This window comes from Lissotriton helveticus, chromosome 4_1 (genome assembly GCF_964261635.1).
Source record: "Lissotriton helveticus chromosome 4_1, aLisHel1.1, whole genome shotgun sequence".
NCBI lineage: Eukaryota > Metazoa > Chordata > Amphibia > Caudata > Salamandridae > Lissotriton > Lissotriton helveticus.
In genome coordinates, this window is record NC_136063.1 from 938817915 (window position 1) to 938962093 (window position 144179).

Genomic DNA, 144179 nt, shown 5'->3' on the forward strand with positions numbered 1-144179 from the left:
ATAGATAACGAAACCCACCCACAAATAACCCATAACATATGTAAATACACTCACAATTAACATTAACCATGTAAAAAAACATTTCCCAACACTTAAAATAACACTAGAACTAAAACATACACGACGCATCTATAACGCCGACATTACACCTAAACTCTACATAAACAATTCATATATACACACAAAAACACTACACAGTTCGAATATACCCTCAAACATTACCATTGAGTTATAAATTGTATGTAAAATTAACCTTACCTCTCTCCACACGAAGCAACTCCCAACCGCGAGCTTCTCCAGTCCTGAATGGAGCGCAATAACCTTACGCGGTAAAAAAGTAGTCCCCTTAACCCAATTTTGAAAAGGTATCATAGAAAATACAATGTTATAGTATATAAATATAATACATACACATTGTTATTGTAACAAATTAATACACTAGACTCATAATAATTTAAACTGTTTAAAAAATATAAATTTCTTTAATATTAATTAATATATAGTAATTAATATATATTAATAATATTAAAAAAAATATGTAACACTTGAAATAATATATGTAAATATTTTCTTATTGTGTACATTTATCGGAATAACTTTGTGTTTGTTTATAACTAAACATTATTATTGTTTATTTATTTAATTAATTAATAATAATAAATAATATAACTTATTTATTGTTATTAATAAAAAATTATAACCATTCACTATATAAATAATGCCCTTAAATAATGTATTTTTATTTCTCTGAATGTATGTATTTCTGAAAAGAAAAGATAAATGTTTAAGTTTATTAATTAATAATAATAATAATAAATGTATTTGTTATTATTTTTTATTAATTATTAAAAATTGATTTTGAATAATTTCTAAGTATTATAAAAGTATATAATTTCATAAATAATCTTTTACCAATACCAGATATTATTATTAAACATATTATTCCCCTTTACAGTTATAAAGTTAACAACATAATATATTCATATGTTTAATTTAAAAAACATTGTCAGAAATATGTGCCAAAAATTGTCTTAATTTGTATTTCCATAGCTTGAGCAAATATAATAATTGTCATGTTACTTTATAAAAATGTAAATTACGAAAAGTAAATATTTAATAATATTAATACATAATATTAACATTATTAAATATAAATGTAAGAAACAGAAAAGTAACTGTTATTTTATTTATTTCAATATAAATACTTGTTACTCAAAGTTGATGATAATAAATATTGTTATTGATAGAAAAAATGTTGTGAAATAATTTTGTGTGACAAATTACAACATGTACATAAATGATAATGTGTTATTGTGCAAATACTACATTTCCAAAAATGTTCATGTATTTTTTGATTGTGATTGTATTGTAGTACACATTAAAAAAATAAAAAATTGTAATAAAGTTTTGTGAAAACATCCATTTTGCATTATTTTTTAATATAATAACACGCTAATGTACAATTATATGCAAATGTTTTGGACACTGACCAATTAATAATTGCTATTCCTACTCAAGTGAAACTAATATCTAGAAAAATGCTGGACACTGACCATGTATAAATTAGAATAGCTACTTTAGTATAATGTTATTGTATAAAATATTGTCAAATAATTATATATATTTTAATAATATTATGTACATATATTTAGAGTATATTTTTTGCTGAGTAGTACCAAAAAAATTTATTAGCCTAAAAATTAGCAACTTGTAGTCACTAAAATATTTTCAATATAATTTAATATTTTTATATTTTTGTAGCACACTTTATATACACAAAACTGACCCTGAACCCTAAAAATACCCCTTTACCCAAAAACTGAAAACTGTCCCTGAACTCAAACATATACCCCTTTAGCCAAGAACTGAAAACTTACCCTGAACCCTAAAAATACCCCTTTATCCAAGAACTTAAAACTGACCCTGAACTATAAAAAATACCCCTTTATCCAAAAATCCAAAACTGACCCTGAACCCTAAAAATACCCCTTTACCCAAAAACTTAAAACTGACCCTGAACTCAAAAAATAACCCTTTACCCAAGAACTGAAAACTGACCCTGAACACTAAAAAAGACCCCTTTATCAAAAAACCCAAAACTGACCCTGAACCCTAAAAATACCCCTTTATCCAAAAACTGAAAACTGACCCTGAATCCAAATAATACCCCTTTACCCAAGAACTGAAAACTGACCCTGAACCCAAATAATACCCCTTTATCCAAAACCCCAAAACTGACCCTGAACCCTAAAAATACCCCTTTATCCAAAAACTGAAAACTGACCCTGAATCCAAATAATACCCCTTTACCCAAGAACTGAAAACTGACCCTGAACCCAAATAATACACCTTTGCCCAAGAACTGAAAACTGACCCTGAACCCAAAAAACTCCTTAACCCAAGAACTGAAAACTGACCCTGAACACAAATAATACACCTTTGCCCAAGAACTGAAAACTGACCCTGAACCCAAAAAAACTCCTTAACCCAAGAACTGAAAACTGACCCTGAACCAAAATAATACACCTTTGGCCAAGAACTGAAAACTGACCCTGAACCCAAAAAAACTCATTAACCCAAGAACTGAAAACTGACCCTGAACCTTAAAATAAACCCTTTACCCAAAAACTGAAAACTGACCCTGAACCCAAAAAAACTCCTTAACCCAAGAACTGAAAACTGACCCTGAACCTTAAAATAAACCCTTTACCCAAAAACTGAAAACTGACCCTGAACCCTATAAATACCCCTTTACCCAAAAACACAAAACTGACACTGAACCCTACAAATACTCCTGGACCCAAAAATATTTATTATTGTTTAATTACCAATTAATTATTAATTAACAATAACAAAGAAGTTAATATATGAGCACATTAGCTGTAATTAGTGTAATGTAATAATTAATAATATATTTTCAATATTAATTAATTAACAATAACTAAAAATAAATACAGAAAAATTTCTCTAAATAATATAATAAACAAAAATATATAAAATAATTAACAATTAATTACTAATAAAAAATATGTAAAAAATATATTAAATAATTAATTTAATGATATTAATTATAAATTTAATTAACTAATTAATAATAATTATTTACAAATTAATTAATAATTATAAATATTTATATACATATATTAATTTATTACTTATTTTAAATTACTCCCCACCCTTATCCCCTATTAACCCAACATCCCGCTCCTAAACATTAATTACACAATTTATAACAATACCTAAAATATTTATATAGTAGCACAATACCTGTAAATAATTTAATTCAATAATTAGTATGATTTGTTCCTAATTAATTACGTAACAATAACAAAATATACTATATATAAAAATTAACTCATACAAATGTAATAAAATTATTAATATTAATTAATTGTCAATTAATTTTAAAAAATTATATAAATTATTTAACTAAATTATATTTATTAGTTAATTAATTAACTAATTAATATTAATTAGTTACCAATTAATTAATAATTTAAAATATGTACAATAATTATAATAATTAATTAACTAATTAATATTAATTAGTTAATTTATTAATTAATTATTTACCAAATAATTAATAATGTAAAATATGTACAATAATTATAATAATTAATTAACTAATTAATATTAATTAGTAAATTTATTAAGTAATTAATAATAATTATTTACCAATTAATTAATGTTAAAAAAAATTACAAACATATAGTAATAAATTATTTATTTTAAATTACTCCCCACCCTTATCCCCTATTAACCCAACATCCCGCTCCTAAACATTAACTACTATTTATATTACTATTACTAAAAAATAACATTTATTACCTTTTTTCTACATATTATCGATATTTTATACTTTGACTATATATCGATATTTTGTCTTGACGATATTTTTGAGTCGATATTTTTGTACTCGATATTTTGTTAACATTATCTCATTCGATATTTTTATCAACAATATATTTTTTTTCAATATTTTATTATTATCGATATTTTTTACTCGATATTTTATCCATTCGATATTGTGGAGTCGATATTATGTCTAGTTACCGGTCCTGTGCTGTGCTGTTCCGCCTCCTTGGTCACTTACCATGCACATGTGCTCCCTCAGCTCCCTCCCTGGTGTTGTATGCTCCTTCCGCAGTGCAATTGATCTCAAAGGTCCCGCTGCCGTATCACTGAGGCTAGCGTTCGTCTTGCCCAGGTAGGGAACCTGAGCGACAGTCTTCCGATTGCTGTTTCAAGCTGAGGCTGCCTCCGCCCATAATCCGCCCACCGGTCTGCCAAAACCTGATGATTCCTCGCGGCCACTGTGGTGCCATAATGCACCTCCGCAGACCCCCGACAAGCCTGAAGTATGTAGTTGCATGTCTTAATTTCGATTGAAATTTTCCTGTAAGTGGAGAAAGGTTATATGCGCTTCATTTTTTCGTTCTGCCTGGAGAGCTGGGAGCTCCCGACCGGGCTCCTCAATGGACTGCGATGTTCTGGCTACTAAAAGAGCATCAGACCTACCCAATATATCTGCAAGCAATGACACAATTGGAAGGAAGCCATTTCTTATACAAATTCGGTCACCCAAAGTTTTTCAAAAAGGTAAAACTGAAGCTTTTATTGTCCGCTTCTAAATAAATGGCACCAAATCAGGAGATCGTTGAAAATATCATATTATAGCGAGTTTGCCCCAATCTGGGCCTCTCTAGCAATCCCAGAGTGTCTAAAAGACAAGCTTGCATTTCCACTGGAAGTAGAAGTGATAATGAAGTGGACTCAACTCCTAGATGGAAATCTTCTAATTGGATGGACTCAGATCTCAACAATGACTATTGACACAATATCAAAATGCAACTATTACCGACTAGCAAGCTGTGCCAAGTACTTAGAAAAGGATGGGTCAGGAAATAGAGACTTAGAAAGAAAGATCCAAGGAAATGAGGTGCTAAAGAAGGAGGTATCAAGTTGGTACTGGTCATTTATTTCAGCCAGGGAGGAAGACTTAATTCTACCTGCAGTGATCTGGACAATTAAGGGCAGACCCAAGACGGAATAGTTAGAATCGGGACCAATTATATCTCCTATTTCTGTTTATTGCACAATGAGGACCAAAAAAAATGCAGGTAGACCACTGCATACTACTAAGGTGGACAGGGGCAGGGCCAAACAGATGGCGCTTCAGGTGATTTTGCACATTTGAATAGTGGTAGTCATTTAAAGGAGAACCATGGCCTCTGCTCTCACCAGGTAAGGACAAGAAAGAACCCACTTGTCACAGTCACTATACATTGCGCTCCAATAGATCAATGATGCATTCACCTCCAGGAAACATTTCAGATTGTCTTTCAATGTGGAATTGCCAAAAAATCACACTTGCTTTGCCTTTGCTAAGCCCAGGAGGTCAAGATCATTTGCCCTTTACAGAAGTGGAGCTTCAATTGGGGCACCTGCTATGCTTATATATATGAAAGTGTTTCCCATTAAGGCTAGGTTTCTGTAAATATTAGGAAGGTCTTCATGCCGCATTCCGCTGCAACAGTTCTGCAACAGTTCTCCTGTTCAGCTTGCCCACAGTCCGCTACCCGCGACTGCCAATCTACCTGCTGCACTCCATTTGTGTCTTTTCTGCTAGTTTCTTGCTCTGTTTGGACATTCTGTTAATTTTTCTACCTTTTATTTTTTTCATTTTCTGCTGATTTTCTGCCCTTTATTTTGCCTTTCCTGGTCATTTTTCCTTCCCTCTGTTTGGCCTTTACTGCTAGTTTTTCTGCCCTGCATTTTGCCTTCACTGCTCTATTTTCTGCCCTCTGTTGTGTCCTATTCTGCTGTTTTGCCTTTTCTGCACATTTTTCTACCCTCTGTTTTGCCTTTTTATGCTTGTTTTTCTGCCCCCTGTTTTGCCTTTCCTGCTTGTGTTCTGCCCTCTGTTTGCCCTCTTCTGTTCTGTTTTGCCTTCCTGCCTGTTGTTCTGCCTTGTTTTGCCTTTTCTGTTCATTTTTTGGCCTTCTGTTACTCTTTTTTCTGCACTTTGTTTTGCCTTTCCTGCATATTTTTGTGCCCTCCATTTTGTCTTTTCTGCTTGTTTTTCTGCCCTCTGTTTTGTCTTTTTTCTGTCATTTTTCTGCCCTCTGTTTTGCTTCTCCTGCTTATTTTTTTGCCCTCTGTTATGTGTATTCTGTTCGTTTTTCTGCCCTCTGCTTTGCCTTTTCTGGTAGTTTTTCTGTCCTCTGTTTTGCCCTCTTCTGCTCTGTTTGACTTTTCTGCTTGCTTTTTTATTCTGTTTTGCCCTTTCTGCTCTTTTATCTGCCCTCTGTTTTCCCTTTTGTGACATTGGGGCAGGAGGACTGTGTGGCCTCCCTCGCTATACCAATTTTGCCATGAGGTCCCATTCCTCGGGGCCCGGCCATGTCTACCTTGGTGCCCTGACCCCACCCAGTGCATGCATTGTGCTTTTATGGGGACCGTGGAGGGATCCTTAATGCACCTGTGGGCCCAGACAGCTCCCCGCATCCTGGGGGAGATGATATTGCTTCTACACACAGGGAGCTGATAAATATGCAGCTCCCTGAATATCTGAGTAATGTATTCATCTGTTTCCCTGCCTGCATGACAGCGAGCGGGGAAACAGATGAAAACTCAACTCACAGCAAGCAGATTCAGTTTGACAGCTCGCACTTGCTGGGAGCGGAGTTAGTGTTTGCTCTCGCTTGGCAGGAACTGTCACAGCTCCTCCAAGCAAAAGCAAACTGCTACCTCCAGAGGGTGGGCAAATTGTGATATAGCAGGAGCCGGCCTTGGGAGGTGGTCGTCCCTGCCATTTTATATTGTCCGGGAGTGAGAACACGGGCCTCCCTACCATTCTCTAATACGTGTTTGGCCCCAGGGAAGGGGCGGTACTCGGGGCCCGAGGGTCCCCTCCACAGGGCCCCTCATTAGTATTTATTTAGGCCTGGGGAGATGATGGTCCCCTAGGCATATGTAAGCACCAGAACAGGGGGTGGGGGGTTCATGCAGCCCCGCTCCCTTGTTTGTATTAAAGCCCAGGGGATCACTACCGGCGATCTTAGACTCCAATGGTGGAGGGTCCTGTGACCTCCCTCCTTAATTTCCACAAAACCCAGGGAAGGTGGTGGTCCCCAGGGCTGATAGGAGCCTCAGGAGGGGGCCTTGTGTGCCCCTCCTTTCTTTTTTTTTTATCTATGTGCATGCCCCATGACCTAGCCCACGTAGAGGCTTTTTTTAACAAGAGCGTTAGCCCACGGTTGTTTTTTTTTCTGCAAATTCATGAATCCATCACGATTTTCATTGCAAACATTAAAAAAATGCTATTTAGCCCTGGTGGGTGGGACCCCAGCACCAGGCCTAGAGGGTCAGGGCATTCCTACTGTGCCCCCTTGTCTTTATTTTTCACCTTTTCGTTAGGGGCTTGCCTGAGTCTGCGTCCCAAGATAGATGCCAACACTTCCTGCTTGAAGTGTTGCCAGACAATCAGATCTCTGCACACTATCAAGAGGATTTACAGAGGTGTTGCGTCTCTATATACAAATGTGATTTTCTCATAATAACTCTAAAACTACTGAACGGATTTCCACCAAATAACAAAAATCACTCTTTCTGGAGCAACAGTTAGTTTTCTGCCAAATTTGGGGTAATTCTGTACAGCAGTTTGGACTGTAGTTGTGTTCAAACTTTTTAATGTACATGACTGAGGTGTGTAGGACCTAGCTTCCAACTTACCTAGAACTAGGACTCCAACCAGTCTAAGGCCCTTTCGGACCAGGCCTCACTGCCACTGCTCTGCACACCTCGCTGCATTCTTCTGTCTTCTTTCTCTTTCTTGTACTCCTTTTTCTCACTCATTTCCATTACTTGGCCTCTTTTTCTGACTCTTTGCCTTGCCTTTCGTTTGCTCATTTCCATTATTTTGCTACTTTCCCATTACTTTGCCTCTTTCTTTCATGCTCTGCCTTTGATTTGCATCTTTATCTCACTCATTTCCATTACTTTGCCTCTATCTCTCATGTTTCGTCATTTGCTTTGTTGATCTTTTCTTTGTGCCTCTTTTTCTTTGTACCTCTTTGTGTGAGATGCTTTACCTTGTGCCCCTTCACCCTGTACCTCTATCTCTCCACCAGGTCCACCAACCCTTCCTGCCCTTTTCCTCGCTTACATCTTTCTCTCACATCTCCTTCTGGCATCCCCTTAGCCCTTTCCACCCCATGAGCTCCTGACCCCTTCCAGGATCTACTTAATGGTAGCTGCTGTGCAACCCCATTGAGCAGGTGCGTAGGCTCCAGCTCTCCACTTTATTGGGACTTCTTCTCCAACCAGTCTACGGCCCATTTGAACCTGGCCCACTGTCACCACTCTCAGTGCCTTGTGCATTCTTCTCTTTTCTTTCACTCTCTCACACTCCTTTTTCTCTTCCACTCTCTGCCTTTACTTAGTGCCTCTTTTCTCAATCTTTGCCTTTACTTTGTGCCTCTTTCTCTCATTCATTTCCATTACTTTGCCTCTGTTTCTCACTCTTCCTTTGCTTTGCCTTTTTCTCTCAATCATTTCCATTACTTTGCCTCTATCTCTCAAGCTCTGCCTTTGCTTTGCATCTTTCTCTCAGTTGTTTCCATTACCTTGCCTCTTACTCTCATGCTTCGGCCTTTGCTTTGTGCCTTTTTGCCTCTTTTTGTTTGTGCCTCTCATCATTGTGCCTCGCTCCTTGAGCTACATTTCCTTGTGCATCTTCCCCTTGTGCCTTCATCTTTCCCCCAAACCCCGAACCTCCTCCCGACTCCCCTGCTTCTAACCTGCTCTTCTCCGTCTTCCTTCCATGTCTTCTTCTTGCATCTTCTTCGCACCTCCGCTTAGCCCCTACCACTGCCTCTCCGCACTCCTCCCCCTCCCAGGCAACCCCATAGGGGGCGTGTCGATGGCACACTAGAGGCAGACTCATCTGCGCCTTTTCTTGCATGAACCACACACAGTTCTACAACTTTAGTCAGATCACCCAGCACCACCAACACACAGCGGCCCTACACTCCAGTCTGTGCCTGGCCATGCCACACTGCACCCCACAGCACAATTGGACCTTTTTCTTGCTTTCCCTGTCACTTCACCTGCGGCAACTCTGCACCACACACCTCTCTAACACATATTCTCATGTCGCAAGCTCACAACCTCACCTCACCCATCACCACACCTGCCCTACAGCACACCCTCACATGCATGCGTCTAAACACTTGGTCTATCAAAAAACTTCATCGGAACTTAGGGCCTCCTCAACAACAGCACACTGGACCTTCTCTACCTAATGAAAACATGTATGAACGCCGGCCGAGCACCTGACACCGCTGTGATCATTCCAGCAGGAAACAAAATTGAATGCCAGGGTTGGCTCTATAAACCCAGCTGAAGTGTCTCCATCATATACATACACCCTCAAATACCACTGCTGACCAACACGCCTCTTTCATGGAACACATACACTTCAACCTGCAAGCAACCAACACTACCCTGAAGAGTACCCTAACCTACAGATAACCTGGTCCGGGGGGCAACTTCAGAAACTACATATCAGACTTCATGGCCTCCCTCACCATCAACTGCAAGAACTTCCTTCTTCTCGTGACTTCAGCTTCCACTTGGAAGACCCCTCAGACCACTGCTCCACCGACCTCCTTAAGAATCTACACAACATAGGACTTTCCCAGCTCATCACGGATACTACTCACAACTCAAAATACACTTTAGACCAAATCTTCACCTTCAGCATTTGCATCAACTACTGCTCCACCTCTCCACTCACATGTACCGACCACTATATTATCCAGTTCAACATTTCCACCACAAGCCAAAGCTCTCATTAACACTAACCAACCCAGTCAGAACAAGTTAAGCAGAATAATGGAAACAAACTTGTGCCACATCCTCAAAGTAAACCAACCCGACACCACGAAAAACCTAGCCAATGACATCACCAACTTCAACCAATGGAACTCTAACTGCGCTGATGCTCTCACACCCATCAAAGCTCACAAACATCACAGACCCAACAACCAGGTATCCTGGTACACGGAAGAACTTTAGGTTGCCAAAAGAATCTGCAAACAGCTGGAAAGTAAGTAGAGAACAACCATGATGCCAATGCCATTTCAACCTACAAAGCTGCCCTCAGGCACAATCACCACCTCCTTAGAGTTACAAAGAGAAGATCCCTCACGGACAGCACCAAAGCCAATTCCAACAGCAGCAAAGAGATATTTGTCACCATCAAGGAATTCACCACCTCAGGGGCCTCAACCAATTCCATCACCCACTCCCAGAAACAGTGAGGCAACTTTTCTAATGACTTCAACAACAACAAACTTGAAAAGATCTACAATAACTTCAAAATGCAACTGAACACAGAGCAAACTGTACACTTTACACTCAGACAGACACATAAATAACTGGAGAACACTCACTGAGGAAGATACCTCCTCTATCATGAAGACGTCCACTCAAGGGCCCCCACCGACCCAAGTCTATAATTGACTTTCATGAATCTGTAGTGCCTGGTCACGAAGGGATTACATTCTTGAGTCATGTAGAGGTTAATGGTGCTGCTTACATGCTGGTGTGATTAACTGCTCTCCTGACATCATAACATGAGGCTTCCCCACCTAATGCATTTCACAATCTCCTTCAAGCTCATTGGACTTTGAGGTTGGCCTAGAAGATGCATTTTTTGTCTTTTTCACTTGTGAGCACGTCTGCCTCTCAAAATAAAATTCTCTACCTCGAAGTTCAATAAATAGATAGAGTTGTGACAAGATAATAAGACATGTACATTGATATGATTTTATTTAATTCCATCAGAGAATGTTGTCAGTACATGGCATGCAGAACACAGCAGCTGTAATAGGAATTACAAGGCGTTTCTCCACAAACTGAGTCCTGCAGGAGAAAACAACTAAATCTGACATGGGCTTTGGGACTAATTACGATGTCGATCGGCGTTGCCTCCGACCGACATCGCCTTGGAATCGGGACCGACCGACCGACCTCCAGTTGGCAGTCCGGACCACATTATTATGATGCAACCGCACATGGTGCAGTTGCGCACTCCCATTTCCCAAAGAGAACTTGTGCTGCAGTTGGAAACTGACCACAGCACAAGCTCCCACAAAGAAATTGGAGTTTGTGTAAATCCCTGCACAGTGTAGCATGCACCTCATGGTGCCTGCAAGAGGGTGTAGGGATTTACAGAGGGGGCACCATAGGTGCCCCCAAGGCCCACAACTGTAGGCTGCGGAGGCAAGTGGGCCCGGGTAAGGGCCCTCAAAGTCGCTTTTCGAAAGCCTTTCCATGTCAAAAAGGATGGCATGAAAAGGCTGTGTGAAACTGACATTGTAACCCCGATGACGGAAACGCTGTCCTAAAGCGATTACGTTGCTGTTCCGACTGGACGACGGGCTCCTTGAACCCATCGGAAGCCAGCCGGAATGACTAGCTGGTTTGACTTTCGACCACCTACATTACAATTAGGCGGTTGGAAATCCAACCAGGGGTATCGGTCGGAGGCTTTCCCACCAGCATCATAATAGGGCCCTTAGTGTAAATGGAAAACCATGCAAAAACTATAGGAATCACAATAAGCATGCTGTGGTGAGTCATGCCCTAGAGCCCAACTAAATGCTTGATTTCGATGTCGTTCGGAAGGCCTCTGAATCGGATTTGGCTTTCTCAGATTCGATTCATAGCCCTTGTTCATGACCGAATCGTACACAGGTCCGAACGACCAAGTACGATGCGAAGATCACGTACACATTGACCAAATCGTTTCCAGGACCCGAATATGTTCGTACGACTTGTTCGTAGCCAAATCGTGCAGCGCTATGGAGCCTAATTCCGACCGAGTGAGTAAGATGCACGTTTGAACAGCCGCATCGCCTCAGTCTCAGCGAGACAAAAAAGCTGTTGGAATCATACTTCGGGGGGCTTTAGCCCCCCTTCACCCAGGGCCCTCCGAATCTGTCACAGGGGTGTGTCCATGGGCCCACCCGATCCAATCATGCACAGTGTGGTAGGCACCATGGGGTGCCCACCACAGGGTGTATGCTTTTCCCCACCCACTCCTTTTTGCTATGGGAGCCTGTGTGCGTGTCGGTACACAGGATCCCATGGAATTCAATGGGAGTCTGGGCGAACCGAGTCCGTAAGCATACGCCTGCATCGCACTCGCTCGTTTGGAGTCCCTGAGCACGTTTCACTCGGAAAGCCTTCCGAATCTGAGTCATACGGAGGGTTTTCCTAGCGAGATTGGAATCAGGCCCTATCACAGATGTTCATTACCTCACACCTTGAGGGAATGTTGCAGCAAATTCATTTGTTCAACATTTCCTGTAAATCAGAAAGCTTGCTTCTGTGGAGAAGTTGTTTTAGGACCTGGGCATTTAACATTAGATCAATGTGTGGTCTTGAACCATTTTGAGAAATTGTTTTTTAGGCAGGAAGCCAGTAAATAGTGCTGCTGCTTCATAGACTTGAGGACTGCATCTGATAGAGTCGGTGGCAGCATATTTCTCAGAAAACATATGACACCTGTCTATTGATAAGTCTTTATAATACTTTCAACTACACTCAGCTACACCATTGCAGGGTGAAAAGCTTCCTGGTCCGCTCACTGATAGGTAAAAATGAAGTCAATCAGCTTTGACAATGATTTATCCTTGCACTCCTGTATTTTATGTTTAGGTGACTTGTCTTGCTCTTTGACACAGCCACATTTTTCTTTGCATGTATGACTCTCATCCCAGCTCATAGTTATTGTGTGTAGATCATGCAATTATTTTAGAATGTAAGTATTTGCGCTATTTATTTATTTATTTATTTATTTACAAGCTTATATAGCGCTGGAATCGACTCCAGCTGGAGTATCTCTGCGCTTTTGGGCCAGTTTAACAAATACAGAAGAGAATACTGATATGGATTAAATCTCATTTTTAAATAGAACGGTTTTGAGGAGTTTTCTAAATTGTAAATGAGAGGTACAAAGTCTGAGAGTTAGGGGAAGTCGATTCCATAGATTTGGTCCTGCTACGGACAGTGCTCTACCTCCGTGTCTGATCTTTTTGACACGAGGTACCACCAGTAGATGACTTGAGCTGGATCTGAGTGGCCTAGACGGGATGTAGGGGATGAATTTCTGTTGCAGATAGGTAGGGCCTTGTCCATTTATGTTTTTATGTATTATACAACAAATTTTAAATTGTATTCTTTGTCGTATGGAGAGCCAATGAAGTTGATGTAGGAGAGGTTTGGATGCTGTTCTTGGAGGGGCATTCAGGACTAGGCGCGCCGCTGTGTTCTGGACTACCTGAAGTCTGGCCAATACTCCCTCGTTGGCAGATAGGAGCAGGCCATTACAGTAGTCGATACGACTCAGAACAAGGGTTTGCACTAAGGTCTTTCTAAACGTGTCTGGCAACAAAGGAAAAAATTTTCGCAACATGCTGATGACATGAAAACACGAACCTGCGACAAGGTTGGTATGTTGCTTTAAAGACAGTTCCTGATCGAGGCGGATCCCCAGGTTTTTCACGACCAGTTTGGGTTCTGGGACCACACCAAGATCGGAAGGCCACCAGTCCGGGGCCCATAGAAGCTTGGCTTCACCAAATAGCATAACTTCTGTTTTGCTAACGTTGCACTGTAGATAGTTAGTGGACATCCACTGTGCAACGGCCTTCATACCAGCGGAGAAGGAGTTTTTTTTCTCAGCGGTGAGAGTTTCAAAAGGGAAGAGGAGCTGCGTATCATCCGCGTAAGATACGGGGATGAAACCAAATTTTCGCATCACTCTTGCCAGGGGTGCCACATAGATGTTAAAAAGTGTTGGGCTCAAACATGAGCCCTGTGGCACCCCTTTAGAAATCTCCACCTCTGCTGACCGGTGGGCACCCATGGTGACAGTCTGGGTGCGCTCGGTTAAAAAACTCCTTATCCAATCAAGGGCTCTGTTCTTGACTCCTACGTTCGACAACCGGTCAATAAGGATGTTGTGTGACACGGTGTCGAACGCTGCCGACAGATCTAATAACACTAGAATCACGGAATGGCCTTTGTCTTGAAACATATGTAAATCATCGGAGACAGACAAGAGGGCAGATTCCGTGCTGTGTTTCGGCCTAAACCCAGATTGGGAATAGTCTAGGCCGCCAGTGTTTTCAACATAGTGGGAAAGATGTTGATTTACATATTTTTCCGTCAGCTTACCCAAAAAAGGGAGCAGAGAGATGGGCCTAAGATTTGTTAGTTCAGTCCAAGGAATGGCGGTATTCTTTCTAATAGGCCTAACTAACGCTTGTTTCCATTGTTTTGGGACAGAGCCTGTTCTAAGTGAGAGATTGATGAGTTTTTCCATTGTGGGGCATAGTACCTCCAGCAAAGAGGGCATAAGTCTGGCAGGAATTATATCATTGGGACTACCACTTTTGATTTGCATGGTGAGTGCTGACAGCTCCTTTGGGGTAATGGGGGGAAAAATATCCAAAGTGTGATCATTGTGGTTACTCTCAATTTCGTATGAAGCAAGGCCTTCTTCGCAGGTCATGATTTTATTAGAGTGCATGATTTTTTTATAGATCAGGTCTATCTTGTTTGAAAAGAATCGGGATATCTCATCGCAAAGCTTTATCAAAGATAACTTGATAAATGTTGCCAAAATTAAATATTATCTCCATAAATTACCCTGAAGCGAATCTTCTGTTCTAGGCAGATGGAGGAACTAGAACATTATTGAAGTATTTTTTACATCGTCACCTATTACAGAGAGTTGATTCCTACTGATGTTAAGGAATAATTTGCATGCAGGAAATCAAGGAGAATCTGCATATTACATCACAACACTACAAAGTAATAGTTTTCGCCAATAGATTGTGGAGATTGTGCTGAATAATGATGCAGATTTAAAGACACTAAATAAGGTGTATGATTCAAAAACATTGTTTACTTTGGTTCTGCTTAGTTTGAGGCCTTGAAAGGGAGAAATATAGGTGTAATGTTGTCTCCTGGGAATGTCACTCCAGCATGCAAATGCGTTATCTGGTAGATGTGATGGATATATCGGCAATGATTTCTTAGTTTTATGAGATTGGTTGAGAAATATCCAGAAGGATACCTCATCTGTTGATAAATCTATGTTAAAATGATGGTAAGAGGTTCAGAAGTAGTTTCTGGCTTATATTGTTTGGTGGATGATATAAAAGCGTAGAGAAATATTAATTTGGGGATCACTTATAGAAAGGCATAATATCACCTCACTATCACTTGAGAAAAAAAAGAAGGCTGGAAAAATCCTATTCTATTGATCATTGTAAAAGCTAACGAAAACACAAGGATTTGTGACCTTGCGTTTTAAGGCTTTTATGTTATGTTATGTTAATAACTTTTATAAGGCGCTCAGCTGCCCCAGCCAAGGGGCGTCCCGGCGCCTGATCCGGTACAACAACATAACAAATCGATACTGGGGAAAAGAAAAGGAATCATACAGCCGATGGGAACAGGAAGGTCTTTATGGCGCACCTAAAGGGAGTGAGGTTGTTCAGGGCTCGAATATGGACAGGAAGAGAGTTCCACAGTCCCGCCGCTAATACACGAAAGGAGCGGCCTCCCATCCTACTCAATCTGAACCGTGTAGTAACCGCCAGATGAAGAAATTCCGATCTGAGGGACCGCGTAGGAACGTAAGAGGAAACAAGCTCAGCAAGGGCAGGGGGGGAAGAGAGTTTCAAGATTTTAAATGTCAGGCAAAGAGCCTTAAATTTGATTCTCTGTCGAATCGGCAGCCAATGGAGTGAGGTCAAAACTGCGGAGACAGAGCACTGCCTTGGAAGGCCCACAATGGCACGTGCCGCGGCGTTCTGCACCCTTTGCAGTCTAGTAGCCTCTGCCTGATTCACCCCGAGCAGTAGCGCACTCCCATAATCCAGCCGCGAGAGAATGGAGGCTTGGACCACCAACTGCCGAGTAGGGGGGTCAAAAAATTTAAGAACCGGTCGCAGCCCTCGCAGAATACCATAGCAGGTAGCTGCGACCTTCTTTGTGTGGCTGGTAAAGGAGAGTGTTGGATCCAGCCAGACCCCCAAGTTCTTAACTTCGGCAGCTGGGATGGGAGTCATCCCCAATTCTGGAGGCCACCATTGGTCTCCCCAAATCTCCGCCTGCTTTCCTAAAATCAGGACCTCGGTTTTTTTGGCATTTAACTGCAAACAGTTCGTTCGCATCCAGTCTGCCACGGCAATAAGTCCTGCACGAAATCTGGGAGCGTTCACCTCAGGTTCACCACTAAGTGTCACCGCCAGCTGCGTGTCGTCGGCATACGATGTCATAGTTAGGCCACATTGCCTGACGACAGCAGCCAGCGGTTTCACATATAGGTTGAACAGGGTGGGGCTCAACGCAGACCCCTGCGGAACCCCCAGCCCCAGATGATGGAATGAGGACTGACCAGGTGGAATAGCCACTTTAAAAAACCGGTCCGAGAGGAAAGAGCGAAACCACTGGAGAGCGGACCCCTCAATTCCCGCTTCCTCCAACCGCCTAATCAGAATGTCGTGAGACACCGTGTCAAACGCGGCGCTCAGGTCTAACAAAAGGAGCGCCGCAGTTTGCCCAGCATCTAGCACCGAACGTAAGTGCTCGATCATAAAGAGCAATGCGGTTTCGGTGCTATGTTGTGCACGAAAACCATTCTGAGTCTCGTCTAGAATGTTATTACGAGAGAGGTGGGCGGACAAGATGGAGTTCACATGTGCCTCAGCCACCTTCGCGGTCCAAGGCAGGAGGGAAATGGGCCGATAGTTTTCTGGTAAAAGGGGGTCCAGGTTAGGCTTCTTCAGGATTGGAGTGACCACTGCCCGTTTCCAGGAAAGAGGAACCACACCCGATGTGAGTGATAAATTGATCAAATTCAAAATAGACTCACGACCTAGGGGGGGAAGAAGTTTAAATAGCTCAGGCTTCAGCGGATCTAATGGTGAGCCGGATTTGATCTTAAGGCTCAGAGTGTCAAAGACCTCACCAGACATCACTGGCAGAAAGGACAGAGTTTCATACTCCGAAGTCACCTCACCAATTTGCTCAGCGACGGGCACAGAAGACGTAAATCCACGGTAGATTACCTGCACTTTCTCCACGAAAAAGGATGCCAAACTTTCACAATGAGAGTCCGTGCAGATTTGCGCTGAAGTGGCCGTTTCCCCATAAGGTCTTTAAGGGTTTGAAAACTCCCTGTTTCGGTAAATCTGACTGCTAAAATCCTTTTTAAAATATATTAAATACATTTATCGATTGGGAAAAGGTTACCCAGATTGTTGAATTTATTTATGAAACATTAAGGAATCGCTATTTTGAAGGAGCATTTTAAAGGCGTTCCTTCCAAATATCTATTCCTTATGGTATGTATTAACCCCTTCGCTGCTAGGCCTTTTCCCCTCATCTGCTAAGCCTTTTTTTGGCGATTTGGGGTAGTGCGCGCTTAGGCCCCTGTAACTTTTTGACCACATAAGGTATCCACGCCAAATTTGCGTCCTTTTCTTCCAACATCATGTGGATTCTAAAGATGCCCAGGGTTCGTGGATTCCCTTGGAGGGGTCCCAGAAATTAAGCAAAATACAGTGAAATTTTAGTTTTTTTCAGAAAAATGGGAAAAATGGGCTGCAAATGAAAGCCTCTGGGTTTTTCCCTGCAAATGTTATAAAAAAGGGTTTGTGGGGCTGAAATCTCCATTTTCTCAGCTTTTAGGGATAGACAGTCTTTTGTCAGAGAACCAACATTTTTCACCCAGTTTTGGCATTTTTCTGGGACATAGCCTATTTTTGCTATTTTTAGAGCTTTCAACCTCCTTCCAGTTAATGGTAGAAATGAGTTTAAAAGCAATAATGGATCCTGGACAGCTATACATTTCCGGAAAGTAGACAAAATTCTGAATTCAGAAAGGGGTCAATTGTCTAAATCCATGAAGGTTTCTTTATAGAAACTAACAGTTAAATATTGGAATAATTGAAAAATTGTTTAAAAAAACAGCCTTTTGTCTCAACGTTTTCACCTATAACTTCTTGTAATTTTTGACAGCTCTTGGAAAGCAATATACCGTTACATCCGTAAGACTTTCCTAGTTGTGGGGATATATAGGACTTGTAGTTTTACCAAGAACCCGACGAACCCAGAGCCAAAAACTGAGCAGCAACTTGCAATGGTATTTTATTATTTACTGGGTATAGAGCACTTATTCTTGGAAAATGTATACATGGAAAAATGTGTATGAAATACACCTATGTATTTATTAATTGGGTACAAATTATAGAGTTTAGAAACAGTATATATTTGCACATTTTCAAAATTGGGAATACTCATACTAGCATGAGTATTATTGGTCATTTTTCAAAAAGATTTTTTTTTTACACAATGTCTTTCATTGGGAAGGGAGAAATGCATGAAAAACTCAATAGGTAATAACAGTTGATTTACACATCTGAATTACCCTAAGTCTCCCGATAAAAACGGTACCTCACTTGTGTGGGTCGGCCTTGTGCCTGCGACAGGAAACGGCGCAAAATGCAACGTGGTCACACCTCAATTTGGCAGTTAAAAATTGACCCTCTTATGGCAAAGTGCCTAGCTGTAGTTTTTGCACCCTAGCTCTGCCGGCACCTAGGGAAACCTAGCAAACCTATACTTTTTTTAAAACTACACACCCAGGGGAATTCAGGATGGGGTGACTCGACTGCCTCCCACCAGGTTCTGTTACCCAGAATCCCTTGCACAGCTAAAGAATTGACAAACAAATGCATTTTCCTGACATTTCTGTGGTGGAAAGTTCTGGAATCTGCGTGGATCAACAAATTTCCACCCACCCAGCGTTTCCCTAGGTCTCCCGAAAAAAATGGTACCTCACTTGCCTGGGTATGCCTAGTGCCTGCGACAGGAAACAGTGCAAAACAAAACATGGTCGAACCGCAATTTCGCAGTGAAAATGTGCCCTTTTTTGGCAAAGAGCCTACCTTTCGTTTTTGAACCCTAGCTCTGCCGGCACCTACGGAAACCTAGCAAACCTATACATTTTTGAAAAGTAGACACCCTGGGGAATTCAGGATGGGGTGACTCGACTGCCTACCACCAGGTTCTGTTACCCAGAATCCCTTGCAAAGCTAAGAAATTGACAAAAAAAAAATGCATTTTCCTCACAATTCTGTGGTGGAAAGTTCTGGAATCTGCGTGGATCAACAAATTTCTACCCACCCAGCGTTCCCCCGGGTTTCCCGAAACAAATGGTACCTCACTTGCCTGGGTCTGCATAGTGCATGCGACAGGAAACTGCGCAAAACGCAACGTGGTCGCACCGCAATGTTGCAGTGAAAACGTGCTTTTTTGGCAAAGAGCCTACCTTTTGTTTTTGAACCCTAGCTCTGCCGGCACCTAGGGAAACCTAGCAAACCTATACATTTGTGAAAACTAGACACCCAGAGGAATTCAGGATAGGGTGACTCGACTGCCTACCACCAGGCTCTGTTACCCAGAATCCCTTGCAAAGCTAAGAAATTGACAAAAAAAATGCATTTTCCTCACATTTCTGTGGTGGAAAGTACTGGAATCTGCGTGGATCAATCAATTTCCACCCACCCAGCGTTCCCCCGGGTCTCCTGAAAAAAATGGTACCTCACTTGCCTGGGTCTGCCTAGTGCCTGCGACAGGAAACAGCGCAAAACGCAACGTGGTTGCACCGCAATTTCGCAATGAAAATGTGCCCTTTTTTGGCAAAGAGCCTACCTTTCGTTTTTTAACCCTAGCTCTGCCGGCACCTATGGAAACCTAGCAAACCTATACATTTTTGAAAACTAGACACCCAGGGGCATTCAGGATAGGGTGACTCGACTGCCTACCCCCAGGTTCTGTTACCCAGAATCCCTTGCAAAGCTAAGAAATTGACAAACAAAAACGCATTTCCTCACATTTCTGTGGTGGAAAGTTCTGGAATCTGCGTGGATCAACAAATTTCCACCCACCTAGTGTTTCCCCGGGTCTCCCGAAAAAAATGGTACCTCACTTGCCTGGGTCTGTCTAGTGCCTGCGACAGGAAATAGCGCAAAACGCAACGTGGACGCACCACAATTTCGCAGTGAAATCGTGCCCTTTTTGGCAAAGAGCCTACCTTTTGTTTTTGAACCCTAGCTCTGCCGGCACCTAGGGAAAGCTAGCAAACCTATACATTTGTGAAAACTAGACACCCAGGGGAATTCAGGATGGGGTGACTCGACTGCCTACCACCAGGTTCTGCTACCCAGAATACCTTGCAAAGCTAAGAAATTGTAAAAAAAACCGCATTTTCCTCACATTTCTGTGGTGGAAAGTTCTGGAATCTGCGTGGATCAACACATTTTCACCCACCCAGCATTCCCCCGGGTCTCACAAAAAAATGGTACCTCACTTGCTGGGTCTGACTAGTGCCTGCGACAGGAAACAGCGCAAAACGCAACGTGGTCGCACTTCAATTTTGCAGTGAAATCGTGACCTTTTTTGGCAAAGAGCCTACCTTTTGTTTTTGAACCCTAGCTCTGCCGGCACCTAGGGAAACCTAGCAAACCTATACTTTTTTGAAAACTAGACACCCAGGGGAATTCAGGATGGGCTGAATCGACTGCCTACCACCAGGTTCTATTTCCCATAATCCTTTGCAAAGCTAAGAAATTGACCAAAAAAAAGCATTTTCCTCACATTTCTGTGGTGGAAAGTTCTGGAATCTGCGTGGATCAACAAATTTCTACCCACCCAGCGTTCCCCCGGGTCTCCCAAAAAAATGGTACCTTACGTGCCTGGGTCTGCCTAGTGCCTGCGACAGGAAACGCTGGTGGTTTTCACATAGGCAAGCCTATGTCGAAACCACCAGCTTTTGCAAGGGGGGTTACCTGGGTTTTTGGCCCCGTGCTAGACGGCCATCTAGGGAAACCTACCAAACCCACACATTTCTGAAAAGTAGACACCCGGGGGCTTCCAAGGAGGAATGGCTTGCGTGGATCCTCCAACGTTCCTTTACCCAGAATCCCTTGCAAACCTTGATTTTACCTGAAAAAAATCTGATTTTTCACACATTTTTGTGTGGGAAAGCGTGGCATCACTGGGCTCACACAAATTTCCTCCCACCCAGCGTTCCCCCAGGTCTCCCGATAAAAATGGTACCTCACTTGCATGGGTGGCTCAAGGACCCGCAACAGGTAAGGGCCCAAAACATAATGAGCTGACATCAAAATAACCTATCACAAACCAACCTGGTTTTGCAAGGGGGTTCCCATGAGTTTTTGGCCCCGGGCTTGGCGGCCATCTTGGAAAACTACAAAACCCAAACATTTCTGAAAACTAGACACCCGGGGGAATTCACAAGAGAGACATCACCATATACTCCCATGGTGTAACAATAATAGCTACATTTAGTAGGTTATTCTTAACTGGAATGTACACCTTAACATAGACACTCAAAAGTCAAACATTCCAAGACAGCTATCTATTCCTCAAACACACACACATACTGGTTGGATTTGGCACAAGGGCGAGTGATGGTTCAGTACATAAAATGTATTGAACAAGAGATTTCACACAAATGAAATGCTCTGTCAATAATTAAATGCATAAAAACCGAACCAGTGACTCGCAACTCGTGAGCTGTAAAGCCATGACAAGGCACCAACCGTTTTGCAGGCCATTCACGCACCTTTCATACCTGATACACAGAAGACCATTCACGCCATCCAGGAGCAAATACAACACATTACAATATTCACAAAAAGGGACAAGATACACCGTGCTTCAGAAAGAGAAAAAAGACAAATATTACTGCACAGCCATCTAATCCTCAAGCACACACACACACACATACTAGTTGGATTTGGCACGAGGGTGAGTGATGATTCAGTATATACAATTGTATTATCAAGTCATTTCACAAAAATGAAATGAACTGTTAATACTTGAAAGAATGAGAAACTGAACCATTTACTCACAGCTCGTGAGCCGTAAAGCCACGTCAAAGCACCAACCTCTTTACAGGCCATTCATACACCTTTCATACGTGTGACACATACAAAACATTCACACCGCCAGCCGTGGGCCCATCACATTACAATACTCACACCAACAGACAGCGCCATTCAAGGGCCCATCACTTTCACACACCCACATTCCAGACACAGCAACTACACAAAGTGATGGACTGCGTGGAATGGCGCTCAGCTAGCAGTGTGTGTAGTGACCAACAGAAAGAATCTACTCAAACACTGCCAGCCAAGCGCGAGTCCACCCACACCACCATCCAAACACCAGACCATGCACATCGTCAGCCTAGCGCCAATCCACACACTCTGCCAGCCAAGCGCCAGTCCACGCACACCGCCAGCCAAGCACCAGTCAACGCACACCGCCAGCCAAGCACCAGTCAACGCACACCGCCAGCCAAGCGCCAGTCAATACATACTGCCAGTCAAGCACCAGTCAACGCACACCGCCAGCCAAGCGCCAGTCAATACATACTGCCAGCCAATCGCCAATCCACGCACACCGCCAGCCAAGCGCCAGTCCACTCACACTGCCTGCCAAGCACCAGTCCATGCACACCGTCTGCCAAGCACCAGTCCACGCACACCGCCAGCCAAGCGCCCATCCACACACACCGCCAGCCATGCGCCCGTCCACACACACCGCCAGCCAAGCGCCCGTCCACACACACCACCAGCCAAGCACCAGTCCAGACACACCACCAGCCAAGTGCCAGTCCATGCACGCCGCCAGCCAAACACCAGTCCATGCACGCCGCCAGCCAAACATCAGTCCACGCACACTGCCAAATATTTTTTTTTTTTAAACAAAGAAAAAAATTACAAACCATTTAGAACTAGATACAAAACTACAACTACAAACAGCGGTAACTAAAAAACAAAATACTAATGCCACAGGTGAAACTGAATAACCAATAAAAAACTTTACAGACCAGGCAGTAGACCATTAGAATCAGGGAAGCTACCAAAATTTCTTTTGAGTGTGATACATTCTGAAACATCTGGGCACACACAGCCCAGGATGAGAAGGACAATCGGCACAGTGCATACGAGTATCCTTCCGCACATCTCTTCGATAGCAGACTTTACATCTCTTACAGGGATTGTTTTTTTTGGGCGTGGGAGGAATGTAATCAGGAAAGTGGCGATCTCGCAATCTAGCCACTTCCTCCACCACTCCGACTCTAGGAACATGTGTCTGTTCCACAACAACAAGGCTGCCTATCATAGACTCCTGAAACTGAACAAAAGTCAACTTTGACGCAGGAGAACACTCCTTGAACACAACAAAAGCATTAAAAGTTGCTAAATTAAAAAGATGGATGGCCAACTTCTTATACCAAATGTAAGACTTACGAATAGCAGTGTAAGGTTCCAACCTCTGATCTACTCTGTCAACACCACCCATGTGCCTATTGTAGTCTACAATGCACACAGGTTTACGCACTTCAGCAACCTGACCCCAAACAGCCACAGGTGTAGTACTTTCATCATGGATGGTAGTCAGCATGTACACATCCCTCCTGTCGACAAATTTCACAGCTAGCAGTTCATCACTACGCAAGGCACTGCACTGTCCCCTCTGAAGCTTTTTGCAAACAAGCTCTTTTGCAAAACCTTTACGGTTAGAGCGGATTGTGCCACAGGCAAAAGTGTCCACTTTGAATAACTCCTTAAACAATGGCACACCAGTGTAGAAGTTATCAAGATACAAATTGTGGCCTCTGTTTAACAGTCCTCTAGCAAGTTCCCACACAGTTTTCTCTGACACTCCAAAAGTGGACGGACAACCAGGGGGGTCAATAGTGGAATCCTTACCAGTGTACACCCGTAAATTACAGACATATCCTGTCCTACTCTCAGACAACAAATACAGCTTAATTCCATAACGTGCCCTCTTGCTAGGAATGTACTGCCTAAAAAGGAAATGGCCCTTGAACAGGACCAAAGACTCATCAATAGATATTTCTTTGCCTGGAGTATAGATCTCTGAAAATCGATCTACAAAATGATCAATAACTGGCCGAATCTTAAAAAGGCGGTCACAGTCTGGGTGATCTCGTGGCAATGCCAAAGAATTATCAACGAAATGCAACATCCGAAGCAAAAGTAAATACCGATCACGACTCATAACTGCAGGAAATATAGACGTTGCCATCAAGGAACTGGAAGACCAATATGAAGCCAGGGAAGGCTTCCTTAACAAGCCCATCAAAAAAGTCAAACCCAAAAGCCTCTTCATCTCATCCAGATTTGTGGGAGTCCACCGGGTAGCACTAGAGTGGGGCCTAAATCTGGTGCTGTTGTCCCTCAAAAACTGTTCAGCATACAAATTAGTCTGCTCAACAATATCAGCCAAAAATACATCATCCATGAACAACTGAAAAAACTGTATAGGCAAGAAGTTTTCACAATCCACTCTACACCCTGCATAACCAGTAAAGTCAGACAACACCGGCTGCACCATGTTTGGATCAACCCAGAGTCCAGCACTTCCAATGGGAAGGCTTGCAGCCCCAGGCTGCAATCCAGATGTCTCTTGCACCATCGGCACATCAATCTCCTCCTCTAAAACAGGCACTTCGTCCTCACTGAGAGTGGATTCATCATCCGATGATTCCATGTTGAGAGAAAACTCACTGCCTGAATCTTCCCCTCCCTCCTCTCCCTCAGACGAACTGTCACTCTCATAATCCTGCTCAGAGGAAGATTCAAGAAGCAAACCAATCACCTGCTGAGCAGTCATTCTACGGCTAGCCATAATGCTAACTAAGAAAGGTAACTTGTCAAAAACGTAAACAACAAAATCTTTGAAAAAAAACAAATAAACACAATGTTGCTTTATCTCAAATACCTATATACTCCAACACTATACCACTCACTTGTCAGAAGCAGCTAGACTCAGCACCACCTACTCTGCACAGACACAGTATGGATCAACAATATCCCTTTAAAAAAGATAAAGAAAAAAACATTACATATAAGACAACGCAAAACACATTGCAAAGAATTTCATGCTCAGAACACAAACAGAAATACAGCCATTATTACAGCACTTACAAAAAAAAACATTTATGCATGACAATAATACTCATTTGGAGTAAACACAACAAAAATGTTTTTCTTACCAAATAAATCCAAATACGCAAAACTGAAGAACAACCACTGCCGAAACTGCAAACAGGAATCACAAGCTTTACACTACAATAAAAAGAAGAAAAAACATTACAATCACATATTCAAATAATGCACCAGTCAACACACAATACACCAGCTAAGCTAAGGGGTAGGTGGGCCTAAGAGTATAAATAAAATATGTACCCCTGTAAAAGGGGAGCAACCCTTGCCCTCGAAGCCACCCCCCCCACACATGGCTACATTGGTGGTCCAGTGGGCCAATACATTACCAAACATTCAATCAGCAAAAAAAATTGCACCCCTTGGGGAGCAACCTTTGCCCAAGGGGCCGCTCCCCACACACATCCCTGGTGTTCTAGTGGGCCAAATATGGTGCGAGAGGGCCCCCAACGGAAAGTGACAATTGCCCAAGGGGCCACTCCCCACACATGGCTACATTGGTGGTCCAGTAAATAAATAAATATTTAACCTGCCCCCCGGGGGAGGCGGCCAACGTAAAATGAATAGCGCCCCATGAAGAGAGAGACCCTTGCCCAAGGGGCCGCTCCCCACACACATCCCTGGTGGTCTAGTGGGCCAAATGGAGAGTGACCCTTGCCCAAGGGGTCACTCTCCTTATAAACATCCCTGGTGGCCTAGTGGGCCCTACAAAAAACGTAAAAAACGGCTTGATCCGCCCCCCCATGGGGGCAGACAGCCAAAAACATGCCCCCAAAGGGAAGTGACCCTTGCCCAAGGGGTCACTCCCCATATGCCACAAATTCAGCGGTCCAGGCAGCCAGAAAATACAAAATATATACCCTGGGGGGTGGCAGACACCGTAAAATTATTTGCACCCGTTGGGGAGCGACCCTTGCCCAAGGGGCCGCTCCCCACACACATCCCTGGTGGTCTAGTGGGCCACATGGAGAGTGACCCTTGCCCAAGGGGTCATTCTCCTTGCAAACATCCCTGGTGCCCTAGTGGGCCCCACAAAAACGTAAAAAAAGGCTCGATCTGCCCCCCCATGGGGGCAGACAGCCAAAAACATGCCCCCAAGGGGAGTGACCCTTGCCCAAGGGGCCACTCCCCATATTTAATTTCATTGGTGGTCCAGTGGGCTTATAAATCGATAAAACAATACACAGCCCCCCCGGGGGGGCAGGACACCGTAAAATGATTTGCCCCCCTTTGAGGAGCGACCCTTGCCCAAGGGGCCGCTCCCCCAAACAGAAAACACACACAAAAAATAAATCCCTGGGTCTAGTGTGCATTCCTGCTGCACGATCGTGCAGCAGGAATGCAAAAAGAGGCATCAGGGGAAAGAAAAAACCCTTTTCTATCCCCGATGCCTCTTTCACAGCAATCGCCCCCACCGCGGTGATCACACTCACCTGTTTCCCCTCGGTGCGCTGCATCCAAATGGCGGCCACCTGAGGGGAAACAGAAAGTAAACATACACTGACGTCAGCACGGCTCGCGCGCTGACGTCATCGATGACGTGGCATGGGGGCGGTGGGAGAGGCTGGGGAAGGTCTTCCCCGGCCTTCCCAAGTAAAATGACCGCGATTGGGCACAAGCGGGGGGAGCACCAGCCCTCCCCCCGTGGGTGGGCGCCAAGATGGCCGGGAGCCCTCATCAGCACACGAGCACTGTGTGCCATGACGGCTCCCGGCCGTCATCAGCATCGAAGGGGTTAATGTTTTGCGCCTGAAATGTAGCCGCTAAACATTAATATTTTATCACCAACTCAAATAAGGTGGTAACCCCAGCACAAATGGGAAGGGGACCCTAAGGGGTTCCTTCCCCTTTGTCAATGGTAAACAAACATTTTTTAAGAGTAGGCAACGATCCCAAGGAGCACTGCCTAATCTTAAAGAAAAGTGTTTCAACATTTTCATTTTCCTTTTTTAAATGCCTCCTGTTTTACTTTTAAAGAAACGGCCTGAACTTAAAAAACAAAATTCTTTATTTAAAAGCAATCGCAGACATGATCGTCTGCTGATCCCAGCAGGCGACCACGACTGCAATTGTAGCCAATCACAGTGGGTCTCTATTTGTGACCCTCCTCATTAATATTTATGAGGTAGGTCAATTTGCGACCCACTAGAATTCGGTATTGTATGAACCGCCCTATTAATACATAGGTTGGGTAACAAAACAGGAAGACATTCTGTACATATCGGTGAGCGAACTGCGATCTTTTCTACCTAATGTATTTTTGTACATAAGGCCCTAAAAGAGAGCAGCTGTGTCCATATCATGGATCACAAACAAAAAGAATATCCATTCTTTAAGAGCATTTTGAAGGATAGAATCATGGACACTTCAAGGTGGTGCTTGATTGAAAATATGGATGAATGTGACATGAGAATTATTACTGGGGTCCTTTAGGCAATGTTATGTGGAAGCAGTGCTTAATTGGAGCCGGAGCTTTCCGGTGCTGAGCACTGGTTTCAGGTGCTCGGTACTGGCACCTAATTGTCAACACCACTCTTAGGGCAGTCGGCCACAAGGTGGCGCTTCTCATGTAATTTAAAGATGAGCAGTATAACAGTTGTTTAGGAAAACGATATAAAATTACTAATACCTGCCTCCCCAGCCATTCCTTTAGCTTTGGGGACCTGGAATAATCTGAACTGTCGCATTTACATGCGAGAGAGATGGTTAGTAGTTATTTTGGCAGCGATGACAGGGGAGATTGGTGGAAGCTTCAGAGGCCTCCTGGTCAGAGCCCAGACGCTTAATATTTTACAAATCAAACACTCTGTGGGAGGCTTATCTATATGGTAGCCTTATATCACTTAAAATAAAATAATAATGGTGCTTAATAATATCTATGCCCTTATTCCCAGACACGTGTACTGCTTCTGTATTATTGGAACAGGAAACTCCTAACATTTGTCACTGTAGAAATTGTATTTTACCTGTATTTTTATGTGATAAATTTGCAAACGGCTTGTTTATATAAAAAACAATAAAAACAAACTTTCCTAATGACTGCACCACGGATCACTAAACAGATGTGCAATTGTGATTATAGTACTCTAGGACCATCAATCCCATTTGGTTGGTAAAAGGGGAGTGTAATACTGGGAATGCTGTAATCAATTGCGGCTCCGTATCACTAGCACATTTCCTACTCATTATTCGGGGCAATGGAATGGATATTAACATGCAGGTCAACTGCTTATTTCCCAAGTTCCTGACCATTTTCTAATTATTCGGGCAGTGGTGCTGAAACAGTTTGGAGGTGCTGCCTTCAATGTTAAATCACTAAAGTCATAGACAGTAAAAAATCCACATGTCACAAAGAACAAGTATAGCAAATAATCCATGTACATTCAGCAGGAGAGTGGTAAGGGTGTGTTTTGTAGCTGGTAGTGATTTTGGACTACACTGTTACAAATATATTTCTAGAGCATGGTGTGATAGCACACTGACATTTACACACATCACATTTTCCGTTGACATGGTTTTAGAAATTGGGTTTCTGGTTGGCAGAGGTGCACCCTGTCGAAGCAGGAACAACAATCCTAGTCAGCGTAAGTCACAAAAACACCCTAAATTGACCTGTCCTCAACCTCTGGTAGCTTGGCTTAGAGCAGTTGGGCTTAACTTTAGAGGCGATGTGAAAAGTATTTGTGACAAACTTTAAACAGTAAAACTGTAAAAACACCATACAAACAAAATCCAGTCTAGAAAGATTGCCTTAATTTAATAAACAAAACAAGACAAAACAACAAAATTCCAATAAGTAGGACTTGATGTATTAATTTTTGAAGAATAAACTGTAAAATAGCGATTGAAATCATAAAGTGCCAAAGGTGGATTTCTGGTCGCGCTAGACCTGGTCAAGTTCAAGCTGACCGCGATGGAGCACGGGTCTAGTATAGTCCCAGGTAAATCCCGCTGAAGTTTTACCTTCTCAAGAATTGTGCCAAGAGTCCAGTTTGCAGGGAAGCAGGTCGCCGGGAGCAAGGAGAGTGTCTCTGATGGTAGTCCGCAGGGCACGAAGAGCCACTGGGCCTCGCGGACGGACAGACTGGAGCCTTGTAGTCATGAGTGGGGATCAGTGTACCCACGAAGCCGCGCGCCTGGGCGCCCGCGCACCTCTGTGCCCCAGAGCGCGCAGGGCCGTGTCTGTGGCGCGCACACATCCCCAAGAGCATTCACGCCACCGCTACATTTAGCAAGTGCTCCTCTTGCTAAATGCCTTTTGTTTTCTAGAGTGCGGCTGTGAAGTTCATTGAGTGCTTTTGTTTAAATATTCGTGTTAATTGCAGAGGCTCTCACGAGTTGCGATTAACACTAATGTTTTAAACAAAAGCATAAATCTGCCCGCAGCCACGCTTTGGAAAACAAAAGAAATGCAGCACCAAACACAGCGTGTGCTTTTTGAAGGTCATGGGGGAATGTGTCAAGATAGACTTTTGCACTAGACGCCACCAGCACTGTAGAACTTAATACGTGCTGAATGTGTCTAGTATTACTTCAGGATGCCAGACAATAAGAATCGTTTGAAGGTCACCAGGAGCTGGGCGCCTTCAGCAACCAGACGGACATCCAGGGGGCCCTAGCAAAGCAGCTGCACAAATTACCCCCTCATGGGTCCTCCCCGTCCCAGTCCTAACAACGTGAGGCAGTCCTGCCTCCACCCAGCCAATCACAACGCCAGTTATTCAAAGGTTACATAAGCCCCTTCCACCTACCGCCATGCCTGTTTTTTTTCTGCTCCGACGGCGGTCGGAACGCTGGTGCTCCCGGTTCCTGTTTCTGTTTCTGTTTTTCTTCAGGACGGTGCCGTGAGTGTTTCATTTGCAGTTTTATGCTTCTGCGTTATTTTTCTGTTTGAATTTCACAGGATTATTTCATTTGCAGTTTTTTACTTCTGCATTGTTTCCTGTGGGTTTTTCTCTCTGCGCAGCCACTCCGGTCCCCCGGTCTGCCGCGCTCCTGTTCTGGGGTCAGGGACTCTCCCCGTTCATGTGCTGGGCTGGGGCGGGGAGTTTTCGTGGTGTCCTGGCCCCGGGTCGTTCCGGCGCTGTGGTTCTAGTGCAGCGTCCGGCCCCCACGGTCATGGTCTTTTGACCTGGGGCTGTGGGTGGAGACTACAGGGCTGCCCTTGTAATTTTCACCGGTCTCACGTTGTGTGTTTTGGTGATTGGGGGCAGTGTTGCTTGGAGGTTGCTGGGCACTTCCTTTGTTGTGTGGTGAGTTCCTGTTTGGTTTGCTCGGGTTCACTCACCATGTGTGAAGGGTCGTCTTTACCTGTGCCTGCCTGGGCTGTTTCCATGCGGCATAGTTTCCTGGTTCTGCAGGTGGTTGACATTTTTGCAGATTCTGGGGGCTGCGCTGACTACTGTGAAGGGCTACTGGTGTTCACGAGATCTTCCTGCCTATGCTGTCCAATTACCTGGGTTGATATAGTTTCAATCTGTGCTTTTACACACTTGTTGGTATTGGCTGCCCAGTTTGCGCTGCCTGGGCCTACGATATTGTGGCCCTGGATCCCTGGATGTTGTGGGGTTCTCCGCACGGTTTGTTTACTCTGTGGTGGTTGACCTTTTCCTTCCATGTTGTCCTGTTGGATATCTTGTCTGATGCATGGCTTGCGGCAGATGCGCAGGGTTTTTCCTCGTTTTCTGGGATGGCGGTTTCGCCTGGCGGACTTTGTCACTCACTTTCCTGCATTTCCATGTGTTGCTTCTTCTTTTGGGCTGCGTGCTGGCTCTTGTTCGGCCTGTACTTCACTGTTCCTTCTCATGGGTCGTGTGGAGTTTGGCTGTTTGCGGGCCTTCCTTCCTGTCTTGGCTTGATGGGTTGCGTCTTCTCCTCGGCTGACGTGGTGCTGGTGTCTTGGTCCACTGTCTGTTTTTCTGTGGCTCCTTGGCTTTTTGGCTCCCTCTACTGACAGTCTGTGTGGTGGTGCTCTGTTTTCCTCTCGGCCCTTTCGTGGTCGGGGCGTGGGGGAGGCTGTGTTCCGTTTGGTTCCCGGCCTCTGTTGCGCCTACTGCTCCCCCTGGGTGTTGGTCGTCCGGGGCTTTGGGTATTGTTGTGCCCTGGGAGGGGGTCTCTGTGACCTGGTGGTTGCGGTTGCGTCTCTTTTTCTTTGGGTCTGTGTCCCACTCCTGGTGTTCATCTGGCAGTGGGTTCCCCGTCTCCGTTGCTGTTTTTGTTTCGGTTTTGGGGGCTCGGATCCGTTGTTCCTGGCTTGTTGGTCCGGTCTGCTTTCCGACTGGTGGGTCCTGTCGGTCTTTGCTCTTGGTTTCCGGATTCTTTTCCGGACTGTCCCCCTTTTTGGGCTGTTTTCACGGTTGCTCCGTTGTCCTTTGACCCGTGTTGCATTTGCCTTCTTCTTTGGACGTCGGTCTCTGGGCGCTGTTGTGCTGGTTCCGGTGGCGGGGGGGTGCCAGGGTTCCTATTCCTCTTTGTTCTTGGTCCTGGCGCCCGTTGGTTCCTTTCTGCACGGTCTGTGTCCCGGGTCTTTATACCTTTGGTGCCGCTGGTCGGTTGTTCCCCTTGTGGTCTGTCGTTCCCCTCTTCCTGTTTTGGGTGTTGTCTGTTTTTCACGTTCCATTCGTCTGGCTGGTCCGCGGTTCCTGCGGTTTGCTGTGGATGGGTTCATTTCTCTGTTTCGGGTGTTGCCTTTCGGCCTCTCTCCTGCTCCCCAGGTTTTTTCCGCGGTGCTGGCTCCTGCTGTGCAGGTTTTTTGCTGGTTGGCGGTTCCGCTCTGCTTGCATCTGTTGTTCTATGTTATGCAGGGTCAGGTCTGGTCCATACCTGGGTGGGTGACCACCTGGGGGGTGCTGTTGGCTTTAACCTATGTGGCTTTTGTCCGGTTTTTGCTTCCACCCTCCTTGTGGCTGGTCTGGCGATGGTGGCGTTGTGGCCTTGCTCCGGTTTCTGGGGTTCGTTGTGGTTCTGGCCATTTTTCTTCTGGTTCCTATTCGGGGCCTTCGGTTTCTCGGGGCCTGTTCGTCACTTTACAAGGGGCTGTTTTCGCCCTCCGGCTCCGTTCTCTTCCCTGTTGGCTCTTTTGTGGGTCCTGCTGGGTCGCCCTTCTGCCCTTTGGGGTTGGTTGCGGTTCCTGGAGGTGGTGGCTGCCTCCGCGGCTGTGGTTCCTTCGGTTTGCCTGTTCCTCCTGTCCTTGGTGTTTCTTCTGATTGGCTCCTTGGGTCCTTTTTCGTGCAGGTTACATGGCTCTGGTTCCTCTCTCCCCTGTTCTGGTTCCTACTTTGGCCTGGTGGCTTTGCTCTCCCGACCTGGGGTTTGGGGTGCGTTTTCAGCTCCCTTCTCTCCTCTCGTTGTCCTTGGACGCCTGTCCTTGGGGTTGGGCGCCACGTTGGGGTCCTTGGTGGCCGCCGAGTTTTTTTGATTCGTGCTGGCCTTCCCGTGGCTATTTGCTGCTTGGGCCTTCTTCGGGGGACCGGTTGGTTGTCTCTGTTCCTGCTGGCTTCCATGTGTTGTTCCCACAACGCTATGGCTCATTGGTGTGTCTGATGCCTCTGGTAGTTCGGGCTCCCGCGGCTCTCTCTGGGCCGTGTCTCCTCTGTGGGCTTTGGGTTTGTATTCGGGTCTGTCTGCGTTTTCGTTCGTAGACGCTGCTTGGGCCGTTTCCTCCTGTCCTCTGTTTTGTGCCCTCTGTGCTCGCTTCGGCGGCGCATTTCTTTGTTTAGTTCGATTTGGTGTGGATTTGATTGGCCCCTGCTCATTTCTTTGGCCTTCGGGCTTTCTGTGTGCCTTCCCTCCTATTTCTCCTCCTGCATATTCGGGGGATGTAAGGGGGTGTGTGTAGGTGTCTGTATCATTGGCCTCTCTGTCTTTGTTACCGCTCCTGCTGCTGCTGGCGGGGGTCGGGTTTGGCCGGACTTCATTGTCTCCGGCTCTGCTTTTTGGTCCACAGCTGGTTTTTGCCCTGATGTCACTTGCTTCTGACGGCCTGGCTCTTCTGCGGCTGTGGTTGGCGTCTTTGGGCTGTTCCTCTGTGGTGGCTCGTGGCATCACGTTGTCATGTCGGCCTTCAACCCTTGGGTGCTGTGGTCGTCTTTGGGGTTCTTTTTTCTCTTTGTGTTCTTCCCATTGGGTAGTTCTTGTGCTGGGGGATCCTGCCTCTGTGTTGGATTTTCTCGGGACAATTTTTTTTACAGGGCCTTGCCCCTTCCGCTTTGTCTTCTCGGTGGGCGGCGGTTCGTGCTTGTCGGGGTCCTGGAGCCTCCTTGGTGGTTTTTGCCCCTTTTGGTGAGTCGGTTTCTTCTAGGCTTTCGGCTTCGTCGGCCGGTCTCTCCTGTACTCGTACCTTCTTGGGTTTTTGCCTGCTGTTTGGGGGGGGGGTCTGATGTTGCCCCCTTTTGAGCTCTTGCTGGTAGCTGACTTGTTCTGGTTGTCTGTTGCTGTGGCTTTTTTGCTGGCCATCACCTCTGCTCGTTGGTTGGGTGTGTTTGGTGCTTTGGGTGCTCTGCTCGTTTCTTTTCCCTGTTGGGAGTTCCTGCCGGATTGGGTTGGTTTGTGGCTTGTTCCGGCCTTTTTGCCTGTGGGTTCTTCCCCTTTCCTTTGGCAGCTGGAGGTGTTTCTTCCTGTTTTACCTGCTGGGTGGTCCCTTGTTCCCCCTTCCTTGGTGGTTCGCTGGGCTCTCCGGTTTTTCCCACCTTCGTTCCCTGGTGTTTTTCCGTTTTCTCCTGCCCTGTTTGTCTCCTGTGGAGGCCTGGCTTGGGGGTTATGGGTTTCCGGTTCTGAGGTTAGTCAGTGGGTGCGTCTGGCGGTCTGCCTGCCTTTTCGGTCCTTTGGGTCTGCCTCCTCCATCTCTGGTGCTGGGTCGTTCGACACGTTCTGTGCCTGCTTCCTGGGCTGGGGCGGCAGGAGTTTTCTGTCCGGGAGTTTGTTGGGCGGCCACCCGCTGTCCCGTCTCGTATTTATGCTGCCTTCTTGGCTTGTTGTTTTACATGCCTCTGCTGGCTGTTTTTCTGTTGGCATGTTGGACGTTGCTGTTCATTGATCTTTACTGATTTGTACTCTGCATGGATCCCTGGTGTCCTGCGTTTTTTGGTTGGTTCTCTGCTTGTGAGTTCCTCACGTTGTTAGGACTGGGACGGGGAGGACCCATGAGGGGGTAATGTCTTATTACTTACCGGTAATCTTCATTACCCCGATTAGGGTCCTCCCCGTCCCAGTCCTGTACCCTCCCGCCCTCCCGCTGTGTTTGTGTCGGAGTCTTATTGATAACAGGCATGGCGGTAGGTGGGAGGGGCTTATGTAACCTTTGAATAACTGGCGTTGTGATTGGCTGGGTGGAGGCAGGACTGCCTCACGTTGTTAGGACTGGGACGGGGAGGACCCTAATCGCGGTAATGAAGATTACCGGTAAGTAATAAGACAATCCTCAACCTGAGCAGCGAAAAACAGAAGCTGCAAGGTGAGTGGAAAACCACAATATCCACGGATCACTCAAGCAGAACAGAACACAAACTGACGCTTCACCCGGTGCTCAGCTAAAATATGTTTATCAGCCAACCCGATGAAATGTGTTATTAAAATGAGATGAAACGTTGAGTTAGCTCTCCTGTGTTGAAACTATCTGACCTGCATTCTTAGACCCCGCCAGGGAGTCCGTTAGTCATTGTAAATTTGTAATATTTATTTATTTTCGTACTTTCTTTGCTTGCTGTGTTTGATACTGTGCCCTGCTATTTAGGTACGTTCTATTTAGTAACATTTCTCTCATGTAGCGTAACTGGTTCTATTGTACAGCGCTCTACTGCAGCCTTTGCCCCGGAGCCAGTTCTGGAACGGTAAATGAAATTTTACCCAATTTCAGGATTTTTTAAGGTGCACTCGCTAACTTTGCGAGATTAGTTGTGCACTCTACCTCGTGATGCAGCTCCAGTACTGTGAGTAGAACACTGTATACATCGCCAGCATAAATGCATAAATAAAGATTTTCAAGCCATGAAATTGCTGTGATGTAGTCAAAATGAATGTTAATGCTCTCTAATGAAACGTCCTTGTGAATATAATTCCTGATAGAATTCTGTGGATCGGGCAGTGTGGGTTTTATGGAAGCACAGCCTCAGGTGCAACAAACGTGGACGCTGGGGTGAAAAGGTGGCAGGCGAATCAGCCAAATACCAACCACAAGTCAAGTTACCACAGTAATACCTCTTCAGGCAGTGAGAGTGCAGGATTCCTAGCAGATTTTGCCCCTTTCCCTCCCTCCAGTGTACTGCATTGCTAGAACAATGGTGTTGCAACCTACATTGTTTGGAAGCAGAATGCATTCTATAATTCGTAAATTCTCATGCTGGCACCCATTGTAGCACAGCAGCAGCTCACTTACATTACTGCAAATAATCTCTGTGACACCCGCCCACTTCTCATATATGAAGTCCTGTTTTGATCTAAATGAAACTTTATTTATGGGTGTTGTGTGAAACAAACACAACATTTTGCTGCAAAATCTTTGTAATAGACTTTCACGCACCACTCACATCGCAACTAAATTAAAGAGAAACAGTATTTAAAACAATCTGTCGATGAATTATTCAAGGTCGTCAGGGCAAGCCTTACAGAACAGAGCTGGCTCTATAAGAGGGATTAAGCCCACTTTGCCCATGCCTTAAAATGTCTCTGTCCAGGTGTCATAAGCTTAAAAGTGGAAGCACAAACCATTTGTCTCCGAGCCATGCAGCTTCTGTCATCAGCACTTCTCCTCCCTCTTTCAACAAGAGCAGTTCACGCATGAATGGCAAAATATCCAAGTTTGCAAATATTTTCTACATAATCCTGGTTCTGCAATATTTACCGCATATTGCATCATATGCTGCATAATTTTATGATTTTAATCAAAAAATTGAAGCGCAAACGGATCAAATGTTACTAAAAAATGTGACTAGTGTTTCTGCGAAGTGGACGGCCCTTTTCAAAGGTTGTCTGATCACCTTTGTCACTGCTGGATTTGCATGTTACACTGGTACTAATAAGGCAACATTTTTCCAGAGACTGTTCCCATCTGTAAAAATAATAAAGTATCACTGCATTACGCTGGAGCCTTCTTTTTGCTGCATAATTTAGTCAAAACTGTGGTATAATTCTTTCCTCCAATGCGGCATAATTCCAGTACCCCCAAAGCAAGCAAATGTTAAAAGTGCTTGTGCATGAAGCAGTGACTGAAGTTTGTGAACTTAGGGGCACATTACGATCGCGGTTTTCCCGCATCCTCCGGGCCGGCGGAAGCCACCGGAGGATGCGGGAAAACCGCCGGGGAGTCACAAAAGACCCACCGCCAAATTAGGATGGCGGTGGGTCTCAAAACCGGTCCGTAGCTTTTCCGCCGCGGTCGCCTTCAGACCGCGGCGGAAAAGCTCTAACATGGCTGGCGGTGTCTGTCAGACACCGCCAGCCATATTAGGATGGCGGAAAACAGATGCCTTTCCGCGGCGGATTCCCCGCCGTGGAAAGGCATACGGTGATTTCTTTGGGGGCCCGTTGTGGGCCCCCAGGGTGATTGGGAGGGGTGGGGGGTGCACATGGGGGGTACCTATGGTACCCCCCTGCATTTGCGTGCACAAAGCGGCAGGCACTGCGCGGTGCCTGCCACTTTGTGCATGCAAAGCATGCATATTTAACCTTGCGGCGGGTGCTGCTTCAAGCAGCACCCGCCGCAATGTTAGATATTGAGGATGTGACCGCCAGGCTGGCGGTCACATCCTAATTGCACTGGAGGGACCGCCACTGCCCCTGCGGACGGTCCCTCCTCCTCTAGGGTGGCGGACGGACGCAAGTCCGTCCGCCATCCTAATGAGCCCCTTAGTTTGGTGTGCTTGCAAATCCTGCATTGCTGACCCCTGGTGAGTTACAGCTACTACTTTTGAAATAAGGCCAACGGAGGGACCACCTACCGGTGTGTCCAATCATCGAAGCATGTGTGTGCTTCTGGTCACCAAAAGGGTAGTGTGATTGTGGGAAAACAGCAGGCAAGACCCGCTCCATGGATCACCCTTGTGATGGCTGGTATCCCCAGAGTAGACTCTAGGAAGGCTGGTTGGGACACGGCTAATTGATCTGTTAAATTCTGGCCTGCCTGCTCAGCGCTGTTCATGAGTATTATATCTCTGACGCATAGCATTTTAAATTTAAAGGCACAGTGCATGCTCTCACATGTTAGACAATTTTAGCATGCTGGTGCTGCCTCATTGGCAGTGTGCCTCAAATGCAGTACTGTCAGAGGGGCGCTAGAATACGCGGCTAATACATTTTAATGCGGACACCAGCATTAAAATGTGTTAGTCGAAAGCCTGTTGCAGCCGTACCTTAACCCAGCCCTGAAACTGCGAAAAGTAAAATTTTAATAATGTTTATTATCATTTTATTTTTCCTGCTCAAAGAGAACATTTGTTAAAATGTTCATGTTAATCGCAGCGCCCATCATGAGCTGAAATTAACATGAAAACTTGAGCAAATGCACACAATCACCCGCAGCCCAGCTCTATTAAGAAAAGAAATACAGCAACATATCTGCTAAGGTTTCAAATTGCTATGTGGGACTGTTTTAAACCTGCCTTAACACCGTTCATGTGGATCTGGAATTGAGGAAATGCACGTCTTTTCACTTTAAGCAAAAGTTTGGAGTGATTTTTGGCGCTGCACCCACACGCGCGCCTGGTTACTGGCGCACATAGCCTTGGTTGCAGCGCACATAGACCTTACACTGCCGCACACAGAGGAAAAAAATTAGAGGGAACATTGGACATGACCCATAGCAATGCGTCCCATAGCTTAACAAAGCAAAACAATACACATCATGGCACCGGCAGCCCCCGGAGCCAGTCCTATCTGCTTCCCTCGTCGATACTTTAGTGGAAAGGTAAGAGGATTAGGTAACCCTAAAATCGTGTAAGCGGGGAATCTGGGGAGTTGCATGTCTAAATGTGAATCTATTTCATTTAGAATTTGTGTCCAATATTCTGAGTAGATGTAGATGTAGAAGTGTAGAGTGAGAGCCACAACTCGCCAATAGTCTGGACTCCACTCTGGGTTGCCTTTATGTAAGCGCACTGGTGTGAGATAGCAGTAAGTGGTTATCTTAGTGGCAGATTCTATGCTAGCAGTATTGCGTGCTATGTGGCGTGCTCTACGGTAGATTTCATCTCTCCCCACTCCCTCAGAATCAGCTGCCTACCCAACTCCATTACCCGCCTTTTCTGGCCTGCATTTGACAGGGGCTGAGAGGGTTGGCGTAGGAAGGTGTATAGTACTGCGATAAGGCATCTATCAGATGTTTTAGTTACTAGAATAGTTCCCTCTAACATGCGCGGGTGAGCGCGCACGCACAAGTATTCCTCCAGCGCGCACAAACACTTGCAAAGCGTGCATATTACCATGAGTCCATTCCTCAACCACGTATGTAAATATACCAATGCAGATGAACAAGGTAAAACGGTAACTTTCTGGGCAAAGTGCGAGGAGCAGTGGCGGTGCTTTTGCAAGGCCAGACGGAAGAGCAGCTATTCTGCCATGGACACTCCGGGTATGCTTTAGATTACAAAGCTCACAGCTTCTACACTTGCTACTTGCTCTGTTGATGTCAGGAGCCAGAAAAGCTTTGCCGTGGTGGTGTGGTGTAATGGCAGCGCTGCTCACTTTGGAATGGAGGAGCTGTGTTCAACTGCAAGTAAAAATTTTTTTTTTTCTTCAAGCCCCCAGAAAAGCTTCTGAAATTGCATCCTAGTATACAGAGATGTTCATTCAGCGATTCAGTATTAAATCTAATGGCTCTGGGTGAGAGGCTGCGATAAGGCTGTAATTTGAGGGCACTCCGAAAAGTAAACCCAGGGGCAGCTGGGGGTGCACGTAGAACTTTCCCTGCTCTCTCATTGAGCATATAGCACATAGCCTTGGTTGCAGTGCACAGAGACCGCGAACTGCCGCACACAGATGAAAAAAATTAGAGGGAACATTGGTGGGGATACTTTTTTATTTATTCTTATTTTACGTTTTATTTAGATTTTCATAAGAAAACAACATCATAAGACACATTAAATGATGAAACATTGCAGAGTACATAGTACAGAGATACTTACCGGTTTATCCACAAAGAGGCACAGTCCCCCACAAAAATATGTTGACATAGAATATCAGATACCATACGGATACATCATTGACCATCACATAAACATACAGGATACCATCAGTCAGGTGATTGAGCTACAACATAAGCAGTAAATGGACCCCAGATGTCCTTAGGTCTAGAAGCTCTCGGCAGCTCCTCCCAATAACATAAGAGTTGGTCACGGCCAAAGGCAACATCCTTCAACCATTGCAGAAATCTAGGCTCAGTCCTCCCATCCCAATGCAGCGATACTCTACTCTTGGCCAACAAGAGCGCCAAGGTCCACCAGCCTGTGATTGAACGCTTTAAGATGCAGTACATTGTCTAGAAGGCAGATAGACATGGTACAAAACACAGGTTCCCCAACCAAAGCTGTTAATGCTTTGGTTACTTTCCCCCAAAAACCGCTACCCCGCCACAGCTCCATGTCAGATGCTGAAAATCAGCTGCCTCTACCCCACAGCATCTACAGTTATCAGAGTCCCTGAGCCCATACTTAAACAGCTGTGCAGGTGTATAATATACTTGATGAACATAGTTATAGTGAATCAGGCGCAGATTCCTGTTAGCAGTAAATTGGCCAGTCAGTTTGCAACATGTGCCCCACTCATCCTCTGTCACCGCCTGCGATCAAATAGCCTTCCACTTTGCCAACGGGCCCCACTTTCCTCCACTTTTTCAGCCTGTGTTGCATTATATAAACTGGTGATCATTTTTGCCCTAGTTTGTGTAATGTAAATATGTTGTAGCGCCGTAAGAGTTGGGGGCTCAGCAGGATAGCCGGAATATAAGGCTTTAATCGCAGCCCTCAGCATACTATATATAAAGGTAGCCATAGCCGAGTCTCCCCTATCCCCCAAGAAGGCCTGCAAGCCAATAAACTCCCCACCTGAAAACATATCCCCCATAGTGCACTTATCCACAAATTGCAAAACTTTTAACGCCCCTGTTTCACATGTCACAGAAATCCGCCCATGGTGAAGCAGCGGCATAGCTGACGCATACAGGGGCAACCTTCCAGCCCATCTCCCAAGTTCCCTCCACGCATGTCTTGTGCAGAGCACTGTGTTGATCTCATCTTTCTCGAACACCGTGGTATCGTTGACCACCATTGCTTTCAACGGTATCATGTGTACAGCACCCGCTTCTACCGACACATGTGGCGTGAAAGGTGGTTCATTCTGCCAATAGGACGCATATTGCGCTTGCGTGCACAAATAATACAATTTATGTCTGGCACGCGGAACCCACCCTTTTCATATGGCAGCTACAGAACCTCCCACTTGATACGCAGCTTTTTCCCTCCTCAAACCAAAGTGATCAAGATCCCATGCAGCACATTAAAAAATGCTGTCTCAAAATAACGGGTCTGTTGACAAATAAATACAGAAATTTTGGGAGGACCACCATTTTTATGAGCGCCACCCTGTCTGCAAATGTCAGTGGGAGCTGTAGCTACCTAGCAACTTTGTCTTCGTGTTTCACTATAGCAGTTCCATAGTTTTCGCGCACAACAGTCTGTGGATCTCTGTGCACCCAGACACCCAGGTATTTGACAGGCTCATCACTCCATATCACGGGGTATTCCAATTGCACTCTTTTCATACATTCTGGTAAAGCAAAAACCACTAACTTGTCCCAATTTATTCCCAACCCTGAGTACCATTCAAATCTAATGTATTCTCGAATCAGTTTCTCTAAGTGCACCTCAGGCTCCCGGACATAGAGAACCATATCATCGGTGTACATTGACATTGCCAAAGGCCGCTGCTGAAATCGAAGGGCCGCCTGTGCATGCCGTTGCCGCAGGATGCAGGCCAGGGGCTCCAACATAAGGGCAAAAAAGAGCGGCAATAAGGGGCAGCCCTGCCTCGCCGTGATGAAAACAACAAACCTTCTCAGGGGTCCCACTGATACTTGGTCCTTTTAAACCAACAAAGAAGATATTGGCACAGAAGCTGAAATATAAAATACATATTTATTAAACCTCAAATGAGTGAGACTACGTCACACAGATGCCTTAGCAACTGCATGAGGCAGTCTGAGGAGTGCAGAAAACAGAGGCTTTATATATGCTTAGGGTTACATAGTCATCATAAGACCAAGGGGCAGTCCTGGCACATGTAAGCATGCAAAAATGACTAAGATGGGCATACAAGATCTGCTTGCTCAACAAAGTGGGAGGAGAGTTACTTCTCCATACAGCATCAAAATAGCCTGACAGTTATACTAGAGACGCAGGTGCATTCTACTAGCTAGGCTCTTCTGGGCATGTGCGAAGGTGGAAGATGCTAAATATAGTTTGTTTCTAGGTAGATTACAAGAGCAGTCAACACTGAGGGAGGACAGAGCACATGGTGAGCACGTGGCAGCACATAGCAAACAAAATGGCTGCCAGAAATACAAAATGGCTTTCAGCTCATGCTAACAAATCCGTCCAATATTTAACAGATGCTCCTTTTAGCATGAGCTAAAGACATTCCTATGATCCAGTAGGAACATAGAAAATATTTGCCCCTTCATTTTCATAAATGTATCAATATCCTAATTCATTGCTAGGTGGGCATTTTCTATTCTAAACATTTCACTAAGCGGGTACAAGCAGGAATACAAAGGGAACGGAGCATCAGGTCATAATTAACATACAGGCAGTAGGAGAGAGTAATGACCACTATTACAAACAGAATTATCATTTTTCTGGTCCTAAGCAAAAGCAAATCCTAAAATCATCTAGTAAACATTTTCAGGGCTCCTATTCATTTCAGGGACCATTCATTTTAATTTCAGAATAGCCAACAGCACATATCTAGTAAAAACATTTTCCAATTGACTGTTACATTTTCCTTTTATGAGGGCTAGAACATCAATCATATCTGGGACCAGGAGGACCACACAGGGCCATAAGAATTAGGACGAAGAGCTGCAAAGGGCAGCTCCTCATCAAAAATGGCACGACTAAAGGGGTACATTATTGACAAAAAGAAGAAGTCCTTGGGGAAATTGAAGCTGCTGTACAACCAACCAGAGGGGAGTCTTCTCCCTGTGTCCGTTTGAGCCTCACAGGCAGGCTCTTGTTGTTTCCACGGTGGAGCTGCACAACTCGCAACTCAAGAATCACAGGATAGGGCAGTCACCCATCAGGCAAATGCTCTTAACGATCCTGTCCAGTGTCTCAGGCAGTGCACCAGTTTTCTTCACTTCAATCTAACAGGCACCAGAGACACAGCACTTGTACCCTAATCTCAAGTCCTTCCCTAACTCCGGTGTTGCTCTGCTGGTGCACTGCTCATTCGTTGGGGCCACACATTGCATCCAGTGTACCCAGGTATCTCTTGACCAACAAACAAAGGATCAAACTTGCATTCACTTTGGGGCCAGGATTCAGAGGCCTGATGCTAGGATCTCTGAAGCAACCCTTGATTCAAAAGGGCTCACCTCAAGCAAGGCCTCCTCGCCATTCTGGTCGGTCTGTGACTCTCAGCTGGGCATGATCCACAATTTCTCCTTTCTGATTTGTGACCCCGTCGTTCGCCCAAGACAGTGGCAGGGGTACACACTTGATCACAGGGCTTCCACTGTCACTGAGGTCCTAGTTGCCAGCACAGGCAGTGCTGGTTACCTTCACTTTGGCTTCAAGCTGGACTGGCGCTGACGCTGACTCCCCAGGCTGAATCTGATGTCCGGGCCCCTCTGGCAATGGTTGTAAAGCAGCAAATATCTATTGGTGGACAGAACAAAAGGTCTTTAGACAAGGCACAGAAACAGTCTATCAACAGAGAGGATAGTGTCAAAATATTTCCTAGTCTTGGGACGCCCCATATATTAGCAAGGCACACAAGAACCATTTTCATCTATCTATGAGAGAGAAAAAAAAACAACAGCCTGGACCTATTGGCAAGTATAAAAGAAACATCACACAATCCCAAGCAGCCAAGGAAGTCTGTATTCATTTTCTAAATTGTGAGGAAAAGAGAAAAACAACACAGACATACCCTAAATCCTTACATTGGTGTATTCCTGTGTGCTAATCTGAAAACCCTAAAAAAAAGGAAATGTTATACACTTTTGCTCATAGATTTTAAACTACTTGTACAGGACTGCAGACACTTCTAAAATTATTCTTCCTATTTATTTATTTTATTTTTTTAGTGTCTTATAGAGCGCAAACTTAACCCGTGAGGTTATCAAAGTGCTTTACAGGGTATACAAGGTCCACAAACCAACATAAAATGCAAAGAAATACTAACACATTTTACCCTTACTCCTACATGTAAATGATTATAATCATAGTCGGCTTCAGTGCTCAGAACTGAGATAGGTGTGACAGATTTGTGGGCTATACCTACATTGTACGCTTTAGGACCATGCTCTCATGCTATAGGAGCATCAGGAAAATCTAAAACTGCTAACTTAACAGGGTTTCTTATCTATAAAACAACATTTTCTTCAAAACATTGTTTGCTAAGGATCACATGGGCATCTTCCCTGCGTTCTACTTTTCATGATCCAGACTATAGAACATCAGCTCTAATAAGGGCTGTCAGTTTATTTACACGGACTAGCTAATAAAAAACCAGCAATGCCCTTGCAAAACTATGTAGCATGGAATAACATACAATATTGGTGTTATCACCTAAGACTTTTAGAACAAAAACTACCCACATCAAGCTCCCCTTAAAGGTCAAATAAGGGAACAACAATCTAGACTACTGATCCTGTCATAATTTCATTAAATAGGATGGGAAGTAATATAACATATATTTATTCATTTTATTAATGCTAACAATGTTTAAAGCAGTGTTACTGAATAGCCAATTAAATGTCTTATTGCTATTTCACAGACAGTTTAGACAGTTTAGACAGGCAAAAAAAAAATTGAGAAAAGGAGAGAGCAACATACATATTACCTAGCCTTAATTTGTAGAGGAGCTAGCTTCCTTCCCCCATTTTGACAGTAGGAAACCTGAAACAGGTTTCACTTCCGTTAAAACTGTCAACCCCTATTTGTAGCAACTGGCCATAAACAAAGTTATTTGAAGGTACATAGCACTTTTGAAAGAGCTAAAAAAAACACATGAATACCCAAACCCCAATCCTTTTAGCAAATGTACAAGTGTAACATGAGGGCGAATTAATTCAAACTAAATCCCATTAGCTCAGCCCTAGTAAGGACCGAACTAAGAGCATTAGTGCTGTATATATGGCCAGGCTCACATATACAATTGTATTGTGGTATAGTCATATGAGTGCATAAAACTTGCTTTTGCCAACAAAAAAAATAAGCACAACTCCTCCTTCTTTCCCTGCGCTGCCATCTTGTCTTTCAAAAAGTTTCAGGTGTCAAAATGTCAAAGCAGAACTTGCTCTGGTAGCGCTGCCAGGCTTCTAAATATAGTACTGACTTTTAACTCTTCCCAGCTGTCCTATTCTGTGTGCAAAGTATTCCATGCAGCTTTCCCTATTCAAAGTTACCCTGAAAACAGAAAGCTGACCCATTCCCCTGTTTGTCTGTTTAGAGTTAAGAAAATAACTTCTGCTGGTTTTTTATACATATTTTCAATTGTAAGCAGTGTGCAATATACTTGTGTTACAATAGAGTAGTCAGCTATTTGTATTATACTTAAATGTATGCATTTACTGAAGCCTAAGGCACTTTAAAAGCTGCTCTAAATAGAAAAAAATGCTGTTTAAATAGTGAATTTTGCCCAATTTCGACTTTGATATTTGGGGCACTTAAAAATGAATATCCTATAATTTATTTGCATAATAGTCATCCTTGAAATATTCTCTAGATAGCCCAGGAATGAGAAATCAGAAATAATCATATATACTTTTATAAAAATGAGTTTTTTACGCCTGCACAGAGTGAAATTCCATATGCAAATTATTATGCGGTACAACACAACTTAAATTCAATTTTAATGCTAGGAGGTCACAGTATGAGTATTACGCTTTATAAATAATAAAAAACGAATTTAAAAGCACATATTTTTTTAAAATAATTTTTCATAATTAATAATATATATATATTTTTAATAAAACCAATCATTTGGATAATTCCTCATAGGAAAAGCAAGCTTCATTCCTTACCTATCATATTTAGACGCATTCATTCACAAGCCTAAGCACCGAAGCCTAAGTTGAAACATGAAAAGTTTTTGCACCACTTCTTTTAAAAGGACAGTCATTATTTAACATCAGAACCAAGAATGTGGTCTATGTAAAAAGGCCTTAAGAAAGGAAATCCCTATGTTAAATGTTTTCCTGGTATCTAAAATAATGAACCTGATTTTTGTAACTTTTTAAAACAGCAGTCAGAAATGCAGGATTTTACACCATGCTAGCACTGCAAAATCCTGGCCGAATCAACATCCCTGTCTCTTCGTGGCATACAAAAACAACAGCTGCTTGCTTAGCGGCAGTAAAAACACAGCCGTCGCAAAGCTTTTCTTGGTGTTGAAATGTAAGCTTGGGGACAGTCTATTTAAAACTGAGGCATTTCAATGCATGTTCTATAATATGTGTTTTAGTTCAGCAAAAATGTACTCAGATGATGTGTTTGCCTGTTAATATCTAACACAATGTATCTAAGGAAAATGCTTTATAATTGTTTATTTATTACAAAACACACAATTTCGTTTTTTAGGCATATTTTATTCCTATTGAATGTGAATTCTACTTTTATCTTTTAAGCATTAGCAGTTTGTACATGTGCATAGTTGCTTACTCTTATCAATTTTAATAGTAACATGCAGTTATTTAGCATATCATATGGTTCATTTCTGGATTTTTATAAAAATTTTATTTAATATTAATTAAATGACATTTTGCATAACAGACTGATGACAGCAAGAAAACACAAACACACATTCAGCTCATTCCAGACATATACAGAAGGGGGTAAAACACTCAGGACACACAATACAGCACGCTTAAGGCTAGCAACCCTTACACAAAGAGCGCAATCGCTATTTACTCACAGAAGTTCCACTAATGGGAAAACCCCAAACCACATAGACATTTAAACACACATTTAACCCACAGATCAACACTTAAGACAGAAACAAAGGACAGCCCACAGGCTGTACTTAAATCAATATCAAAAATCAAGAAGGACTAGCTAGGTTTTTTACAGGAAAGACTCAATGGAGTACGTATGCCAAGGAAAACCAGTAGGTTTTTTGAAAAGCCCTCACCCACCAACCTAGTTGGTGGCATGCTTCATCATCGGGCCCACCACAGTGGCACCTAGCGTGCCCCGGGTGTGCTTCGACGCCAGATTACTGCGGAGCTGGTATACTTACTGAGTGTGCAGTGTGGTGAGTGTGAAGGTGAAGATTAAAAAGCCATACAGGAAATCCCAGCACCCGAGGGTAAAAACAATATTTTAATTAACTGGGTCTCTGTTGGCATATTAAAAGGCAGACGGACACGGTGGAGTATGGATTATGACCTCCAGTGTCCTGTGTGGTCTACATGTTTCAGCCTGGCCTTTCTTAATTTAAAACAGGCTTTCCTCAGGACCAAGTGAGTATGTGTGGAGGTGAAAAAGTTAATTTACAGTGAGTGTTTTTGTTTTTATGTGTAGCACTCCCTAAGGTGCTATATGGGTGAGAAGGGGGTTCCCTCTCGCTTTGCTACATATAACATAAAAGGGAGACAGACAGACGTACAGGGTAGAGTCATATTAGCATATTATTGCGAAATAAGCCGTCATTCCACCGTCTTATAAGGTGAGTGAACGAACTATGCATGGCTAAAGTGTGGCCTTGTCAGTGGCAAGACTCATGTGATTGTTATCTAGAAGCCGGTTGTTGTGGTGAGCTAGAAAACGGAAAATACCAATGTGAGGTTCAGGTAAGTGAAAGAAAATTATCCTCACACAGTATTTTGCTGTTCAAAGCCTCCTTGGGTCGCCTGGCAGAGAAAAAGACCCTAAAAGAAGGTTGCATTGGCTTACAAAATTATCCAACCTGTAAGGGAAGACCTCAACACCTTACCCCAACAGTAGCTGTAGTGCGCAGCCTCATTACTCACGAAAATGTCGGTCTGGTTCCTCCTTGGACCTGTCGTCCTTCTGCGGCGCCCGGTTGTGAAAGGAGGGCCTGGCCGGGCATGTTTTTAAAGCCTCCGTGATTGCCTGCACCTGGGTGAGAGTGGAAATAGAGGGAGGGGTGCTTTTGCGCGAAAGCGCCATGTCATCCACGGTCTGCGCATGCTCAGAGGGGTAGTGGTCCCTGTTCTGCGCGCGAGCCGCTGGTTATTGTGCTCCGCGCATGCGCGGAGGAGCAGTGGCTGAGTCCAGCTACCGCGCATGTGCGGGAGAGCGTGGGAGCGCTCGCTGGTACCAGGAAAGCGCTCGGGGGCATAAAGAGCACATTATTGCTCATAAAAAACACAGATAATGAAAATAATGAAGCGCTTTAGAGGAATAAAGATAGAAGGAATAAAATAAAGATGCACTGTTGGTAGCTCAGGGTGAATCAGATTGGGTTAATGCACAGCATTGGTAAGAGAAGAAAGGGGGAACATCATACATCAGGTGGTCAGGGAATTCCACGGTATGGAATCGTTCAGCCCCCCAGTATGAGTGGATAGTCTGTAAATCCAACGTTGTTCTTTTTGGAGGAGATATCTTTCATTGTTTTCAGTTATGGCAAACTGTTCAATCACAGTCCAAGTGAAGTCATTAGGGGTGTGATTGTGGGACAGGAAATGGTCTGTCAGTTTACTTATATTTTTGCCACATCGGATGGTACTTCGGTGTTCCGTCATTCTTGTCCGTACTTTGCGGGTGGTCATCCCCACATACCGTAGGCCACATCTACATGTCATTAGGTACACCAGGTTTGATGAATTACAGTTAGTGAACTGACGTTGTGTCCATAATCTACCTGGTTCCAAATCCAGGGTTTTGGATGAGGATGTAAGGTGGCATACACTGCAATTATTGCACGGCTGGTGTCCTGTAAGTTTTGGTAAGCCCCAAGCATTGAGGACAGTGTTGTCTTTCGTGGCTTGGTTGGGCCTGGGTCTGGTGTGTACTAGGGAGTCTTTCAGATTCTTCGCTCTTTTATATGCAAATCTTGGTTTTTCCCAGTTTCGGTTGCCTGAATTTATAATCTTCCAGTTCCTGTTGATTATGTTGGAGACCTGGTTTGATACGGTGTTGTATGTGGTGACACAGGTCAGAGTAGGTTCCTCAGGTGGCCTTGTTGTTGCCTCAAGTAGCGCCTCCCTATTTTGATTTCGCGCCCTCTTGCAGGTGGTGTTTAGGATCCTTGTGGGGTATCCCCTGTCTTCTAATTTATGGACTAGGGTGGTTGATTGTTGTTTGAAGTCCTGGATCCGGCTGCAATTGCGTCTGAGTCGCAAGAACTGACCATAAGGGAGATTTTCCCTTAGAGGTCTAGGGTGGAAGCTATCAAACCTCAGAAGGGAGTTCCTTGATGTAGGTTTGTAGTAGGTCGTAGTTGTCAGGCCATTTATGTCTGCTTTGATGTTAAGGTCCAGAAAGGCTAATTCAGAGGCACTGCTCGTACAGGTAAATCTCAGGTAGTTGTCGCATGTGTTGATCCACACGAGGAATTCATCCAGGGATTCCTGGTTCCCTTCCCAGATAACCAGGATGTCGTCGATATAACGACGCCACATGCTGATGTTGGCTGCATAGGGATTGTTCACAGATTGTATGTGTGTTTTTTCAAAATGGGCTACATAAAGACCAGCTATGCTGGGAGCGAAAACGCTCCCCATGCTCGTCCCATTGGTCTGCAGGTACAGCTTGCCCTCGTACTCGAAGTAGTTGTCTTTTAATGCAAGGGTGGCACATTCCATTATGAAGCTACGTGGAGTGTGATGGTTCCAAACAGTACCCATTAGGACTTCCTCCAGTACTTCCAGTGTTGCGTCCTGCGGTAGGCTAGTGTATAGACTCTCAATGTCTAGTCCGACAAGGAGTTGGGTTTCTGGGTTGTAGTTGATCTCTTTAATCACATTGAGGAGATGTTTGGTGTCCTTAATGTATGATGGCGTTAGTTGGACTAGAGGGTTTAGGAAGAAATCGCAGAAGCGTGACAGGGGCTCTAGGAGTGATTGGATTCCTGACACAATTGGTCTTCCCGGTGGTGGGGTTACCCCTTTGTGTACTTTAGGTAGCGTGTAGAAATATGGGGTTTTGGCATTTTTGCTGCACAAGTAGTCCGCCTCCTGTTTAGAGATGTGTTCAGCATCTCGGGCATTTTTTACCACGGTCAGTATCCTCTTACCTAACTCTTCGGTAGGGTCCTTCTTGAGTAGTCTGTAGTTCCTGGTGTCGCTTAGGAGTCTGCGACATTCAGTGTCATAATCCGTTTTGTCCATGAGCACGATGCCTCCACCCTTGTCGGCGGGTTTTATGACAAGAGTTGGGTTAGCCTGCAGGCGTCTTATTGTTTCACGCTCTCGATGGGACAGGTTGTTGAAGGTGTCTTTCTCCTGTATATTCTCCACCTCAGTGTAGACCGCCTGTTCAAAGGCAGCAATCTCTACTGGTATACTGGCGGGTGGTGGGACGAAAGTGGATTTTAGTCTGAGACCTGTCTCGTTGGGGATCCCCTCTTGAGGGTCGTTAGACTCTGTTTTCTTTTCAAAGAAGGCTTTTAATTTTAATTTTCTAAAGAACTCTGCTAGTTCCATATGTAATTTGAAGTGATCCAGTTTGGCTGTAGGGACGAAAGATAGGCCCTTGTTCAGGACTGCTATTTCTTCCTCTGTCAGTTGTGTGCTGGAAATATTGAACACCAGTTGGTCTTTTGTTCTCACTGCTGTTGTTATTTGCTTGGTCCCGCCTGTTCCTTGGTTTTGTTCCTCGTGTTCGAGCTCACTGGTTCCGCCTCTGGTGTCCAGTGGACCTGTGGTGCATTTCTTCTCTTTCCGCGGTTCCTTCGGCCCTGTGATAAAAAAGGATATCTTTGATTCTGATTCCCTTGAAAGAATGGCATCTGTCCTGGTGCGTACATTGGCGGGAAACCATAGAATTGGGGTGGTATTGGTCCAAATTGTGGTGGCCCAAAATTGTGGTTCTGTGGTGGTCCCTGCCAGGGTTGCTGCCAGTGTTGGCCTCGTCGCCCTCTCCCTCTAGATTGATTTGATCCGGTGCTGGAATTGCTCGAGACAGAGCTGTTGTCCCCGGAGCTGTCGGAGTCTTTTTTAGCCGGGGTGTAAGCATCGTCCGAATAAGGGTATGTTTTTGTGAAACTGAATCTCTTCAGATCCTTCTCGAAATTTTTAATTTTTGTCTGAGTTAGGTATTCTTTGTAGTCCGCCATCTCCCGATTTTGGTCTTCTAGCTTCTTTTTGAAACCGGTTAAGGTGGTCTTGAAATGGGTCTCAGTTGCTTGAATTTCGATCAGGATTGCGTCTGAGAGTCGTTTGGCGGTTTTTATGATCAGGACGAGCCAGTCCCTGGTGCAGTGCCAGGCGATCTGGGCCCAATCCTTCCTGAAGGTCGCATCATCTAGGAAAATTCTGGGAGCGTTGGTGACTATGAGACCTTTTGGGGCAGTGTTGGTGCGTAAGTACTGTGCCAAAATTACGCCATGTAGGATGGTCCGTATTCTGTTCCTTTTCTTCTCGGTTAGTGCATCCCAATCGGTAGACTGTGCAATGGTTGTGGAGATATTGAAGTCTGCCACTAGGGACGGGTCGGATAAAATTTCACTGACGTCATCTTCAGTGAACGTGAGACCGGTGTTTTCTGCCATATTGTCGTTTTTTTAGAAAGTTTAAACTCTCACAGCTGTGCGCTGCCTAAATATCACTGAATCAAAGGAGAGAGGGAGGACTAGGTAAGCTAGTCCAAATCCCCACTTTTATATATCAAAAATCAAGAAGGACTAGCTAGGTTTTTTACAGGAAAGACTCAATGGAGTACGTATGCCAAGGAAAACCAGTAGGTTTTTTGAAAAGCCCTCACCCACCAACCTAGTTGGTGGCATGCTTCATCATCGGGCCCACCACAGTGGCACCTAGCGTGCCCCGGGTGTGCTTCGACGCCAGATTACTGCGGAGCTGGTATACTTACTGAGTGTGCAGTGTGGTGAGTGTGAAGGTGAAGATTAAAAAGCCATACAGGAAATCCCAGCACCCGAGGGTAAAAACAATATTTTAATTAACTGGGTCTCTGTTGGCATATTAAAAGGCAGACGGACACGGTGGAGTATGGATTATGACCTCCAGTGTCCTGTGTGGTCTACATGTTTCAGACTACAAAGAATACCTAACTCAGACAAAAATTAAAAATTTCGAGAAGGATCTGAAGAGATTCAGTTTCACAAAAACATACCCTTATTCGGACGATGCTTACACCCCGGCTAAAAAAGACTCCGACAGCTCCGGGGACAACAGCTCTGTCTCGAGCAATTCCAGCACCGGATCAAATCAATCTAGAGGGAGAGGGCGACGAGGCCAACACTGGCAGCAACCCTGGCAGGGACCACCACAGAACCACAATTTTGGGCCACCACAATTTGGACCAATACCACCCCAATTCTATGGTTTCCCGCCAATGTACGCACCAGGACAGATGCCATTCTTTCAAGGGAATCAGAATCAAAGATATCCTTTTTTATCACAGGGCCGAAGGAACCGCGGAAAGAGAAGAAATGCACCACAGGTCCACTGGACACCAGAGGCGGAACCAGTGAGCTCGAACACGAGGAACAAAACCAAGGAACAGGCGGGACCAAGCAAATAACAACAGCAGTGAGAACAAAAGACCAACTGGTGTTCAATATTTCCAGCACACAACTGACAGAGGAAGAAATAGCAGTCCTGAACAAGGGCCTATCTTTCGTCCCTACAGCCAAACTGGATCACTTCAAATTACATATGGAACTAGCAGAGTTCTTTAGAAAATTAAAATTAAAAGCCTTCTTTGAAAAGAAAACAGAGTCTAACGACCCTCAAGAGGGGATCCCCAACGAGACAGGTCTCAGACTAAAATCCACTTTCGTCCCACCACCCGCCAGTATACCAGTAGAGATTGCTGCCTTTGAACAGGCGGTCTACACTGAGGTGGAGAATATACAGGAGAAAGACACCTTCAACAACCTGTCCCATCGAGAGCGTGAAACAATAAGACGCCTGCAGGCTAACCCAACTCTTGTCATAAAACCCGCCGACAAGGGTGGAGGCATCGTGCTCATGGACAAAACGGATTATGACACTGAATGTCGCAGACTCCTAAGCGACACCAGGAACTACAGACTACTCAAGAAGGACCCTACCGAAGAGTTAGGTAAGAGGATACTGACCGTGGTAAAAAATGCCCGAGATGCTGAACACATCTCTAAACAGGAGGCGGACTACTTGTGCAGCAAAAATGCCAAAACCCCATATTTCTACACGCTACCTAAAGTACACAAAGGGGTAACCCCACCACCGGGAAGACCAATTGTGTCAGGAATCCAATCACTCCTAGAGCCCCTGTCACGCTTCTGCGATTTCTTCCTAAACCCTCTAGTCCAACTAACGCCATCATACATTAAGGACACCAAACATCTCCTCAATGTGATTAAAGAGATCAACTACAACCCAGAAACCTAACTCCTTGTCGGACTAGACATTGAGAGTCTATACACTAGCCTACCGCAGGACGCAACACTGGAAGTACTGGAGGAAGTCCTAATGGGTACTGTTTGGAACCATCACACTCCACGTAGCTTCATAATGGAATGTGCCACCCTTGCATTAAAAGACAACTACTTCGAGTACGAGGGCAAGCTGTACCTGCAGACCAATGGGACGAGCATGGGGAGCGTTTTCGCTCCCAGCATAGCTGGTCTTTATGTAGCCCATTTTGAAAAAACACACATACAATCTGTGAACAATCCTTATGCAGCCAACATCAGCATGTGGCGTCGTTATATCGACGACATCCTGGTTATCTGGGAAGGGAACCAGGAATCCCTGGATGAATTCCTCGTGTGGATCAACACATGCGACAACTACCTGAGATTTACCTGTACGAGCAGTGCCTCTGAATTAGCCTTTCTGGACCTTAACATCAAAGCAGACATAAATGGCCTGACAACTACGACCTACTACAAACCTACATCAAGGAACTCCCTTCTGAGGTTTGATAGCTTCCACCCTAGACCTCTAAGGGAAAATCTCCCTTATGGTCAGTTCTTGCGACTCAGACGCAATTGCAGCCGGATCCAGGACTTCAAACAACAATCAACCACCCTAGTCCATAAATTAGAAGACAGGGGATACCCCACAAGGATCCTAAACACCACCTGCAAGAGGGCGCGAAATCAAAATAGGGAGGCGCTACTTGAGGCAACAACAAGGCCACCTGAGGAACCTACTCTGACCTGTGTCACCACATACAACACCGTATCAAACCAGGTCTCCAACATAATCAACAGGAACTGGAAGATTATAAATTCAGGCAACCGAAACTGGGAAAAACCAAGATTTGCATATAAAAGAGCGAAGAATCTGAAAGACTCCCTAGTACACACCAGACCCAGGCCCAACCAAGCCACGAAAGACAACACTGTCCTCAATGCTTGGGGCTTACCAAAACTTACAGGACACCAGCCGTGCAATAATTGCAGTGTATGCCACCTTACATCCTCATCCAAAACCCTGGATTTGGAACCAGGTAGATTATGGACACAACGTCAGTTCACTAACTGTAATTCATCAAACCTGGTGTACCTAATGACATGTAGATGTGGCCTACGGTATGTGGGGATGACCACCCGCAAAGTACGGACAAGAATGACGGAACACCGAAGTACCATCCGATGTGGCAAAAATATAAGTAAACTGACAGACCATTTCCAGTCCCACAATCACACCCCTAATGACTTCACTTGGACTGTGATTGAACAGTTTGCCATAACTGAAAACAATGAAAGATATCTCCTCCAAAAAGAACAACGTTGGATTTACAGACTATCCACTCATACTGGGGGGCTGAACGATTCCATACCGTGGAATTCCCTGACCACCTGATGTATGATGTTCCCCCTTTCTTCTCTTACCAATGCTGTGCATTAACCCAATCTGATTCACCCTGAGCTACCAACAGTGCATCTTTATTTTATTCCTTCTATCTTTATTCCTCTAAAGCGCTTCATTATTTTCATTATCTGTGTTTTTTATGAGCAATAATGTGCTCTTTATGCCCCCGAGCGCTTTCCTGGTACCAGCGAGCGCTCCCACGCTCTCCCGCACATGCGCGGTAGCTGGACTCAGCCACTGCTCCTCCGCGCATGCGCGGAGCACAATAACCAGCGGCTCGCGCGCAGAACAGGGACCACTACCCCTCTGAGCATGCGCAGACCGTGGATGACATGGCGCTTTCGCGCAAAAGCACCCCTCCCTCTATTTCCACTCTCACCCAGGTGCAGGCAATCACGGAGGCTTTAAAAACATGCCCGGCCAGGCCCTCCTTTCACAACCGGGCGCCGCAGAAGGACGACATGTCCAAGGAGGAACCAGACCGACATTTTCGTGAGTAATGAGGCTGCGCACTACAGCTACTGTTGGGGTAAGGTGTTGAGGTCTTCCCTTACAGGTTGGATAATTTTGTAAGCCAATGCAACCTTCTTTTAGGGTCTTTTTCTCTGCCAGGCGACCCAAGGAGGCTTTGAACAGCAAAATACTGTGTGAGGATAATTTTCTTTCACTTACCTGAACCTCACATTGGTATTTTCCGTTTTCTAGCTCACCACAACAACCGGCTTCTAGATAACAATCACATGAGTCTTGCCACTGACAAGGCCACACTTTAGCCATGCATAGTTCGTTCACTCACCTTATAAGACGGTGGAATAACGGCTTATTTCGCAATAATATGCTAATATGACTCTACCCTGTACGTCTGTCTGTCTCCCTTTTATGTTATATGTAGCAAAGCGAGAGGGAACCCCCTTCTCACCCATATAGCACCTTAGGGAGTGCTACACATAAAAACAAAAACACTCACTGTAAATTAACTTTTTCACCTCCACACATACTCACTTGGTCCTGAGGAAAGCCTGTTTTAAATTAAGAAAGGCCAGGCTGAAACATGTAGACCACACAGGACACTGGAGGTCATAATCCATACTCCACCGTGTCCGTCTGCCTTTTAATATGCCAACAGAGACCCAGTTAATTAAAATATTGTTTTTACCCTCGGGTGCTGGGATTTCCTGTATGGCTTTTTAATCTTCACCTTCACACTCACCACACTGCACACTCAGTAAGTATACCAGCTCCGCAGTAATCTGGCGTCGAAGCACACCCGGGGCACGCTAGGTGCCACTGTGGTGGGCCCGATGATGAAGCATGCCACCAACTAGGTTGGTGGGTGAGGGCTTTTCAAAAAACCTACTGGTTTTCCTTGGCATACGTACTCCATTGAGTCTTTCCTGTAAAAAACCTAGCTAGTCCTTCTTGATTTTTGATATATAAAAGTGGGGATTTGGACTAGCTTACCTAGTCCTCCCTCTCTCCTTTGATTCAGTGATATTTAGGCAGCGCACAGCTGTGAGAGTTTAAACTTTCTAAAAAACGACAATATGGCAGAAAACACCGGTCTCACGTTCACTGAAGATGACGTCAGTGAAATTTTATCCGACCCGTCCCTAGTGGCAGACTTCAATATCTCCACAACCATTGCACAGTCTACCGATTGGGATGCACTAACCGAGAAGAAAAGGAACAGAATACGGACCATCCTACATGGCGTAATTTTGGCACAGTACTTACGCACCAACACTGCCCCAAAAGGTCTCATAGTCACCAACGCTCCCAGAATTTTCCTAGATGATGCGACCTTCAGGAAGGATTGGGCCCGGATCGCCTGGCACTGCACCAGGGACTGGCTCGTCCTGATCATAAAAACCGCCAAACGACTCTCAGACGCAATCCTGATCGAAATTCAAGCAACTGAGACCCATTTCAAGACCACCTTAACCGGTTTCAAAAAGAAGCTAGAAGACCAAAATCGGGAGATGGCGGACTACAAAGAATACCTAACTCAGACAAAAATTAAAAATTTCGAGAAGGATCTGAAGAGATTCAGTTTCACAAAAACATACCCTTATTCGGACGATGCTTACACCCCGGCTAAAAAAGACTTCGACAGCTCCGGGGACAACAGCTCTGTCTCGAGCAATTCCAGCACCGGATCAAATCAATCTAGAGGGAGAGGGCGACGAGGCCAACACTGGCAGCAACCCTGGCAGGGACCACCACAGAACCACAATTTTGGGCCACCACAATTTGGACCAATACCACCCCAATTCTATGGTTTCCCGCCAATGTACGCACCAGGACAGATGCCATTCTTTCAAGGGAATCAGAATCAAAGATATCCTTTTTTATCACAGGGCCGAAGGACCCGCGGAAAGAGAAGAAATGCACCACAGGTCCACTGGACACCAGAGGCGGAACCAGTGAGCTCGAACACGAGGAACAAAACCAAGGAACAGGCGGGACCAAGCAAATAACAACAGCAGTGAGAACAAAAGACCAACTGGTGTTCAATATTTCCAGCACACAACTGACAGAGGAAGAAATAGCAGTCCTGAACAAGGGCCTATCTTTCGTCCCTACAGCCAAACTGGATCACTTCAAATTACATATGGAACTAGCAGAGTTCTTTAGAAAATTAAAATTAAAAGCCTTCTTTGAAAAGAAAACAGAGTCTAACGACCCTCAAGAGGGGATCCCCAACGAGACAGGTCTCAGACTAAAATCCACTTTCGTCCCACCACCCGCCAGTATACCAGTAGAGATTGCTGCCTTTGAACAGGCGGTCTACACTGAGGTGGAGAATATACAGGAGAAAGACACCTTCAACAACCTGTCCCATCGAGAGCGTGAAACAATAAGACGCCTGCAGGCTAACCCAACTCTTGTCATAAAACCCGCCGACAAGGGTGGAGGCATCGTGCTCATGGACAAAACGGATTATGACACTGAATGTCGCAGACTCCTAAGCGACACCAGGAACTACAGACTACTCAAGAAGGACCCTACCGAAGAGTTAGGTAAGAGGATACTGACCGTGGTAAAAAATGCCCGAGATGCTGAACACATCTCTAAACAGGAGGCGGACTACTTGTGCAGCAAAAATGCCAAAACCCCATATTTCTACACGCTACCTAAAGTACACAAAGGGGTAACCCCACCACCGGGAAGACCAATTGTGTCAGGAATCCAATCACTCCTAGAGCCCCTGTCACGCTTCTGCGATTTCTTCCTAAACCCTCTAGTCCAACTAACGCCATCATACATTAAGGACACCAAACATCTCCTCAATGTGATTAAAGAGATCAACTACAACCCAGAAACCTAACTCCTTGTCGGACTAGACATTGAGAGTCTATACACTAGCCTACCGCAGGACGCAACACTGGAAGTACTGGAGGAAGTCCTAATGGGTACTGTTTGGAACCATCACACTCCACGTAGCTTCATAATGGAATGTGCCACCCTTGCATTAAAAGACAACTACTTCGAGTACGAGGGCAAGCTGTACCTGCAGACCAATGGGACGAGCATGGGGAGCGTTTTCGCTCCCAGCATAGCTGGTCTTTATGTAGCCCATTTTGAAAAAACACACATACAATCTGTGAACAATCCTTATGCAGCCAACATCAGCATGTGGCGTCGTTATATCGACGACATCCTGGTTATCTGGGAAGGGAACCAGGAATCCCTGGATGAATTCCTCGTGTGGATCAACACATGCGACAACTACCTGAGATTTACCTGTACGAGCAGTGCCTCTGAATTAGCCTTTCTGGACCTTAACATCAAAGCAGACATAAATGGCCTGACAACTACGACCTACTACAAACCTACATCAAGGAACTCCCTTCTGAGGTTTGATAGCTTCCACCCTAGACCTCTAAGGGAAAATCTCCCTTATGGTCAGTTCTTGCGACTCAGACGCAATTGCAGCCGGATCCAGGACTTCAAACAACAATCAACCACCCTAGTCCATAAATTAGAAGACAGGGGATACCCCACAAGGATCCTAAACACCACCTGCAAGAGGGCGCGAAATCAAAATAGGGAGGCGCTACTTGAGGCAACAACAAGGCCACCTGAGGAACCTACTCTGACCTGTGTCACCACATACAACACCGTATCAAACCAGGTCTCCAACATAATCAACAGGAACTGGAAGATTATAAATTCAGGCAACCGAAACTGGGAAAAACCAAGATTTGCATATAAAAGAGCGAAGAATCTGAAAGACTCCCTAGTACACACCAGACCCAGGCCCAACCAAGCCACGAAAGACAACACTGTCCTCAATGCTTGGGGCTTACCAAAACTTACAGGACACCAGCCGTGCAATAATTGCAGTGTATGCCACCTTACATCCTCATCCAAAACCCTGGATTTGGAACCAGGTAGATTATGGACACAACGTCAGTTCACTAACTGTAATTCATCAAACCTGGTGTACCTAATGACATGTAGATGTGGCCTACGGTATGTGGGGATGACCACCCGCAAAGTACGGACAAGAATGACGGAACACCGAAGTACCATCCGATGTGGCAAAAATATAAGTAAACTGACAGACCATTTCCAGTCCCACAATCACACCCCTAATGACTTCACTTGGACTGTGATTGAACAGTTTGCCATAACTGAAAACAATGAAAGATATCTCCTCCAAAAAGAACAACGTTGGATTTACAGACTATCCACTCATACTGGGGGGCTGAACGATTCCATACCGTGGAATTCCCTGACCACCTGATGTATGATGTTCCCCCTTTCTTCTCTTACCAATGCTGTGCATTAACCCAATCTGATTCACCCTGAGCTACCAACAGTGCATCTTTATTTTATTCCTTCTATCTTTATTCCTCTAAAGCGCTTCATTATTTTCATTATCTGTGTTTTTTATGAGCAATAATGTGCTCTTTATGCCCCCGAGCGCTTTCCTGGTACCAGCGAGCGCTCCCACGCTCTCCCGCACATGCGCGGTAGCTGGACTCAGCCACTGCTCCTCCGCGCATGCGCGGAGCACAATAACCAGCGGCTCGCGCGCAGAACAGGGACCACTACCCCTCTGAGCATGCGCAGACCGTGGATGACATGGCGCTTTCGCGCAAAAGCACCCCTCCCTCTATTTCCACTCTCACCCAGGTGCAGGCAATCACGGAGGCTTTAAAAACATGCCCGGCCAGGCCCTCCTTTCACAACCGGGCGCCGCAGAAGGACGACATGTCCAAGGAGGAACCAGACCGACATTTTCGTGAGTAATGAGGCTGCGCACTACAGCTACTGTTGGGGTAAGGTGTTGAGGTCTTCCCTTACAGGTTGGATAATTTTGTAAGCCAATGCAACCTTCTTTTAGGGTCTTTTTCTCTGCCAGGCGACCCAAGGAGGCTTTGAACAGCAAAATACTGTGTGAGGATAATTTTCTTTCACTTACCTGAACCTCACATTGGTATTTTCCGTTTTCTAGCTCACCACAACAACCGGCTTCTAGATAACAATCACATGAGTCTTGCCACTGACAAGGCCACACTTTAGCCATGCATAGTTCGTTCACTCACCTTATAAGACGGTGGAATAACGGCTTATTTCGCAATAATATGCTAATATGACTCTACCCTGTACGTCTGTCTGTCTCCCTTTTATGTTATATGTAGCAAAGCGAGAGGGAACCCCCTTCTCACCCATATAGCACCTTAGGGAGTGCTACACATAAAAACAAAAACACTCACTGTAAATTAACTTTTTCACCTCCACACATACTCACTTGGTCCTGAGGAAAGCCTGTTTTAAATTAAGAAAGGCCAGGCTGAAACATGTAGACCACACAGGACACTGGAGGTCATAATCCATACTCCACCGTGTCCGTCTGCCTTTTAATATGCCAACAGAGACCCAGTTAATTAAAATATTGTTTTTACCCTCGGGTGCTGGGATTTCCTGTATGGCTTTTTAATCTTCACCTTCACACTCACCACACTGCACACTCAGTAAGTATACCAGCTCCGCAGTAATCTGGCATCGAAGCACACCCGGGGCACGCTAGGTGCCACTGTGGTGGGCCCGATGATGAAGCATGCCACCAACTAGGTTGGTGGGTGAGGGCTTTTCAAAAAACCTACTGGTTTTCCTTGGCATACGTACTCCATTGAGTCTTTCCTGTAAAAAACCTAGCTAGTCCTTCTTGATTTTTGATATATAAAAGTGGGGATTTGGACTAGCTTACCTAGTCCTCCCTCTCTCCTTTGATTCAGTGATATTTAGGCAGCGCACAGCTGTGAGAGTTTAAACTTTCTAAAAAACGACAATATGGCAGAAAACACCGGTCTCACGTTCACTGAAGATGACGTCAGTGAAATTTTATCCGACCCGTCCCTAGTGGCAGACTTCAATATCTCCACAACCATTGCACAGTCTACCGATTGGGATGCACTAACCGAGAAGAAAAGGAACAGAATACGGACCATCCTACATGGCGTAATTTTGGCACAGTACTTACGCACCAACACTGCCCCAAAAGGTCTCATAGTCACCAACGCTCCCAGAATTTTCCTAGATGATGCGACCTTCAGGAAGGATTGGGCCCGGATCGCCTGGCACTGCACCAGGGACTGGCTCGTCCTGATCATAAAAACCGCCAAACGACTCTCAGACGCAATCCTGATCGAAATTCAAGCAACTGAGACCCATTTCAAGACCACCTTAACCGGTTTCAAAAAGAAGCTAGAAGACCAAAATCGGGAGATGGCGGACTACAAAGAATACCTAACTCAGACAAAAATTAAAAATTTCGAGAAGGATCTGAAGAGATTCAGTTTCACAAAAACATACCCTTATTCGGACGATGCTTACACCCCGGCTAAAAAAGACTCCGACAGCTCCGGGGACAACAGCTCTGTCTCGAGCAATTCCAGCACCGGATCAAATCAATCTAGAGGGAGAGGGCGACGAGGCCAACACTGGCAGCAACCCTGGCAGGGACCACCACAGAACCACAATTTTGGGCCACCACAATTTGGACCAATACCACCCCAATTCTATGGTTTCCCGCCAATGTACGCACCAGGACAGATGCCATTCTTTCAAGGGAATCAGAATCAAAGATATCCTTTTTTATCACAGGGCCGAAGGAACCGCGGAAAGAGAAGAAATGCACCACAGGTCCACTGGACACCAGAGGCGGAACCAGTGAGCTCGAACACGAGGAACAAAACCAAGGAACAGGCGGGACCAAGCAAATAACAACAGCAGTGAGAACAAAAGACCAACTGGTGTTCAATATTTCCAGCACACAACTGACAGAGGAAGAAATAGCAGTCCTGAACAAGGGCCTATCTTTCGTCCCTACAGCCAAACTGGATCACTTCAAATTACATATGGAACTAGCAGAGTTCTTTAGAAAATTAAAATTAAAAGCCTTCTTTGAAAAGAAAACAGAGTCTAACGACCCTCAAGAGGGGATCCCCAACGAGACAGGTCTCAGACTAAAATCCACTTTCGTCCCACCACCCGCCAGTATACCAGTAGAGATTGCTGCCTTTGAACAGGCGGTCTACACTGAGGTGGAGAATATACAGGAGAAAGACACCTTCAACAACCTGTCCCATCGAGAGCGTGAAACAATAAGACGCCTGCAGGCTAACCCAACTCTTGTCATAAAACCCGCCGACAAGGGTGGAGGCATCGTGCTCATGGACAAAACGGATTATGACACTGAATGTCGCAGACTCCTAAGCGACACCAGGAACTACAGACTACTCAAGAAGGACCCTACCGAAGAGTTAGGTAAGAGGATACTGACCGTGGTAAAAAATGCCCGAGATGCTGAACACATCTCTAAACAGGAGGCGGACTACTTGTGCAGCAAAAATGCCAAAACCCCATATTTCTACACGCTACCTAAAGTACACAAAGGGGTAACCCCACCACCGGGAAGACCAATTGTGTCAGGAATCCAATCACTCCTAGAGCCCCTGTCACGCTTCTGCGATTTCTTCCTAAACCCTCTAGTCCAACTAACGCCATCATACATTAAGGACATCAAACATCTCCTCAATGTGATTAAAGAGATCAACTACAACCCAGAAACCCAACTCCTTGTCGGACTAGACATTGAGAGTCTATACACTAGCCTACCGCAGGACGCAACACTGGAAGTACTGGAGGAAGTCCTAATGGGTACTGTTTGGAACCATCACACTCCACGTAGCTTCATAATGGAATGTGCCACCCTTGCATTAAAAGACAACTACTTCGAGTACGAGGGCAAGCTGTACCTGCAGACCAATGGGACGAGCATGGGGAGCGTTTTCGCTCCCAGCATAGCTGGTCTTTATGTAGCCCATTTTGAAAAAACACACATACAATCTGTGAACAATCCCTATGCAGCCAACATCAGCATGTGGCGTCGTTATATCGACGACATCCTGGTTATCTGGGAAGGGAACCAGGAATCCCTGGATGAATTCCTCGTGTGGATCAACACATGCGACAACTACCTGAGATTTACCTGTACGAGCAGTGCCTCTGAATTAGCCTTTCTGGACCTTAACATCAAAGCAGACATAAATGGCCTGACAACTACGACCTACTACAAACCTACATCAAGGAACTCCCTTCTGAGGTTTGATAGCTTCCACCCTAGACCTCTAAGGGAAAACCTCCCTTATGGTCAGTTCTTGCGACTCAGACGCAATTGCAGCCGGATCCAGGACTTCAAACAACAATCAACCACCCTAGTCCATAAATTAGAAGACAGGGGATACCCCACAAGGATCCTAAACACCACCTGCAAGAGGGCGCGAAATCAAAATAGGGAGGCGCTACTTGAGGCAACAACAAGGCCACCTGAGGAACCTACTCTGACCTGTGTCACCACATACAACACCGTATCAAACCAGGTCTCCAACATAATCAACAGGAACTGAAAGATTATAAATTCAGGCAACCGAAACTGGGAAAAACCAAGATTTGCATATAAAAGAGCGAAGAATCTGAAAGACTCCCTAGTACACACCAGACCCAGGCCCAACCAAGCCACGAAAGACAACACTGTCCTCAATGCTTGGGGCTTACCAAAACTTACAGGACACCAGCCGTGCAATAATTGCAGTGTATGCCACCTTACATCCTCATCCAAAACCCTGGATTTGGAACCAGGTAGATTATGGACACAACGTCAGTTCACTAACTGTAATTCATCAAACCTGGTGTACCTAATGACATGTAGATGTGGCCTACGGTATGTGGGGATGACCACCCGCAAAGTACGGACAAGAATGACGGAACACCGAAGTACCATCCGATGTGGCAAAAATATAAGTAAACTGACAGACCATTTCCTGTCCCACAATCACACCCCTAATGACTTCACTTGGACTGTGATTGAACAGTTTGCCATAACTGAAAACAATGAAAGATATCTCCTCCAAAAAGAACAACGTTGGATTTACAGACTATCCACTCATACTGGGGGGCTGAACGATTCCATACCGTGGAATTCCCTGACCACCTGATGTATGATGTTCCCCCTTTCTTCTCTTACCAATGCTGTGCATTAACCCAATCTGATTCACCCTGAGCTACCAACAGTGCATCTTTATTTTATTCCTTCTATCTTTATTCCTCTAAAGCGCTTCATTATTTTCATTATCTGTGTTTTTTATGAGCAATAATGTGCTCTTTATGCCCCCGAGCGCTTTCCTGGTACCAGCGAGCGCTCCCACGCTCTCCCGCACATGCGCGGTAGCTGGAATCAGCCACTGCTCCTCCGCGCATGCGCGGAGCACAATAACCAGCGGCTCGCGCGCAGAACAGGGACCACTACCCCTCTGAGCATGCGCAGACCGTGGATGACATGGCGCTTTCGCGCAAAAGCACCCCTCCCTCTATTTCCACTCTCACCCAGGTGCAGGCAATCACGGAGGCTTTAAAAACATGCCCGGCCAGGCCCTCCTTTCACAACCGGGCGCCGCAGAAGGACGACAGGTCCAAGGAGGAACCAGACCGACATTTTCGTGAGTAATGAGGCTGCGCACTACAGCTACTGTTGGGGTAAGGTGTTGAGGTCTTCCCTTACAGGTTGGATAATTTTGTAAGCCAATGCAACCTTCTTTTAGGGTCTTTTTCTCTGCCAGGCGACCCAAGGAGGCTTTGAACAGCAAAATACTGTGTGAGGATAATTTTCTTTCACTTACCTGAACCTCACATTGGTATTTTCCGTTTTCTAGCTCACCACAACAACCGGCTTCTAGATAACAATCACATGAGTCTTGCCACTGACAAGGCCACACTTTAGACATGCATAGTTCGTTCACTCACCTTATAAGACGGTGGAATGACGGCTTATTTCGCAATTTTATGCTAATATGACTCTACCCTGTACGTCTGTCTGTCTCCCTTTTATGTTATATGTAGCAAAGCGAGAGGGAACCCCCTTCTCACCCATATAGCACCTTAGGGAGTGCTACACTTAAAAACAAAAACACTCACTGTAAATTTACTTTTTCACCTCCACACATACTCACTTGGTCCTGAGGAAAGCCTGTTTTAAATTAAGAAAGGCCAGGCTGAAACATGTAGACCACACAGGACACTGGAGGTCATAATCCATACTCCACCGTGTCCGTCTGCCTTTTAATATGCCAACAGAGACCCAGTTAATTAAAATATTGTTTTTACCCTCGGGTGCTGGGATTTCCTGTATGGCTTTTTAATCTTCACCTTCACACTCACCACACTGCACACTCAGTAAGTATACCAGCTCCGCAGTAATCTGGCGTCGAAGCACACCCGGGGCACGCTAGGTGCCACTGTGGTGGGCCCGATGATGAAGCATGCCACCAACTAGGTTGGTGGGTGAGGGCTTTTCAAAAAACCTACTGGTTTTCCTTGGCATACGTACTCCATTGAGTCTTTCCTGTAAAAAACCTAGCTAGTCCTTCTTGATTTTTGATATATAAAAGTGGGGATTTGGACTAGCTTACCTAGTCCTCCCTCTCTCCTTTGATTCAGTGTACTTAAATCAAACCATTTGTAAATACTAGTTGTAAGTCATATTTACAAGAAAAGCTTCTCAATAGTATTCCAAAAGACTGCAAAAAAAAACAGCCCAACAAACTGTTTTATTTCCAAAAAGCCAAAATACACTCAATTCACTAGCTTAGGCTGGCAGAACATCAAAAATCGCTCTGCATTTCTCCATTCATAAAATTGCGCAGAAAAAGGATCCTTGTTTGTATTTTGTAATATTTGAATTCCCTGGGGATACAGAATCACCAAGGAAGAAATATGTTTTTATACCTAAACCTATTTAGGCATTCCCTCATGGGAAGCCGGCTAATTTAATTCACATCTTACTGTGGTACCTCCAAAAAGCAACACATTCTTCGATGTGTGCTTGAAACAGGCATGCCAAAAATATTGCCGAATATGCAAATATTATAATCAAAGTAGTGCTTAAGGTACTCTTCATATGTTGCGCCGTTCAAATCTTACACAAAGTACAGAAAAGTCTCCTCATTACCTGCCTAAAAAAGGTTCTCAGTCAGGAGTGACATCATGTGGAGGATCAAAATCAGGAAGACCATACTGGGCTGCAGAGACAGAGAATCTCCAGAATCTCCGTGCACAGAGTACTTCCTTAGTAGAGTCCTGTCCTGTCCTCCTCAGTAGATTTCTATTTTCTGACAAGATCACTCCCTCAGATAGCCACTTATCTGATGAGGTCCACGTTGGAGCGCCATTTGATGAAAACAACAAACCTTCTCAGGGGTCCCACTGATACTTGGTCCTTTTAAACCAACAGAGAAGAAATTGGCACAGAAGCTGAAATATAAAATACATATTTGTTAAACCTCAAATGAGTGAGACTACGTCACACAGAAGCCTTAGCAACTGAATGAGGCAGTCTGAGGAGTGCAGAAAACAGAGGCCTTATATATTCTTAGGGTTACATAGTCATCATAAGACCAAGGGGCAGTCCTGGCACATGTAAGCATACAAAAATGACTAAGATGGACATACAAGATGTGCTTGCTCATTAAAGTGGGAGGAGAGCTACTTCTCCATACAGCAGCAAAAATAGCCTGACAGTTATACAAGAGAAGCACGTGCATTCTACTAGCTAGGCCCTTCTGGGCATGTGCGAAGGTGGAAGATGCTAAATATAGTTAGTTTCTAGGCAGATTACAAGAGCAGTCAACACTGAGGGAGGACAGAGCACATGGTGAGCACATGGCGAGCACATGGCAGCACATGTCAAACAAAATGGCTGCAAGAAATACAAAATGGCTTTCAGCTCATGCTAACAAATCCGTCCAATATTTAACAGTCCCGCGCCCAATCGGGAATGAATCCGAGGTTCTACCATTTATGCGAACACGAGCCGCCGCAGCCGTGTACAACAGCTGAATCCAATTAGTAAATATAAAGGGCGCCCCATACGATGTAACACTGCCAGCATGTACCGCCAAGATATAGAATCAAATGCTTTTGCAGCATCCAGCAGGACTGCCGCTGCAGGTAGTGTGAGCTTCAAAAGATGTATTACTGCAAATAGTGTTCGTAGATTGTGCGCCGTGGAGCAGGTCGGAACAAAGCCTGACTGGTCCGGTAAGACGGTAAGACGGGAGCCTTCAGATACGTTCCCGTTAGTTCCACGACCACATGGAGGTAAATCATGCAGATTTACGAGTTTTTACAAGTATCTCTTTGCGAATGTGCATATAAAGTAAAAGACCATATTTTGGTTTCTTGTCTTTCAGTGGCACATTATCTCAGATCATCCCGCATCGTTGTTCAAGATTATTTTTTTTACTAGCGCCATATAGTAACGATAGACCCCATTCTTGGGAATTATTCAATAAAGTCTAAGGTATGTGATACCGAGGTTATTCCTCAGCTAATATGTGTTTTTCTAGCACCATATACATAGTCACTCGGTATAGCACTCGTTGTTTGTTTGTTTTCACAGTCTTAGTCGGTTTTACCGGCCATCCTTTATGGTCCTGACAGCCACGTTACTACGCATACTCGATGTCTGTAGAAGAGCCGTTTTTTCCCTCTAAGTGACAACAAGTGTTTCAGGTAGTTGTTTATTCACTCGCATAGTTTCTCTTGTACCTTCCATTTAGAGAGTTGCATTTACATTTGGTGTCTTATATTTTACCCATGTAGAAGCTGAGTTTGCAGGGCTCCCACCACACAGTCCATTTTAGCTGTTGCCAGTTCTACTTCATTAGAATTCTACCTTGCGGTGTATTGCATTCAGTCAAAAGGTACGAGCGTAGCGTAACCGGGGTAACAATTCTTGTTCACCAATTAGAAGATGGAAATAGATTGTTATTTGTTACATTGTTTTTGCAGAAAGTTATGCGCTCAATGATGTACAATTGCTTAGATGTTCTATCTTACAATGTTTTTCATACAGCATGCTACTAAGATTGTTTTACATGCAGCCTCAGTTTTTTGACCTGCATAAACATTGATGCATATACATAGCTTTTCTTCATTTATGTTTCGTTTACAATCAGTCATAGTTCCATCATTTTGATTATATTAGATTGTGATCATGGTTCTTATCTTCTTGGATTATTATGAGTGTCTGTCCTATATATTTTTTTAAGAGGTTTATTCAGGTTGATGTATGATGTTACCTGCCAGATGCTATACAATATTTGTTTAGAATGTTAAGTAGCACATAATAAGGGAGTTTCACTCCACATCATTTCATAATTAATGTAGCTACAATGTTTTCTTTCCCCCCTGCTGTGTCTACCATTTTCAGACAGTTCACACTATGTTGAAAATATCTAGTTTCTTTTATTTCACTGATCAGTTCTTTGTATGTTCTAGGATTTCTCCCCTGAAGAAGGGTACCTTTTGGTCCCGAAATGCATTGGGCATCGTGTCTCCAAAAAATTACTTCAGACTGAATTATGCACTACAATGAATTGTGGTTTCTGAAAAGTGTTTGATATATGTAAATAGAATATTTGTTATGTATAGATTTACATCTTTACGCAAAACACGTTGTTTGCTTTGTAGTTAGAACAGATGTATAAACAGGATACATGAACACAATATATTAATGCATCTATGCTCTATAAAAGTTCTATGTATGAGAATTAAACAATAGAATGTGAAATCTCAATTTGTTTATTATTTGATTAAGTCACAAGTAGGTTTTTCAAGATTGTTGGAAAAGGTTCGTTTTTTCCCAGTAGGAACTGTGCTCACCACAAGTAGATTTTTTCTACTTAATCATTATGGTCCGGTAAGACCATCACAGGCAATAACAATTGCAAGCTAGTGGCAAGAACCTTAGCAAGAACTTTAACATCCGTATTCGTTAATGATAACGGCCGATATGAGTCGCACCTATCAGGGTCCTTCCCTGGTTTGTGAAGAGTCACAATTAACGCTTCACGGAGCGTGGCGGGCAATCTCTGCTGTTCATACGCCTCTTCAAGCATAGCTTGAGGAGGAGGAGCCAGAATATCCAAATACTCTTTATAAAACTCCGCAGGGAGCCCATCCGTGCCCGTTGCTTTTCCATTAGGCAATGCATTGACAGCTTCGCGTATCTCATCCAAAGTCAACGGATGCATTAAAAAATCCTGCTGCCCTTTGAATAACCACACCAAGGCTATGTCAGCTAGATATTCTGCTATCTCGGGCTCCTCAGCAGTTTGCCTGCACCTATACATACCCTCATAGTACTCAACAAAAGAGGCTGGGATGCCCTCGCTGTCACAATGCCGAACCCCATCCACACAAATTGAATCTACTATATTGTTTTTTTGCCCAGCGTTCAGTTATTTTTTCTGGCAGTGCTCTACCTGGTCGCCCTCCCTCCCCATAGTATCTAGCTGCCCATTGTCGTGACAGATGCTTCACTTCCATGTCCGCCAATGTATTAAACTCGGTAGGGTAGCAACATCCAACTCACTGTCATACTGTCTCTCAAGTTCAAGGAGCTCCACTTCAATGGCCTTCATAAATCCCCGAAGCGACTCAAGTATGCCAGCCTGGAGACCAATACACGCCCTACGAATCGTTACCTTGAAGGCCTCCCACAATGTGTCCAGCCCTTCCACTGTGCCTGAGTTGCATTCAAAGTACTGAGTGAGAGCTTCCCTGATGCCCTCCCGAAACACTTGATCCTGCAGTGATGCCCTCCCGAAACACTTGATCCTGCAGAGCTAAGGCTTGCAATCACCACTGAAACAGCGGCGGGGCATAACTAGGTATAACCATAGTGAACAGCGAAGGGGCATGATCAGCCTCCAAATGGGACGGCACAAACACAAGATTTTTCTTAATCAAAATCATAACCCCCTTGCATATGAGGAGTAAGACGACACAAATTTGACACCCGCCCACCTAGTGGCTATGGTATTTGCCGCTTCTTTGTTTAAGTGAGTTTCCTGTAATAGTGTGACTTGCACATGATGCCAATCCAGAAAAGCAAGAACCTGCCTGGTTTTCTTTGGATTGTTCAATCCCCTGACATTCCAATGTTATGCATGTCACCTTACCACCCTCCAACAGCATCTGAGATGTTTATAACCAGAACAAGAGCTGTGCCCCCTGCATCACATACAATACAACCAACCCGCCTCTGCACTCTACTCCACAAAAAGCTACCATGAATCAAATCCCCAACAAACCCCCTCACCCACTCAAGCATCCCAAACATGCCAATCCACCCAGTACCAAAAAATACGGAAACAAAACCCCCTTCCCTACCCATTGTGAGAAGCTAGTCCCTTCACTGCCTACCCCAATATCGAGAAAGTACGTGGGTTATTCCCTCCTGGGGGACACCAGCCGCCCTCAGACCCCATGGCGGTACCTAGGGGGGTCGGGGCAAGCCTACACCCCCTCCCCATCACATCCCACAGTCATCATACCAACAATATTATCCTAGACATGGGGGGCGCTAGGGGGCGCACAGCAGAATGGCTGCCTGATACGACAGCTCCGCCAACCGGGTCACATCAACGCCGAATGAGAACGTTTAACGGATGTTGTGCTGACATCTAATGGCAGAAATACATGTCGGAATATGTGGACTGTGAGCGGTATGTAATAGCGGGCGGCTACATCGAACCATCGCTGTGAAAACACGCTCAAACTGCAGACTGCCTGTGTGACGGCTGGCGAGCTCTAAGATGGCGGCGCCCTGTGTGCTACACAAACGGATCCGATGTGACTGGATTCACACGGTATGCAGCGCTACCACGGCGTGTTTGTGATTGTCGAGTCCTCATCATAACTAACTCAAACCATACCAGCTCTCAAAACGCGGCTGCACAGGGCTAATTGCTCCCAGATAACGGCGATATGCGGAACTTGCACAGTGAGCTAAAAGACAAGCAACAAACCAAACTGCAATTTGAGGCAAAGAGGCAAGGGAGGAATGCGACGGCCCATTCGGACACGGAACTGGACAATAAAGAGGCCCCTAGCAGAGGTATGGAGAAAGTACTGACGGCCATCCAGCAAAGCCTACAAACTATTAACGGGAAGCTAGACACATTGACACAGCGTGTGGACCACATAGCGGCGAAGATCGACAAACACGGCAAACGCCTGGTGGAGGCTGAAACTAGGATCTCAGCAGTGGAAGATGAATCACGCACAACCTCAACAAAATGCTCTGAAATGGACAAACTCCTGGCTGTCATCCGTGATAAGGCGGAGGATTTGGAGGCGAGATCCCGCCCTAACAACGTCCGAATTGCGGGTGTGCCGGAATCTACCAACACTGGCAAGATGGAGACATATGTGGAGGAGCTTTGCCGGGACATATTTGGTGCGGAGGCTTTCTCGAAAGTCATGCTGGTGGAAAGGGCGCATCGCACTCTCGCACCTAAACCAAAACCGGGTGCACCGCCACGACCGATAGTGGCCCGCCTCCTAAATTATAGAGATAGAGACACTATCCTTCGATTGGCCAGGGAAAAACGGACCATTACACATCAAGGAAATACGTTGGAATTTTATCCTGATTTCACGATGGCTGTCCAACTCGCGAGAAAGGAGTTTAACTCAGCAAAACAGAAACTGCGTGAGCAAGGTATCGAATATGCGATGCTCTACCCAGCGCGCCTGCGGGTCATCCACGATGGCCACCCTGTGATCCTCAACACACCACAAGCTGAGGTACTGGGTTTTTCAGAACCGGTACTGAACCGGTAACCCAGCGGTGTCAGGGTACACCCAAAGACCCCGAGTACTTTCCTGATTCAGACCACAGAAACTCAGAGTCTTCTAGGTGAAGTCAAGGATCGATTTTATTGGCTGCAACCAAGGTAACAGGTGTCCTAGAAGTACAACAGCACGGGATGTATATTCTCAGGAGACTGCTCAAATTCACAAAGTCAGGCTTCTCTTTTTATACGAAATATTGTGCTTTAGGCAAACATTCTTAACATTTTACTATACCATTGAAATGTTTCCACTACAAAGGAAAAGCAGAGTTATGGTGACAAGCCCACATTACAGTTCGTCCAGCCCACAACAAATCATCCGGCAAGGCCCAGCATTTCCATCAGATACCGGTGGACCCCCAATAATAACGGGCCCCTCCCCATCATAAAGCAAGTGAGAGAGAAAAGAGCAGGGACAGGTGTGAGCAAGATTCGGCAGGGTGTGTGTGCGATGAAAAGGGTTTATGGCCTGTTGTGCCTTGATACTATCTCGTTCGGCCACTGGGAGAGGAACTGACCAAACAGGTTTGGCCTCGGGCAATGGTTCCAGCTTGCCCAGGTCAGAGAAAAGTCAATTAAGGTGTACGTGTCCTTTGGAATCGAATTTGGCTTAATTCGCTGCCTATGTGAGGGCAACTCACAAAATGGCTGCCGTACACAAAATGGAAGCCAAGGGTTCAGAACGCAAATGACGATTTCGAGGTGAAATCGTCACTCGAATATGACGAAAATGCTTGTACGTAGTGTACTAGCTATTCTCGGTCTTTTGATACCAAATTTGTCATGTTACGACGAAGTTTAATTCTCGAGTCCAGAATTTTCAGAACCACAAACCCTCCTTTTGCCCTTACATAGGCAATTTAACCTAATCTCATGCTAATCTGAGTCCAGGTCTATATTCCTAAAGTCATTGAGATGTTGCTGTAACATCATTCTAGTACTTAGTTCTTCTCTTGATACAGGTTTCCTTACACATGATGTAGCACAAAGGCCACATATGGCAGGAGCACACTGCACGCACAGACAGAACAGGAAAAGAATGGCTATGACCATCCCAATGACCATCAGAATTTTCCATCCCCAGCCGGATATCAGTTCCCAGAACCATCCCATTAACGACCAATCTCCTTTATCCACATGAATAGATTCGGAAATCTTATGCAGTTTGGAGATGGCCTGGTACACTGTTGGAGCGTTATCTGGAATGAAAACACAGCAACTCGATTGGATCAATTTACATACCCCACCTCGGTCTGCAAGTATGACATCTAAAGCGACCCTGTTCTGTAGGGTCATAAGACGATCCGACTGGAGCTCAGCAGTCAAGTTACTAAGGGCACCAGCAGTTTCAACTACGGTGGATTCAACCACCCTTGTCAATTGCCTTATGTTCCTGCTGTTAACCATGGGTCCCCAGAACGGCAGAAAACCCTTTACGAAGTCCCCAAATTCTTGACCTGCAGTGTCTTCTTTACTCAAGACACCTCTAACTATCCTTGTCTTGTGGTAATCTGCCGCTGCTGTGTAGGTGGGAGGCAACAGGAACGAAACATAACATGTGCCCGAGAAGTCAGGGGGCAACCATGTATAGGCTCTATCATGGCAGATGAAATAGGTACCCTTAGCTGCTAAAAACGAAGGGGAAGTCTGGGCTGCAAAAACATACGTTTCAGTGCAGATACTCTTCCCTAACTGAGCTCTGGGATTCTTGCCAGTACCTTGCAGACACAGGTGACCCTGATGGGGTACAATCCAAATCGGGGAAGATCTCTTAGCTTGCTGTTTCTCACTCAGAGTAGCTCCATATCCAGTTACGTTCCATCCTATGTATACTAGTGTCTCATCTCTCTGGATAGTCTCATAAGAAATATCTTCCTTAATCATGTCGACTATACCCTTAACTAGAGCACTATTCTTAGGATTGTCTGTTACAGAACGTAGGGGGTAGATTTCATGTGCATATATGAACATTGTTCTGTATGCCCACACAGAACCGTTATGGCTGAAAGGCAGGACCAGATAAGGGATACCTTTATCCGTTGTGTGAGGCATTAGACCACACACCCAACAGTTAGTTGTGTTCATTACAAGTTGGTGTTGGTGCAAGAGCTGAACAAAGGAGTTATTAATGAACTCTAATCTCCTAGCTGATTCGTGTTCAGGAAGGGGCTGAAAAGAGTGAGAGGAAACAGTAGAAAGAGGAGGTGTAGGCGATGTAGTGGGTGCGAATGTTACTCAAAAAGAGAATAAAACATAACTTATTAAAAATATCATCACACTGAATAACATAGAAATGAACAATATCAAAAAGCTTTTCTTTGTCATTATTTTACAAATCTTGGCTTTGAAGTTCATCGGTTTGGCAGGTCTCTCCATCTCGAAAAACTCCATCCTCTCTAAAGTGCTGCCCGCGATGGGAGGTTGATTCTGCTAAGGAATGCTTCTGTCAGTCTAGGGCAACTCCCTTGGACCAACCAGAACTGCCGACCTAACGTCGTCAACTGCACCCCAAAGACTTTGGGCAATCACGGCCCTAGCAGCGAAACCCGGATGGCAGTTCGAAAAACAAAAATAAGCAAGTTTCTCAGATGGGAGAGCTGCACTTTCAAAAATAGTACTTGGAGGGAAAAAAGATTTTTATTTGTCCATAGGTCTTGGCCTCAAATTATAGCGCTTTTTTCCAAGTACTGTCTGATCCTGAAACAGGAGTTCAGGCTCTGTAGTGTTCAATCGCTTTGATGGTGATACTGCTGGTTGCAAAATTTCATCACTTTCTTGTTCAGTCAGTGTTCCTTTTACACGTGCATCACTGAAAAGCAGAACACGAGGCACGGTTTCAGTCTCTGAGTCGCCGACACCCTTCTGGACCCACTTGTCGTACGGCAGAGGCAGAGGGATACGCTTGCAGTGGATCCCGTGGATCCAGTTTTTCTTCCCCTCCACTCGAACAGCTGATCTTGTGGAAAGAAGGACGAGGTGCGGTCCGGTCCACCTGGGCTGGTCGTTCTTGGTTCGCTGGAAGTTCTTGACCAGCACCCAGGATCCAGGGTCGATCTGATGTCCTGGAGCTTCAGAGACTTGAGGCAGTGTATCATGCACCTGTTGGTGTAAAACACGCAATTTAGCCGTCAATTCGTACAAATAATCTAGCAAAACAGGGTGTTCTATTTCGCTGAACTTTGTGGGCCTTGGCACTCCCCATATGTTGGCTGGGCGGCCAAAGACTATTTCATAGGGACTAAGTTTCACTCGCGAATGCACAGTCATTCTGGTGGATAGGAGTGCTAAGGGTAGAGCGTCAGGCCATTTAAGACCTGTGCTCGCTTGAATTTTGGCCAATTTTAACTTAAGCGTGCCATTATAACATTCTACTAATCCAGCTGATTGGGGGTGATTTGCAGCGTGGAACTTTTGCTGAATGCCTAGCCCTTCACATACTTTTTTCATCACTCGACCCACAAATTCACTTCCATTGTCGCTCCAGATCATTCTAGGCATTCCGAATCTGGGGAAGAACTCTTTCACAAGGGCTTTAGCTGTGGACAAGGCAGTATTGTCTTTTAGGGGATATGCTTCTACCCATCTTGAGAAGGCACAAACAACAACGAGTACGTATTTTAAATTGTTGCACCTCTCTATGTGGATGAAATCTAGCTGCAAAACCTCAAACGGATACGTAGGAGGTGCAAAATGACCAGCTGGATTTGGGGTTCCCCTACCAGGATTGTGTTTCAGACACACCATGCAATTCTTGACGACATTCTCTGCACACTTGGGAATTCCTGAATTTTGCCATACTGGAGCCAACAACTTGCAAATCCCTTTCACGCTGGTATGAGCCATTCCATGAGCTATTGTAACCACTGCAAGCACGTACGCATCGGGTAGCAACCATCTCTGATGCTCTGACAATTCAATCCAAAAACTGTTTGCATCCATTCTACCCGTACTTTCTCTCCACATGTTCAACTCTTTCTCTGTAGCTTCAGCCTGGATCGATTTCACACTCTCTATCGTGTCCTCACACATTCCAACATCACCAACCCATCTTGCAGGGCCTGCAACATACATTCGGCTCATCACATTCCTTGCAGTTTCTTTTGCGATTTCTTCAGCAAATGCATTTCCACGACCAACATCATCAGTCACCTTCTTGTGAGCACTACAATTCACAATTGCCACTTGCAGAGGCAAGGTCAGTGATTCAAGAAGCTCATTCACCAACTGACCATGCTGAATCTTAGCTCCATGCGAAGTCAGGAACCCACGTTCTTTCCACAATCGTCCAAAACTGTGAGCCACTCCAAATGCATACTGGCTGTCGGTATAGACAGTCACTTTCATTCCTTTTGACAACACACATGCTCTCTTGTAAGTGCAATTAACTCTGCTGCTTGAGATGAATTATGTGGGATACGTGCAGCTTCAACAATTGTATGCAAAGTCGTGACAGCATATGCTGCAGTCGTATCACCATTTGGGAGCTTGAAACATGAACCATCCACCCACAATGTACCATCACATTCAGCAAGAGGAGTGTCCTGGAGGTCTATTCTCCCTTTCGTTTCTTCTTCTGTTCTAAGGAAACAATCATGTTGTTCTGAATCATCTAATTCCTCTACAATTGGCAAGAATGTAGCTGGGTTTAGAGTGTTGCATCTTTTTATGTGCACATGACTCGCTAACAAGGTTAATTCGTAACCTGACAATCGAGCACTAGTTAAGTGCTGTGTCTTGGTTCTGTTTAACAACGTGTCCACTGCATGTGGAACCATCACGACTAACATATTATTCATCACTAGACCAGCAGACTGTCGAATAGAAACAGCTGCTGCCGCTGTTGCTCTTAAACAACTCGGCAATGCTTTAGCTACCGGATCCAAAGTCGACGAAAAATATGCACATGGACGCTGCTTGTCTCCAAATAACTGAGTCAACACTGATAATGCACAACCCTCTTTCTCATGGACATACAATGTAAAGGGCTTACTGTAGTTGGGGGTACCTAACACAGGAGCCGAACATAATGCTGTGCGCAATTCAGAAAAACTTTTGTGACACTCTTCAGACCAAGGAACGGGATTGGGTGTATCTTTACACGTTAATGCCACCAAAGGTTTGGCTAATAACGAAAAATTTGGAATCCACTGTCTACAGTACGATGTAATGCCCAAGAAAGCACGCACTTCTCTCTGTGTTCTTGGCACATTCAATTTTGCTATTGCCTGAATTCTTTCTGGGGTCAGTTTCCTTCCCTCCTTTGTTAAGAGATGACCTAAGTAGGTCACCTCTTGTCGACAATATTGCAATTTGGAAAGTGACACCTTGTTGTGCAAATCACACAGATGACGCAACAATGCCAACGTGGCTTTCTTACAGATTTCCTCAGTATCTGCAGCAATAAGCAAATCATCAACGTACTGTACAAGAGTAGCACCTTCAGGTAAAACAATCGTATCAAGCTGTGTCTTTAAAGCTTGACTATATATTGATGGACTTTCACAGTAGCCCTGGGGAGCGCGTTTAAAGCGGAAGCTTTGTCCTCCTAAACTGAAGCCGAAAATATCCCTGCTCTCCTCAGCAATCGGGATGCTGAAGAAAGCATTCTTCAAGTCAATCACCGAAAACCACGTTGCAGAAGCTGGAATCATAGTCAATAGGGCAGTAATGTCAGGAACGACTGGAAATTGTGGCACAACTATTTTATTCACCTCTCTCAGATCAATCACAAATCTGTACACAGGTTGCTGAGAGGGATCAGTTCGTTTCAAAACAGGCAGGACAGGGCTATTGCAAACGTTGCCTCTAGTCTCTTCAATCACATCTTTTTCAATCAGATCGTAAACGATTGCTAACAACGCTTTTTCACCTTCACTAGATATTTTATATTTGGGAATGCGTGGCATTTTAACATTGGCTTTCAATGTTACAACATATGGTGGTATTTCTAAAAGACCCACATCATTAGGACCAGTAGCCCAAAGTATATCAGGAAGAAACGACAATTCTGTTGGAAGTTTATCCCTTGACAAATACATTGAGGAAACCACTTTCTTACCCAGTGTAACTTGTACTCCCGAAGGAGAACAGTACAAAGTCGCATACAATCTTTTTAACAGATCCAATCCCAACAAGTTTTCACCACAACCTGTTGTCAGAATAAGGGGTGCTTCTAATTCACAAGGACCAACAGAAAGGGACATAGGACTAGAAATCGGGTTCCTAACTGGGGCGCCAGAAAAACCTACAGAAACATTCATTTCGCCAGACAAAGGTGCGCCAGGGAGTTTGGAGTGCATAATAGAACTCTTTGTAGCACCAGTATCCAACAGAAAAGGCTCTGACACACCTGATGTAATCACCTCAACGTATGGTCCACACTGATCTACTGGAACTGAAACAACTCCCTCTCTTTGTCTATGGCTGTCCTAGCAATCATTACCTTCCCAATGCTCATCTTCTGTATAGTAATCATCAGCATAGTACTGAGCTGTCCTACCAGATGCGTTATTCTGCTGATCAAACCTATTCATTGAGTTTTGAGGTGGAAGGGACCGTGCATTCTGAGGGACGTTTCCACGTCCTCTACCTCTAGGTGCTTGCTGAACACCTCTACCTCTTGTGTTTGACACACCATTTGCACGCTGTAACAGAATAGGGCAACTATTCTTGAAATGACCCTCTTTCTTACAATATGAACACTGATTGGGGCCTACAGGGACACGTGGTTGAGTATACTCGACTCTTTGCGAGTTCCTCTGATACTGATGAGGCTGTTGATAATTATTCTGATAGTTACTCTGACCACCATTATTCTGGCCACCACCACCACGTGGCGGATATGCTTGCTGTAACAAAACCTTCGTTTTCAGCTCTTTAGTTTTCTTTTCTGCTCTATCTTTCTCGTCTTTGTCTCAATTTTCGTAATACTGTGCAGTAGCCAATATCTGTGCTGAAGAGGAAACTGCCCAAGAACTCTCTGAATCCTTCAACTTCTTACACAACTCTGAAAGCAGATTGTTGCACGAATTTATCGACGAACAATCGCTGACCACCTTCTGTGCTCATATCTTGACCACTGTGGTCGACAAATGTTTCTTCAAACCTGGTGAAGAAATCTGACGCAGTTTCATCTTTCTTCTGCTTACACGCAGACAATTTATCCCAATTTACACGCATCACAGGCATTATAGTTTTCATATAATCAATGATTTTACCAGGAAGTTCTGCTACTAAAGGCTCAGGTTTAGCACCACCAACCTGTCGGGCATCTGCAGCAGTAATATTAGCCCATGAGTCACCTAATTCCTGATCATGATCTGCATGACAAATCTTTCCCCATAAAGGCTGTGGAACAACGTTCCCAAACAACATATCGATATCGGCTAAATTCATGATACATGACCCAGCAGTCTGTGACAATTCTTTGTAATACCCTGCGGGATTTTTACGGGGATCAGGCAATGTCTGTTTAAGGGCCAAAACTTCAGCTCACTTCCATGGCACATGTACCCACACACGCTGAAAATGTGCTGGTACAGCGTTAATATGATTAGCGACATCAGCCTGCACGGCTTCCTTCCATACCGGAGGAACTTCTCTCATGGGGTACTGTCGCGCCTTTTTCCTACCGGATGCGTCATGCTCAAATAGTGATCGAGAAGTGCCCCCCTTACTCCTATACGACAACAATGTCTCACTGCTTTCTCGACATCGGGACCTACGATCATGCCCTCTGCGAAGTCGAACGGCACACGACACAACTCGGGCGGGTTGTATTCCAGATCATTGTCTTCCAAATCTTCACAGAGAAAAACACACATTTGTTCAAAAACATATCTCTGCTTCGGTGCTTCCCATTGACGGAAGACTTCCATGACAGACTCTACATCATACCTTACAGCGTCGATAACCCATTTATGCGCTAAACGATTCAGTAAATCTCTCTCTCGATAGTCAGGCAGTTGACTCCGCAACTATCTTCGTTCTGTGTGAGGGGTCGTATTAGGCGACCCGAAGAAAGGTGAGAAAAGATTAGTAACAGTGTTGGCCATTCTCTGTCGAACGGAAGGGGAAACTGACGGAAGAATGGGCGGAAAAACAGGGTGAGATAAGGCAGGAGCAGAGGCAATGGCAGAGGGAGCATTAGGAGAAATAGAAGGTGCACTAGGCAAAGTCGTAGAAAGCACAGGTGAAGCAGATTTGATCGGTGGGCCTTGAGGAGGCTGTACCGAAGGAGCAGGAGCCAGCTGAAGAACAGCTGGTGGGTGCGGTGGAGGAGCAGGAGGCAATGCAATCACGAGTTGCGTAGCTAAAGGTTGCGGAGGTGCCGTAGCATTCTGCGCATAGGGGGGTGGCGAACTTAACAAATGCGCCATTAACGGATCTTTTTCAAGCTCTTTTGCTGCATCTTGCTGAAGAGGCGGCAAAACTGGATAGCATTTATCTATTACCATTTTACGTTGCCTGTGCAACTGCTCACTCATCTGTTCTTCTTCATCGTCTTTAAACTGCATAGCAGCTTGCATTATCGAAATACCCCTTTCTCTCTTATTTTTCTTCGCTAATTTAATTTCCTTCTGTTTGGCTTCCTTACGCCATAGGCGGAAAGAGTCAAACATCGCCGGCCGGGCTTTCTTCTTAAAAAGTTTAACTTCAAGATTATCTAGGATTTCCGTGTCAAAGCTACCATATTGGGGCCATTTTAAAACACCATCTTTTCTGGTGTATTTGATCCACACTTCGTTATAAGTGATGGGGCCTACTCCATGTTTCACATACCGTTCATAAGTTGGAGTTCCAACCGGAGGAACCGGACACGAGTCCTCCAATCGGGAATCCCTATTATTACAACCAAGACAAAACAAATGTCCAAGTCTGCTAAGACCAGGCATCTTCGCTCTCTAGTCTAGCTCCAAACTTCAAAGGATTATCGATTACGATATTTCTCGTGAAAACACGAGTCCTTCGGTTTTGGCACTTGCAAGTTCCAAATTAAATATCCCAAAAAGATACCCAAAACTAAGAACCAACTAAGGACTGGGAGACGCTCCACTTATACTTAACTGAGATATCGATGACGTCACCAGAAGACTCATCTTAGCGTTTCGCTCTACCAAACTTCAAGGGTCCAAATCAGGGCGATAGCCAGGGCAGCAGTCCTTCGTAGCCGTCGGGAAGCGGGGAACCTCGCAGCAAAGACTTTCGGACCACGTCGACATGCAGGGGTCGATGAAGTGGTTGGCCTTCCTCCAGAATTTTCACACGAAGCTCCTCACGAACCTCTGGCTGGACCTGTTCCGCTGGTATCGCCCCACGTTGGGCGCCAACTGATGTACTGGGTTTTTCAGAACCGGTACTGAACCGGTAACCCAGCGGTGTCAGGGTAAACCCAAAGACCTCGAGTACTTTCCTGATTCAGACCACAGAAACTCAGAGTCTTCTAGGTGAAGTCAAGGATCGATTTTATTGGCTGCAACCAAGGTAACAGGCGTCCTAGAAGTACAACAGCACGGGATGTATATTCTCAGGAGACTGCTCAAATTCACAAAGTCAGGCTTCTCTTTTTATACGAAATATTGTGCTTTAGGCAAACATTCTTAACATTTTACTATACCATTGAAATGTTTCCACTACAAAGGAAAAGCAGAGTTATGGTGACAAGCCCACATTACAGTTCGTCCAGCCCACAACAAATCATCCGGCAAGGCCCAGCATTTCCATCAGATACCGGTGGACCCCCAATAAAAACAGGCACCTCCCCATCATAAAGCAAGTGAGAGAGAAAAGAGCAGGGACAGGTGTGAGCAAGATTCGGCAGGGTGTGTGTGCGATGAAAAGGGTTTATGGCCTGTTGTGCCTTGATGCTATCTCGTTCGGCCACTGGGAGAGGAACTGACCAAACAGGTTTGGCCTCGGGCAATGGTTCCAGCTTGCCCAGGTCAGAGAAAAGTCAATTAAGGTGTACGTGTCCTTATCGAATTTGGCTTAATTCGCTGCCTATGTGAGGGCAACTCACAAAATGGCTGCCGTACACAAAATGGAAGCCAAGGGTTCAGAACGCAAATGACGATTTCGAGGTGAAATCGTCACTCGAATATGACGAAAATGCTTGTACGTAGTGTACTAGCCATTCTCGGTCTTTTGATACCAAATTCGTCATGTTACGACGAAGTTTAATTCTCAAGTCCAGAATTTTCAGAACCACAAAGCAGCACACGAATTCCTGAAGAAAACGGCCAAGAAACGTAAAGACAGACAGAATGCGGCCGACCAACAGGAATGAATTCGAGAAACTAGTGCCCTATCAAGTGTTACCTTGCTGCTCCGCTTTCGACGGAAGGCGTTTTGTGGTATGTACTGATCCCTATCATTGGGCTTCCCCCCCAGGCACCTATGCCGACTAGATGTAGACATATACCAATGCCCTTAACAGTTTTTTGACTAAGCGGTGCTTGGGAGGGACCGGGATGTATTCACCACGCACTACGCTTGTGTGGATCCTGTTAAGATACTGGGGTCCAGGTGGGCCTTGGCCTATGAACACTGCTATACCACATAACGCAACATATATAGACACCTTTCTACAATTTGTTATTCTAGGGCCCTTCTCTACAGCGGTCTGCTCGTTGGGACCTGGGCCGCATTTTGTTGTTGTTTGTCAGACTGTGCCGCTTATCTATGCATGAGTGTGGGGCGGGTCGCCTCTGATCCTCTCACAGGGCGGCGGTTTTTGACATTGGTGACTACGCCATGCTGACCACACTAACTATCCGCCTTGGCGGGACCTCGACATGTTAAGATATCTGTATGTGCTTGGGCCTACGGTCAAATAAGACGAGTTCACTCACAACTAAGTAATACTGAGCTGCTCGTCGGTAATGTCGTTGGTAGTGTTTGGTCCACTAGCTGATCCTACTGCCTGGCATCACGTTCGCAGATTCACAAGATGTTAATATCCGTTTTAACTATGCAAACATGGTTACATCCGTGCTAGCGGATGGAGTACTGTGCACCGGGCGGACCCCCCAAATGGGTGCTCCCCAATACAAGTTTCACTTTCAATTTGTTCTATTAAGGGTATGTCTTTGGCATGGTTGGGATGCTGAAGTGGATGGGAAGGGAAGAAAGGGTTGTTGAAGTTTGTATTTCAGTCTGAGTCTCTTAAGAAGCATCGCTACTCTTCAGTACTGTAACGTTCTCATTAAAGTTCTGATTTCCAGGCATCCGGGCTTATACAATTATATGCGGTTTGACTACAAATCACATGCACACATGGATAGAGAAATTCGGGGATGGATACTAGGAGGTTGACACCTGTACAGATAAATTTCCTAACTTGGAATGTCCGTGGGCTAAACAATCCCAAGAAGACCAGACAGATTATAGCATATTTGGATAGGCACAAAGTGGACATAGCGTTTCTACAAGAGACGCACCTAGCTCCTCATGTGAAGCACGCTGTGGGAAATAGATGGGCAGAATCTGTGCATAGCTCCAACTACTCCACCTATTCAAGGGGTGTCCTCACTCTAATTAGGAGAGGACTGAATTTTACTGTCACCAAAGTGCTCAAAGATGAGGTGGGCCGATATGTAGTAGTACTGGGTACAATCCGAGGACAAAACTTGGCTCTGGTGAATGTATATGGGCCAAATGCGGATGACCCCGCTTTCTATCATGACCTATGGCGCGTTCTGTCTGATCTCCGAGATGTACAAATTTTGTGGGGAGGCGATTTTAACGTAGCTCTAGAAGAGGGTATGGACAGATCAGGACACACACTAGAACCACACAAAAACGCACTGCATATCCTCAAGGATATAATGGCATACATCCACCTACTGGATATTTGGAGAACACGTAATCCTCATAGCACTGAGGCAACACATGTAACAACAGCTCACAATAGCTGGTCCCGGATTGACTATTGGCTGGGTACTGAGCAACTATCACTATGGGTGACTAATGTCACACACCTGCCCAGGACATTATCTGATCACAACCCGGTGTTTTTGTCTTTGGTTGTCCCACATTACACCCCTCCTCCGTTTAGCTGGAGATTTAACGCTGCCGCACTGTTAGATCCAACGTACACGGAAACAATACGCACTGCAATCACAGAATATTTCCAGATAAATGCTCCCACGACAGACGATTCAAGCCTACTATGGGAAGCTTTTAAAGCTACGATTAGGGGAGTTTGTATCAATACCACTGCAGGCATACTTAAAGACATACGGCGCCAATTAGATATGAGAGAGGAGAAACTGAGGGCTCTAGAAAGGGACTACGTCAACACGCAGAATGCTGCACTACTGGGGGAGATAAGGACAGTGCTGTCTGAATATCACACATTTGCACAGGATGAACTGAAATACATCACCAAACGGCGCATAGCTAGAACATATGGCGAAGGGGGCAGACCTGGTAGAACACTGGGCCATAGAGTGTGCACACCGCGCGCCCCTCAATTAGTGCAGTTGATCAGGGATGACACTAATACCCCACATTACGCCACTCCTAATATACTGAAGGAATTCATGCGCACTTTTGAAAAACTATATACATCCCACCCTACGCCAGAAGCTGCTGATATAATGGAATACCTGGCAGACGGGGAGATAGTGTGGCTCTCTAACGCACACAGAGAATACCTATCTCTGCCCATCACTGTTGAAGAAGTCCTTGTAACCATTAAATCCTTACCAAATGGCAAGGCCCCAGGGCCGGATGGCTTCACCTGCGAATTTTATAAAACATTCGCAGATGCCCTGGCCCCGCATCTTGTGCAGCTGTATGGTGATGCACATGAGAAGCAACTACTCCCCCCGTCTATGCGTGAAGCTATGCTGATTACACTGCTGAAGCCTGGTAAGAATCCAGATTTTTGTGATTCTTATAGACCGTTATCCCTTATAAACGTAGATACCAAAATACTTGCCAAACTTATAGCAACACGCCTCCAGCCACTGATGCCAATGTTAATGCACCCTGACCAATCAGGCTTTATACCCGAGCGTTCTACGGCGCATAATACAAGAACCTTGTTTGCAGTGTCCCACTATCTGGATCCGAATGCGAATGCAGCGGTGGTCCTACTGGATGCAGCCAAAGCCTTCGATTCCATTGAATGGTCCTACCTATATACAGTACTGCAGAGAATGGGGTTTCCACTGATATATATACATTGGATAACGTTATTATACTCATCCCCCACCGCACGCATAAAGGTCAATAGATACATCTTTGACCCCATTTTAATTGGCAGAGGGACAAGACAGGGCTGTCCTCTGTCCCCATTATTATTTGCTCTAGCACTGGAGCCCCTCGCATGCAAAATTAGGCAGCATCACCATTACTCAGCGCTGCAGTTTCCTGGCCGGCCCTTACACATTTCGCTATATGCGGATGACATGATGCTGTATGTGAGAGACCCGATACTAAACCTGAACCCATTGCTGCGCGAATATATTAAATTTGGCCGGCAATCAGGACTTCATATTAATTGGGCAAAATCTAACATTATCCCTTTGACTGACACTACAACTCCACAGCAGCTGGATTACCCATTGGAGTGGCAATCTGATCCAATAAGGTATTTGGGTGTATGGTTCCACAGAGACCCAGAGATTTTTATTCGCACGAACTATGGCCGTGTGTTGTCTGAACTTGAAGACAAAGTAAAACGTTGGAACTGCTTGCCACTATCATTGGCGGATCGCACAGCGGTGGTTAAAATGGTGGTTCTGCCCAAACTTCTGTACCTATTTAATAATATCCCAATACAGCCACCAATGGAAGTGTTTCGCGGAATTAACTCCATGGTCATATCCCTCATTTGGGCGGGCAAACACGCCAGAATTGAGCGGCACGCTCTCAATTTGCCATTCGAACAGGGAGGATATACGGTACCGGATTTCTTCCTATATTACTTATGTGCACAAGCCCAATACGCTCACCGTTGGTTTCATGAAATCCCCTTGCTTACACATGTGGCAGTTGAGGAAGGAGATGCACATCCTACCCCACTACAGGCTATCATAACGCATACCAGACCTCCGTTACATAACAGAGACATTAACACCATAGATACTACTAATAAGGCCTGGCGCATTATGGGGAAAAAAGCTCACAAACTACCTTTATATGCGGAAGCTCTGCCACTCGACCACCACCCAGAGCTCTCCGTTACACAGGAAAAGGTGGGAATGGGACTCCTACACGCAGTGGGTATAGATACGCTGGGTGATTTATACAAGGATGGTGATTTCATTCGTTTTTCAGATCTCACCTACATAAACAACCCAACATTACTATTTAAGTTCACGTATTTTAGATTGCAAAAAGCTATACAAAAGCTTTATCCTGCCTATCCAGCAGAACCACAGCAACTGGCACCCTTACAACTTATTCTCACGTCCACCACTGCGACACACGTGGTATCTAGACTATACCGATCATTGCAAAAAGATTTTGCAGGAAACACTCAGAACACACTGGACAAATGGAATACCATTCTAGAGAATCAGTTGTCGCCGGAAGAATGGGCTACGGCCTGCGCACTCACTGGACTACTGACATCCAATGGAAATTTGCGCATAATACATTATAGATACATACACCAATCATATTACACGCCGGCTAGGCTTCATAAATACGGCCTTCGTACTGACTCGAAATGCAAGAGTAGTCATATGCAGGATGAGTATTTCTATCATCTAGCATGGGGCTGTGACAAAATAGCAAGATATTGGTCAAAGGTCACTGAACTACTGGGTACCATGATTGGTGCCCCAGTAGATTGCACTATCCGTGCATGCCTATTGGGCATACTGCCGGAGCTGAGAGCTCTACGACGCAAATTCTGTGTGGTGGCTCTACTTTTGGCGAAGCGTAGGGTCTCTATGTGCTGGAATAGTAGAAAAGTCCCAACTGTTAAGCAATGGTTATTGGATTTAACGTATTGTAAAGACACTCTGCAGACATACGAGGAAGAACTGCCTGCTAGATCCCGTCCCAAAGACTACTGGATTTACTTAGTGGAGTTTCTTGCAACGTATCAAATGGATTGAATATATGTACTGTTTTGCATGTGATGTGTTTGTAAACTGACTCAAATTATTGCCAGGGAACCCTGTAGTGAGCTATGTATACTGAGAGATGAATGCTGTTGAGCAATGGTCTGAGGTACACATTACTGTTGTTTTTACTGTGTTGTTTGAAATGCTAATAAAAAAAACAATATTATCCTAGACATAGTCAAAATCTTACACACAGTCGACCGCACATAAACCTCCCTCCACAAAGAAACAGCAGAATGCAGTTCTCAGCGGTCCCTCCCCTGTGTGGTTAAACCCAAAAAGATGCAGACATGGTGCAAAATAAAGCAGTACAACAAGGTAGAGCTGAACGTCCCACCTCCCTCAACCATATCCAATGCCAAACCAAGCCAATTGTACTTATACATAACAGCACAACCAACAACCCCATCTGGAGAAAAAAAAAACATCAGCCAAACGTAACAGATGCAAGCTCATCCCAAAATGTCCAGTGGTCACCACTCCCCTTCACACAGATATCCTTTTGTATCGTTTATCAGTTCACATGCCAGACTTCGACTAGTGTCCCAATTTTGAATCATATAATCTGTGAAATGAAATCACATTAACAGCAATAGTCAAACGTGCAATGAACCACATCTGCATTGTACTGGAGCCGCATACGACCTGCAAGAACATGCTAATCTTCATTATCCGCATCATCACCAGCCTGCCTGGTCGCAGCTTGCTTCTCCAACTGCTTAACGTACTGCATAGCGTCTTTCGGGGTCATGCAGATCCGAGGCTTATTCGCATGCAATATCTTAAGCCGAGCAGGATACAACATGGCGTATTGTATTTCCATAGCCTGCAACTTCTTTTTGACTTGCTGAAATTCTCGCCGGGCCTGCTGTACCGCAACTGTAAAGTCTGGAAACAGTGCCACCTTCAGCCCCTGATAACTAGTGGTGCCCAGTTCTCTTGAACGCCGAAGAGCCACGTACCTGTCGTGATCATTTAAAAGTCTAGCGATGATCGGACACGGTGGAGCCCCAGGCATCGGACGCGGCGCAAGCGACCGATGGGCTCTCTCCACCACCAGAACATTAGAAAAATGCTCCACCCAAAGCATGGTTTTTAGCATGTCCTCCACATAGAGCTCCAACTTGCCCGTATTGGTGGGTTCAGGCACTCCAGTGATGCGCAAGTTGTTTCGGCACGATGTCGCCTCTAAATCCTCGTTCTTGGCCCTTATGACCTCCAATATCTTATCCACCTCAGAGCAAGACTTTGTGACATGTTCCACCTTGTGCTCAACCATGGAGATAGGTTGTTCTGCCTCCATCAGGCGCACACCATGTTTGTCTAGCTTAGCGGACATGGTATCCATACGCAAATTTAGGTTATCTATCTTTCCATCTATAGTTTGAAGACTCTGCTGCATTGACAGTAGTACTTTTTCCAGCTTGGAACTACTTCCAGATTCCATATCCGTCTCTGTGTCAGACGTCACCTGTTTTTACGTTTTCTTCAGGTGCTTAGATTTAAAGGAGAGCATAGATTGTAGGTGCTTGTCCGGTTTACCCATCTTGCCACCTGAACAGACAATCCGTAGACCGTGGACTGCACCCACCGATCGATCCGCAAGATTATGCAGGTCCACCACATTTCATCAGGGCCACGCGTCCCCGGGACTGAGCTCAATCGGTGCAGGCAGACACACTCTGTAACGCAATCCCCAACCAGGCCGTTGAGAACACACCAGAATCTCTTGTGATCCTTGCTGCCAATTCCTGCTGACACGCCTGAAAGCTCCTGAAAGCGCCAGCTACCAGAGCGCTCTTAGTGGACCCTGCCGCCTGCCTCCCGCCGCCCTGCTGCTCAGTTCACATCACGAGTGGGGCCGCAGTGTGGAGAGCGGGCTAGGGGGCGGAACTACAAGCCCCAGCAGCCCTAGCGGCTCACGCGTCACCTACCAGCGCCAGGAGGCGCTTAAAAGCAGCATCACCCCGCTGTGCCTGGGGAATCTCTCGTGATCCTTGCTGCCAATTCCTGCTGACACGCCTGAAAGCTCCTGAAAGCGCCAGCTACCAGAGCCCTCTTAGTGGACCCTGCCGCCTGCCTCCCACCGCCCTGCTGCTCAGTTCACATCACGAGTGGGGCCGCAGTGTGGAGAGCGGGCTAGGGGGCGGAACTACAAGTCCCAGCAGTCCTAGCGGCTCACGCGTCACCTACCAGCGCCAGGAGGCGCTTAAAGACAACATCACCTTCGCCTTGCAGGACGCAAGCGGGACGCCCGGACGAAGCCCGGACAAAGGGTGGACAGTCTTAGACAGTCCGAGGCAGGCCGTGACTGGACTGGGCACGACATACTGCCCGTGCTGATATCAAGATACCCCCTTAAAGTAAGACACACTGCGCATGATTATTGCCACACTGAGGAACATTATCTAGTGTCACTCTCTCACATTGTATATCACTATTGTATGGTATAGAAATCGTGCTACAACCAATATTATATAGTATGCCAAAAAAGATCCCTGCCGCAGTGTCTAACACTATGGATAACTATTTGGTCCAGGTAGTAACTAAAATTAATAGTGAAAGAAGGCAGTCACTAGGACTAAGTCAATCCCCCATTCTTCATTGCCTGAGCCCACCTCCAAATTCCCCATGGGTAGATATATCATCTGAGGCCGTAGGAAATGAAGTTCCAGACACTGATCTACGTGATAGCGAGACCTTTAATCAAAGTGTACTTTTAGAGGTTGACCCAGAAACTGATCAAGAAAACGACCCCGAGTCACAGGTTGATACTACAGTAGAGGATTCCCCCATACAGGTGGACTCACAGGTGTACACAATAGTAGAGGAACCTCCCATCCCTGTGCCTGCAATTCGGGCGGTTAGAACATGTAGAAAAGTTCAGTCTAATCGCGGAGGGTCACGACCAGGGAGAAAGAGGGTTGCATCGCCAGTGAAAACAAGGGATAAAAGCAGGGGGCACGGGGAAGACAGCGACAAACAAATCATGGACGATGAGTTATTTAATAGGATAGCGGATATGATCGACTGTAAGATCAAGGCCATCATTAAACCGCTGGTGGTTAAAATAGATAAACTCACCGCTGAAGTAAAGAAATTGGGTGAGGCCCAGAAAAAGATAGCAGAGGAGGTGGCAAACACAATAACCCTAGTCACAAATCTAGCCAACACAAATAAAGAGCACACTGTGAGTGGGACAGAGGGAGGTGAAAATGTGGCACTGACTATCCCCCCTGGGCATGCACCAGCAACAGAACATAATCAGCCAGAGACAAGAGAAGATTCCCTACCAAGACCAATTGTAACGACCACAGTAGGTTTAGAAAAAGATTCATTACAATTTATAGTAGAAGCCTCACCCTTAGTGTTGGTACTGGCAAATGTACCCCCTCTGACACCTGGCCAATCAGAATCTTCAACACCCCTGATAAGCAAGGCCCTGCACTGGCTGTCTGGTAATATGCAGATGGCTCCCTGGGGGAAACAACAGTTAGCAGGAGAGGTCAAGTTGGCCAGAAGGGTACCCTGGATAGGGAACAGCCCAAAAAAGTTCAAAGGAGATTGTATAGTACTAAACTTTTCCAACTCGGCTGTACTCCCTAATGTCCTGTCAAACATACTCCCCCCTCAACGTAGGAGTGGTACCATCGTTCCACTCACCTTAGAATTTTTTTGTGGAAAACAGCAAAGCATGACATATCCCAAGACATTCCCTAATTTTACAAGGCCAGAGTGGAATGTAACGACAAACAGATGGGGTATAGGTGCTCCTGTTAACGATTGGGGGAGTAGTCTAGAGAGGCGGGAAGGTCCACACCATTTATATCAACACAAGCATCATTACTCAACCCATCTAAATAACCAGTACAGTGTCCCTATCTCAAATAGGTTTGACGCCGTTTATGGACAGGGAGGACTGGAAGGGGTTGAATGACTACCTGGAACACCAATTTTGTCTGATTACATCGACCATATACAACATGATATAGGCCTAGGATACGAGGTTAAGATAAATGTGTTGCACGGATCTATTTCCGCTGAAAATTCTGATCTAAACAATCTCACAGATCAAGAAATGGGATCCCTACCCGAGGTCGCACCATCATTAGCCCGGCTAAATCGATCCATTAACTTATTAAACGCGTATAATCCTGCTCCCTCTCAAGTAGACCAAACTTATAACACCATGGAAGAGCAGGTAGTCAGATGTACAGAGTTATCGTATGTTACCCCAGCTGAAAAGGCAAACACAGACACAGACACCAAAATATTGTGCTCATTAACACCCTGTAGCGCAAGCTTAGTATCCTGGAATATTTCAGGGCTGGTTGATAAAGCTTGTGACATCACTTGGCTGTCTTTTGTCAAACAATATGCAGTGATATGCCTTCAAGAAACATGGCTGGTGGAAACAAATGTTCATATTGAGGGGTACCAAAGCTTTTTCACCCCAGCAGAACCATCAAATAGTGTAAGAGCAAAGTGGGGCCTGGCAACCTATGTTAATTTGGCTCTTACATGTCATAAAGTTAAGCGTCATTCTGGAAACAGAAACATCCAGGTTCTAGAGCTAAAGAGGGGCAAAACCACCTTTACTCTGATTAACTTTTATAACGCAGTAAATCAGAATGGAGATTGTAATATATTGCCCTTGTGTGACTTTCTGAGAGACAATGCGGGGAATCTGCCGCGTCAAATGCTGATCGCAGGTGACTTTAACACACATCCCTGCGGAAATCCAGGAGAGACTGTTATCGATCAACTGGGATGTAACAGCCTGAAAGGCTTCCACTTCGATCACTCGCGGCGTGGAATACAACTAAACACGCTGATGAACGAAAATAACCTAATCACAGCCATGACTACGGTGGCGGAACAAACTCTTTACCCCGTTCCTACATACAAAGGCCATACAAATGGGTCATACATAGATCACATTCTATTGTCTGCTGACCTTGCCAACACTGTCTTGGACTTCTCCATCCAAATGAACATTTATAGTGATCACAACCCTATTTGCATTAAATTGGGTGGGGGAATCTTTGAACAGCGAAAGCCACGTGCAGATCGTGGGTCCTTAAAGTGTATAAACGGAGAGCGTCGCCTAAAATGGACAATGGTGAACTGTGAAAATTTGTACATCTCTATTAATAATTTGTGCAGTTCCGAACTCTCTCTATGTATGTCACCAGTATCATCATCGCAACAAATCTTGGCTGCTTTTGAGGGTGTTGCATTAACAGTAGGGTCGTTGTTAATGGTGCCAGTTAAAGGGAATGCTAGCAGTAACCCAAAATGGTTCGACAACTCTTGCTCTAAGGCCAGCCGAGATCTTAAGATGGCCCTGAAAACTAAACCCAGAGACTCGGATCACATTAAGGCCATGCGTGCTAGGTACAAAAAGTCCCTTGCTACTCGAAAGAAAGAGGTAAAGAAAAGTGTATGGGAGACCCTCTTAGACCCCAAAACTTTGGGAAATAGTGCCAAGTTTGGGGAAATTATAAATAAACCCCTGTTTGACCATCCAAGTAATTCCGCCCTTGGCACAAACATTCCAGAGGAAGAGTGGGTTAATCATTTTAGCTCGATTTTTAAAAGTAATGAGTTTCAAGCAGAATATAGCTTTGTTGCATCTAAGGAGAAATGTTTGCTCTTTTCAATAAATGAGGTTTAAAAAGGAATTGAAGGGCTAACAAGCAATAAGGCCCCAGGGCCGGATGGCCTCCCTCCAGACCTTTTTAAATCCTGCATATCGCTATGGGCGCCTGTCCTCACTGCTGTACTCAATGCGGCTGTGGTTTCTGGCTGCCCAAAGTCGTGGGGGGTGTCCACCATCGTACCCGTGTTCAAGAAAGGAGACCGTAATAGCCCCTTCTGCTATAGACCAATATCTTTAATTAACTCTGTGGTCAAAGTAGTGGGGGGAGTAATTCTAAACAGGCTAGTTGCATGGGCAGATGAAAATAAAGTAATATCCCCAATTCAATATGGTTTCAGGCCCGGTCACTCTACGATCACCCAGTGTTTGAACCTGTACCTGATCATAGGGAAATACACCATGGCCCGCCAAGGTACAATTCACATGGCGTTCATGGACCTATCGTCGGCTTTCGACTGTGTAAGCCGTAGAAGGCTCTGGGACGCCATGGCTAAAATGGGCGTAGAGCAGAACCTAATTAATTTGTTAGCAGATATGCATTCTGACACAAGAGCAAACATCCGGTACACACAAGATCTAAAAGTGACAAGAGACTTTGGAGTGCACCGGGGTGTCCGGCAAGGGTGCATTTTAGCCCCGTTCCTCTTCAATCTATACATAAATGACCTGGAAGAGCATCTTTTAAATACAGGAGCAGATTACCCTTATGTTGGATGGAAGGGACTGCCAGTTCTGCTTTATGCGGATGACGCAGTCCTTTTATCCAGGACTGCAATTGGTCTTCAAACACTGTTAAATTCCTTCTTTGTTTTTATGAAGTCTCGAGATCTGAGCATTAACAATTCCAAATCTTTCGTAATGAAGGTCGGCCAAGGTAATAAAAAGCCAAATTGCCTAAATGTTAACGGGGAAACAATCCCAGTAACAAAAACATTCTCTTATCTCGGAGTCCTGTTCGACTACCAACTGAACTGGGGACCCGCGGTACAGAAGAAAAAGGGAGAGGTAACCCGGGCAAATGCAGCAATACTTGACTTTGCAAGAAAAATGGGAAATAGCCCGGTGGCTGCATTGCTCCAACTTTACCAGGCCAAGAGTGTTGCTACTGCATGTTATGGCAGCGAGTTATGGGGATATGCCTCACTAGGAGCCCTGGAGGTAGTATAAAACAACTTCTTAAAACAGATATTGAGGGTTCCTAGGGGAACAGCCAACTTTTCTGTACATGAAGAGCTGGGTATGTCATACCTATGTGACAAGGTAGCAGTAAACCCCTTACTGTGCTGGTTAAATTGCTGGTTAAACAGTGATTTACCTCTTACCCAGCACATATTGAGGGAAGCACTAACATGGGAAAATAGGTTTAAGGTTCCCTGGATAAAGTACTTAAGTAACTGTTTCAATGAATTAGGGCGCCCCGAACTCTTTTTAACCCCAGAATCCATTACGAAATTGGATGTTACCATTGTGAAGAAGGCTTTTATTTCTTCCAGGTATTTAGCTAGGGAGGACGGTGAATTAAAGAAAGGAAGTGTACGGAAACATGTGCTATTAAAAACATCTTTGCTCATGGAACCGTACTTGTCATGGCCCATGTCAAGTTATGATCGTTTCCTGCTGACGAGGTTTCGTCTGGACTTATTTCACTTACTACTGGCCGTGCCTATGGGGTCCTACCGCAGTCAAGTGTTGCCGGCTTGCGGCTGCGACGAAAAGTCTCCGCAAGACCTGGCACACTTTTTCTTTATCTGCCCCTTTTATACTATACCACGGAGGTTATATTTAAAACCCTGCCTCAAAAAATTGAATTTCACACAAATCAGACCAGCACTTTACTACCTTCAGCTGTTAAGTTGTGATTGCACTTTATTTGTATGCAGCTTTTTAAAATTAGCACTTAAATTTAGGAAAAGCATGGAGGGGTAATAGTGCCACTGACAGATATATTTTTAGCTAATAATAACTTTTTACATTTTTATAATATTTTTAATATTTTGAGAGTACATTCTGCTTGTAACTTTCTTGTTCTATGTTGTTTTTTAAAAATTTTCATGTATGTATGAGTTAACATATGTCTAATGTAATATGCTTTTATGGTTGTTATTATTAATAACCGAATAAAGTTATTTTGACTTTGACCAGACACAGTCATGCTACAGTTCCCAAGTAAAAACGGTGCGTTAACACTCCCCAGGTCAACTTCCTAGTTATAGGTACCACCAGCAATGCCCGGTATAGGAGGAGATTTAGCAGCTCACCATGCAGCGTCGCAGCAGTACCACAAATGAATCCCCCAGCAGATGTCACTCCAGGCGATTAGGCCCAAGCTTACTCAGGATTAGGCCTCGCGGCAGCCACTACCTCCAGCAGCAAAGTTGCACCCCGAACAAGCCAACCACAGCGTTAGTAGGTCCCACCAATCTCCACAGCAGTGTCCAAACGGGTAACTGAAGGCTCAATACTGGCTCCACAATCACTCCATCTCAGTAGGCGCCGCCAGCAGTATCAGCGCGGGGAAGGGACTGTCAGTTACAGTAGGGGCAGGGGTGCCCAGCAGCTCCTTAACGCACCGGGGCTCGCCGTAGGAGCAGCAAGGCCGTGCCGCCACAATCCGTCTGGGCCCCCGCTGAATACACTCGAGCCTCCGCACTTGTAGCCGCTCTCCCCTAGGCAGCGCCCCCTCCTACGCCCGTAATCCCAGCAAGTCTTTCAGCCGCAATCCGTCACCGGGGCTCACAGCTTCAGCTGCACGGCCACGCCGCAACGGGCCGGCCAGCTCTCGCGCACTCCGTTTTTCCCTGTCGGTCCACAGCCCGTGCGCGGGCCTCCACAGTTCTGAAGCTCACCTTGAACAAAGTCCATAAAGCAAAACGGCTCCGCACAGTGCCGTACCCACGCCGCTCGCCCTCCTGGTGCCTTCGGCCCCCACCACACCACGGGCTTCTTTCCACAGGCAATGTCAGCTCCAACATAGCAAGGTCTCCTCAGCGCCTGCCTCAGCACCCAAATGCCGCCATATTATGCGCCGACCATCAGAGGCTGCATACCAGCTTTCCACAAAGGTAGCAGCTGTATAAATCATCACATCTGAAGCAGCACACATTGTAGATTCCAACGCGCTAACACTCCACCGCAGATGACTAGGGGAAGTAGAGGATAATGTACGGATTATAGCCCCGACGAGCAGAGCTGCACTAATGTGCGGCCATCTTGCTTCGGGCTCACTAGCGCCCCCCATGAGTGGGGATACTTGGTGCGTGAAGCGACAAGCTTACGGCAGCTCATTCTGATCCTTTGTGAGAGCGCCGCAGTTACAAAGTGTATGGGCCCATTCATGTTTGTGAAGAGCCCAAAAGCTTGATTTCTGGAGCCAAAAACACTTTCAAGGTCTTAGGACTTGAGAGATACCTCTTGGGGGTCAGAGTCTTCTTCAAACATGGTCCAGGAGCTGTGGGGAGTCTTTTATGTCCCTGAGGCTCAGATCAGGAGTCCAGCAGACTAGCCCTTTGTGTCACTCTGGGGTCCTGGGTTCAAGATGGGTTCAGGGTCCAGTTCTTCCTTTCCAGGCAGGAGGGCAGCAGGTGACAAGTCAACACAGCACAACACAGCAAGGCAGCAGTTCTTCCAGAGAAGCAGTCCAGCAGAGTAACAGCCCTTCAGAAGCACATTACTCCTTCTTCTTGGCAGAGTATCTACAGTGCCAGAAGTTTACTAAGTTGGTAGGGTCTGAGGTAGAGATCTTATACCCAGTGGTGCCTTTGAAGTAGGGAGACTTCACAGAAGGACTTTGAAGTGCACAGAGGTCCTCCCTTCCTGCCCTTGCTACAGACTCACTACAGGGGTGTATTTTGTTCTTTGTGTTGGTACAGGACACCGCCTGTTCATGTGTGTGAGACTGTGCCCAGCTCCTACCTTTCATCCTGCCAGGATGGGAGCATTCAAGGTCCATCAAGTCAGACCAAGGCTCCCTTTGTGTATGAGTGTCTAGGGGAAAATACACAAAGCCCAGATGTCACCCATCCCAGACTGATTAGAGACAGGCTGGAAGCACACAGGGCTTTTAACAGGAAAATGTCAACTTTCTAAAAGTGGCAATTTCAAAATTATAATGATAAATTCGACTTTACCATTAAAGAGGATTTATCACTACAATTTCATAGGTATTAAACATGACTGATCTACTCCCTCTCAATCAGAAATTACAGCTTATTAATTGTAATGAGGAATCCCCAATGTTATCCTATGAGAGGGGTAGGCCTCACAGTAGTGAAAAATACATTTAGGATTTTTTCACTACCAGGACAGGCAAAACTTAAAAATACATGTCCTACCTTTTAACTAAATAACACCCTTCCATTGGGTTGCCACCTAGGGCCTACCTTAGGGTGTATTCCATGTAATAAAATGGGATGTTTAAGGCTTGGCAAGGGGTTTTAAATGTCAAGTCAACATGTCAGTATAAACTGCACACATATGCTCTGAGGTGGCAGTCCTGAGACATGTTTAAAGGGCTGCTTGAGTAGGTGACACACACCGTGCTGCAGGTCCACAGTAGCATTTACTTTACGGCCCGTGGATACATGTTGTGCACTTTACTAGGGACTTCGAGTTAAATTAAATATGCCAGTTTTGAATAAGTCAATCAAACCATATTTGGGGGCTTGAGCACAAGCATATTAGCACTGGTCAGGAGTGGTAAAGTACACAGCAAGGCAGCAAGGCAGCAGTTCTTCCAGAGAAGCAGTCCAGCAGAGTAACAGCCCTTCAGAAGCACATTACTCCTTCTTCTTGGCAGAGTATCTACAGTGCCAGAAGTTTACTAAGTTGGTAGGGTCTGAGGTAGAGATCTTATACCCAGTGGTGCCTTTGAAGTAGGGAGACTTCACAGAAGGACTTTGAAGTGCACAGAGGTCCTCCCTTCCTGCCCTTGCTACAGACTCACTACAGGGGTGTATTTTGTTCTTTGTGTTGGTACAGGACACCGCCTGTTCATGTGTGTGAGACTGTGCCCAGCTCCTACCTTTCATCCTGCCAGGATGGGAGCATTCAAGGTCCATCAAGTCAGACCAAGGCTCCCTTTGTGTATGAGTGTCTAGGGGAAAATACACAAAGCCCAGATGTCACCCACCCCAGACTGATTAGAGACAGGCTGGAAGCACACAGGGCTTTTAACAGGAAAATGTAAACTTTCTAAAAGTGGCAATTTCAAAATTATAACGATAAATTCGACTTTACCATTAAAGAGGATTTATCACTACAATTTCATAGGTATTAAACATGACTGATCTACTCCCTCTCAATCAGAAATTACAGCTTATTAATTGTAATGAGGAATCCCCAATGTTATCCTATGAGAGGGGTAGGCCTCACAGTAGTGAAAAATACATTTAGGATTTTTTCACTACCAGGACAGGCAAAACTTAAAAATACATGTCCTACCTTTTAACTAAATAGCACCCTTCCATTGGGTTGCCACCTAGGGCCTACCTTAGGGTGTATTCCATGTAATAAAATGGGATGTTTAAGGCTTGGCAAGGGGTTTTAAATGTCAAGTCAACATGTCAGTATAAACTGCACACATATGCTCTGAGGTGGCAGTCCTGAGACATGTTTAAAGGGCTGCTTGAGTAGGTGACACACACCGTGCTGCAGGTCCACAGTAGCATTTACTTTACGGCCCGTGGATACATGTTGTGCACTTTACTAGGGACTTCGAGTTAAATTAAATATGCCAGTTTTGAATAAGTCAATCAAACCATATTTGGGGGCTTGAGCACAAGCATATTAGCACTGGCCAGTAGTGGTAAAGTGCACAGTCTTAAGACTAGCAAAAGTGGAGGCAAGCAAGCAAACTGTTTGGGGGAAGAATACCCTAAAGCTGACAGGTCTATCACGTGTCTCCCCCAGCTGAAGGTGGACAGAGCTACCCAACCTCCAGGGAGTTCTCATCAGTAAGGCAGAAGATCCTGGAGAGACCAGCTGCATTTGGTGTGGTTTAACTCAGGTGGGTGTTTCAGCGTAAAGTCCATTCCCTGTAGGGAGATGGAACACCTCAACCATTTTAGATTCTTACCCCTGATTTGCATTAGCCACCTAAGGGGCCTGTGGTGTGTCTGAATCTGGAAGTGAGTGTCAAACAGGCATGGTCTCAACTTGTTCAGTGCCCAGATCACAGCAAATGCTTCCCTTTCCACTGCACTCCACCTTTGTTTACTTGAAAGTAACCTCCTAGATATGAAAGCTACAGGTTGGTCTAGGCCCTCATCATTTAGCTGTAAAAGGACTGCCCCTGTGCCATGTTCTAATGCATCAGTCTGTGCAATGAATTCCTTGTACAAGTCAGAGGCCTTGAGCAGAGAGCCTGTGCACACTACCTGCTTTAGCGAGTCAAATGCGTCTGGGATGCCTCGGTCCAAATCATATTACTGGGCTGCTTCTTAGAAGTCAGCTAAGTCAAGGGGGCAACAATGGTACCATATCCCTTGAAAAAACTCCTGTAATAACCTGTGAGGCCCAAGAAGGTTCTCACCACAGTTTGAGCTGTGGGGGACTCCCATGCCTTGATGGTTTCTATCTTGACCTGGAAGGGCTACACCATAACCCTGCCCACCAGGTGTCCTAAGTACACCACAGACCCACTGCTCCATTACCTTCCAGGCTGGACTCTAAGTTGTTTTAGAATCTTGCTTCCAAAACTTGGTCCTCTAGCTCCAGAAGGGTAGCATGTAGCTAACTACATCCTGGGGTGGTTCCTGGAAGCTTGCTCCCATCCTTCCCTAACCAGATTGAGAGGTCCCCTTACAGTATGGCCACACAGAAGCTCAAAGGGGCTGACTCCAATCCCTTTCTGTCGTATCGCTCTGTAGGCAAAGAGCAGGCATGCTAAGAAGGTGTTCCACTTATGCCTCATGGGCAGAGGCAGGCCCTTGATCATGCCTTTGACGGTCCTGTTGAATCTCCCAACAAGCCCACTGGTTTGGTGATGGTAGGGTGTGGAAAACTTATTAGTAACTTCACACTCCTTCCACATTGACTGAATACAAGCAGATATGAAGTTGGTGCCCCTGTTAGATGTCATTTCCTTGGGGAAAGCTACTCTGGTAAAAAAAAATCCTCATCAGGGCGCTAACCACTGCAGGTGCAGTTGCAGTCCTTGGAGGTATGACCTCTGGGTATTTTGTGGCATGATCCACCAATACCAGGATAAAACATTCAGCTGGTAGCGGCGTTTGTTGCAATTGGGTTCCGTTCATTCAGTACACCCAGATTTTTTGCTTTTTAGATCACCTGGTTTTAGGATTTTTAACTTTGGGTGAGTTTAATTACATGTGTCTCACCCACAGTAATCACATGGTAAAGCGACTGCAAATGTTTATCACCAGGGCCTGCCTTTTAAGATAAGAGTGCTGTGATGCAGCAAGGGTAAGGGGCCCTTGGCTGGTTACACATTAACACAGTTGCACACATGTGTGCACACACAGGTGCACTTGTGTTTGGGCTGCACATGGGAGACCACTTTCGAGTACAGCCCAGTAATTGCACACAAGTGGCCTGGTGCAATGGGGACTCTACAGCATTTGATATTGACCTGGGATAGACCTTATAATGTTAGTATACCATAATAGGGAAAGTCAGTGTGATTTACTGTTTTGTCTATAGTGACTCTTTATTATACACCTAGGGAGAGAACTTCCTTAAGGTACAGTTTCGCTTTCCTTTGGCCTACAGAGACCATTGACGTCTTGAATTGGGGTGCAATTTGTGTGGTAAAATCAATTCTGAAATTCCACTTTAAGGGTCATCCAGAATTGTCATATTTGTCTGGCTCAGCTCAGGATCAGAGCCCAGGCCTTTTGCAACCTTGCTTTGCCTAGTTAATTACATGTCTTTCCAGCTGCAGGACCGAAGGCATCCCCACACAAAGGAAGCAATTAACAGTACTTCACCAAACTCCTGAAGGGAGGCGGCTCTCTTTGAACTTTTGGTGTGCAGTGCCCTGAAAGTGATGTCAGTGACGGGAGGGACTGAGACCCCGGGAGCAGAAGTGACCTGTGACTCCTGGATGATACCATGTTGAACTGTCTCAGCATGCTGTACAGGAGGATTGCGTCAGAGGTGGATAGGTGACCTGGCGTCCTAGGATTGGACTGAGGTGCCTGCCCTTTGTAACCTTTCTCTCCCTTTTATAAACTCTTGCTCAAGGGGGAGAGTCTCTATTGCCTGGCATTTTTTTGCTCTTCATTGCCTGATCCTGGGAATTGCAAAAAACACAGTTGATGGACAGAATGTAGAACAATGTCATACATTCACCCCAGTACAAGGATCTGGGCCTAAATCCATCGTTTTTTTGCACTCCACACCACCCTGAGTTAGACACTGGCTATATGCAAATCAGCTCAGACCCTGTGCCTCATGGGAACAGTCCAGTCCGAACTACCAAGCCATGTCTTTCCCAGACCGGCATCAAGCATCCAAGGGCGGGTTTCTGGCTATCAGCCGTCATCAGCCTGGATAGCTTGACTCCAGTGGTGTGGAGAGCCTGGGACTCACGTCTGAGCATACCCAGCCCACTCGGGGTGAAAATTGCAAAAAACACAGTTGATGGACGGAATGTAGAACAATGTCATACATTCACCCCAGTACAAGGATCTGGGCCTAAATCCATCGTTTTTTTTCACTCCACACCACCCTGGGTTAGAGACTGGCTATATGCAAATCAGCTCTGACCCTGTGCCTCATGGGAACAGTCAAGTCCGAACTACCAAGCCATGTCTTTCCCAGACCGGAATCAAGCATCCAAGGACCGGTTTCTGGCTATCAGTCTTCATCAGCCTGGACAGCTTGACTCCAGTGGTGTGGAGAGCCTGGGACTCACGTCTGAGCATACCCAGCCCACTCGGGGTGAAAATTGCAAAAAACACAGTTGATGGACAGAATGTAGAACAATGTCATACATTCACCCCAGTACAAGGATCTGGGCCTAAATCCATCGTTATTTTGCACTCCACATCACCCTGGGTTAGACACTGGCTATATGCAAATCAGCTCTGACCCTGGGCCTCATGGGAACCACCAAGCCATGTCTTTCCCAGACCGGAATCAAGCATCCAAGGACCGGTTTCTGGCTATCAGCCTTCATCAGCCTGGATAGCTTGACTGCAGTGGTGTGGAGAGCCTGGGACTCACGTCTGAGCATACCCAGCCCACTTGGGGTGAAAATTGCAAAAAACACAGTTGATGGACAGAATGTAGAACAATGTCATACATTCACCCCAGTACAAGGATCTGGGCCTAAATCCTTCGTTTTTTTGGTCTCCACACCACCCTGGGTTAGACACTGGCTATATGCAAATCAGCTCTGACCCTGTGCCTCATGAGAACAGTCCAGTCCGAACTACCAAGCCATGTCTTTCCCAGACCGGAATCAAGCATCCAAGGACCGGTTTCTGGCTATCAGCCTTCATCAGCCTGGATAGCTCGCCTCCAGTGGTGTGGAGAGCCTGGGACTCACGTCTAAGCATACCCAGCCCACTCGGGGTGAAAATTGCAAAAAACACAGTTGATGGACAGAATGTAGAACAATGTCATACATTCACCCCAGTACAAGGATCTGGGCCTAAATCCATCGTTTTTTTGCACTCCACACCACCCTGGGTTAGACACAGGCTATATGCAAATCAGCTCTGACCCTGTGCCTCATGGGAACAGTCCAGTCCGAACTACCAAGCCATGTCTTTCCCAGACCGGAATCAAGCATCCAAGGACCGGTTTCTGGCTATCAGCCTTCATCAGCCTGGATAGCTTGACTCCAGTGGTGTGGAGAGCCTGGGACTCACGTCTGAGCATACCCAGCCCACTCGGGGTGAAAATTGCAAAAAATACAGTTGATGGACAGAATGTAGAACAATGTCATACATTCACCCCACAACAAGGATCTGGGCCTAAATCCATCGTTTTTTTGCACTCCACACCACCCTGGGTTAGACACTGGCTATATGCAAATCAGCTCTGACCCTGTGCCTCATGGGAACAGTCTAGTCCGAACTACCAAGCCATGTCTTTCCCAGACCGGAATCAAGCATCCAAGGACCGGTTTCTGGCTATCAGCCTTCATCAGCCTGGATAGCTTGACTCCAGTGGTGTGGAGAGCCTGGGACTCACGTCTGAGCACACCCAGCCCACTCGGGGTGAAAATTGCAAAAAACACAGTTGATGGACAGAATGTAGAACAATGTCATACATTCACCCCAGTACAAGGATCTGGGCCTAAATCCATCGTTTTTTGCACTCCACACCACCCTGGGTTAGACACTGGCTATATGCAAATCAGCTCTGACCCTGTGCCTCATGGGAACAGTCCAGTCCGAACTACCAAGCCATGTCTTTCCCAGACCGGAATCAAGCATCCAAGGACCGGTTTCTGGCTATCAGCCTTCATCAGCCTGGATAGCTTGACTCCAGTGGTGTGGAGAGCCTGGGACTCACGTCTGAGCATACCCAGCCCACTCGGGGTGAAAATTGCAAAAAACACAGTTGATGGACAGAATGTAGAACAATGTCATACATTCACCCCAGTACAAGGATCTGGGCCTAAATCCATCGTTTTTTTGCACTCCACACCACCCTGGGTTAGACACTGGCTATATGCAAATCAGCTCTGACCCTGTGCCTCATGGGAACAGTCTAGTCCGAACTACCAAGCCATGTCTTTCCCAGACCGGAATCAAGCATCCAAGGACCGGTTTCTGGCTATCAGCCTTCATCAGCCTGGATAGCTTGACTCCAGTGGTGTGGAGAGCCTGGGACTCACGTCTGAGCACACCCAGCCCACTCGGGGTGAAAATTGCAAATAACACAGTTGATGGACAGAATGTAGAACAATGTCATACATTCACCCCAGTACAAGGATATGGGCCTAAATCCATCGTTTTTTTGCACTCCACACAACCCTGGGTTAGACACTGGCTATATGCAAATCAGCTCTGACCCTGTGCCTCATGGGAACAGTCCAGTCCGAACTACCAAGCCATGTCTTTCCCAGACCGGAATCAAGCATCCAAGGACCGGTTTCTGGCTATCAGCCTTCATCAGCCTGGATAGCTTGACTCCAGTGGTGTGGAGAGCCTGGGACTCACGTCCGAGCATACCCAGCCCACTCGGGGTGAAAATTGCAAAAAACACAGTTGATGGACAGAATGTAGAACAATGTCATACATTCACTCCAGTACAAGGATGTGGGCCTAAATCCATCGTTTTTTTGCACTCCACACCACCCTGGGTTAGACACTGGCTATATGCAAATCATCTCTGACCCTGTGCCTCATGGGAACAGTCCAGTCCGAACTAACAAGCCATGTCTTTCCCAGACCGGAATCAAGCATCCAAGGACCGGTTTCTGGCTATCAGCCTTCATCAGCCTGGATAGCTTGACTCCAGTGGTGTGGAGAGCCTGGGACTCACGTCTGAGCATACCCAGCCCACTCGGGGTGAAAATTGCAAAAAACACAGTTGATGGACAGAATGTAGAACAATGTCATACATTCACCCCAGTACAAGGATATGGGCCTAAATCCATCGTTTTTTTGCACTCCACACCACCCTGGGTTAGACACTGGCTATATGCAAATCAGCTCTGACCCTGTGCCTCATGGGAACAGTCCAGTCCGAACTACCAAGCCATGTCTTTCCCAGACCGGAATCAAGCATCCAAGGACCGGTTTCTGGCTATCAGCCTTCATCAGCCTGGATAGCTTGACTCCAGTGGTGTGGAGAGCCTGGGACTCACGTCTGAGCATACCCAGCCCACTCGGGGTGAAAATTGAAAAAAACACAGTTGATGGACAGAATGTAGAACAATGTCATACATTCACCCCAGTACAAGGATCTGGGCCTAAATCCATCGTTTTTTTGCACTCCACACCACCCTGGGTTAGACACTGGCTATATGCAAATCAGCTCTGACCCTGTGCCTCATGGGAACAGTCCAGTCCGAACTTCCAAGCCATGTCTTTCCCAGACCGGAATCAAGCATCCAAGGACCGGTTTCTGGCTATCAGCCTTCATCAGCCTGGATAGCTTGACTCCTGATCCTGGGAATGCAATGGAGAACTGGAAGGAGGAACCCCCTGATGCCCAGAAAGGATTAAGGATTCTGCCCAATTGACCCCAGGACCAGTGGGTCTCCCCAGGGGCAGTGGGGCTGGTCCCACTGGTCCCCCTAGACCCACTGAGGACAAGGTAGCAGAAAACCCCAGACTCTGGCACCCAGAAACCAAAACCTGGAGAAAGGCTGGTGCAGGGAGCCAAGAGAACCAGTTCCCTGAGGACTGCACCGTATAAAATGTGAGGAGGTCTGCTGCACTTGCCCCTGATGGCTAGAGCTTTCCACTGGGAGTAAACTGTGGCCACTTTCGACCAAATCAGTCCAACGGGGCCTGAGATATGGCATTTTCAAGTTTGGTCACCTTTCACCTTTCCTCATATGGAGCACTTGGAGCTCCACTACCCTCACTGGTAAATACCCCTGGGTGTGCTTTTTTTCAAGGGGACTGGTACCCAAATCCCTGATCCCCATAATGCCACAATTAGTAGGGGAAGCACCGTTGCACTCCCCCCAGCGTGGTCAGCCGCTCCGCTGCCCATGACTGTTTCTGGGGGGAGTGGGAGGATGTCATAAACTGCAGGGCCTGCCTCAGTAGCGGGCAGATGGAAAGACCTTGATGGTGCCTGCGGCAGCACAGAGGAGTGCTGCCTGTGAAGGGAGCCAGTGGGGGGCAAGGTTGGTCTACCTGGGCTGCCCTCAGCAGAAACGGAGGGTGGGGTGCCTGCTAGGGTGGGACGAGGCACCCCTGGAAAAGTAAAAGGCAAATAAAATATTAACTGCTCCTGAAAAGGAGCACCCCAAATGCCTTTCGGGGTTGGATCATTGTGCACTGTTGTGGCCCTAATTTTGGTTATTTCGTCGTGTCCAAAGAATGGTGGGTCACCACCAACAATGTCAACAAGGGCGCAGTCCCCCCAAAAAGGACTCGAGCAGTCTCAAAATCACTAACCTCCATAGGATTCCCTCATTTATTTCAAGCACTCCCAAGACTGGAGTTTTTGCTCTAAAGCTGGGAGTGCTGCGCCTTCTAGGGTTCATGTTTATGGTTGCAGTTATTGCTGTTGTGGCCTGAGAGTAGTTAAAGTAGATACATGTCTTGAAGCACTCTCTAGAGGCCAAGGGTATAGTTACAATGTAATGTAATTTCAGTGTGATGCCCTCTAGGGGCTGCTTTTGTAAAAATAGTTTTATGGCTGGAAAATATACAAAAAAATACACAAACAAATGCTTTGGTTTCGTAATTGATTTCACATAATGTTGAAAGGATTAATGCTCGCAGGGTGGATTATTGCTCACTTATTAGAATTCATAAGTGCATTTACATTTATGGTTTTGAAGATTGCAATTACGTGCAAAAGGATGATTTTCACAAGGGGTTTGTTGCTCTTGAGCCATGACCAAGCAAATAGCCTTATTTGATATGTGTGTATGACCCCTTTAAGTGGTCAATGGTGAATATGAAATGTCCGCTATGTTTTTTTCCATATACCAATGTATATATTTGTAAATTACTGTGTAGTATTTATCAGTGTGTGTGTGTGTGTAATAAATGTACTTCTCCTTATTCTAAAGAAAATCTACTGACTGCACAAACAATTATTGAGTGTTATCATTGTGTGCCAGTAAATAGTGATTACTATCCCACACCACCTCCCCTGAATAGGCCTTGGACTGCTCTGCCTAGCTACCCTGAGGAAGTCAAGCGCTAGAATGGGGTAATTGGTTCCCATTAAAGACAATTGGGGACCTATTACGTGTGCAGGCCACTTAACTAATAACCCAATTTACTACACATAGCCCCTAAATTTACAGACATGCAGTTTTACTGATTAAACTATATAGTACACAAACGAAAATGTGTGTACGTCACCAAGAAAAGTATTTTGATTTGTTTTAGTCTTATTAAAATCTTTGTTTCCATCACAGTAAAGATTTACATAAAATGTGTCTCATGTGATTTTTTAATGGCTGATATATTTGTAACTATGTATAGTTCATTTATAGGTATTTAAATGTTGTTCTGTGTTAGGCTAAAATTGGCATCCTACAGCTCAGCCTTTCACACTCCCTGTACTCCAGAAAGATTGTTACATGGTTTGCTTTAAAAAGTCCTCTCACTTTGCAATCAGAGAAAGAAAAGTGAACACCAATCTCCACATTAAAAAATAAGCAGTAGTTTATCAAAGGCATAGCCTGACATTTGGCCTCTGTCTTTGAACTCACAGCAAATGTGACAAGTTTAAATCAATATTTAAAGGCATACATATTGTTCATTCACTTTCTGAACTCCAGCATGATCATTATGGGGTGCTGCAGTACCCACCTCTTTTCCCCTGCTCCCCTACTACCAGACCCTATGCATCCTGGTGAAAAATGAGAGTGAAAAAGCAGGTGGTTTCGCAAAAATAATTACTGAGAGACTGAAACTTAAAATAAGGGCCTAGATTGGTTTTATTGCCTCAAAAAATAACTTACAAATATATACATTTTATACATATTCTTCTCCTCAAAATTCACTGTTTCATTAACTGAATCCAGTGCAAAATTTGACAATTATATATGTCAACATTATATGATGATTACACATTCTTCAGCCTCTCTTATCTTTTCCTAGCCTAAACCATGAACCCTTTGCAGTCTGCACATATATTAGAATAAGCCTGAATAGTAAAAACAATGCCTATTTCTCAAAGGCTGGCAACAAAGTAAAACATTTCTACATTTAGTCTTAACTCAGTAAATTTCAACCATAACTGTAGTAAGAACATATTTTACAGATGTTCTTCGGGATAAAATATTCTAGCATCCATGTTTTGACCAGGGTCCAGAGCCCATTTTAGACACCCCTTCCATGTATGGTATTTCATGGCGTGACATCTAGCCTGACCCTAGCAACTAGTGACCAAGCATTAGCAACAATTCTTCTTGTGGCACCCATTGTTTAGGTCGCGCCCTGAGCCAGCGCGCAAGCGCTGCTCTGGGGTTGATCTGGGGTTGATGAGTACGGGAGAGAAGACACGTCCACTTCCCCGACAATCTTTTTCATTGGCTTTTGTCTTTGTCATTCCTAAATGCTGCCTTCCAATTGGTTTATAGGAGTGTTAGCCCCTCCTTAAAACGGCCGTGTCATCATTTGTATCCTTCCAAGGCTACTGGCCCCTTTACTCTGAGTGTTGCATGGTAACTATTTTCTTCCTGTGCCTTCTCCCCCCTGCCGCAGTCCGTACGTTCTTGCCCCCGTACTTTCATTCTATGTGCCTTCTTGCTACCTGCCCCCCGCCCGCACTCCCGTTTTCAGTGCAATAGGTCTCGCGTAAATGCGAGTTCTATTGCATTGCAAATGCTTGTTTGTTTCTGCGGCAAATCAATACTTCCACTTAAGGCATAAACCACATGTCGTAACCGCATCACAATTGAACAAAATAAGCATCCTGTGGCTAAGATGAGGCTCAGTTCTGCACTGATTGTTGCAAATGGTTTGAATGATCACAGACCCAACATACATTTCCACATTGTATCCTCATTCTATCTTTTCTAGACCCTCTTACTTGAAACCAGACTTCTATGGTGTCCCTTATGAAAGTGTGGCAACAATCTTAGAATTTATTGTTATAAGCATAACCACAATCAAGCTCGATCAATTCGATGCTAACATTACAACCAGTACCAGGGACACATTTTAATTCTTTATCTTACCCTTTACCATGCAAAATATGCATATAAGGATACAATCCCTACCTATATATCAACAGTGTCCTGCTTTACCTGATCCAAAAGCCAATACATTGGTCTTTATATAATTTATCTCCAAGGAATTGGCTCACAGTCATCTTTTAGTGTCTTTAATAAGCGATGAAGACCCACAAAGCCTGTTCAAACATAACAGTGCCATCAATAGCAGCGGCTTCTGGCAAACTTGGAACTAAGTGGGACATAAACACAACTTTCTTGATTTGAGCCTTGAGAAAATTGGAAACCAACAGACCCAAATTGAGAGTTCTACAGCACAGCTTTCACATAAATTGACAAAAAAAATTAGATTTTTTCAAAGGGCACTAAATTAGCTAAGTATGGTCATATGGCTTAAATATACATAGCTTTTTACTACACTTAATTTTTCCATTCATGTGCTTCCAAGTAGATTCTCACTTGTACAATAAGGCTGAGACTCTATTTTGAAGTGATTACATCAAAATGTCTTGTATAATCCGATGTTGGACATTAGCCGGGACCAGACTCTAATTCATGGAACATAATTGTTAGCTTTGTGTACAAGTGTTATCAAAATTGGCAATACACTATTGGACCACCCCACCATTCGATCTGTTAATAAATTGGAGACGGATCACCCTCTAGTTATAATATGATCAACTAGAAGTATGTCATCTAACCGTGAGACTTGTGGGCCCTCTTGACACACTAAATAATGGAGCAGACTTATAGAATTAGAGCTATATATATCAACAGTGTTGTACATGAAATTATACATATACATTTATTTACTCTTGTCCCATAGGTCTGTATCTAATTCAGATTATATATATTTGACCCTACCACCCGCTAGATAAAAAAATATTTTCAAGATCAGACAAAACAGGTAAATAATTGTTTCTTTATTCCCCCTTTTGAGACAGATTGAAACCTCGTTCCCTGTCATGAATAATTCCAGAATTGGTGACAGGTGTGACGTTACATTATTTAGTAGGACGTTTTTCCCAGGATTCTTTACCTTTAGGAGGGTAAATCATATAAATAGTGTATATTAGTGTGTAGAGTGTTGATAATAATTTTTAATCTCACTGAGTATAAATTTGTACAGCACTTGACATAACAATTGTATGAGAGTATGGATATGTGATTAGTTTTAAGTTTTCACAACAGATGTACTTAAACTTTGCCCCTTTACAAATCTTTTTTTCCCATTTTTATGTTCCACGTTCAACATTGATTGTTTTGTTGTATCATATCTATGCGTTTTCACTTTAGATTATTTATACACATTTCTTGTCTCTTAGCAATTACTGGTAAAACAGAAATCCTGAAGATCAATTTGTACATTGTCATTAATTTTTGTGATTAATTCACACTCTGTGGATCAAGTACCGATTGTGGAAATATATTGATTATGTATCACATTGTATAAGGTATACTATTAGATACAAGAATGTGTTTATTTAATGTATGTGTCCTATATATCATTATTCACAAAATATATATTTTTTTTAAAAAAGAAAAAAGATAAAAAGATTGACAATAAAAACAATATTTTTCATAAGATTCAATCTATGAATTGTTTCTCTTCAGTGCTAACGCATAGATTGTTTCATGTACCCATACACGCAACCCGGTGCTTTTGTTCTTTTTTCTAAATTAGTTATTCCCTATTGGTCCCGTTATTTTTGTCAAAGTATAATCCGATTTTGTAGACATTAAACCTAGATAAACACAAAGTGCTATTTCAGCAATGCTGTAGTTCTATTACCTTATTAGCCACTGCCTGAGACCAATGCAGACACATACAATAGAGGCTCCAAAACAGTAGGGAAGAACAATTTGGAGATGCATGGGAAGAAGTAAGCATACAAGTATACAAACAAACAATGTGAATAGTCTTATTACACAAAGAAAGCCAGGGAGTAGCAGTGTATGTAGCTTATTGTCCTGCTACTCTAAACGTTGGAATGTTATTATAAGTATCTTGATTGTGCTGATTTGGTGTATAGGTCAGTTTGAATCTTGAAGCTCAAAATAGACTTGTAAAACTTACAAGACTTTTATTTTTTTGAAAAACCATAAAAGAAAACATACAATTCATTGTAACAATTTCATTAAGATCAAAATTAAAAATGTCAAAATGGGGGGCGTGGCCAAGCAGCAATCGATGGCGGCCGCTGGTTAGGCAAGCTCCGTCTTTGAACCCCTTCCCCACATCGATCCACCTCACTTATCCGAACCAAATTTCACCAAAATTAAACCGGAACAACTGCTACATAAGTCACAGTCTTCATCGCGACTGTACGAGCCGGGAACTCGGGGATTCGCCGAGTACTGGGGGAGGCCTCCAAGGGCCCAGAAGCCAGGAGCTGTAGTGGCGGGGGCAGCCGCGTGTGTGATCACGCATGCCGGTGCTGACTGGGAGGGGATCCCGGAGGTCAGGTCGGGTCCGCCGGAGGAGCTCCCCACTGAGGCAAGACCCCAATCAGCTACTCACCAGTAAGGGGGAGTACCTCATTCAAGAGCAGCAACCAGGGAGCCCACAACAGCTTAGTGGTGCCCGGCTCGGCTCTCCTCGGCCTGTCCGAGTGTGCACCCTCGCCCAGCTAGCAGGTAAGAACCCCGATTGTAGTGGGGGGTGAGAGAGACCCACTTAAGGGGAACAAGCCCAACGGGCTACGGAGGACAGGCGCAAGCGACTGGCCATAAGAGAAGGCGACAGGTAACCAGGCTGTCAACTTCAGAGGCCTGGAGGAGTGTGTAAGGAGGGCAGTACTGGCACGCCCACAGTGCCAGCTGCAAGAGGGCACAGCATACCATCGGTATTAGGCTGAAGAACACAGTACACCAATGTCAGTACAGTAGCGTAAAGGCGCCAGAGACCACAGGAGGCGCCTTCCAGAGTAACCCTAGTGACGGGGCAACACCCCCACGACATGTTGAACTCGAAGGGGTCCAGAATGGTCAGCAAAGTAAATTGGACCGCTACACATGCCTGAAAGCCTCGCCTCAGGACCAGCGGACCAAAGAGAAAGCGGGAAGCGGAGTGGATGATAATCCAACGGAGCCCACACTCAAAGACGTCATGGTGGCCTTCTCTGGAGTAAGGGCGTCCCTGGAGCAAAGGATGGGCGTGATCTCAACTGATGTCACGCTGATAAGAGCGGATCTGGCGAAAATGGGCGAGAGAGTCAAACACCTGGAGATCACTACAACGAGCCTGGTCGACGACACCTCCCAGTTGCAAGCTGACATACGGGAGCTTCAAACCTTTCGCAAGTTCGCAGAAAGCAAACTCGACGATTACGAAGGGCGCACTTGTCGCAACAACGAGTGCATTTTGGGAGTGTCGGAGCACGCGGAAGGGCAGACCCGGACCTATTCGTTGAAGACCTCATACTCAAGCACCTCCAACCAAAAGGCCTCTCAAAATTATTTGTTATAGAAAGAGCGCACAGAGTCAAAAACCGGGAGCCCCTCCAAGGCCAATGTTAGCACGGGTGTTGAACTATCGTGAAAGGGATGTGATGCTCCAGAACGCTAGAGCCGGCCCGCCACTGCGGTATGACAACGCAACGATCTCCTTTTTCCCCGATTTCACGCAGGCAGTACAGCGGTAACGTAGATACTTCCTGGGGGTAAAGAAAATGTTGAAGATGATGGTAAAACGTGGTTCTTCGGCACCCCGTAATCGCCATCGGACTGGCTGGAGGTCTGGCATAGAGACAGGGAGCCCAGTATTGGAGCGGCGGACTAAAGGACTACCCTGATTAAAAATCTGGTAAAGGGAACAGGACGCTGAATACCCACGATGTAATTGTATGGTCTCCAATGGGGACGAAGGCCTCCGGACTCAAAATAAGAGGGACGGCATCCTCAAGAGTTCCAGCAGAGCAAGGAGAGGCACGGATCCGGGGACTAGCTATCCGAGGAGCAGATGAGACATTTTCATTATATTTTTTGGGGGGAGGGATGCAGCAACTCTTACACATCCGTATTACTACTTTTAGTTTAGGTTGGGTGGCACTCTGAAAGTTTCGAACAAGGGCGGGTTGGAGCCCAAAGTGCAGGAGGCCAGGAGGGGGGGTCGTTGGGTTAGGATCACAGAACAAAGGCACAGTTGACTCCTCTCAGACACTCTGGAAAGCATTTAAAACGGTGCTCCGAGGGCAGGCGTTCTCCCTCATAGCAGGTAAATGGAAGGACAAAATGAAGGACCTGGTGAGTGTGGAAAGTGCAGTCCTTGACCTGGAGAGAGGTTTGGAGGAGGGGATTAAGCCCGAAAAGACACATGCCCTATTGCTCAAAAAGACTAATACAAGGCCATAGCAACAGATAGGGCAAAGTCCGCTGCACGGGAATCAGAGGGCAGAGTTTATGACCTTGGAGACAAGGCTGGGAAACTCCTGGCATGGTTAGACAAAAGAGAAATGACTTTCAGATTAGTGCCGGAAATACAGGACACAGATGGTCACACGCTCGCGGACCCGCAAGCAATAGTGAACACCTTCGCAGCCCATTATAGTACCGTCTACGAATCGCACATGCAGCAAACTGAGGAGGACTCACAGTACATGCTCAAGGAAATTGTCCTCCCTTGCCTGTCACCTGAGGAGCAAGCACGCCTAGATGGCGAATTCACCAATGATGAAATAGCAATAGCGATTAGAAGCCTCCAGGCGGGCAAGGCATTGGGCCCCAATGGCCTACCCATAGAACTGTATAAATTAGTGCCGGAAAAACTGGCCCCTCGACTGAGGGCTATGTTCATGGAAAGTAGGGAGCATGGAGAGCTGCCACTAGACCAGCGAGTAGCCACAATAGTAACAATATACAAAGAGGGCAAGTCCAGACTGACATGTGCATGATACAGACCAATCTCACTTCTCAAAGCAGAACCCAAAATGCTCGCAAAGACGCTAGCCAACCGACTGATCAAAGTGATCGGGGATCTGGTCTATCCAGATCAGTCGTTCTTCATGCCCCACCGAAATACAGCCCTGAACCTCCAGCGATTGCATGGAGTGATGGAAAGGTTGGACACGTTGAGAGAAACAGCAATTCTAGTCTCGTTAGACACCACAATGGCATTTGATGCTATAGAGTGGCCCTATCTGTTTGCTGTACTAAAGAAGTTTAAATTTGGGGAGGGGTTCATCCGGTGGATAAGGATCCTATATGCTAAGCCCTTGGCGCAGGTCGTAGTAAATAACAGACGGTCAGCGCCTTTTGAGCTAGGACGTGACACCGGGCAGGGGTGTCTCCTCTCCCCTCTCCTCTGTGCTCTAGCACTCGAGCCCCTAGCGGCATGGAGCCGAAGGGATCCGGTCATTCGGGGGTTTAAAGGGGCCCAGTCGTGGGAGGATCGCATATCATTATATGCGGATGATATCCTGTTGTTCCTGGCCTCGCCCAAAAAGTTGCTGATAGCAGTACTAGACATATTCACAATTTTTGGGACAGTGTCTGGTTACTCAATCAATTGGAATAAATCCCTACTATATGTGCTGCACTCAGACTGTCCCGTAATTCCAAAGGACTGCCCAATACAAGTCACCATGGAGGGCTTTGTATATTTGGGAATATACGTGACGTCTGACCCCCAACTCCGAACCAGTCGGAACTCGACCCCGCCATTGCAGCGGTTAAATCGAGACACGCGGCTTGGAAGGCGCTCCCACTCTCTCTCCTAGGGAGGGTGGTGCTCTTCAAAATGATGTCTCTGGCCCGGTTTTTGTACGTCCTACAGAACTTCCTGGACCCGGTGCCGGACAGCTATTTCAGAGAGATTGAGGGGTTGCAGAGAGAGTTATTGTGGGATGGTAAGCCTAGGATAGCGTTACATAAACTCACACTCAACTGGTATGATGGGGGTATCAGCCTCCCTGATCTTAAAAAATACTATTGGGCGGCCCACCGAGCGGCGATCAACCACTGCACCTACCGTAGAGTAGATGATCCGGGTTATGCCATGGACCGCTGGGTACTCCCGGGACGGAATTATTACAGGGAACTTTATTCCAAACCGAAACACTTTACCCTGACGGGACCGACAAAACACTCAGTGCAAGTCTGGCACACGGCCACTAAGAGCCTAGGTTGGGAGCGGATATTAACTGCAGCTACATCTCTTTGGGAATTCTAGGGGATCTTTGGAAGACAAAGGGTTTTGATAGGTGGGACCTTATCGGGATCTCGAACATTGGCAACTTATGGGTTAGGTTGGCAGTGATAACATTTCCTAAACTGCAGCAGAAATACGAACTCTCACACACAGAGTACTTCCGATATCTGCAGGTCCGCCACGCATTGCAGGCACACATACCATTGGGCTCTTCTGTCCCGGAATATACTCCACTCAAAGACATATTGTTAGAGAGCTACCTAACAGAAAAGACGGAGGGGCATATTACCAAGGGCCTTATCGCCGCTTTAGCGGGAATTTTTCCCGCTAAAGCGGCGATAATTTTATCGCCCTATTACCTAGCTGTCGCTAACACCAGTTAGCGACAGCTAATAGGCGATAGCTGGCATTTAGGGGCCCACTATGCATGTCAGCAATAATTATCACTAATGACATGCAAAGCGGGCGTGCCAAGATGTTAGCGACTGGAAACAGTTGCTAACATCGCTATCCCCTATTACCAACTTTTGGAAATAATCGAACTAAGCACGATTATCTCCAAAAGCTAACACCTGCCCAGAGCAGTTCTTAGTCATGTTATCCAATGTAAGGTGGATAACATGGCTAAGAGCATTGTCACGATAATGCATGAATATCGCTGATTTTACAGCGATATTCATGCATTTCCCACGATTTTTACCGCTTTTGAGATAAACTTTAATAATATCAAGGTATCTCAGCGGTAAAAATCGTCGGAGCGCGGCGATATTATTTTACCCGCTAACCAAGCTGAGCGATAATTATCGCTATAGCTTGGTAATATGCCCCGAAATCCCTTACTTATAGCAAATTGGTTGATAACGTAGCCGAGCCGTTACAAGATCTTAGGGCAAAGTGGGAAAGAGACGGACTTGCGCTGGACGACGAGGAGTGGCAGGAGGTCCGCTCCTTCCCAAGGGAAGTAGCCATATCGGCCAGACTGCGACTTGTCCAGCTCAAAATACTCCACAGAGTGTACATCATGGGGCCCTGCCTGGTTCGTATGGGGAGAACTGAGGAGAGCGTGTGTAGGCGTCAGTGTGGATTAGAGGGAACATTCATGCACATAATATGGGAGTATGACCTCATTCAGCGCTACTGGCGTCAAGTTCATGCGGTGATGAGTGAAGTATTACAACTAGATTTGTGCCTGGAGGATGTCTACTGAACATATGGGAGCCTACGGACGTGGGAAGAATGGGCAAGATCTAAGTGGCATTGGGACGGATGATTGCAAAAAGAAACATAGCCCAACACTGGGGTGCCACCCAGCCTCCTGTGCTAGCAGAGTGGTAGAAAAACACGGACTGGTGCATGTTTGGGGAAAAGACTGTCTAGGAAGCAAGGGGGTACCCGAAGAAGTGGTTGTTAGTTTGGGGGGCCTGGAACACATACCGCGGTGATATTTGTAGTCCACCCTGCGGCAGCGACCTTGATGATCAGGAACTAGATTAATCAGTACATATCAACTTTTATAGGAAATGTAACTTACAGTCCTGCTTCGTAATCTGTAACTGTATTAACCCCTCCATGTTTGAAAATGCACATACACTGTGTATAAGCGCTGCCTGTTTACTGTGTTAAGTTTCAATAAAAAGAAATATAAAAAAAAATTCAAAATGGTAAAATCTCCATGATAAGTCACCTTAAAAACAATAATATGTGAAAACAACTCATCATTAAACCATGTGCGAATATTTTTTTAAAAACGGCTGCAGCTGTCGTCATCCTTTGGTTGTTACAAAGATGTCTCAATAATAGATGTAACAATTTATAAGAGTAGATAACACTAGCACCCCAAACAGACTCCTTTCGCAACAAAACTTATATTGTGTGCATAATGCAACTCCCAACATGTTCTACCATTAATAGACAATGAGACAATACAGAAAGGGACAACTTGATTCTTAAATGCAGCTAGTATGGATATATTATAATCACTTGCCCACTACTTTGTGCAACCTTGATGCAGCTGTAAATCTAATCTTTCCTTTAATGGGCACATGGCCATGAAAATACATAAAAACACATGATTAATTCAATCAATCGATACCTGGATAAAAGGCTAAAAGAACCATCTTAACAAGAACAACAACTTACATACAAAATGTGGGCAAATTAGACTGCAATGGAACCAGGATTGCTGCACATTAATCTCCACATGCATAGTGAAAACCGTGAGACCGCAAACACTATGGATTTTGTAGAATCAATTCTCAAAATCCTAATTATTGTTCTATAGGCTCGTATACCCCATGTAGACTTGTAATAAGGATGGCCATTCAAGTCTAGGTATTATTATTGTCTCTTTATCATGATACTGTCTGTTTTAAACCTTTACAATAATCAGCATCAAAGAGATACACCGGTCTCCAGGTAAGAAAGGCCGTAAAACACAGAGTTAACAATTTTATATAAACCCAGGCATAACAATCCTTTGTGCCTCCTTTGAATGGAAAACTGACTTACAAGGCATCCTATTAGTCAGGCCTCCTTTGGAGCAGTCAGTGGCTGCATTCGATGGTTACAATGGTCACCTTAAACCAAAGATCTGAACTTTGTAATAGGTAGCAAACAGCGCTTAGCAACAGCAACTTACATTAAAGCAGCAGAGAAAATTTCATTTTGTTCAGCCTTTATTGTAAAATGACCTATTTCCAGAAAGGAGATTGTTGATTACAGCTGGTGTATAAGTAAAAGGGAAATGGGGCAAAGGTTCCTTGGACAATTATTAGCATGACCCCAGCTTTAATGTTGAACAATATGTGAAATCTTAAGTATTTTAAAGCAGAACACATGGCTCGGGATGCGGACTTGCTGCTCACGCCTGCATTTAATATATCCATTCAAACATTCACGCGCCTTCACACAAACATATCTATCTACACACACCTGCAAGATATACGGAAATTGAATATGGGGTTTTGCAGGATCCTTAGGTGGTCCTCCTCTGCATGCATTCTTGGCTTCAGCGAACAGGTCCTCCCAAGAAACGAGCACAAGCTGCCACAAATAGCCTTTCTTTCCTTGATCTGGACAAATCTCGGTCTTCTGCCAAATCAGAACAGGTATAGGGCACAGGAGCATAACACAGGCCCAGCAGCCTTGGCCGGGTTGGCCATACAGGCCGGACAGGCATTGGGTGTTTCCCCGGGAGGCTGGAAGGGTGTGGGCCGATTTTGCAGTGATGGGGGCCGGTTTTGCAGTGGTGGGGGCCGGTTTTGCAGTGGTGGGGGCCGGTTGTGCAGGAGTGCTGCTGTATCAGCTTCCAGAAACAAAAGAAGCAGTGCTTCACACTTGCACGCCCTCACCTCCCCCGGGGATGGCCCGACACAATTGGCAGAGTTGCTGTGGGTTCCCAGTCCAACCAACCCTGCATCCGTTGCAGCGCAAGGGATCACTGGCAATGCAGGGAACCCCAACCCTCTACGGGGCAATTATTCAGCCAACTGTCAATGAATATCTGTAAGATATAGGAGACTCAGTTTCCATTCTTCACGTTCTACAGGGGGGCCTCATCATTTTGCCTTACACCACTAATAAGGCATGAGGTGACCTCTACATCTTAATCCAGTATTCTGACATGGGACATAGGCTTGTCGCTGAGAAGCGGCTCTGAAGCTCTGTAGTCTGACATGCAGCGCTACCTAAGGGTGAATGCAATATGTCAGCTATGTATTTTGAAGGGAAACATCCTTTACAACGAAACTTTTTCCACGCAGTACCTTTACAACGCAGGAATTACAACGCAAGTCGTTACAACGACTTGGGCTGGAGGGCGGTGTAGGATAGGGAATAGTTTAATTTACTATCCAAAACCTTCCCTACTATCCACGGGGACTGGAGTTGGAAAAGTAAATTAAACTATTCACTATCCAGCGTCCCCCAACGCAAGTACATCCCGTTTTGAATGTGTAAGGCCGGGCTTTGCAGTCATCACCCTACTCATGTTCAACACAGCCAGTAAAGCCCTTGTCTGTTGCGTGCCTCTGCTGCCTACATAAGACAAATACAGCTATGACATTTAAACAAATGATTGTTTGGTTTCTTGTAGAAGATGTACCTTCTTGTCCTGCAGGTAGCTGAGCAAATGTGAAGTGAAGCAAGTGAGATAATGTGCTCTAAGGACAGGGCCCCAGGTCCATCATGGACGGGCAGCCACTGGTCAGTGATGTACAAAGAAGGGATGTGTTCTCCACAAAGACTGCAGTGACAAGTATGCAGGATCATAAATTCCTCCACAAACTCTGAAATATGTGATGTAAACATAAAAGGGATGAGACCTCATCTCTGTGTAACAACAGTGGGACAATTCACCCTCCTAGCAGGGACATCGTAAGGATTTTGGGGGCCCTGGGCCAAATGTACTTTAGGGGTCCCCGTTCGGAATAGTTTTCTATTTATTATCCAATTTCAACTCTGTCATATCCTCTTTGGCCAGGCCAGTGACAGTGCACATGCACACTAGTCCAAATTCTAAATGGGTTTACAGCTATTATTCCGGTATAATGATGTTTGTTTTCAATACTGTAACACAGAAGCAGCTCACTAAAGTTACTGCAAATAATCTCAGTGACACCCTCACATTTCTCGTATGCAAGTTCCTGTTTTGATGTAAAAGAAAGTTTTTGTATGGATTTTGCATGAAACAAACAAAACATTGCCTGCAAAATGTCCGTAATCGACTCTCAAACATCACCCATATAAACAAGCATTTGCAATGCAATAGGTCTCGCATTAGGAAACTTTGAGCTATTGGTATGGTAAATGACAATTGTTGTATTAATGTGTTGGTTTTGAAAATCGCTAAATTAATAGCTTTGTCATTTACAATGCCAATAGTTTTAACTTTCGCAAATGTGACACCTATAGCATTTGTAATGCAATATGTGTTGTATTTACATGACTTAGATGTATTGATATTACAAATAACAATGGCTTTTATTTGTTTTAATAATTAATACTTACATAAAAGTTATTGTAATTTATAATGGCAATAGCTTAAACTTTTGTAAATCACTTTTGTGAAGATTATGTTCAGTGTGTTTTATTGTGATGAAAATCCAAGAAGAGAAGTGAAATATTAACATCTTTTTATGACATTTGTAATAAAGCTTGAAATATTGAGAGAACATATTTGAACCTGTTTTTGTTGAATTGTTGCACAGATTGATGCTTTGGTGGCACTGAGTGATGTTGTGGTGGGGCTGAGTGATGCTGTGGCGATGCGATGGATAGAGTGAGTGCGATGGATAGAGTGAGTGCGATGGATAGAGTGAGTGCGATGGATAGAGTGAGTGCGATGGATAGAGTGAGTTCGATGGATAGATAGTGGGAGGGCGATAGATAGAGGGAGGGCGATAGATAGAGGGAGGGCAATAGACAGTGAGGGCGATCAATAGATAGAGTGATGGCGATAGATAGAGTGAGTGCGTTAGATAGACAAATAGAGTGAGGGAGATAGAGTGAGGGCGATAGATAGAGTGAGGGCGATAGAGTGAGGGCGAAAGATAGATAGAGTGAGGGTGTTGTTGAGTGTGTGGTTGGGTGTGGTTGTGTGTGGTTTTGTGTGTGTGGTTGTGTGGGTGGGTCTGTGTGGTTGTGTGGGTGTGTGTGTGGTGATGTGTGGGGTTGTGTGGGTGGTTGTGTGTGTGTGGGGTTGTGTTTGTAGTGGTGTGTGTGTGTGTGGTGTTGGTTGTGTGTGGTGTGATGTCATATCAGACCTGAGTGTGATGTGCTCTGCTTTGTGTGATGTGGTGTCAGACCTGAGTGTGATGTGCTCTGCTGTGTGTGATGGGATGTCAGGCATGAGTGTGATGTGCTCTGCTGTGTGTGATATGGTGTCAGGCATGAGTGTGATGTGCTCTGCTGTGTGTGATGTGGTGTCAGGCCTGAGTGTGATGTGCTCTGCTGTGTGTGATGTGGTGTCAGACTTGGGTGTTATGTGCTATGCTGTGTTAGGTAAGAGAGAGTGAATAAACAAAGTTTAAATGTGTGCGCTGCTCTGCCCCTTACGGTGCCTGCCAGCTGCTGCTGAAAGGGATGGGCTAAAAGGGAGGAGGGAATGCAAGGAGCACAGCTGTACCCGTGATATGATCAACACATTTTATTTAAAACTTTCACAGAAACCACACAGGTGTGCTGGAAAATGTAGTAAAGGGTGGGCGTTGTTATTAAAGAGCCCAAACCGAACCTTTTTTTGAATGTTTACTGCAACAACGCTCGACTATTTTGGGAATGTACAAACCAGGACGCCCAATATAAACATTGTTTTTCACCTAGCCAAAGTGGGAGAAGCCAGGTCTGAGTGACAGTCGGTGTGATCTTGGGCATGACAGCCTTCAGCGAGCAACGGGGGACGGGGGAACGGATTACTTTGAAGTCTGATACCGGTTGCAAGCAAACCAGCATGAGTGCGGAGAGAGGCTCACAAGCTGCCAAATGGTGTGTTCACCCATTCACTGCCTTACTTCGAACTAAGGCAGTCTGTGATAGAATGAAGCAAATGTCATAAAATGCATAGTCGGCATGCTACGAAATAACATTAACGAACTGCACTCATCGTACCTGTCTGATCGTTTGCATCCTTGTGCATCGCCAAACACCATGCTGCCAATGCCGCAAGGTTCAACTCATGCCACGGAAACCCCAAACAGGACCAAATGACTACAAAGCTAGCAGCAACACACTGGTGCTGTCTCCTGTTTTCAAGTTGTTGAAGTGAAATAGTAAACAGTGACGGGTACATCACTCAGTGTGTGGTGGTTTAAGATTCACTCCGATACCACCAACACAGTCCAAGAAGAAATGGACTACACAAACGTATGCACATATAAGTACAGGGTCAAAACATAAAACACAGCTTTCTTTTTGTCTCTATCATTTTATCTATCTATAAGTTGGAATGTTTGCAATGGTGACACAGTAGAGCTATAGTGGCACAATAAAATTACATGCAAGAAATGGCACAGGTGCGTGCACAGCGAACAGGCAAATGAAGGGATATCGGACTCATGCAGAAATATTGGGCTGCACGTGATGGTATGCAATAAAACCACGGTAGTTGACATCGAGTTGCAGCTTTTGTTAAAATGCGGATTGCTGGTATTAAGACCTCTTGAATTAAACAAACACAGAGCTAAGAAGTATGAAAGAAAATATAAAACGTATTAAACAGAAAGAACGCTGGTTATAAAGCCTCGTCAGATTGTGCATAAAAGAGAGAAAAGTGCCCCATTTCAGGGGAAAAGACAGAGCTATCCGGTTACCACACACACTGCATGTGTTCATACGTACTGCAAAATTATTTTCCCTTTTAAGAAAAGCACAAACAGCATGTGTAGATATGTCATATCATTCCGTAAATGACAACCAGATCATTTCAAATTATGGCTTTATTTGGTTCATATATACATATCTGCAATGCAAAGTTGGAAAAAACACATGGACTAAAAGTCTCTCTTAGAGACCGCACCCACTTTCCATTAGAATAAAGAAACAGAAATCTTTAACTATCGACCCTGCATTTATCATTCAAACGAACATATCACAAGCTAGCCTGATAGATTTAAAAAAAACAATGTGCCTATCTCTTTTTGGGGAGTTAGCACACATTTTTCAGGTACAATAGTACGTGTTAAAATGTACACAAAGATGCCTTTATTTTAACAGTTCACTGCATCTGGTTACCCCCTCCCCACACACACACAATAACAATAAATAAATACCGCCTTCGGGTAAACTCCGCGCTATATAAAAATGCATAAATACATAAATAAATAAATACCGCCTTCGGGTAAAGTCCGCGCTATATAAAAATGAATAAATAACTAAATAAATAAATACCGCAAATCACCGCCGTCACTCTGCCGGCCTGCGACCAGGAAGTCAGGCAGGCCGGCGCGACAACCGGAAACAGGCAGTAGGAGGGCGGGAGCCTACCCCGCCTCCCACGGAAGAGCCGCGATTGGTTGTAGCACCGGAGCAGGCAGGAGCCTACCCTGCGCCCCGGTGCCGAAGAATGGAGGAAGAGTCCTGCTGCCGGTGAGTGGGGCTTCGCTTTGTGGCTGGCCTGCGAGGGCGGGGGTGGGGGGCATGTGTGGGCGCGCGCGTGGCGGCGGGCTGTGTATGTGTGTGAGCGTGCGTGTGTCTTGGAGTCTGTGTGTATGCGTGTGTGACTGTGGGGGAGGAGGAGGGGGTTGCCTGTCTGGGTGCCTGCGTGTCTGTGTAAGTGTAAGTGCGTGTGCGCGTGTGCGCGCGTGTAGGTGTATGCAGTGTGTGTATGTGCGCATGCGTGAGTGAGTGTTTGCGCAAGGGAATGTGGACAGGAGAGGGGCACGGCGCCATGCGCGTTCACGAGGTGAAAACTGAGCTACTCTGCGCTTGTGCACCCTTTCCTGTCCACATTCCCGAAAACGGGCGACATAAGGTCTTTCGCTGACGCGAGACCTAAAAACACTGGTATCAGACAGCCATTATCACCAACGCGTTTCGGTGTTCAACCTTCCTCAAGGTGATTTAACCAGTGGCATACTACAAAACACAAAAAGAGACAAAAAATAATAAAGTCTGTGATACAACTGTAAACACACTTACAAATAAAACATGAGCCAATGTGTCACACCCCACCACCCCACATGAAATAAGGTCTCTGCTGTCATTAGGTACAACATAATCGGGCCATTGCAAAACACAGACCCTCTTCTGCAAAAAGTTGGTCTGCTGGACTAGTATAACCAGAATTTTAAAATACTATTTTTCTCTGAAAACATATCAAATTAAAAAGGACATGTTCGTGTGTGTCCATATCTAGACTAAGCTAAAGTTTAAACAATCCTGTCAAACATGAATATATGGAAAAAGCTGTCTTTAATCGTAAATGGGAGAAGAGAATTAACCTAGATCAAGGCCGATAAATGCATATCTGACCGGGTATGCCTCTGATCTCTAGTGGGAGAAGAGGAGTACCTGTTAATGACTGCGTAACTATTTTAAAGGTACTACCTGAGCTGATAATTCTCTACAGTTTTATATTGCTTACCAATCCAATCTGGAGTGCTTCTTACAAAGGTTAGATGGGTCCAGGGAACAAACGATTAGGATGTAAAGATCTGAGGACCACAAACAGCAACTCCATTGTAAGCTAATCATGTATGCAAATCCTCAACTTAAGTCGCGCGTCTGTTCAGGTTTGTGGGCAATAGAAGCACTTACCTAAATTACTGTCATGGATAGACTATATTGTGTTGATATCGAGCTCTAGCTTCTGCACCCATGTGCTTAAAATGCGATTATATCTGTATAATTATAAGAAAAGAGTTGCAAGATGTCAGCTTGGACTAGATGTGTATCTTTTCCTCGCAATTAAATGAAAAAATTTAATTCTCGAGCAAAACTTACCTAAAACATGGGTCTGTCTGTAATCGTACAAGGATCCCCAATATTAATAAAACAGTGAGGCTGCAAGTGCGGTTTCATATATGTCTGAATTTTGAATAGTTGCAAAACATGTCCTAATAAAAACAACAAAGCCATAAATTAGAATGATGAATTTTTAATCCGTGAGTCATGCCCATGAAAGACCCCCTAAGAAGCCAAACCCTAGCTATTACCTTAATGCTTGTAAACGATGTAAACGATGTAATTATCTGCTTGAATGCAAGTTCTGTCCTATGATCTGCTAAGTCTCCAAACGATGAGGTTGCAGGATGTAAGTCTGCAACAAAGGCAAGACAAGCAATGAAAGAGAATCTAGCCTGGAGCCCTCAGAAATAAATTAAGCATTAAAAGTAAGCTCTGACTGACTGTTACCGGTCGTGAGACTTGATGGAGATCCTAGATTTGCAAACCGTTATCCCACTAGCTGTTTTTTTTTTAGAAAAAATTCTATATATACGGTAATTCCTTGATACGGCGCACGGCGAAATTTATAAACTATATCTCATGGAAAAGATTCTTCCTTTTTCGAGCCTGTAATGCCAAACATGGACAAACAGAGGTCATAAGATTATTATCTGTGCCTAAATTTACCTACACATATGCCTAAACAATTGCAATAAAGCTAGATCAGATGCTAATTTTTCCCAACAATTACTATGTGACTGTGCCAAGATAAGATGGAAAACACATGAACCAATGTGCATATAGAGAAATTGAAACGAAAATTTAATTTCTTGAGACAATTGAACATAGATTCCTAACTAGTGAAAACTAATTGAACTGGATAACTTACAATGCTAAGCAATGCCGAGGGAAAAATAAATGTATGGGAATCAGCCTGCCAGCTCTGTGTTCAAACATAGTGATAAAAGCAAAAATATGTTTCCCAAGGCTAACCACCATTCACCCCTCACTCGGAAAGTTCGAAGAACACAATGCCCCCTAAATACCTTCTAAACATGATAAGAGCGTCCTGGGGACTCGATAAGACTTATACATGCGAGAATGATGATGAAAGCAAAATTTAATGAACCGAGGCTGCCATCCATGCAACCCTCGCACGAAGTGCTCTTGCGACATACTGCCCCCAGATTTACTTATAAATAAGATAAAGGCGTCTTAAAGACTCGATGTGAAATGCACACACGAGCAAAAGATGAGCGCAGCCGGAATCACTAACTCTTACCCGAGTCTTGAATAAACCGGATCTTCTTGAGACCATAACAAACACGGGGATATCTGCGCTGTTCATGGAGTGTGAAGAGAACCTGTTTATATATCGTAACCGCCACATAATTAGTGCATAAATGAGGTGCACCTAGTGTTTACTGAAATCACCAAAGAGCGCTTTCCGTGAATCCCGCACCGTAGCGTCATGAGCGCCATGATGTAGTGTAGGCAAAGGCGTAGTATAGGCGTAAAGTGTCAAGAACAGAATTGACAGCACCCGCCAGTCAATCTGTAAATCGAAAAACAGGTAATTCCCCTCCGTATAAAAATTCTATCATAGGCGCATGAAACACTTCACCAACAAAAGCGGTATAAAAATTCTATCATAGGCGCATGAAACACTTCACCAACAAAAGCGATATAAAGATGAATATTATCACTAAATGGAAAAAGGAAGCCTGGGGCTGCCGTTTGTGTGTGTATGCAGTGTGTGTATGTGCGCATGCGTGAGTGAGTGTATGCAGTGTGTGTATGTGCGCATGCGTGAGTGAGTGTATGCAGTGTGTGTATGTGCGCATGCGTGAGTGAGTGTTTGCGCAAGGGAATGTGGACAGGAGAGGGGCACGGCGCCGTGCGCGCTCACGAGGTGAAAACTGAGCAGCTCTGCGCTCGTGCACCCTCTCCTGTCTACATTCCCGAAAACGGGCGACATAAGGTCTTTCGCTGACGCGAGACCTAAAAATGAATAAAAGGGAACTGGTATTTAGAACAATCTGTTTAAGAATTATTCACAGTCACCAGGGCAAGAGTAACTGCAGAAAAGAGCTGGTCCTATCAGCGGGGCCCTGACAGGCTGGGGTCCTGGCCAGAGCCCACTTTGCCCATGCCTTAAAACGTCTCTGCCTCCTAGTCAAAGTTCTCCTACAAAGCAAGGAGTAGCAGATGCCTAAATGAGACTGTTAATCAAGAGCTCCTCATATGTGTTGTAAAACTCCATCAGCAAACTGTCTATGCCGGTTTTCTCTGATCTGGGAACTATTTGCAGCACATGCCAGCTCTCTTACTGCCATAATTGGCCCACTTAGGAGTAAAGCATCTTCTCGCACTAGCCTCTGCAATTCGAAGTGTGACATTTTTCCAACATCTCATTATCCAAGGGCATACTTGGGGCTCCATAAAACCCCTAATAGAAAATATAGAATACTGTGTGCAACTGGGTTATTGGTTGAGTGGGGTGTTAACAGGATATGCTGCTGTCGAGAAGACTGTAGCTGGAGCTGCAGCAAACTCAGGCTGACGGGCGATGCAACTTGGGTGGATACCAGCGTGTTCTCTCGGTTCTCAGGGCCATTTTTAGTCAAAAAATGTTGGAGTACCAAGTTTGGGATTTTGGCTCTCTGGGCACCATTACCACTACCACCAAGAGTCCAGGACTGGAGGGGCCAAACGTGGGGGGGTTAGGACTCACTCAGGCTGGGTCCAGGTGCAGGTTTAAGATTATTGGAGCCTTTCACTCCCTGAGGCTCTGATCAGGAGGCCAACCAACTAGTCTTTGAAATCACTCTAGTAGTCCTGGGTTCAAGCAGTAGAACAGGACTCAAACAAAAGAGCAGGCCTCTGAGAGGTCAAGGTAGGCTCCAGGCAGCAAAGCCTCTTCCAGGTGCAGCTAAGCAGTCTTCTGAAGTAAACAGAAGGCCACAGCAGCAGGCAGTCCTCTGAGAGTCCGGCAAGTGAAATGAAGAGTGGATGTGAGGGTCCTATATTTATACTTGGTGCCTTCTTTGAAGTAGGAGAAATTTCCAGAGAATTCCCATTGAAGTTCTTGAAGTTTGCTCCCTCCTGGGTTTAAGCTGGCTGCATGAACAATGCATTGGTGACAAGTCTTTTGTGGGAAGGCAGGACAAAGAATATTCTTTTGCAAGTGGGCCTGTTTCCAGCAACGTCCCCATCCTGCCAGTGTTGACACATCCAGGCACACCTAATATCTCTATTTTGTGGCTATCAGGGAGGTATAAACAAAATCGAACTGCCAACTACACCCAGTCATGTGCCCCAAGAACAGGCTGCAGGCATAAAATTGTAATTTCAGGAAAATGCCAATTATCTAATAGTGGCATTTTCACAATTTTGACTTAAAATCTGACTTCAGCATTAAAGAGGGTTTTACATGACAATTTCTCACATATCCAACACAAAATGTCTACCTGTTTCTAATCAAAGTATTACATATAGGAAGGCAACCCAATGTTATTGTATCCACAAATTGGGCATCTGGCTAAGCAGTAACTCACCTCCTGGCCAGTGAATAAAAAATATTGGTACATGCTGCTTTGGCCTGCTCGGACGGCTAAAGAAAACACTTTGGAATGTTTATTCTCCTACCCAGAAGACAATTACTCAAGCCTTCATTATATTACCCCTGAATTATGGCAACATCTTAAATTTGGCATCATCCATGTATCTATCAAGAGACTCCAATTAATACAAAATGCTGTTGCTAAATTATACAAAATATACCTAAACAACAATTGGTCTCAAAACAGTTATGCAGCCTCACTGGCTGCTTATTTAGAAACACAATAAATTCAAGACATTGTGCGTGATCAATCACGCCATTGTTAACATTGGCCCTCACTATCTTAGACATCTCATTCAGGCCTATTCTCTTGCCAGGTCCCCAAAATCATCAAATATCACACTAGTCATGGTCCCCTGTATCAATAGTGTCAGATAGGGAGGTCGCTCATTCCGTTTTCTTGCCACTTAACTCTGGAACAGCCTTCTGTTTCATCTGCAATACAGCCCTAATTAACTGACATTTCACAAACACCATAGGACCTGGCTTTTTAGAGCCTTGCTTGCATTCCGTATCTTGGATAGCCATAATCTTATCTGCTGGGAAGTCCTGGTTGGGGCAGCCATGTGCAATATAAATGCTGTTAATATAACGTAACATAAAAACCCCAAATTGAATTACATTTTAACAAATAAAATTACACCAAAACACCAAAACTGCAATTAGGGCAACTGGAGGTGTGAATTATTAAACTTTTAAATAACAATAGCACCAAAAAGCATTAAGCGTCAACTATGGTCCGGTGGTCACTGTAGACAGGGACCTTGCCATGATTTGAGACCGACTGCAATGGAGCATGAGTCAGATACAGAAACAAGGGGCCCCATTAGGATAGCGGGCGGAAAACCACCTCAACCGCCAAGGAGGCGGGAAACAACCGCCCGCCGGGCCCGCAGATAAACCGGCGGTCAAATTAGGATCAACCACCAAAAAAGACAGACCGCTGTGGTAGCGGAAACGCAGCGGAAAAGCTACACCCCACTGCAAGCAAAGCGGAGACACCGCACAGGAAATTAGGATATCCCAGATGGTCCCGCGGTATGATCCGTTGTTTACGACCGCCGCGGTCGCACACAGTAGTGAATGGGAGAGACAGTGGAAGAGCAGCAGCATAGCAACCACAGCGGACGGAACATGAAAAACATGGCGGACGATGCCAAAACACTGCAACGATGCCAAACTTAGCACAAATCAAAGTAGCCATGCCCTCCAAATACACAAAACACATTCCAATGAAAAAACAAATGCCCAAAAATACAATTCCCAGGACAACACCCACAACACACCTGACAGCAAATTCCCATTTGGACACACCCACACAGCTGAGTATAAAACCAGCCCCTTTACTGACAACAATCCTTTGCAACACTCCAGAAGGCAAGGCCATACACCACATCTGACAGGAGAGGCAAAAAACACAGCACACGCACCACCACCACCACCAATACCACCATCACTACCACCATCACACCAGCACCAACATTCCCCAGCACACAACACACCTCACACATCAACACCACATACACCCCTGCACCCACAAACACTTCAAACACCACGCACCATGGCAGCACATAAAATGCCCAAATTCACAGAGAGTGAGTTGACAGTCAAGGTCAATGAGATAGTGAGAGTGGAACGACAACTGTTTGGTAGCCTGGTCCAACAGACACCATTAGCCACAAGGACACAAATGTGGGAAAGTATAGTTCAAAGGGTCAATGCAGTAGGGACCACCCCGCGATCCAAGAAGGAGATCATGAAGCAGTGGCATGATCTCAAGAGGGTTGTCAAAGAGAGGAGAAGCAAGAACCGTGATCTGGCTGACAAGACTGGCGGTGGCCCTCCCATTCCACCAAAACCATTCACACCATGGGAGGAGAAGGTGCTTGCCATACTGCATCCTTAGAGTCTCACTGGAGTATCCAGGGGAGTGGAGGCTGGTAAGTACAAACAAATGTTAACCAACACACTGATATGTACGTCCTTGCACAACCCAAACACCATTGCATTTTCCACCCGCAACTAACAGGTAGCTAGCTATCTTGCTTGGGAGGCCCTGTTTGGGGGTGGGAGGCCTGCGATACCACTCCCACCATGCCCCCTGTCCCACACCTGAGCAGGATAGAGGACTCCGCCACCCAGGAGCATGTGTCAGCCATTGCATTTTTCACCAAACAAACTTACAGGTAGATAGCCATCTTGCTTGGGAGGCCCTGTTTGGGGGTCGGAGGCCTGCACTACAACTCCCACCATGCCCCCTGTCCCACACCTGAGCAGGATAGAGGCCTCCCCCACCCAGGAGCATGTGTCAGCCATTGCACTGTTCAGCCTCACTTAACAGGTTGGTAGCAATCTTCCCTGTACTGGCTGTTTGGGGATGGGAGGGCTGTACCATGACTCCCACCATGCCCCCTGTCTCACAGCCTACAAAGATGGAGCCCTCTCCCAACACCACCCAGAAGCATGTGTCAGCCATTGCACTGTTCAGCCTCACCTAACAGGTAGGTAGCCATCTTCCCTGTACTGGCTGTTTGGGGCTGGGGGGGCTGTACCACGGCTCCCACCATGTCCCCTGTCCCACAGGGGGCATGTTCAGCCTCACCTAACAGGTAGGTAGCCATCTTCCCTGTACTGGCTGTTTGGGGGTGGGAGGGCTGTACCACGACTCCCACCATGCCCCTGTCCCACACCACAGCAGGATAGAGGCCTCCCCCACCCAGGAGCACCTGGAAGCCATTGCACTGTTTGCCAAACAAACTTACAGGTAGGTAGCCATCTTGCTTGGCCTGGCTGTTTGGGGATGGGAGACCTGCTTCACTACACACAGCACCAATCGCATGCAATGCATCGATACCTGACATATACGAGTAATTGATGTACCTCTGCACCATGTAATAATGCCCAGTATTGCACTTAATAATAATAGTGCAGTTGTCTCAATTATGTAGTGTACAGACAGTGGATGACACGCATCTAACAATACTTGCACAGTGCCAAACACTGACCATTCCCCATCTAATCCACAGGTGATGAGGAACTCGCTGCTGAGGACAACAACGACCAGCAGAGCCAGTCCCCACCACCGGCACATGGACTCTCGGATGTTGATTCCCAGGATAGTTTGGACGATGAGCTCTAGGCTGGCCCATCTGGTGTGCCAGGGACCAACAGGTCCCAGGCCCTCATTCTCCCCGCCACCACATCTGCTGAAACAGCACGAGCACAGCAGAACCCTGCCGTCATGGCCTGTGCCTCCACCGCTGCCACCTCCACCACCACCAGTACCACCTGCAGCGCCCTCCCTGTTCCAGGGGATGACCAGGACACACAAACAACTATGGAGGGCAGGGAGAGTGTGCGTGGACCCACCGTGGTGAGGCAACAGGTCATGGCAGCAGGGCAGGTGGGAGGGCCAGGGTCACCCCCAGACCTCAGGAGGTTGGCACACCATCCCTGGACCACTTCACCAGAGTCATCAGGGCATATGAACAGGTCCAGGGACAAGGTGGCCGGTCTGACGAACTATTACGTGAGCTCATCCTGCTGATGAGTTCCATAAAAAACACACATTGGACAAATGGTGGACCTCATGGCCCATCAAGTGGCGTTACTAAGGGACAGGCCTGCGTCCCAAACAACACCTCCGCCCCCCTCTGTTGTGCTGCAGGATGACAGTGCACTATCCTCCCCTGCGGCCACAGAGAGGGGTGAATCCTCAGACGCCACTTGCCATGCAGCAGGCCCCCCCACCGTAGCGATTAAAGGGGGCGTCCAAAGAAGAGCCTGGGAGCCTCTGGAGGCAAAGCACCAGTCACACGCCAGTCACAGAGCCAGCCCTGATGGCAACCCTCTTCCCCACTGCATTGACTGTTTGGGCTGTCCTTCCACACACTGCCTTGTGAATGGCACTTGTCTGTTGGACTGGGTCACCACATCCATGTAGTGTTTACTCTTGCATCTCATCTACCATGACTGTCAACTCACTGCTCCATCACCACCTTCATGTAAATATGCCCGCCCACCTCACATGTCACCTTGGTAAATAAAATACCTTACGCACTTGAATTTGTGCAGTATTGTTTTTAGTGCAATATTTACAGTGTTGCAAATGTCCATGATGTATCCAAAAGATGTACAGTATGTAGGGCTGGATAATTTTGAAGCACCTAGGGAGACACAACAGAACAACAGTCACTGGTGTAAGTGTGCCATCACAGACATAACACTACAAAACACATCCACATAAGTCTACAGGCAGACAACACAATGTGCAGCAAGTGTCAACAAACAGAGTTCTGTATACGTTCACATGTGAAATGTCACTGCCACATTTCCACACACAGGTGACTCAACATGTGCCTGTCTGTACCATCCACACATAGCCCTTCACAACAACAGCAATCGCATCAGACAATGTACAAGTTGTACCTCGTCATCCACCTTTAAGTGAGGTAGCGGGTGATGAGCTGTTGACGCATGTCAACTCCTTCCTCCTCTCCACTGTCCTCATCACTGGACTCAGGTCCTTGGGCAGGTGGGGGCCTTGGGTCCTCACCATCATCCAGGGGCAGGGGAATCCCCTTGCGAATGGCCATGTTGTGCAGCATACAGCATGCCACAATGATCTTGCAGACCTTCCCAGGCGAGTATGACAGTGCACCTCCAGTCCTGTCAAGGCTGCAGAATCTTGCCTTGAGCAGGCCAAAAGTCCGCTCAATGACACGTCGGGTCCTGCCATCGGCCTCATTGTACCTGACGTCAGCCGGGGTCCTGGGATTCCGTAGTGGGCTCAGCAGCCATGGCTGGCTGGGATATGCAGACTCACCTGTGAATGACAAACACGCATTGCAATATTGCCCAGGCAGAGGGCAGTAGGTCACACACACAGCACGCCACATCACTAGGCATACTCACCCACAATCCAAGCACGCTAGGGATGCAGATTTGCCAACATCCGGGGCACCATGCTGTTCCTCAGGATGTACGAATCATGGGCTGAGCCGGAGAATCTTGCACACACATGTGACATGGTCATATTATCCGCAAGGCACACCACCTGCACATTCATCGAATGATAATGTTTCCGATTTCTAAAAATGTGCTCATTCGCCTGTGGTGGCACCAGACCTACATGGGTGCAATTGATGGCACCAAGAACATGGGGGATGTGCCCAAGGGGATAGAAGTCACCCTTCACAGCGGCCAATTCTGCTCCCCTGGGGAAATATATGTATCAATCCTTATATATCATCATGGCTGCAAGAACATCCCTGAGCACCAGGCTGAACATGGGTTGCGACATACCTGCAGCGATGGCCACGGTCTCCTGGAAGGGACCAGTTGCAAAAAAGTGGAGGGCTGCCATCACTCTGTATGTGGGTGTGAATGCTGTTGGGTAGTGGCGACGAGGCTGCAGGTGGGGCTCCAACAGATCACAAAGGGTCTTCAGTGTCGGTCTGTCGAGGTGGAATTTGAGAATGATCGCTATATCCTCCATGTCCTCCAGCACTGTCAGGTGACGTATGAAATTAGGCCTCCTCCTAGTTCAGATGTAAATGGACAAATGTCAATGACAACCATCATAAGATGGCCACAGCACATACCATTAGTATGTCACGGAAAACCAAAGACTGCCATGAGAGGTACGTGGCACACCAGGTTACATGGGTGGACATTTGAGACACACAGGGCACTACTCTCCATTTACAATACACAAGTGCCGCTAACAACAAATAGGTAAATGGAATGCACACATATAGAACCCTACATTCCACATGTGCACACCTCGTACCGTACCATCCACAAAAGTGTGTGAAATGACCATGACTGTCTCATACCCATCTGCTGTACCTGTCACACCTCTATGTATCATGTGAACTTGGCACACATCAACAGCCCAATTATCACAGTAGCTGGAAAACTGTCACTTGTGTGAATGAGCTGATATGGTAGCACAAGTGAGTAACAACACGATACAGTGAGACAAGCTTTGCAAAGGTCAGCGCTGACCCACAACACATTGATTTGTCACACATTATTGACATCAGCTTAACACTGTGAATCACCATCAAACATCAAATGCATAAGCGACATGGCAGGGACGACAGACCAATGTCCATCACGCATCACGTGCGACCACCTGTGAATTATATTGTATAATGCCATTGTGTGCACAATGATATGCCCTTAACCATGTTGCTGCTGTGTACTGATTCAGTGTTCACGGTGGACATTGCCATTGCATGTGCCCAAAATTGCTGTAGCTACCGCCTGGCAACGGCGGTGTGACACCAGCACCACCCCATTCACAAGTGCGATAGCCATTGGCATGGAGACATGGGTAGATGGCGGTGGGCATGCTCCGCAACCCAAATCGCGGTAGCTAACGCCTGGCAAAGGTGGTATGACACCAGCACCACCCCCTTCACAAGTGCGGTAGCCATTGGCATGGAGACATGGGTAGATGGCTGTGAGCATGCTACGCAGCCCAAATCGCGGTAGATTCCGCATGGTCACGGCGGTGCAACACCGCCAAGGAGCATTGTCTACAGCCAATGGGAGCGATGATTGCGGTGGCATGATGCAGTTTTGAAAATCGCGGAAGGCGTGCTCCGCCACCGCGGAGGTGGTCATTGGATGCTTTTGAACGATGCACCATCGCAGTAGCGCACCTCAGGCCCCTGCGGTGCATCACCGCCATGGAGCATTGCCTACAGCCAATGGGAGCTATAATTGCAGTGGCATGATGCAGTTTTGAAAATCGCGGAAGTCATTGGATGCTTTTGAATGAGGCAGACCTGGACAACCAATTGTTGCAGCTTTCCACCTTACAAATGACCCCAGGGGGCTATAAATCTGTGGGAGTGAGCCTCACATTTCCACTGCTCACAGAGCCTGCTGCCTGCAACCCTCTCCTGCTGCTGCCTCAAGTGCCTGCTGCCTGGGACTCTCTCCTGCTGCTGCCACAAGTACTGGGACCCTCTCCTGCTGCTACCTCAAGTGCATGCTGCCTGGGAGCCTCTCCTGCTGCTGCCTCAAGTGCCTGCTGCCTGGGACCCTCTCCTGCTGCTGCCTCAAGTGCCTGCTGCCTGAGACCCCTCACCACTCACTACCACTACAGGTGTTCCATGTCCACAGGGATGGCAAGGACAGAGAAGATCCATGCCAGTCCATTCACAAGGGAGGAGCTGGAGGTCCTAGTGGACGAGGTGCTGGCACAGTACCCAAGGGTATATGGTGGCCCCATTGTAGTGGTAAGTCATCATGAAGGGAGTTGTAGGGCATGGGGGGTGTCAGACATAGTTGAGCTGCTGCAGTATATGCCTGAGGGTGTGGGATTGTGTCATACACTGACAAACAAGCTGTCTCCAGGGCGAGGGAGTGTGTGTGTCCCAATGTCACTATTTTCCCTGCTTGCAGTTGAATGTGTGAATAGAGTGTGTTACATTTTCAACATACAGAGCGACAGGATTTTGGACATGTTGGTGCCAGGACAGTAATTGCTGGGGTGAATGTTTCTGTGTGCCCCTGTTGTCCGACTCAGTGTGAATCCAGAGACTAGGAACAGTGCCTGCCCACCCAAACGAGAACACATCACCAAAGTTACGTGGTCCTTGCTTCTGTCCATTCTCACTGAATAGTAGATCTGCACCATCTCAGCCCTGTATAATTGCACACAAACACACTTCTGTAGATGGATTTTTTTGTTGGTGAGTCCATGTGCCCCGAGGCCATACACATTACAAACACATATGTTCACAGGACATGCTCATTGAATGCTGCCCAGTCATGCACACAGTGCTTCTAGACACAGACACAGATAGATATGCGATGTATGTAGTGGGCAGACATGCATGAGACTGGTGATGTCTGAAAGACACTGAAGGGGTTCAGTGCAGTTATCCTGCATGTGTGTGAGATTGTCAGGGACCCTCTACTCCCTCATGTATGCATGCAATCACATCTGTTTAGCCCATGCAGAGTGCCCTTGTAAGGTGTCCCCCAGTTTGGGATGGAGGGAGATTACAATAGGTCATGAGTCTGTGTCTTGCTACTGTACTGATAGATATTGGTACATGACAATGTGTAAATGGTCATTTACCCTTCTTTTCTCCCATACCTGCAGCTCAAGGTACACCAGCGTAAGGCCGTGTGGAGGGCCATTGCAGCAAAGGTGTGAGATCTGGGGGTATCTAACCGACGACGCACCTACTGCCACAAGAGGTGGGACGACATCAGCCGGCTGGCAAAGAACATGGCAGAAATGACATTGGGGCTGCAACCACGCACTGGGCGTTTGGCACGGCGCAACTTAACACCACTGATGGTCCGCATATTGACAGTGACTAATCCGGAGCTGGATGCACGTCTGAAGGAGCATCGCCAGCAAGTCAGGGGTGAGTATTTGGGAAGGGTCACTTTGGCTGGGAGCGGATGCATCTGTACAGAGCCTGTGGCAGCGGTGGCCCATGTGATGTTCGTGTGGTGGTGCTGTGCTGTGTCATGTGAGTGGCTGTTGGGATGTCTGCTAGTGTCAGGCATTGGGACAAACTGCCCTTACAAAGCTGATCATCCCTGCTGTGCTTTCTCATATCCATATGTGTAAGGATCCACATGGTCATTCAGCATTGGGATGGTGTGGGGAATCTATTAGGGGCTGAACAACAGGGTCCTCTATCTGAGTGGGACTTCATGTATGCCTACTTTGCATGCACCATCATCGGTGAGGCCCACACATCTGACAACAAGGTGCCCCGGAGTACCACATGGTGCTTGGTATGGCCTACTTGGCATTGTGGACTGTCATGTCCTAATAGGTGTGTGTGTTGTCCCCTCCTGTTCCCTGAAGGTCTGTCAGTGGCAATGAGTGTTGGGACATGATAGGTGTGGGCAGGGCAAGTTGTGTGTCTGGTACACTTCATCCAAGGGCAGGGTGTTGTGCTGTGTGCCCTCAACATGGCAGATATTCAGTCTTACAGGCACTGTTGTGGTCTATGTAGTGTGTTGCTGCAATGTGATTGCAGGGTGTGGTGGTCAGCGCGTCTGAGGGGGACCGTAGTATGCGGGAGGAATCCGTGGCTGAGACACAGAGTACTACATCATCTGATGCCAGCGGTGATGCATCCATGTTGGCAGGCACAGGGGATGGGGAGTCTGCAACATCATCTACCACACAGCAGCCAGTGCCCAGCCTCCCATCCACTTCATCTGGTGCTGCCCGTGTCCGTGTCAGTAAGAGGGGACGAATTACATTCACTCCTGGCACTGCTGAACATGCACCTGTCCCCCCTGCTGCCCTCAGTACAGAATCTGTAGAGCTCCTGCGCCAGCTTTGTGTGGGCCAGACCGCCCTGCTCAATGCCTTCAATGACCATGACAAGAAATTAGGCCAGGTGGTTGCCTACATTGAGGGCATGCACTCTGACGTGGGTGGGCTATACCGTACAGTCCAGGCTTTGTCATCCGCAGTGACGTCTGCCCTTCAACAGGCATATGCTCCCATTCCTGCTCAGGTGCCTTTGTCCACCCCCCCAGTCAGTGGCCACATCAGATGACAGTGACCAGGGTTTGCATGCGTCACAGACACCATACAGCACAAGGCGCACACAGCAGACACAACCCAAGCGGTTCCGCCCACAGACACCATCCCCACAGAAGAGCAGAGCCACCCCAGAATGCAAGGACAAGAGCCCGTCAGGGAAGAGCAAGGCAGAAAAAGCGATGAGGCTGACATCAGGCTCACATGCCTCAGAGACATCACCAGCAAAGGAATCTCCTGTCCCTAAAACTTCATGCAGAGCTAGGCGTGCAGTGTCTGTGCCCACTGAGGAAGTTTTCTATAGCAAGGGTACACCTAGGAAAGGCACAGGGCCACATCCCCCCCACCACATCAACTCCAATTCCAAGCCCAGTGAAGCAGGTGGAGGAGGGCACTGTAGGGGCCACCCCTGGCAAAGAGGCAAAGGAGGGTACTGTAGGGACCACCCCTGGCAAAGAGGCAAAGGAGGGCACTGTAGATGGGACACCTGGCAAACAGGGAAAGGTGTGATGGAGCGAGATAGAAAACAAAATTTTGTTTAAACTCGCAAAGTCACATTTCCATAACATGAATAAAATTATTAATGATTTGTGATATGTCGTGCTAATACAACTTAGATTAAACTGTACACGTGGGGGGACTAACATGTGTGCTCATAAACGTGCATAAATGTTGCATCTTTTTGTTAGTGCTAAATAATAAAATAATTTATTGTTTTCGTTTTTTTGTCATTACTAACTGCTGCAAACTTAAAAATAAGCATGTGCTTGTTTTGCTTTTCCTTGTCTGTGTGATGTCATTTCTACTATTCTAGGTGCATATGGGTCTCATAGAAAAACGGAGACTGGTAAATATAAACGCTGCTTTATTTGTTTGCTATGGCTAGGTAACATTTTGATTAATCGGGTGGGTTAATTAATTAGTAAAACTTGGGGTGGATACAGAATCTACATTATTTCTTACATTAATACTTTTCTTGTGTTTGTTTTATATTAGAAATCATAAGTTGCCTGCTTTTGGGCCTAGTCATTTGATTCGCAGAAAAAGAGCTGACTTAGAATTCTGCAGAAAATCACGAGACGTCCATTCTGAATTAAAACGATTATTGAAGCTGCATTCACAAAGCAAAAACTGATGAGCTGACATCATTCTGTCGGACATGGCCAAGGTCGAAAGTGAACATTTTGTCAGTCCTTAACTTGGCATCCGCGGAAGTTGTACTGAAAGACTATGGAAGCTGCGAGGATGACTTAATACATAGTTGCAATCGCAGGAAGCTTCTGGCTTCACGTGGAAGAGACAATGGTCTTTGTAAGACATGATTTTGTGGAACTTTTTTGAGAATCTGGTGACATGTCACTTGTCACTCTCAGCCAATGGGACGTCGAGGATTTCTGAAAACTTTCCTTTGCTAGTTTAGTTAGCGTAGAAAGGTATAAAAAGTCATGCCCTTAGGGTTGGGCTGGCTGCTGTTTTCTGACTTTCCGATGAGGGTGATGTGCTGCTGGACTTTGCGTGGAGCACGTAAGAATCCTCAAAGAACTTTACTTTAATTTCTATCTATTTAGCTTATTTAGGGACTTAGGTTTTAGAAATGCTAAACTTTAAATATTCACTTTGAATTTTGATTCACTCGCTTAAATCATGTTTTTCTATATTTCTTTACAATCATGCTTGCTTTATTGCTAATAAAATGCAATTATAAAACTATCAATTTACATACCATAATTTAGAAAATAAAATCTTACTTTTGACAAACAAGCTGGTCTTGGTTATTCAGAAGTGTAGGTTACTATTAGCTAGATCACGTCGCCTATGGTGGTCGTTTAAATGGTTGGGTTTTATTCTAATGACAATATTCTTTCTGCAAAAATATAAATATGTATATAGTTTGTAAATAATGTGTATATAGATTTATTCTGACCACCTGATTCAGTAGGCCCAAAATATATCAGGTTCATAAATGGGTCCATATTTAGTATAGAATTTTGTTTACAGGTTATGAAGTTGGGTAGCGTTGTTTATGATATATTTTCTATAGCCCACTGGATCAATTCTCTGGTAGCAGAGGATGGTTGCTAAGAGGTAACCAAGGTAATATGTTGGTTGCTAAGGATTACGTCATGGTATAGAAATAGGATCGATGTTTTAACACTTGTTAAGTTCGTTTTTCGTGCTATCTGTAAGTTATACCGGTATAGATTGTGTGACGAGAAATTAGTCACGCAAGCCATCTGTTCTGTTTGTAGTGATATCGCCGAGTATCACAAGAGGTATCGCCGTGTACCATAGTGTTGTCGCCGAGCAGCACAGTTTTAGGGCTAGGTCTGAATCTTGTATAGTGAGGGTTTTCTAAGAAATCAAAGCAGCATGAGAATAGGGACAAAGCGCCTTCCATAAAACTCACTGTGATGAGAGTATTAGTTATATCCGAGCTTGAGTGAAGGGTAAATTTAACGTCGGTGCATGATTATCTATAAACAGGTTAGTGTCCTGTACGGGTACATGTTTCATATCTATAAACAGGTGAGAGCCCTGTACGGATAACGTCGTTATTTCGCTAACGGTGCATGATTTCTATAAACAGGTGAGAGTCCTGTACGGATTTCATGTGTGTCTGAAATTAGGGAATTTTCAGTGTAAAAGTGCGAGTTTGAATTGTATTTTATGTTCAAGTGGAACTCTTAGAACTTTCACTTCGCGGTGGGTTCAGAGCAAAGCGAGTTCATAATTATACGTGTTAGAAGGGTGGGGTAAGGTTACTCTACTGACAATTGAATATTATCCTTAGTGTGAATAGCGCCGTCTATTCCGAAGTGTGGATACTTGAATGTATGTAAACTATCCTAAATAGTGAAACGAACAGATGTTGTCTTCATAGTCATTGTTAAGAATTAATTTACACTGAAAAGTGTTCTTAAAATGGCGCTGTGAAAAGATTTTGTGAAGGAGGGGTAAGCGCCAGGAGTGAGAAACGAGAAACCGCAGCTGCTGTGTACGTCACAGAGCCGCGCTGGGATTGGGTGACCTACGTCACAAGCTGTATTCTGATTGGCTCTTGAGTCTCTGACGGCCTGTGAGCTGATTGGTCGTTCGGAAAAACTCCAAATTTATTGGTTGAGCAGGAAACTGACGTAACTCAACTGCCATTGGCTTGTTGGTGTGTTTCGCGCACGGATTGGTTGTTTTGCGGAACATCCCGAAAATATTTTACGAACGATTTCGTGAATTAAATTTAACTTTTAAAAATGAGTTATCATTTTAAACATGTTGAGAAAAAGACAACATTATTTCAGAAATTTAAGAATTTATTTTCACCTGACAAGAAAATCGAAACGCGAGGTGGTAAACTACTTCATAAGTATAAAACACCTGCAGCGTACATGGAAGGTGAATACGGATATCATACTGTCTTATGGTTCGACAGTTGGAAACGCTATACTAAAAACGACGGTGTTTTAGCTTGGCCTGATGATGGTTCGTTTAATGTAAGGGTTTTAAGAAATTTACGAGAGAAAATGAATGCTCTTGTTCCAAAACCGAGACCAACTCAATTTGAAGCTTTAGTTGAGTGGGAAGACGAGATGTATCAGTTACAAAGAGAAGCTAGTGGAATTAAAAGACCTTCTAAAAATCCATCATGGAAAAGAGAAACTCATGAAGATAGATTGCGAATGTGGAGACAGGGAAACATGAGTGAAGGATTGTATTTAATTCATGAAATGGTAATGGGTTCTCCTACAGGGAAATCTATGGAAAGTGAATCTGAGGATGCAGTTATGGAAGAAATATATACAACTGCTAGAAAGAAACAGCCTAATCAGCCCTTGAGACCTCCCAGATCATGGTCTACTCCGGTGGTTTCTACTGAAACTTCACCGAGTGCACCTCCAATTAGTGAAGCTCCTAAACTTTATCCAAATAATTGTGAAATCACTGAAACTCCTAGAAGATCAGAATTCGAGAATGCTCGAAATGAAGGTAGACATTTTTCAATGACTCCAAGAGCAAGGGAACCTCCAAAAGATTATGCAAGAGAGACAAGAAATGTTGAGGATGTTGATTATAATGAATATTTAAGATCAAAAGAAGAATTAATTAAAAGAATGACAAAAGGCATGGAAGCTGTCACTGTTCCAGTAACAATAGGTCCTGTTCAGCCTGTATTTGATCAAAGAGATACAAACAAAAATGGATTAACTATTCCTTTAAATACAGAAATTCAAAAGCCTACTGAAAAATTTTATTCAGACTTGACTGAATTAAACACTTCTAGATCGAGAATGCCTGATTTAACCTTTAATGAGGATTTATCTCCAAAAACACCAATGGGTGCTATGTCAGATGTAGGAAGTCCTGAAGTCAGGGTAACCACACCAAAACTTGATGTGGCCAAATTAAAAGCTAATATTGAAGAATTAATAATTGGAACCATTGGTCCAGATAGTTTAAATTACTATCGGGATGATGAACTACTATTCATTTGCAAAAGTATTCAATGGAAAACGAAAAATAAATATGATCAATTAGAAGATCTAGCTGCAGAACTGGAAATCGATGTAAGTAAACAAAAGAATTTTGCAAAGCATTATAGATTAGATTTTTCAGAAAGTGACATTGAGAGTTTGAACTCAATGGGAAGAATAGTTCACATTAAAGATTTGATTGTCTATATCAAAAAGCTAGGAGAACTGAACAAATGGAGAGTGAAATGGACCAAAAGGAAGGAAGATGAAAGATTGGAAAAATTGTCAAAACAATTTCCAATGAGAGAAGTTGCAGGTGGAGGATATGTTCATGTCCCATGGTCGAGACAAGACATTCTGTTATTCACAAATGACTTTCCAAAATTAAGAGAGAAACCAGTTGAGTGGTACAGGCAAGTCGATAGATTTATCAAAGTGTCAAAAGTTCTGTGGATTGATTTAGATGGATTTTTTGATATTGTCGTTCCATCTGATCTTTGGACAGAATGCAAAATATCGATTAGTTGGCCAAAAACAGAACCTGAACGAATTAAAGAAACAGGTGCCCCAAATCCACTTGTAATGGATTTCTATGAGAAAGTAATTGTTTGGATGAAAAACAAAATTCCACCCAAAGAAGTCGATTGGGTTAAAATAGAAAGAACAGAACAAGAAACAAAAGAATCAGTTCATTCTTTTTATGAAAGACTACTGTTAATCTTTAAACAATACAGTGGTTATGAAAAATTGGATAAAAAAGACATGAGTCATTTTATCTATAGATTTGTTTATGGACTAAAACCTGAAATTGGAGAAATGATCAGAACTAGTATAGTCGGATGGCAAGCACTATCTGTAGATGATATTCTAAGAAAAGCAAAATATTGTAGCGATGAATTAGAAGTAAAACAGAAGAAGCTGAAGGAGAAAGCCATGTGGGCTCAGGTAAAGGTGGCTGAGCAACAGATTGCCAGCATGGGAAATAAGAACACTAATTTTGTTCAAACTGGAAATACAAACCAGATACAAGGAAAGTTTAAAGGTAATAATTTCCCAAAGAAATTTAGCCCAAAGATAGAAGAGCTGAAACAAAGATTACCTTGTTTTAATTGTGGCGAAATTGGACATTGGAGGGACGAGTGTCCTCATCCTCCTAAAAACTTAAAGAATCCCTTATTGAATCCACAGATGCAGAATGGTGTTAACCTGCAGCAACAGCTACAGATGCAACAGGGATTAAATGAATTTAATATACAGCGACAGTTACAACAACAGCAACAACAACAGGTGAATAATCGTCAAGACCAGTTGCCACAACCACCTTTTCCGAATTGTGGGGGAGTTCAAAAATATAATCCAAACGTGGGATTTCAGGGATGTGAACAGGTAATAAAACCACAAAAACAGCAAAAGCAACAAAGGGTTCAAATGCAGAATGCTTCACAACAATTTTTATTAACAGAAAGTCAAGACAGTGATTCTGATGATTATTGCTGACGGTGCCCGAGAGAGGAGGAAGAGTGTGTTGTTGGAGCCACTCTTGAGGTTGACCAGTCTGGTCCTTATGTAAACGGGAAAGTTAATGATATAGACATCACTTTTCTAGTGGACACTGGTGCTACCCGTTCTACTGTTAGATCAGTGGAAATTGAAAACCTACCTCTCTCTGGGGATACCATCCAAGTTGTGGGAGTAAGTAATCAGCAAATTAAAACAGACTTAACTGATCCAGTACCAGTTGAAATTGGAAATTACAGAGACAAACACAGATTTGTGGTTTGTAATAGTAGTCCAGTAAATCTATTAGGCAGAGACATCCTATGTAAAATGAATTGCAGAATATATTGTTCTCCTGAAGGAGTTGAGTTACAAACAATGGAGGAAGATGGTTTGTACAGAATGACAATGATGATGATGGAAACAGAAGAAACAAAATTGTTTCCTGCATTTGAAGAAAAGGATTTACCTGAAGAGCTAAAGGAAACAGTGAAATCTGAAATATGGGATTTTACTGGGAATGAGATGGGTCTGATGAAAAACGTAGATCCTGTAAAAAATTGCATTGAAACAGGGAATAGAATTTCCAAACACTCCACAGTATAAAATGAAAACAGAGACAATTGAAGGTATCACACCTATAATTGAAAAATTAATCAAGCAAGGTGTATTAAAGGAAATGAAAAGTAGCTCTTGTAATTCACCAATTATGGGAGTTAAAAAGTCTAACGGAACATTTAGAATCGTACAAGATTTGAGAAAGGTTAATCAAATTGTCATTCCATGTTGTCCTGTAGTTCCAAATCCAGCAGTAATTCTATTTCAGATTCCACATGATGCTGAATGGTATACAGTCATCGACCTTTGTAATGCATTCTTTACTGTTCCATTACACCCAGACAGTTGTGAAATCTTTGCTTTCAGATTCCAAGGTAAGACCCTTGGATGGACGAGAATCCCTCAGGGCTATACTGAAAGTCCTTCAATCTTTAATGAATTGTTAAAAAGATCATTAGAAGATTTAGACTTACCAGGTAGGTCTACATTGGTGCAATATATTGACGATTTGTTAATAGCTGCAAAGACAAGAGAAAATTGTGTAACAGACACAATAATTCTGTTAAATCGCCTTGCAGAAGAAGGACATAAAGTGTCCCCAGCAAAATTACAGTTTTGCACACAAGAAGTAAAATATCTTGGTCACAGAATTGCAAAAGGAAAAAGACAAGTAACAATAGAGAGAATAAAAATGATTCAAGCAATGTTACCACCAAGAACACAAAGACAGGTCAGAATGTTCCTGGGAATGGTAGGTTACTGTCGACAATGGATAAGTGGATTTTCAGTAATTGCAAAACCACTACAAAGACTGACAAAGTCAGATGTAAAAGATCCAATTATTCTCAATGATGCTGAGATGGACTCTTTTGAGAACCTGAAAAAGAGCTTATGCCAAGCTCC